The sequence below is a fragment of the Mustela erminea genome, chromosome 10 (genome assembly GCF_009829155.1).
Source record: "Mustela erminea isolate mMusErm1 chromosome 10, mMusErm1.Pri, whole genome shotgun sequence".
NCBI classification, from domain to species: domain Eukaryota; kingdom Metazoa; phylum Chordata; class Mammalia; order Carnivora; family Mustelidae; genus Mustela; species Mustela erminea.
In genome coordinates this window covers 105,652,969-105,762,787 of record NC_045623.1, presented here as the reverse complement: position 1 = coordinate 105,762,787, position 109,819 = coordinate 105,652,969, and the positions used below count along the sequence as shown (strand labels likewise).

The window sequence follows — 109,819 nt, the reverse complement described above, 5'->3', positions numbered from 1 at the left end:
GCCGCCGCGGAGCTGAGCTGGGCATCTGTCTACACCGCCGGCTCCAAACCGCCGCGGGGTTCCTGCAGGAGGACCCTCCTGGGGCGTGGAGCTTTGGCCTGGGGGCGTGCATGCTGCAGTAGGAACCCTAGAGATGCTGCTCTGTGACGTTGCACGCCCTATGCTCCGCCGTGGGGACCAGGTCAAGTCGGGGTCACAAAATACGCCCAAAATCCCCCAAGAAGGGGAAGGGTGATTGCCTTGCCAGAATTACCGAGAGCTGTTTACCCAGTGTTAGATTCGCCTTTCTCCAGATTTGTTACAATGAACATAAATTGCTTTTGTAGTCAGATTTTTAGAAATCAAATGAAACCCACAGAACTCGAGCTCTTCGGTGAAATTTGAAAACCTATTTATTCCAAACTAAATAGCTCTGAAGGACTCGTGCCTCATCCTGGTCGGTCTGGCCTTCCCGGACCATGGAGGGAGCCCAGATCCCATCTGTGATCTAAGATTATTGCACTAGAGAGGGCGGGGCCCGGGGCGGGGGTGGGGGTGGGGGGTGATTATTGCACTAGAAATTTTGTTTTTAACCCTAGTTAACCACCACCTCTTCCCCTGATGGGTCCCAAAGGGGATGGATTTCTTAGGATGGGAACCTAGGAGCAATAGCCAGCTTTAGTCTTAGCCAAAGCAATTTCCTTATCTGTTGATTGAGAGTAATACCTTCCTGACTTTGCGCGTGAGAAATGAGGTAATGAAAGTAAGGGGCCTACCTCCTTAATAATCAGGGCCTTTCTTTCTCTTTTGTTCTCACCTTTCCTACTCAAACGTCCTTCTCCAGACAGCTCTTCCCAGGCCCTCAGTGCAATAGAACAAGGATTTACAAGGGCCCTGCCCTGTGTGTACAGGTGGGAACATTCCCACCAGGTTGGATACATTTTTGTTCTTCAAAAAGCTCTATATCTGATCGGGAGACAAATGGGACACAAAAAGCCTGGTCATGACCACATGCTGAATGGAATTCCTAGACCAGGGAATGGGGCTGAATGGTCCCCCCAGAGGGGGACGGGAAGATCTGGGGCAACATCTGTACCTTTGGGAAAGGGTGTGGCTCTGCTTTGGCCCAAAACAGTGTCTGTCAACCTTCTCCATGTGACAGCTCATCCTGTAGCAGAGGGAGCCAGGGAACATAGTCTGTGTCCCGGTTCTGCAGAGCAGACTGCTCCGGGAATAACCACTTGTCAATGATTGCCAGTTGTTTATGCACTTGGCCCACGTTCAAGGTCAGGGGGTGGGGGGGTGTGATGTTCAAGGTCAGGGGTGGGGGACAGTCCCGCAGCAAAAACTTCACGAACTGGCTTTACTACAGCGCCGATGGATTTCCACTGCGTCCTCACCGATCAGTCCCCACCTTGCCACTCTGAGATTTTTTCCTTTCTCCTGAAGCTGCGGGGTCATTTCTGTCCCTTTCAGCAAAACTTCTCAGAAGAGCTGTTTATATATACATCCTCCGTCCTCTGCTCCCGGTCCCATTCTCTTTTGAACCCATCCTGAGTTTTGTCTCTACAGCTCAATTTATCAAGGTCGCTAATTCCTTCCAAGTTGTTAAATCCAGTAATCCGTTGTCAGAAGTCATTCCTCTTGAAATGCTTATTCCTTGCCTTCCAAGACGCCATTCGCTGTCATATTTCTGGCCACTTTGTTTGGCCTGCTCTGCTGGTTTTGCCCCAGCGGAGGCCCAGACCTCTCCCCTGAATTCTGGACACATGCGTCCTCTTGCCTGGGCCACACGTCGCTGCACGAGTGTGGCAAACATCTCCCATTCCCCCCGAAATTGCTGCTCTAGTCTTCCATGGTAGTTTCTTCCTTCTTACTACCTAAGCTAACAACTGAGGAGTCACCCAGGCCTCGTTTCTCGCCCAGGCCTCATCCAGCCCACCAGCAAACCCTGCCAGCTCTGCATTCAAAGTAAGTCTAGAATATGCCCCATCTCCCCGTGGCATTCGAGAATCCACTGATACCTCCGTCCACGTGGCCTCATCTCTGCCCTCCGCATTGCTCGTTTAATCTCCACCTCTGTGACCCCTCAAAGGGTCCTTGACCACACCCAACCCCTTTTTCTTTACGCACCCCCGAGACCAAGCCCTCACTTCCATGGGTCTTTACTAATATACCACCTATGAACAGGGCTTCCCCGGCCACCTGTCTAAAACTGTGGTTTTTCAGTCTCCCTACCTCTCTTCCTGACTTTTTTTCCCCTTAACTTTTTTTTTTTTTAAGATTGTATTTATTTATTTGACACAGAGTGGTAGAAAGAAAGAGAGCACAAGCAGGGGGAGGGCCAGGGAGAGGGAGAGGGAGGAGCAGGCTCTCCGCTGAGCAGGGAGCCCAATGCAGGTCTTGATCCCAAAACCCCAGGATCCTGCCTAACTCAAAGGCAGAAGTGCTTAATCAACTGAGCCTCCCAGGTGCCCCTACCCTTAGCTCTTAATGCCACTTGACATGGATTTTACTCATCTATTTATTGTGTCTCCCTGAACCAGTAATCCTGCTCCATGAGGGCAGGATTTTTTTTTTTTTTTTTTTTTACTATTTAGTTCATTGCTGTATGCCAAGCCCTTAGAAGAGTGCCTCACCTGTAACAGGTGCTCGGGAAATATTTTACCAATGATCCAATATTGGAACTATTTTACCAATGATTGGTAAAATAAAATACCAATATTTTACCAATGAGTCCTTCCTGAGCAGGACTCAGGAATTGAGTCCTGCACAGGGAGCCTGCTTCTCCCTCTGCCACTCTCCCTGCTTGTCCTTTCTCTCTCTCTGTCAAATAAGTAAGTAAAATCTTCAAAAATAATAATATTAAAATAAAAATTAAAAGCTTGCGTATATTATTTAAATGTCTGCAAATTTTTATGGAAAGATACTTATTTTTTAAGATAATTTATTTATTAGAGTGTGCGCACAAGAGTGAGTGAGCAGGAACAGGGACAGAGGGAGAATGAAAAGCAGACTCCCCACTGAATTAGTGAGCCCGAAACGGGGCTTGATCCCAGGACCCCAGGATCACGTCCTGAGCTGAAAGCAGATGGCTAACCGACTGAACCACCCAAGCACCCCCATGTAAAGACAATTAAGAAATGATTGACACTGGTAACCTTTGGGTAAAAGGGGTGAGACCTTTGCTTTCTATATACACACATATATATATACACTTTTAAAAGATTTATTAATTTATTTGAGGGGCAGGGCAGATGGAGAGAGATAATACTGAGACAGACTCCCTGTTGAAGAGCCTGACTCGGGGTTCAGGCTCAGGGTTCCCCTGAGATCATGACCTGAGCTGAAATCAAGAGTTGGCCGCTTGGGGTGCCTGGATGGCTCAGTGGGTTAAAGCCTCTGCCTTCGGTTCAGGTCATGATCCCAGGGACCTGGGGTCGAGCCCTGCGTTGGGTTCTCTGCTTAGCGGGGAGCCTGCTTCCTCCTCTCTCTCTCTGTCTGCCTCTCTGCCTGCTTGTGATCTCTGTCTGTCAAATAAATAAATAAAATCTTTAAAAAAAAAAAAAAAAAGAGTTGGCCGTTTACCCATCTGAGCCACCCAGGTGCCCCTCACTTATATATTTTTGCTCTGTTACCACCTAACCCCTTGACTATTTTTTTTTAAGATTTTATTTATTTGACAGACAGAGATCTCAAGTAGGCAGAGAGGCAGGCAGAGAGAGAGGCAGGAAGCAGGCTCCCTGCTGAGCAGAGAGCCCGAAGAGGGGCTTGATCCCAGGACCGAGATCATGACCTGAGCCGAAGGCAGAGGCTTAACCCACTGAGCCACCCAGGCGCCCCTAACCTCTTGACTATTTTATTATTTTTTTCAAGTCATCGTGGAGTATCAGACAGGAAGCGATAGGGGCTCCCATACACTCTGATGGTGGAGACAGAAGCTGGGGCAACCTCTTTGGAAAATAGCTGAAGATCATTGTTCAAGTTGGAAAGAGCCATAGCCTGTGACCCAGAAATCCTACTCCCGGGTGCCTTGCCAATATGTTGAACGTGAGGTCACCCAGATGGGCTTCGAAGAGAGTCACAGCAACACTGTGATAACCCCGAACTGGACTCCAGTGTCGCGGGTACGCGACAAGCCCGTGCCATACTGACTAGTACAGGTAATGCCATTAAGCATAGTAACCGTCATTCCTTAAACTGAACATGTGGCTCTTGCGTACGCTTGAATATATAACCTAGAGCAACGCAAAAGAAGAGGCCTAATAGACACGGGGCGTGGGGCCCCCAAAACTGCTGGTGGCACCATTCACGTGCCCCGTGCCTGGAAAGGGGTGAGGCAGAGACCGGGCAACAGGCGGCCCTGGATGGGCAGAGAAGGTCTCCCAGGAAGTCTGCTCCAAGCCCCAAGTGTCCCCACTGTTGCCTCCTTCACGTGGGAGAGCAGAGCCTCTGCGTAAACGCGGAGACCTTTCTGTAAGCCTTTGCCCAGAAGTCAGACTCAGCTCACCCTGGGGAGCCTCAGCAGGCTGGCAGAGTCGAGAGAGCTTCCGAGGCCGGACGGAGACGAGCTGCAGGCAGAGGAGGGAGCGGATCAGAGAGGGCGCCTGTCCCAGGGTCGTCAGCTCTGGGCCTCAGGCCCTTGTTGGCTTCTGCCCTACCTCGGCTCATCACGCACCTGGGCCTTGGCTCTCTTATTAAGAAACACGGGCAGGGCCTCCTGGGTGGCTCAGTGGGTTGGGCCTCTGCCTTCGGCTCAGGTCATGATCTCAGGGTCCTGGGATCAAGTCCCACATCGGGCTCTCTGCTCAGCAGGGAGCCTGCTTCCTCCTCTCTCTCTCTGCCTACCTCTCTGCCTACTTGTGATCTCTGTCTGTCAAATAAATAAATAAAATCTTAAAAAAAAAAAAAAAAGAGAAGAAACACGGGCAAACAGTAGTACCTGCCCCATCTGTTGTTGGAAGGAATAAATAAGTTGACTTATTGAGGCACTTGGAATAGTGCCTAGCATGGAGGAAGGTCACCGTAAGGTTTCGTGAAGCCGCCGGGGAAGCCGTGTCACCCTGAGGTCCTGGGGGGCTACAGGGATGGTCTGACCGGATGGGGTTCAGTCTGCCTTGAGCCGGAGAACTCCAGCTGATGTCCAGAAAGAAGACTCCAGCTAGTTCAAGTAGGGGTCAGCGCAAGAGAAAGATTCCACTTGGTGCCTGGGTGGCTCAGTGGGCTAAAAGCCTCTGCCTTCGGCTCAGGTCATGATCCCGGGGCCCTGGGGTCAAGCCCCGCATCGGCTCCCTGCTTGGTGGGGAGCCTGCTTCCTCCTCTCTCTCTGCCTGCCTCTCTGCCTACTTGTGATCTCTCTCTGTCAAATAAATAAATAAATAAAATCTTTAAAAAAAAAAAAAAAAACTGCCTTGGGGGGCACCTGGGTGGCTCAGTGGGTTAAAGCCTTCAGCTCAGGTCATGGTCCCATGGTCCTGGGATGGAGCCCCGCATCGGGCTCCCTGCTTAGTGGGGAGACTGCTTCCCCCTCTCTCTCTGCCTACTTGTGATCTTTGTCTGTTAAATGAATAAATAAAATCTTAAAAAAAAAATAAAAGAAGATGCAGAGAAAGGGGAACCCTCCTACACTGTTGGTGGGAATGCAAGCTGGTGCAGCCGCTCTGGAAAACAGCATGGAGGTTCCTCAAAAAGTTGAAAATAGAACTACCTTAAGATCCAACAATTCGGGCGCCTGGGTGGCTCAGTGGGTTAAGCCGCTGCCTTCGGCTCAGGTCATGATCTCAGGGTCCTGGGATCGAGGCCCGCATCGGGCTCTCTGCTCAGCAGGGAGCCTGCTTCCCTCTCTCTCTCTCTGCCTGCCTCTCCATCTACTTGTGATTTCTCTCTGTCAAATAAATAAATAAAAATCTTTAAAAAAAAAAAAAAAAAAAAAAAAAGATCCAACAATTGCACTACTGGGTATTTACCCTAAAGGTACAAACGTAGTGATCCGAAAGGGCACGTGCACCTTAATGTTCATAGCAGCAATGTCCACAGTAGCCAAGCTATGGGAAAAACCTGGATGTCCATCAACAGAGGAATGGATAAAGAAGATATGGTCTATATACCCAATGGAATACTATGCAGCCATCAAGAGAAATGAACTCTTGCCTTTTGTACGATGTGGCTAGAACTAGAGGGTAATAATGCTGAGCGAAATAAGTCAATCAGAAAAAGACAATTATCATATGATCTCCCTGATATGAGAAAGTGGAGATGCAACTTGGGGGGTTTGGGGGGTAGGAAAAGAAAAAATGAAAGAAGATGGGATTGGGAGGGAGACAAACCATAAGAGACTCTAAATGTCACAAAACAAACAGAGGGGGACGGGGGGAGAGGGGAGGGAGAGGGGTGGCTGGGTTATGGACATTGGGGAGGGTATGTGCTATGGTGAGTGCTATCACGTGTGTAAGCCTGGTGATTCACAGACCTGTACCCCTGGGGCTAAATATACATTATGTGTTTATTAAAAAATTAAGAATTTAAAAAAAAAAAAAAGGGGCACCAGGGTGGCTCAGTGGGTTAAGCCTTTGCCTTTAGCTCAGGTCATGATCTCAGGGTCCTGGGATCCAGTCCCGCATCGGGCTCTCTGCTCAGTGGGGAGCCTGCTTCCCCCTCTCTCTCCACCTGTCTCTCTGCCTACTGGTGGTCTCTCTCTGTCAAATAAATAAAATCTTTAAAAAAAAAAAAAAAGAAAGAAAAAGAAAAAGAAACTGCCTTTGGCTCAGGTCATGATCCTGGGGTCCTGGGATTGAACCCCACATTGGGCTCCCTGCTCATCAGGAAGTCTGCTTCTCCCTCTGACCCTCCCCCATCTCAGGTTGTCTCTCTCGTTCTCTCTCTTCCAAATAAATAAATTTTTTTAAAAAGAGAGCGAGAGAGAAGGGGACTGGAAGATTCTCTAGGGCCTGCCGTGTCCTCCTAGTGTCGGGCACTGGGGACGCGCAACCTGAAGGGGAGGCTCTGGCTCCTCTGGGCCCTCCGTCTTCTTCAAATGTCAGTACTGTTTAACTGTTTCACTAAAGATTTGTTTTTCCTGCTAGAAGATGCTGGACATTTCATGATTACGCATCTGTCCACGGCAGGACGTGGACAAGCCCTGTCTGTGGCCAGCGGGAAACCTGCAGATATGGAAGTGTAGCCTCCATTCACAAAGGGACGACCGGCATCTCAGGGAGGACGGCAGAGGCTGCTTAGAGACCTCAGTGGCACCCCCCCCACCCCCAACACCTGCAAGATCAAGGCCAGAGTGAACAAGACAGAAGTAATCAACCAGGCGTTTGAAATCAGGCACCATAATGCAGGAGGGCCACCAAGAACAAATGAGTCCTTCTATGGAGAAGACACATGGAGATTCATGTTCCAGATGCAGCATTTAGATACCATCTCTACACCTTCAAGCAGGTCACGCTGTCAACCTACAATCCCAGCCGTGGCCGGGAGCCTGCAGGTTGGTGTGTCAGTGAGAGGCGGTCTTCAAAGTTCCGTTAGCCTCTGGGCGTTCCACTCCCTCCGGAGCCCGCCTGCCCTCGGTCCACCGGTCCGAAGCTCTGTGGCTCCACCTAGGGGCCGAGTCCCCAAGCGCAGCCTCCTTGCCTCCGCCAGACCCCAGCCTGGGCTCCACGGGCCTGCTGATCCTGCTCAAAATCAGAATAAACTCCCCCTTACTGAGACGGAGGCCAGGGAGCCCTGGGATGACAACAAACGCCACTCAGCATGCAGGAAATTCCATTTTAGTTGCACTCATGATAATAAAAAACTAGTGTATAATTACAGTTTCTCAAAGGCCCTGGAGGAAAACGATGCTGGCTTCACACGTCAAGTAACTGCCCTGTGAAGAGTCCAAGGGCCCTGATTAGGTAGAGATGCTCAAGCGGGGAGGGGGGTGAGAAACTCGGCAGGGGGCAGCTCCCTGGCTCCCAGCCCCAACCCTGCAGATGCTGCTCTCTGCCGCGGAGCCTGCTCCCCAGAGAAAGGACTGGTTTCTAACTGAGCTCTCGACTGCTGAGAAATGTGGGGGACCCCTCCAAATGCTCATCTAAACGCCCAGGTCACAGAACCACTCTGATTCCTCGACGGTGCAGGGACACGGTTGGATTTGGTATCCGTGTCAGTGTCTGACGGGTTCATTTCATCACTGGTGAATGATGTAACCAGTTTGGTGAATGAAGGGACCCGGAGCCCCGCAGCACGAATGCACCTGCAGGCACCTACTAGCTCTGTGGCTTTAGAGAGGCTCCGTGACCCCTCTGGGCTTTGGTTCCTCATCTATGCAATGAAGATAACAGGATACACCCCGGAAGCCTCGTATGAGGATTTAATGTAAAAATCGTTTAAAACAGTGCCTGGTGCCTAGGAAGACTTCAATAAATGGTAGTCGACAGTATGACTAATTAATGATGATGATTCTCATGCACCCAACAGCCACTTATTGAGCACCTTATGCATACCAAGCCATGGGCTAGGCAGTACCGTCACACTGATGATACCACACAATACAGAAACCATTTAGATATTGATAAGTAAAGCACACGTGCAGACAAAATGCCCAAATCTTAATTGTACAGCTGATTAGTTATCAACTTATAATTACAAAATATAATTTTATGTAGGGGCGCCCGGGTGGCTCCATTGGTTAAGCGTCTGTCTTCAGCTCAGGTCATGATCCCGGAGTCCTGGGATCGAGCCCCGATCAGGCTCCCCGCTCCCTGGGGAGTCTGCTTCTTCCTCTCCCTCTGCTCCTCCCCCAGCTTGTACTCTCTCTCTCTCAAATAAACAAAATCTTAAATATATATAGTATAATCTTATATGATTTATATAACAAATAATTATTATAATTTACAATAAATAATTATAATATAATTATAATAATAAATGATTGTTATAATTTATGTTAATTATAAAAGAAGTACACCCATTAACACCCCAGACCATGAATGACAACCACTCCAGCACGAAGAAGGCTCCCACCTGTCCTCTCCTCCTGGGTAAAGGTGATCGTTGTGCACAACCATCAGTGTGGGGGGGGTGGCTGTGGTTACTTCCGGGAGAAGTAGTCGGCTTGTGTTTGTCAATCTGTGATAACTATGACCCCAGCCAAAGGCAGATGCTTAACAAGTAAGCCACCCAGACGACCCTGTTATTTTCATTCTTTAACATACACAGGGTGGGACGCCTGGGTGGTGATGGGTCATGGCCAGCTCTGGGTCATGATCCCAGAGTTCTAAGATTGAGCCCCAGGTCCGGCTCCTTCCTCAGCGGGGAGCCTCCTTCCTCTGCCTGCTGCTCCCCCTGCTTGTGCTCTCTCTGACAAATAAGTAAAACCTTTAAAATATATACATACATATAGGCTGTTTTTCCTCTTCTCCTGGTCGTTCCTCCTCCCGTCGCTCGCAAAGATGCAGCTCAAACCGATGGAGATTAACCCCGAGATGCTGAACAAAGTGCTGGCCCGGCTGGGGGTCGCCGGCCAGTGGCGCTTCGCGGACGTGCTGGGGCTGGAGGAGGAGGCTCTGGGCTCGGTGCCAGCGCCAGCCTGCGCGCTGCTGCTGCTGTTTCCCCTCACGGCCCAGCATGAGAACTTCAGGAAAAAACAGATCGAAGAGCTGAAGGGACAAGCGGTCAGTCCTAAGGTGTATTTCATGAAGCAGACCATTGGCAACTCCTGTGGGACCATCGGGATCATCCATGCTGTGGCCAATAACCAAGACAAACTGGAGTTTGAGGATGGGTCCGTCCTGAAACAGTTTCTTTCGGAAACGGAGAAGCTGTCCCCTGAAGACCGAGCAAAATGCTTTGAAAAGAACGAGGCCATTCAGGCAGCCCATGATGCTGTGGCACAGGAAGGCCAATGTCGGGTAGACGACAAAGTGAATTTTCATTTTATTCTGTTTAACAACGTGGATGGCCATCTCTATGAACTTGATGGACGAATGCCTTTCCCGGTAAACCACGGCACCAGTTCAGAGGACTCCTTGCTGCAGGATGCTGCCAAGGTCTGCAGAGAATTCACGGAGCGTGAGCAAGGGGAGGTCCGCTTTTCTGCGGTGGCACTCTGCAAGGCGGCCTAATGCCCTGGGCGGGGGACGTAGCCTTTTCCCCCCTCTTCCCCTTCTGTGTGAAACCAGCCCCCCACCAACGCAGTCCAAAATGCTTCCGTCCTTGTGGAACACAGCTGTTCTCCTTTGGTTCTGCAGATAAGCTCTCCCCCTACCCCACCGCCCCGCCACACCCAAACTCTAGCAGAGCCCAGCTGTCGAGCGAGCAAGGTTTGGTATGAACCTCAGATGGTGAAGCATTCCCCCTCCCCCCATGTATGTATTGTACCTCAATAGCTAATGCTTTAAATGGCCACTTTGGTTTGCGTCTGTAAATTAAGGCCTTGGATGTGGTTTGTTTGTCCTTAAAAGAAATAAAACTTTTCTGCTGAGTAAGAAAAAAAAAAAAAATATATATATATATATATATATATACATACATATGGGGTTTTTCGAGAGGCTACCTGATGTGTGATGAAACTATGTAATGAAATCAGTCAATATTTGGAAGATATGCATGACTTGGAGGACTGATATTTTTCAGAAGGCTAATGCGTGTCCTTACGTAATTACACGTGGGTAAAAGGCCAGTTCAAAATGCCAGATAGGGACGCCTGACTGGCTCAGCCGGGGAGCGTGTGACTCTTGATCTCAAGGGTGTGAGTTCGAGCCACACACTGGATGTAACACTTACTTTAAAAAAAAAAAAAAGATCAGTGGAATTGGGTGTAACAGAGCATGAAAAAGTAGTATGTCAATATGGTTTCAGATCCTACGTTGTCTCAACTTCAAGGAGATAGCACACATTGTTTGGGCATAGTAGCGAAGAAAAACACCCACAATTTTCCTCTTTTTTTTTTTTAAGATTTTATTTATTTATTTGACAGAGAGAGATGTTACAAGTAGGCGGAGAGGCAGGCAGAAAGAGAGAGGAGGAAGCAGGCTCCACGTTGAGCAGAGAGCGTGATGCGGGGCTTGATCCCAGGGCCCTGAGATCACGACCTGAGCCGAAGGCAGAGGCTTTAACCCACTGAGCTATACGGGCGCCTTTTTTTTTTTTTTTTGAGATTTTATTTATTTATTTGAAAGAGACAGAGAGAGTAAACAGTGGGCGGCAGTGCAGGACAGGGAGGGCAGAGGAAGAGGAAGAAGCAGGCTCCTCACTGAGCAGGGAGCCCACTGTGGGGCTCGATCCCAGGACCCTGGGACCATGACCTGAGCCAAAAGAAGACGCTTAACAAACTGAGCCACCCAGGCGCCCCTATCCACAATTTTCTGAAAACACTGTTAAAATATTAAAATACTCCTTCTTTTTCCAACTATGTATTTATGCATGTTTCCACAAGCTTCCACGGAAACAAATGTATCAAAACATATTGAGAGCAGAAGGAGCTAGGAGAATCCAGCTGTCTCCTGTTAATAGCCACAGCACAGAGATTTACAAAGCCACAAAACAGTGTCACTCTTGTCCCCAAAATTTTTTTTCCAAAAATATAGTTTTTACTGAAAATAAGTTGTATATGCTAACATATAGCATGTATTGTTTTTAGTGAGTTGATACATAGTTTTTAAATTTCTTTTTAATTTCTAGTAGAGTAAATATCAATAGATATAATCCACATAAAGCTGATTTTATAGATTTCTTTTTTCCTAAGATTTTATTTATTTATTTGACAGAGATCACAAGGAGGCAGAGAGGCAGGCAGTGGGGGGGAAGCAGGCTCCCCGCTGAGCAGAGAGCCCGATGTGGGGCTCGATCCCAGGACCCTGAGATCATGACTTGAGCCGAAGGCAGAGGCTTAGCCCAATGAGCCACCCAGGTGCCCTGTAAAGCTGATTTTAAAACATTTCTTCCAGGGGCGCCTGGGTAGCTCAGTTGGTTAAGTGTCCAACTCGGTTTCACCTCAGGTCATGATTTCAGGGTCCTCCTGAGATTGAGCCCCTCTTGCTCTCTCTCTGTCAAACAGATAAATAAAATCTTTTTTATAAAAAGATTTTATTTAAAAAGATTTTATTGGGTGTCTGGGTACCGTAACAAAGTACCGTAACAAAGTACCACGCACTGCGTGGCTTAAAACAACAGAAATTCATTTTCTCACAGTTCAGAAGCCAGCAGTCCCCGATCAAGGTGTCAGCAGGGCCACGCTCTCTCTCTGAAGTCTAGGGAAGAACGCTCCTGGGGTGTTCTGGCTTCTGGTGGCTCCACTTTAGTTTCAGGCTGCACCACACCAGCCTCTGCCCCGTCTCCGCATGGCCACCATCTCTCTGTGTCCCTGCGGTCCTCACTCTCATCCGGACACGAATCACTGGATTTAGAGCCCACCTTAATCCAGTGTGACCCACCTTTACTTAATTACACCAGGAAAGATCCTATTTCCAAATAAGGTCACATCCCGAAGTTCCTGAAAGACAGGAGTTTTTAGGGGGACACAATTGAGGCCACTGCAATTGGTCCGTTACTGGAAAGAAGCGCCCTCAACGGTGTGATCTTTCAGGAAGTAAAGTAATGTGCTGGGAGCAGGAGCGAGGGAATGTGGGACTGGCCTCGTCCCTGTAGGACATGAGCTTTGTAGGACCTGCCCTGTCTCCTGTCCTGGCCATGAGGTTCAATAACTGGGATTAAATTACCGCAGAGCCCGGCTGGGCCATGCTGAACCCGGTGATGGAGGACAGGGACCACAAGCCAAGGAGCTGCAGGTTCTGGAGAGAAGAGATGGCGGGAGATTCCAAGGATCCTCAAAGGCGGAAGAAAACAGAGTCGCTAAAGGGAGCTGGTATTGCTCTGACAGCAACACCCCGGGACACGGGCTCTATCACAGCAGCATTTATCTGTTGAGATGGTGCAGTCTTGTGGCTAAGGTGGCTCTTAGAGGCATAATCACGTGATGACTCACTCAGAGAGGCCAGGCGCGCCTAAAGTGCTCAGAGAAGGGGCCAAGCTGCTATGGACATGTCAGCTGTGTAAGGCTAGAAAAAGCCCCAGATGACTTGGGGGATGGACATTTACCAAACCAGGAAGGAAGGCACGGCAAAGGGACGCCAGCATCCCTGAAGCGGATGCCATTGCAGGAACAAGGTCACGTCATCCGGGGATGACAGACCCCAGACCACAGAGGCCTGACGGCAGCACTGACCTGTGAGACGCCAGGAGATCAGAATGATTGTAATGAGGGACAGAGACAAGGTGGCATCCAGGGAGGCCGGATCCACTGAGAGTTACGGGTCAGCTATGAGAACTCAGCCTCCCCGGGGGGGGGGGGGGGCAAAACAGACAGGCAGCCCACGAGGGGACTGCTCAGTCTGTACAAACAGAAGAAATAAAAGATGGTCACCAGGGACTATGGCAGTGGCCCCGATGCAAAATAATGAGCCCTTGCCTGCGTGCCGTGAACCTGATACAATGTTGGGATCTGGAATCCACTGACCAAAGCAAGGCAGGGACCCCGGGACCTCGAGACACAAAGCAAATGTATGGAGTCATGATTCCTCCCAGACTCCCACCAAGGAACCCATGGCACTTACATGAGTAACTGTGCCCTAGGCAAGGTGTAATGCGCAAGCATTTCCTGGACACAGGAACACAGGACACTGGACACAGAGTCCAAGTTCACATGGGTCCTCGAAGATCCAAAATGTCATTTTATGTCCCTCTTTGGGTGGGGATGTCAGTGGAGTCTTGGTCCTGTCTGGCTCACGATGGGTCCATTAAGTGTGTGAACACTGTGGTCATTTCTCTGGTCCTCCAAAGTATAATTGGAATATAGAAACTTTTATTTGGCACAACCCTTAGCTCTGTGGCCTGTGGGGTAAGACCTATCCTAGTGGGGAAGGTCAAGTGTAAACCCATAAATCAGGAATCTCCTGGGGGTTTCAACACTTGCATCTAAACTATGGGGAAGCAGTATTATGACGTGTGGGTTAGGAGACTACAGAATAGTGAGACATGGGACAGTCTGCCACTTTGGTTCTGTTTGCACGACTCTACACACATCCTAGAATCCTTTCATACCTGAGCCAAACGTGACAGAGTCGTATCACTGAGGTCGGGGAAGCGGGCTCAGTACAATATGCTTTTAGGCAGGAATTGAAGAAAAACCAAAGGTAAATTAAAAAGATGCAGAAAGATGAATGAAAACATTCGTGGGGAAAATACTGTCTCTTAATTGAAGCCCTCCCAGGCCATTCTGTGTCTAGAAGTGAAGCACTATCACACACATCTATCTGTGCATACAATTTTTTTTCTTTTTTAAAGATTTTATTTATTTATCTGACAGACAGAGATTACAGGAGATCACAGGTAGGCAGAGAGGCAGGCAGAGACAGAGGGGAAGCAGGCTTCCGCCGAGCAGGGAGCCTGATCCCAGGACCCCAAGACCATGACTGGAGCAGAAGGCAGAAGCTTAACCCATTGAGCCACCCAGGCGCCCCCTTTTTCTTAAATAGAGTGCTAATTTTGGAAGAGGATAGTTAACATCTGTTGAACCATCAGTATGTTGCTAAAACATACTGATGTTGCTAAAACATACTGTTTGCTAAAAGCAAAAAGTTGCTAAAGTTACCATTAAATTACTAACAAATTCTTTCTTTCTTTCTCTCTTCTTTCTTTCTTTCTTTCTTTTAAAAAAAAAAAGTAAACACGGGCACCTGGGTGGCTCAGTGGGTTAAGCCTCTGCCTTCGGCTCAGGTCATGATCCCAGGGTCCTGGGATCGGGCCCCGCATCGGGCTCTCTGCTCAGCAGGGAGCCTGCTTCCCTCTCTCTCTCTACCTACTTGAGATCTCTCCCTGTCAAATAAATTAAAAAAAAAAAAAAAAGTAAACACTATACCCAACATGGGCCTCAAACTCATGGCCCCAAGATTAAGAGTCACAATCTCCAATGACAGAGCCCACCAGGAACCCCTTTTTCCTTTAAAACAAATTATTTTCTTTTTCTTTTCTCTTTTTTTTTTTAAAGATTTTATTTATTTATTTGACAGAAAGAGAGATCACAAGTAGGCAGAGAGGCAGGCAGAGAGAGAGGGGGAAGCAGGCTCTCTGCTGAGGAGAGAGCCTGATGCGGGGCTTGATCCCAGGACCCTGAGAATATGACCTGAGCCAAAGGCGGAGGCTTAACCCACTGAGCCAACCAGGTACCCCAACAAGTTATTTTCTTTAATGTGCAAACCTCTCAGGAAACTGGACAGCTATAGGAATAAGAATGAGACTGGACCCCTTTCTCTCTCTCTCTCTCTCACACACACACACACACACACTCACAATGGATTAGAGACCTAAACCTGAGACCTGAAACCATAAAACTCTTAGAAGAAAACACAAGCAGTAGTCTCTGTGACATCAGTCACAACATTTTTCTAGATCTGTCGCCTCAGACAAGGAAAACAAGAACAAGAGGAAACTATTGCGACAACATCAAGATAAAAAGCTTTTGCTCAGTGACAGTAGCCATCAACAAAACAACAAGGCAACCTACCGGATGGGAGAAGATATTTGCAGATGATACATCCGATGAGGGGTTAATTTCCAAAATATAGGAAGCACTTATACAACTTGGCACCAAAAAACCAAATAGTCTGATTAAAGTGGGCAGAAGACACAAACAGACATTTTTCCAAAGAAGACATACAAATGGCCAACAGACACATGAAAAGATGCTCAACATCACTAATTATCAGGGAAGCGCACATCAAAACCACAATGAGACATCACCTCACACCTGCCAGGATGGCCAGAGTCAAAAAGACAAGAAACAACAGGTGCTGGCAAGGATGCGGTGGGAAAGGAGCCCTCATATGCCATTGGTAGGAAGGCAAATTGGTGCAGCCCTGTGGCAAACAGGTTCTTCAAAAAATTCAAAACAGAACTACCATATGATCCAGTAATTCCATTACTGGTATCTACCCAAAGAAAACAAATATATATAATATATTTGAGAGATATATATTGAGAGATAAATAGAATGTTACTCAGCCATAGAAAAGAATGAGATCTCGCCATCTGTGACAACATGGGTGGGCCTAGAAGGTATAATGCTAAGCAAAAGAAGTCAGGGAAAGAGAAACATTGTATGATTTCACGCAAATGTGGAATCTAGGAAGCACAATGGATGAATAAACAAAAAAGAGACCCAAAAACAGACTCCTAAATACAGAGAACAAACTGGTGGTTGTCAGAGAGGGCGTGGGTGGGGACCGTGGAACAGATAAAGGGGATTAAGACTTCTCAAGATGGGCCCTGAGGGGTATATAGAATTGTTCAATCACACACTGCGCACCTGAAACCCATATAATACCGTATGTAAATTATACTTCAATTTTTTTTAATGGTCGGAAAAAATGCAGAACTCTGCCCCCAACCAGGATAGTAAATCAAAAGTCTAGATCCCCAGAGTGGCAAAAATTTGTGACAGTCTTAAAAGACCGAGAGGATGCACCATAGCTTAATTTATCTCTCTGCCCAACGTGGGGCTCAAACTCAAAACCCCGAGATCAAGAGTCACATGCTCTACCGACTGAGCCACCCAGGCGCCCCGCCTACCATAGCTTAATTCAATCGGCCAGTTTACTTCCCGCGAAATCCGGATGGATCTTCTGAAACAACCTATTGCAGACTGAATTGAGGAGTCGCCCCAACTGCAGATATGGTCTCTTTTCGTTCATTTATTCTCTTCTTCTCTCTCCGTTTTTTCCTGCTCCACCTCCTCCTCCTCCTCCTCCCCGCCTTCCCCTCTCCTCTTCTTCCTCTTCCTACTCTTCCGTCTTCTTTTTTTCTTTTTTAAGATTTTATTTATTTATTTGACAGATAGAGATCACAAGTAGGCAGAGAGGCTGGCGGGGGTGGGGGACAGGGAAGCAGGCTCCCTGCAGAGCAGAGAGCCCGATGCGGGGCTCGATCTCAGGACCCTGGGATCATGACCTGAGCCAAAGGCAGAGGCTTAACCCACTGAGCCACCCAAGCGCCCCTACATTGACCTTGTTAATGGAACCACCAACACCATCCACCCCCAGGACTCTTTATCTTGCAAAAGTGGATCTCTTTTTCTGCTGAGCACTCACTCCCTCTTCCCTTCTCCCAGTCCTTGGCACCCACCATCCTCAGAGGTAGTGTCTTTGCTGGAGCAGACTAACCTGACCTCAAGTGCATGGTGTGAGGCTACTGACTCAGACACCGGCGATCAGAAGTCCTGGAGGCGGGACCTGGAAATCTGCTTTTCACAAGCTTCGCAGAAAGAGGTAAAGAAAAAAAGTGTCACAAATGCTGTAAACGTTCATGTAAATATATATCTTGTAAGTCATTTACCTTATTATTGTCATTTGAGCATTCTGGACTCTTAAACTGGAGTGTTGAGAGTCCATTCTGAATTTGCCAGGGGGCTGACAAAGCTCAAGCTCAGATCTGCTCCCAAGCCAGGGCATGGCGTGGTAGAACGTTCTGGAACCAAGGAAAGGCCAGGGCTGTCACCAGGAAGTGTGTCAGATGAATTGCTTAGAGAAAAACTGGAACCACGGACATCAGTCTGGAGGCACCACTGGCTTGATGTGACTTATTTTTTCACTCTGAGTATTTATTTTCACACCAAGTCTGTATTCATAATTTTATATTAGAATATATCCCTACAAAACCTGGATCTGCCTCTGATTTTTGAGGTCTAGAATGGTTCTTCGTTCTTTAAGATGTTGGCCCCATTCTCCCTCTGGTTTATAATCTACCAAGCACCATGGCGGGGAGCTCTGGACCCAGCCTGTGCAACAGAACCAGCTGTGGGCTCGTATTCGGTGTGGGATCTCCTTCCTTCGCCTGCAGGGTGGGGAACCCCACCTCCCAAAGCAGGCTCCTGTCACCAGCCACCGGACCCGGCTCCTCCCTGCACTGCAATGGATCTCAGTGACAAGACACCATGTGTGCACGTGGGCACACTGGGCGTGCCCATTAAGCACCTTTCTCACGCCCCTGAAACCATTCAAAGTTTCTTTATTGCTGCCTTAAGTGCCTGGGGCTTTGCCAGGCCCTCTTAAAAGCCAGAGTGAAACTAGTTGCTCCCTGGGAACCCTCAGTGGGTGGCAGCCTTCTCCTCCACATCACATGCCCAGGCAGCTCCCTACAGGGCGGTCACTTGGCTGTGCAGGGACAGACACACACACACACAGACACATGTGCACATGCAGGTACACAGTCAGTACCCTCAAGACACCGCCACACTGGTAAGCAGCCAGTCAGGAAGTAAAACCAAGAGGGAAAAACACCTTTGGCCAGGTTTGTTCTTCTCTGGGATATCTACAGCAACCTGGTGTGGTTTTTTTGTTTGTTTTTTGTTTTTTTTTAAGATTTTATTTATTTATTCATTTGACAGAGATCACAAGTAGGCAGAGAGGCAGGCCGGGTGGGGGGTGCAGGGGGAAGCAGGTTCCCTGCTGAGCAGAGAGCCTGATGTGGGGTCCCAGGACCTGGGATCATGACTGGCGGAAGACAGAGGCTTTAACCCACTGAGCCTCCCAGGCGCTCCCCGGGTGTATTTTTAAAAAGTAGATACAGCTACAAGCTGACGGTTCTAGCAGAAGGTAGCTGCCCACAAGCACCTCCCTCCATCCCCCCTCTTCCCAGCGTGGTCATCCCAAAGCATGATGGGGATGGGGTGGTTCTGCAGAGCCGCAGATTTTTTTCCCCCAGACATTGCCCTCAGGCTATGCTCCTTCTGACCCTATTACAGAGAAACCAGTGGGAGACTCGTTGGCAGAGTCTGGGCATCCCAGGCAGGGCACAGCAATTTGCAAATGTTTGTTTAAAGAGTCCTCCTGGGCAACCTGCGCTTCATCCTCACTCATGGAAACGAGATTTGCCCTTTCCAAATTACCTGGCACCGGGGGTGGGGGACACATGTGGGTTTGGCCCCAGCCTGAGCTTCCCAGACAGCTCCGTGCTCTCGTCAAAGGATCATTTCACCCACCGGTTGGTGAGACGCAGGAGCCTTTTCTCCAGCCAAGCGTGATAACCAGACAGAGTTCAACAGTTAGACTCAGTCATGGGCCCACGGCAGAGGGGGCATCATAAGAGCTGGCCAGTGGGCACCACATCGGCCTGAGCGAGGCCGCCCCTCCCCCACAGAAAAGGCCTGCAGGAACACCTGGGTAGCCTGCAGGCATCCCAAGGAGGAAGCCAGTGTTCTCCCAGGTTCAGGAGCTCAGCACAGACCTTCTGGGCAGCTCTTGCTCATCCCTGCTGGGAAACTGGCCCAGAACCTCGCCCACCTGGGCATGCCTCAGCTCCCTGCCAGGGCCTGGGGGGCCGCCCCGTTCAGGTTCTCTGGAATGCCTGATGCCGTGAGTCACTGGCTCGTGCACGCTCCTGTCCTCCCTGACTCCTGGCATTATGGCTTGACTGGAGTCAGGGGCTCAGAAGCAGGAATGACCCCAATATGAGCAAATATGACCCAAAGGAGGAAAGAGGCCTCTGGCGGACCAGTTTTTACACAGTTCAAACCTGTATGGAAAGCTCTTATTTATTAGGAAAAAGGAGCCTGCTCAGTGAGTGCCCAACCCGGAGTCCTTGACCCAGCGAGGACACTTGCCATCATGTGGTGCACGTGGGTTACCTGTCCCTCCTCCACCCGCTCCCAGCAGCTCCGGAGAGCAAGCTTACATTCTCAGGAACCGTGGAAGCAAGCGGACACTGCTCTCTGCTCTCCACACACTCCCCCACATTTGTCCTCGGGACACACAGGCTTTGGTGGAACAGATTTTCAAAGTGACATTTGGGACTGGGGGTAGCAGTTGAGGCCAAAGTGTTCAATACAGCTGTGGTCCGGTGACATCACCTGCTCGTTAGCTCACGATATTTACTGAGCAGCCATCACGTGCTGAGGTCCCTGGGGACACAGAGGTAGGCTCAGTCCTCGCCCTGCCCTGCAGGAGCTTGCAGTGCAGCCAGCTGGGGCTGTGAGGACACAGGACAGCACACCTTGCTGGGGGCTCCCCTGTTGTCTTAACATTGACTCCTTTTATAACGCCCACAGCTTCCCACATCTGGCCCCCCAAATCAGTGCCCAGGTCCCCATGGGTTTTTGTGCCATCGCTGGATCTAGTGAACATCCCCACCCTGGCAGCTCCTCTTGTCCCTAGTGCCCTGGTCCCTCGCTCAGGATGTCGGACTGGGGACGGCGGAGAGTCCCAACCTCCTTCGCGTGTTCAGTGAATCCCCGTAAACCTGCAGAGTGACCACAGGCCGCAGGTGCCCCTGCCTTCTCCTGGGCACCCATGACTGGGGGCCACAGGCTCCTCCCTGAGTCTCCTCAGACTCCCCTTGCTTCCAGCCAGAGGGACAAGAAGTCTGAGAAACAAGTGGCTTCCCGTGACCTGTCCTGACGAGGAGCAGGGAACAGTTTGCAAGAGAAAATGGGGGAAGGTGTTTCCTGTCCCCTTACTGGCTGTTATCTGCAAGTAAACGGAATAGGCCTGCTCGCCAGACACTGGCGCGGACTCAAGCTGCCTTGAGGCCACAGGGCACCCTCCTTCTTAGCCCACCCCTTCCTCACACCCCAAGGCCCCCTAGACAGGGTGTGTGGTACACAGGTGGGAACTGAATAGGGGGGAAATCAGTCCTTCCCAGGGCTGCACCCTGTCCCTATAAACAAGAGAGCCCAGGAGTGGAGGTGATGGCTGCCCAGCGGGGAGAGGCCCTCTTTTGTGTGTCTGGAGGTGCCTAAGCCCAGCCTTAAGGAGGCAGCAAGCTGCGAGTCAGAACACAGCTGGCCTAGTTGTACAGCCACTTCCAGCAGCTGAGGGGGCAGGGGGGCTCTCCCTCCCCACCTGTCCCCTTCTCCAGCCCAGGCACACAGTTTGCGCTGCCCTCCTTATTTCCTCCAGCTGAGCCTGCATGGCCTTCAGACGTCCGCACAGATCACAAACAGCCGGGGTCCAGCCTGGTGGTGGGTGCTGAGCTGGTGGCCCGCGCCGGAAACAGCAGCGGGCACCGCGAGTTTCCTGGGTCTGCTCTGCGCTCCCGGTCTCTTGCAGTCAGCAGGGTCCGTGGACGGGCTGGCGGGCTACCAGGGCCTCCAGAGGCCGAGGCCGGGGCCGCGGGGAGGCGCGGGCGGCGCGGGCGCAGGTGCGGGCGGCGGGGAAGGCGCGGGCGGGCCGCAGGAGACCCCAGCGCGCCCGCCGTCGGGGGTGGTGCCGGCCGCCCTCCGCCGCAGGTGCTCCAGGAGGCGGGCGCTCACGGCGGGCTCCAGCACGCGCCAGGCAGGCAGCAGGCGGGCCAGACGAGCCAGGCAGGCGCGGTAGCCCTCGCCGTAGCTGTCCGGGGTCGCTGCGGACCGAGAGAGGCGTGAGGCGCGCTTTGGGGTGCGGGACGGCAGGCGTGGGGCAGGGCTGGGGCGGGACGAGTCACTCACTGGGCGCCGCGGCCGTGCAGGAGGACGCCGGCAGCTCCTGCAGGAAGCGCACGGTCATTTCCAGGATGTCCGCCTTCTCCAGCTTCGAGTAGCGGGAGCTCTGCGCCCGGCCACGAGGGAGAGCAGAGACACGGACAAACGAGACAGATCTCCAGCGCCAGCCCCGCTCCGGCTCGGCCCCCTGCGCCACTCGGAGCCTGCTCGCCGACTCCTTGGGCGAGGGCCCCTCAAGCCACCCGTCCTCCTCGCGCTGCGCCCCGGAGCTCCCACCCCGGCCCCCGAGCGCCCCGGCACCCACCTCCCTGCCCAGCAGGGGCAGGATGAGCCCCTTGAGCTGCCTGAGGCTTGCGTTGATGCGCGCGCGGCGGCGCTTCTCCAGCAGCGGCTTCAGGCTCTGCGGACCGGCCCGAGGCCGAGGTTACGCGGGTCGTAGGCCCGGTCCCCGCCCGGCCTCTCAGCCCTCACTCCCCAGCTCCTACCTTGCGCAGCTCCGCCGGGTCCCCGGCTCTCCGTGGCAGCCCCATGCTCGGATGGGAACAGGCGCGGCTGCGGGGCCCGCGTGCGGGAGACCCGTACCCGCGCGGATACCGAGCGCAGACCAGGGCCGGAGGGGATGTTCCGTGCTTTGCAGGAGCGGGCGCGGGAGGGGTGCGCACCACGCCAGCCGCCGGGCTTTAAGGAGGCGGTGTCGCCCGCCCCGCCCCGCCCCATCCCTCCTCACCGAGTCTGGCAGCCTGCCGGTCCCACCTCCCGCCTTTGTTCTCTGGCGGGGTAGGGGCGGGAGGGGGACAGCGGAGCCCCGGAGGTGCCGCCCCTGGCCTTCGCATCCCATCTGCAGCGGGGTCGCGGGCCGAGGGCGCACCCCAGCACCTGCACGGGTGTGTGTTGGCGCCATCGAAGCCTTGGCTGCCCAGAGCTCGCTCAGCCTGAGGTGCCGCCCGTCGAGCACACCTCCTCCTCTGAGCCCTGCCCTACGCCCGGGCGGGGGACGAAGCGGCGGCCGAGCCGCCGAGGCCCGGGCCTCCGTGAGCTCCCCACCTAGGTTTCTAGCCAAAGGAAGGGACTCCCCCCGCGAGCTGCTCTGCGGACTGAGGGGCCGAGCTGGAAGAGGACACGAGGCCCGGAGGGAAGAGTCGACTCGCTCGGACCTAGCCACTGGGAACTGGCTGGTCGCCGAACTGCCTGCCCTGGCTCTAGGCACTCGGGGGAACCTTCCAGCGGCTCAGCAAGTTAGGAATCGTGTCCCGTGCTCAGTTTTGGATGGGTAAACTGAGGCCCAGAGAAGAGGCAATCCAGGAGCCCTGGGCTCATTTTCATTAACGCGGGCTCCAGCCGCGGGTTCCTACCGCCGGACGGTCGGAGCGCACGTGACGAGCGGGGCGGGGCGCTCCCGGCGCCCGTTCCTCGCTGCCCGCCTCCACCCCAGCGGTCCGCCGGGCCCGCCTCCGCGCCGCGTGGCCGTTGCTGTACCAAACTGGCTGGGCGTCCCCCGCCCATATGCTCGGGGCTGCCCTCCCCCAACCGGCTGGCGGGGCAACGGACAGCCCGGCGGCGGGCACTGGGGACTGCGGGGCCGACCCAAGGGCGGATGGTGGGCGGGACCCACGGAGACTGGGCGGGAGGAGGTACCCGGCTCGGAGCCGACAGGCGCTGTCCAGGGTGCTGGACGGGTCCCCAACTCGTGCCGCCCAAACCCTGCCTCCGAGCAACACACCCGCCGCTCGCTCCAAGTGCCCCTACCCCATGCCCCCCAGCAGGGCCTGAGACGACCAGTATGGCTATCAGGAAGGGGCCCGGAACAGTCGAGGTGACTGGGAGCTCAGGCCACCCATCCCTGTCTGTGGCACTTAAAGGAGAAACTGGCCACCATTTATGGAGCACGTACTGTATGTCATGCACTTTTTAGCCCTCACCTCCATTGTCCCCACTAACAGCCCTAATTATCAGAGTAAAACATTCAACACATTTGGCCCAGCAAGGCCTGGGAATGCCCGAGCCCCTGTCCCCGTTGGCATCATTGAGCCCAGAGTACCCACAGGCCAGCCTCCTCCAAGGCAATGAATTGCTCTTTAAGGGCTCAGAAAAGGACTCTGTGGATTACTTAGTGGATCACTAATGCCTCACATGTTCCCCCTCAGCACACAGAGTGGCGGACTCAACTCTGTGCCCGCGAGACCACCCTACACCATTGTCTGCATCTTTGTTGAGAGACCGTGATGCGAGCTCCTGGGGAAATGGTCTGGGGAGGAAGACTCCTCCTAGAACATCCCCCTCTGTGCCTGTGGACCACTGGAGAGTGAGATTGGGGCAGCAAACTCCCTTTTCAATGCCAGTTACTCCAAATTTGAAGTTTCTTCTCCATTTTCCCATTGCTGTGAAGGACTTTGACCACATGGTCCCACCTCTCCTTGCCACCAAAGGATTCTGGAGGTTTTGTTGGTTACCTGGAGGAAGCCGTCCTTTATAACCAAGGAAACAGGTAAGGCAGCTGAATGGGCAGAGTGGGGGGGTGCAGGCTTTAGGGAAGGGTACAGTGAGAACACACTCCACCCCTGGTCCCTGCCCTTGAGTGGGGGGGGAGAGGTCTGAATGGGGTGTGAATGGCCTGAGTCCAGGGGAAGGATGAGAGGAGGCCTCTTGGGGGACGGAGCTGACACCCGGGGAACACAGTGGAGGTGCTCTAAGCATTTTTGTCTCCTTAGGCAAGATACATTAAAAAATAGAAACAAACAAATCTCCTGGTGCCTCAGTTTCCCCAGCTGCAAAATGGGGATAATGATTTTACATCTCTCATAGTGTCGCTGTGGAGATTAATATGCAGGTGAAGACAAAATTGTTGTGTCTTGCCCTGGCCATTTGTATCACTCATTCCATCTGTTGCATAAAGGGTGAGTCACAGAAACTGAGGCAGCCTGGGTGGGCAGGCTACAAATAACAACCCACGGAAATACACCTCCATCTCATCATCTGTCCAAAGCAGAGCCTGCGGCTAAGAAGGCAGCCTCAGACCCTGTCCTGGACCCGCAGCCTCAAATCCAAGCATTTGATCGGCTTTGCCATCTCTTCCAGGCTGGTTCTCCCCACAGAAGTCTCCTAGGATCACAACTACAGGCCAGGTCAGCGGCTCGCAGGGTGACCTTGCTTTTAACAGCATCTCCCAGAATGAGACCTTCCAGCGGCAGCGTGTCCCGCCACCTGTGACCAAGGACTGAGTCCTCTCTGGGGTCTGGCACTGGGGACCAGAGACAATCCCGAGACAACTGGGGAGGGAGGGCCTCTCCAAGTGGCTTGGCCCCTCTGCCTCCCCAGCTTCTGAGCAGAGGTTCTGACCTGGACTTCTGTGCCTGAGGCTTTCTCCCTGCCCACCACTCTCCAGGGGGCTCCCTGCTTCTTCCAAGATCCTGTGGTAGTATCAATTCACCAAACCGGTTGATTCTGTTTTGCTTGTTGAGCAAAGGAATGTCACATACCTCCCTTCAGCTTTTGCAGAAAATGCACTTTGACTGTTGGGAATGTTTCCTGTTTCCCTAAAGCTTAGAGAAGTTTAGAGAAGGTAGGGCTCTGGCAGGTGACATCCTAGAGTCTGTCATACACTGTCCCTTCCAGCTGCTGGGTAATAGGGACAGACTTGAATGGTCGCTGCTGGGACGATGGAACAGTGGTCAAGCTGCTAATGGTAGAACTGAGCCCTGCACTGGAGGAGCCAAAGACCTGTGAAGGCCAGGGCATCTCTGATCTCATGCCTTGATGTTAAAATCCTGTCGAGGGGCACCTGGGTGGCTTAGAGGGTTAAGCCTTTACCTTCAGCTCAGGTCATGATCTCAGGGTCCTGGGATCGAGCCCTGGATCGATCAGTAGGGAGCCTCCTCCCCACCACCGGACTGTCTGCCTGCCTCTCTGCCTACTTGTGATCTCTGTCTGTCAAATAAATAAATAAATAAAATCATAAAAACAAACAAACAAACAGTTGAGTGTAAGATTGGCTCTTTGTGGCAATAAATGCCTCTGTGTTTAGGTTCAAATATATATATATATATATATATATATATATATATATATATATATATATATATATGCAGGTGAAGCTTAGCCTAGTGTCTGGGAAGCAGTAGGGCTCCCATAAATGTGTTCTTGTTGGCCTGGGCTCTCTAGAGGCTTCCTGGCAGGACCTGGTAGACCCAGGGGAGCCCAGAAGGCCTGGGTCTCAGCCTGAGTGTAGGCAATGTTCTCAGACGAGTCTGAGAAGACAGTCAGCAAGAACAGCTGCTCACAAGTAACCTATCCATGGTAGAAGAGGCTCGGGCGCCTCCTCTGGGTTTGATGCCACATCGGCAACCAGCTCTGGTTTACAGAGGCACCTAGGAGCCCTGGAGGTAATCGTGCACAGTGCCACCAGGTGGCAGCCCCTTGAGGCCCACGCTAGGACCCCCACTGTTCCTGGAAAGGGGTTCATTCTGTAACATTTCTGTAGCTCAGGGCCTCCCTGAGTGGGGCCTAGCTAGGTGCTGGGTGAAACAGCCCATGGCCGGACCCTCCCAGGGCTCCTGGGAGGTGGGAGAAGGGAGGAACAGGAAAAGAAGGACACGGGCTGCTTCAAGTTCATGAGACGTGCTGACTGTGCTCCCACAGCTACGCAGCCCCCGCCTTCTGGCCGCTCTCGCTCCTGTCCAGGGACTGTGCCTCCCTCCAGCTCCCACGATTGGCTTCCGGCTATGCAGGTAGGCTGGTTTGGCGACTGTGTGTTCTCCTGACCCTCTGCTGTCCTGGAACCTTCCTGAGCCCTCAGAGGAGGGTCCTGGTCCTGCTCCCTGGATGACTGCTCTGGTGCATCTCCCCACTGCCCCCAGCCTTTGCATTCCTACTTACCCTTCTCCCCCATTAGCCAGCCCCAGGCCCTCAAGCTCACCGTTGACTCCCCCACCCCAGACAGAGGCTCTGGGTGCTCTCTGAGCCCCACAGCCTCTGGATCCAGAAACCTGAGCCTCAAGCGTCCCAGGCATTCATTCCTGCCTTTTCCTCCTCTTTCTCCTGCCGCCAGGAGGCTCTGAGGACAATTCCTGGGGCCTGAAGGAACCCCAGAAGGCTGAGGGCCCAGCACCTGTCGCCCCACTTTGGCACAGACCCAGAGCCCCTCAGGGATTTGCATGGCCTGTTCCTGCCCCCCAGGATCTTTGCCTTTGCAGTCTGGCCTGCCTGGAATGCCCCTTCCTACCTTTCAGAACCCAGCCCACCGCACCTCCTCACATGGACCTTTCCCTGACCACCAACGCAGTCCAACCCCATAGTCCCGTTCTGGTGACACTCTTTACTCTCTGAAATGGCGGTAATTGTTTGCTGGCTTGTGCCCCCAGGGCCTGGAACAGCACGTCGTGGACACTGGGCTGATGAATTAATTCCCCCAGCGCCTGGATCTCAGATTCGAACCGTGCGGCCTCCCCGGGCGGTCTCTATTTATAGGTGATCTAAAGCCAGGAGCGGATTCCCGGGCGGGCGCCCTGGCCACTTGCAGCCTGGAGTCCGGCCCCCGGCGCGGCGGGGGCGGGGCTGAGGCGGTGCGGGGGGCGGGGCCCAGACTTAAGCCCGGCGCCCGCGGGGGCCCCGAGGCCCAGAGCGCCGCGGAGGCGGAGCGGATCCGGCGCGGCGGTGCGGGCCGGAGACCGGGCGGGCAGGCGCTCCGCCTCCCCAGGCCGCAGGGCCCCGACGGCTCTCCTGCTGCCCCAGGACGGGTGCATGGCGCCCGGGGGAACGTGCTGAGCGGGTCGCGGCGCCGCGGACGGCACCATGGCCCTGGAGCGGGCGCTGCAGGCGGCGCGGCAGGGCGACCTGGACGTGCTGAAGTCCCTGCACGCCGCCGGCCTGCTCAAGCCCTCGCTGCGGGACCCGCTGGACGCGCTGCCGGTGCACCACGCCGCCCGCGCAGGCAAGCTGCACTGTCTGCGCTTCCTGGTGGAGGAGGCCGCCCTGCCCGCCACGGCCCGCGCGCGCAACGGCGCCACGCCGGCCCACGACGCCGCCGCCACTGGCCACCTCGCCTGCCTGCAGTGGCTGCTCTCGCAGGGCGGCTGTGGAGTGCAGGTGGGTCTGCTCCCCTCGCTGGGCGCCCTGAGGCTTCCTCCCCAGGGGAGAGCTCTAGCCTAGAGCCCCCTGGCTCAAGGGTGGGTGAGAGTGGGCACCTCCCTACTGAGCTTGCTTTTGAGCTCCTTCCGGAGGGCTTGGGATGGAGTGGGCTCCCCAGGTCAACGGTGACGGGGGAAGACATCCTGGCCAAGCTTTGGCCACTGCCTAGAAGAGCACTGGGTAGTGGGGAGCCAGAGGGAATTGGGCTTACCTGCGACAGTATTTAATCCGGGATGGGGGTCGGGGGGAGAAAAGCACAGATCCAAGGGAGTCCTGGAGAATGGGCAGGGCACAGAATCAGAAGCCCAGGTCTTCTGGGATCAGGTCTGGAAGAGGGGTGGGCAAAGTCCTACAGTCCACCCCAGGCCCAGACCCAGGTGTCCCCAGGGCCAGGACATGGGGCAGGGGTGATGGGCGTGGTACATGGGGCCTCCCTGGAACCTTAGCTGACCCTGGGACATCCACACCTTCCTGCCTTCCAGCTGTGAGTTGCTTCTCCAGCCCAGCCTGAGTCTTCCTGCCCTGGGACCCCACCTGCTCTCACTTGGGGTCCCCCAGGCTGATCTAAACCTGGTCCCTCCTGAGCTAGAGGCGGGGGCAGCTCAGGCCCTGATGTGTAGCTCTCCGGCTTGCTCCCTCGGGCAACAGAGCATCCAACAGGCACTAGGCCTGGAATTCAGGAGTGCCCCGATCTCCCAGAGCTGCCAGTCTGTGGGGGCAAGGGACAGCCACCGCGGGTACCATCAGGTCTTGCTGGGCCTTGTGGTGGGGGGTTTCGGGGAGCTAGCTGCTTGGGCGAGGTGGCAAGGAGAGAGTGACCTCTGAGGGGAGTCTTAGATGATGAGAAGGACATGGCCAGGTGTGCTGATCAGAGAGTTCTAAGCACAAGGAACAAGAAGTGCAGAGCCCTGAGGCGCACACTTACTTGTCCTGTGGCAGGATCAGCAAAGAAGAAGGCAGCTGTGGCGTGGGGGGAGGGCAGAGAAGCCACCGTAGGCCGGGGTTAGGAATTTGGATGATATCCTAGTTGCGGGGAAAAGCCACTGGAGGAAGGAACCAGAACTGGTTTTCCACTTGGGAAAAAACACTGGGCTAACTGAATGAAGGAGAAGAAACCGGGGTGACTCTGAGGCGGCTGGTTGTACGTTAAGGATGACCAGACCCTATTCCCCCACGTCGCCCTCAGGATGGCAAGGTCCCCCTTCCGACGCTTCCTGGGACATGGCCGGACCCCTTATCTCCTGGCCCGCTCTGTTATCAAGACTTCCTGGCACATGGCCCCTGCCCACTCATTCGGGAGGTGGCGTGCCTCCCTGTCCCAATGTCCAGGCTTGGCCGGAAGCCTCCCTAGCCCCTGCAGAGGAGAGGGGGGAACAAGTGGCCTTGTGCCCAGCTTATCAAGTCTCCCTCCCAGCAAGCTTGGGTGCTGGGGACGGAAGTGTGTGTGTGGGGAGGATGACCTCGATCCCCAGCCCCGCTCAGCCCAGAGATAAGCAGCTTTATGGTGTGGACCACAGCATGTGAGGGCCTGCAGAGCTGTTGGAGCCTTGGGGACAGGCCAGAGCCCATAGGCCCAAGTCCTCTCCTTGTTGCCCCCTCCCCCTCCCTGGACATCTGGGCTCAGGGGGACAGACTGGGCATCCCAGCACACGAAAGGGTCCCAGTGTGGTCCTCAAGTGCCTGTGTGCCGCTCACTCTGCCTCACCTTCTGGCTACCCGCTTCCTAGCCCCGCAGCCACCCCCGAGGTCTGACGGATGACTTACTAGTCATGGCCCCCGGCCCCTGGCCCCGCTGTCCTCTCCCCTGTTTTTCAGGAACCTCTGAGATTCACTACCTGCAGCCACCTTGGCCACACCTGTCCCCGCAGTGCCTCTCTCTGTGGGGAGAGGGGCTTCCTTCCCTGATCCTAGGAAACCACGCCCCCCCACGGCTGCCCCATCTGTGCCCTGCCCCCCCGCCCCCCTCTCCATTATCCCGCCTGCTCGGCGCTGGGAGTTCGTGCTGTTCCTGCACTGGTGCCCGCTCACCTACACCCGCCAACCTTTGAGTCCCGATTTGTGGGTTCTCTGGGATGCCCCTCCTTGCCCAGGTAACATGAGCGGCACCTGCCAGCCCCTCCTGCAACAGACACACACACACACACCTGGAAGGTCATGGATGACACATGTGGTACTTCTGGGCCCACACCATCGGCCAGCCCTCTCTGGGGTGCCCGGGAGGTGGGTCTAGCCCAAACCCCTCCCAGGGCTGCCTCTACCCCACACCTGACTGTCCAGACCCTGTGACCAGTACCCGGAAGCTTCCTCCTCCACAGAGCTAGAACACAGCCCGTTTCCTGGGCCAGGAGCAGGGAGTCTGCTGCGTGCCTGGGCAGGGGCCGTTCCCCGCACCGATGTTGGGTTATTGGAGGTCCACCAACCTGGAGGCCTCTATTCATGTGACACCTGGGGAGGGGGAGAGGGAGAGGAAGGGACCAAGGGTTAGATGCTGGGGGTGCCCCCCAAAGTCCTGAAGCCAGCCTGGGACAGCCAGAACAGCCCAGCCCCAGCCGCACTTGCTCTCTCCTTCGGGCGTTCCCTGAGCATCTGGGCAACCGTTGCTCCTGTGGGGAGCCCAGGAGTGCTGTGTCCTAAAAGCCTCCTATATGCGAGCTGTTCACAGTCATGGCCAGCAGGCCTCAGGGAGCCCAGCACAGGTGGCACAGGTGTGGTTCAAAGAGGGCCAGTTAGGGGCCCAAGGACAGAAGGGCCTCCGTGGCTGGGGGAAGGCAAGGACTAACGGGTGCTTCTCCCACAGGACAAAGACAATTCTGGTGCCACAGTCCTGCACTTGGCTGCCCGCTTTGGCCACCCCGAGTTGGTGGACTGGCTGCTGCATCATGGCGGTGGGGATCCCACCGTGGCCACGGAAACAGGCGCCCTGCCTGTCCACTACGCTGCCGCCAAAGGAGACTTCCCCTCCCTGAGGCTTCTCGTCAGGCACCATCCCGGGTAAGGCCGCCCCTCCTCACCTGTCTTCTGGGTAGTACAGGCCGCGGCCCTACCCTCCTCTGGCATCCTGGGGGACTCGCTGCTTCTGGGCCATCCCAGTGGCTAGAGGGCCAGGGCAGAGATGTTTCCTACCCAAGCTGAAGTTGTCCCCTTCCTGGAAGGCTGCCCACAGCCGCTTGCCCCAGAGCTTTGCCAGCAGACGCTCCCATGCAGAGCTCGCGGCCGCACCTGGGACGCTGGCACGCGGGCCCAGATCACCTGCGCCTCTCCAGGAAGCTTACCAGCCTACAGCAGGTGGCTGTCTTGAGCTCTGGCCTGTGCCCATTCGCAGGACTGTTGGAAGGGGGGTGGGTGACTAAATGGCTGGTGGCTCAGTCGCTTGAGCATCTGCCTTCAGCTCAGGTCATGATCCTGGAGTCCCGGGTTCGAGCCCCACATTGGGCTCCCTGCTCAGTGGGGAGCCTGCTTCTCCCTCTGCCCCTCACCCTCCCCGGGCTCGTGTTCTTGCTCACTCTCGCTCTCCCGCTCTCTCAAATAAACAGATAAATAAAAATCTTTAAAATGGGGTAGGAATGAAGATATGGGAGAATGTCCAGGAGCCCCTAGTCAGGAAGGAGGAGGAGGAGTGAAGGGAGAGGGCTGCCCGTGCGGACCCCCAGCCCGCCTCCTAGCCCCACAGCCCCCTGACAGCAGCTGCTCATTTCCCGGGGCCCATCCGCCCACTCCCACTAGCAAGGGAGGTGCGGCCCCCAAAGCTCCCAGGGTCCCCAGCCTGAATGGCAGTTCTGAGAAAGCAGCTGAGCAGTGGGCTGGGAGCTACCCAGGGTAGGGGAGGGTTGCGGAGAATGGGGCTTGATGCAGAGCAGGGAAGTCCTGGGGGTTCTGGGGGGAGGGAGGGAGCCAGGTCTTCGGTGCACCCGAGAAAAAGCAGGGGTCCTGGGGAGTGTCTGAAGGAGGAGGACAGTAGTGGCCCCAGGGACCTGACAAATGGGGGCCCTGAGCAGTGACTTTTCCATCAATCCAAGCGGGTGCCCGGGACATTAAGTGGTGACGGAACACCGAGCCTCGGGAGGACAGCAGCCACAACACGAGGGGTCAGCCCTCACCACTGGCTCCGCGCTGCGGGAGCCTGCAGGGCGCGGACTCCCAGGGAGCAGGCAAGAGACCCACCTGGCACCGCGGCCCTTGGGGCAGGATGGCAGCCAGTGGGGCCCAGGTCAGCGGGGTGGTATAGGGCAGCCCTGAGAGACCCCGGGCCAGCCTACAGTCCATTTGCTGAAGGGAGTTCCCCGGTGTGGTTGGTGGGAGCCCGCAGACCTGCGTCCTGGACCACAGGTTCTCCCGGCCACCCTGCCAGAGGCCACTTGGTGGTTCCTTGCTCTCGACGAGCTCGAGCGTGGGTCACGTCAAAGCGGGGATTTAGAGTCGGAGGTCCCCCATGAGGCAGACTCCCGAGCTGGCACCAGCAACAGCACCCTGGCGGGCTCGGTCCCAGGCTCCCAGCTCCGACTCTCCAGGCTGAGGCCAGGTAGTGGCCCCTGAGACAGGCCTGCAGACCCCCTGTGGCAACGCCAGTGCCCCTGCCCCACCCCCTCACTTCACACGGAGGACACTGAGATCCTGTGAGGAGAGGAATGGGCTGTGGCCCCCTTTCTGCACCCATAAGCCCCCACACACATAGCGGGCCTCCAACAAGCCAGGCTAATGGCGATGCCAACTTAGCCCAAATTTTGTAAACTGAGAGAGGACCCCCAGCCCACCTCTGGAAGTGCTGATGAGGACCTGGGCCTGGAGGGGGAGGGGCGCAGCCCCAGGTTGCCCCTGAGCCCCTCCTCATGGAAAAGCCTGGGGCCTAGGATGAGCTAGAACCCTCCACAGGCTGGGTTCCCACCGTTAGTGCCCCTTCTCGGCCTCAGGGCCTTGGGAACCCTGACCCCGCCCAGGCCATGCCAGGTGCTGGCCGTGATTGGGCCCTGGTGCCAACCCTGAGGCCAGATGGCCTGGGCTGATGAGCCGTCAGCCCCTCCGAGGCCTCTATGAATCTCACAGACGTGGTCAGAAGACTTGGGCCCGTTCCCGCTGCAGCGAGTGACCTGGCTGATAAGAAGGTGCTTTTCTGAGGTTGCCAGGCTGGGCTGAGGCAGGAAAGGGCAGATGGGAACTGGGGTGGGGCCTGCTGGGAGCTGGAGGCCAGTGTCCCCAGAGCCCCCTATCTCGGGGATGGAGACTCCTGCTCCCCCAGGCTGCACAAGGAGAGGGCAGTGGCTCAGGCGGCCCCAGGCCACAGGGCTCAGTGCGGGGACCCAGGCAGCCTGGCTGTGGAATGCTGCGGCTCCAAGCTTTCGCTCTCGTGAGCCTCCCAGAGCTGCTGTGAACCACAGTGAATTATTCACAAGGGCTCAGCTCCACCGACTGCGGTGGAGGGAGGAAGGGCTCCCGGACCTACGGTGAGAAACTCGATCCCTCCCCGGGAGGCTGTGGGCCGAGGCAATGACAAGCTGCAGAGGGGCAGGAGGGCAGGACCACCTGCAGGGGTGGGCTTCCTCGGGCCAGTGCACCTGGGGCTGTGAGAAAAGGCCTGGCTGCAGGAACGCGCTGCGCCCACCTGCCCCTCGTCCAGTTTATCCCAGTCCCCCAGGCAAGTCCTTCCAGAGGTGGGAGTGTCGCCACGGGGACCTCCGGCGCTCTTGCCCCGTGACGAGCCTCCCTGTAGAAGGGGGTCCCGAAGGCGGCGTGGAGGCTGGTGGGAACCGGGCTGAGGCTGTCTCAGGCCCTGGGTCTTGGGAGATGGAGTTGGGGGGCCGGCCCCCCTGGCCAGTCGCATTCGTGGTTGGCAGAGGGGAGCCGGGTATCCAGGCCTCCAGTCAGGGCCGACAGAGAAGGGGCCAGGAGCAGGGAGCCTCGGAGTCCGGCTTGCTTGGCCACTACCATGTGCTCCCCTGGGCTCTGTGTTGCGGGAGGGGAGACCCAGGCTCAGCACAGACCCCCAGACTCAGAGAATGGCTGAGGAGCTCCGGGCTCTTCCTTTCTCTGGGGCCCCTGTGCTCTGCCGTTCAAAGCAAGCGGGAGAATCAGTCTGCCTGAAGGTTTGTGCCAACTGCACCTCCCTGCGAGGTCTCCTCTGCCTGAGGCCAGGCCCGCCGGGGACAGAGATTGGAACACGCCCTAACCAGGGGTCAGGATGAACTCAGATGAGCCCCAACCTGCTGAGGGCTTACTGAGTACCTAGCACCACCTGGCAATCCGCACCTTATAACCACCCCAGGTGGCAGCTCTGTACGCGGCCCAGGTCACAGACTGATTCATTCAGCTAGCGCTTATGGAGCGTCCGCTCTGCGCCAGGCAATATTCTAAGGGCCAAGTATACATCGGTGAGCCAGACAGATATCCCTACGGCGCGGTGCTGACCAAGGGAGAAACAGCATCTCAGAGAGGCTCACTGAGCAGCTGAGGTCCCCCCGTCCCCTGGGTGGCCTTGATCAAACCGTACCTCCTCTCCAGGCCCGTCTCCCACTCCTGCTCTAATTCCTATTCTCTCAGACCTCCCCGGCCCTGGCCTTCATCCCATCCAGCTGTGCCCACCTTTGAGAATGCAGGTCAGACTGCTGGACTGCCCACAGGCTGCCTGCTCACCCACAGGAGAGGCCGTTTCCTTCTAAGGACCCAGGGGCCCTCCCGCCTCTGCCCTGCCCCCACGCCTCACCTTCACGGCTCTCCCACCTGTGAGGCTCCCCCATTCCCCTACCCCACCCCCTTCCACCTCCAGAGCCTTCTTGCAGCTCCTCCCAAGGGCTGGAGCCTTCCAACCTCCCACAGGCTCTTCCTGCTGCCTAGAACCCCCCCACCGAGTCTCGGGGGCTCTCTCCTCCCCCCCAGGCTTTGGCGCCCTTCCCCCTCTCAGCAAGTTCTGCGCAGAGCCTCCTTCAGATCCCACCTGGTTCCTTGCCTTATCTTCCCTCCCGTGCTTATCACCACCTGTCCTTACGCTCCGTGCACCCTGGGGTATCCTCATACGGTGTCTCCCCAACTAGTGAGGGCAGACGTCATCAGCCGCCCAGTGCCTGACACGCCGTGAGTGTTGGTTGAGTGAATCAGGAGTCTGGGAGCCCTGGGACTTGCCTAGCCCTGCGGGCAGCTCACTGCGGGTGACCTCAGATGGAGCTCCCCACTGGGTCTCCCCGGCCCATCCGGCAAATGGACTAGCCGAGGTCAAGAGCAAGCAGACGGCACAGAGTTCCTAGCCTCACTGCCCATGTCACTCGTCCCCATAGCTTCTCGCTCAACAACTAGCAACTGGGCAGGCCTCCGGTGCTTGGGAGGTAGTGAGCCCTCCCAGCTTCTTGGAGCCCGCTCTCAGGGAGGCTCCCAGGGCAAACAAGGGGACAGATGGAGAGCTTGAGCGGTGTTCAGAGATGTTCTTGCTAATGTGCCTGTATGTTGGTTTGCCGGCTGGTGCTCCAGTGGAACCGAGCTCTGGGACAGCAGGGGTCTGCTCCTTTCACAGCTCTGCCCTGTCCGGGCTTGTGGCAGCCTAGTGACATGTGTCCCTGGAATGAACCAGACAACTCCAGTCACAAGTGCCATAATGCAAAACGAGCTACCTTGGTAGAAACCAGTGAGGTTTTCTTTAAATTGAGAGAGTCAAGAAGGCCTCCTAGGGCAGGTGCGAGCTCATCTGAGACCTGGATAAAAAGCGGGGCCAGTCCTGCAAAAATCTGGCTTGGCAGCGTGGCAGGTAGAAGGACCCCCCAGAGGCGGAGGCTGAGGTGGAATCAAGCTTGGGTTCACTGAGGACCAGAAGGAAGGCCCGGAAGCCTGGGAGAGTTGCAGGGAAGGGTAAGCTTCTGGAAATATTCCAGGCTTGGAGGTGGGTTGCGTATGAAGGTGACTATTCTAGAACCTTCCTCAAGTAAGGACTGCATTTCTTCCCTGGGCCAGGCCTAATTTGGGATCTTTTCAAATAAGCCAGGAGGCGCGGTGAGAGGACAAGAGAGGTAGAGCCACCGCAGGACCCATGACTTTTCCAGGGTCGCCTTACCCTACAACGGCGAGACCTGATACTTGTGACCTTCCTTGGGGCCAAAATTATTGCGGAAGGGGAGGGCCGCTGGAAATGCTGCTCTTTGATCCGAGTCTGGTTCCGCGGGCTGGTAACTCCTAGCTCCTGGAGGCAAAGGACGGAGACCTCCAGCAAGCATCCGGGTTTGTTTCACGTCAGCACGCGGCGACCTGCTTACTCTTTGAAGTTCATTCGTGTCACCTATTTCCCAGAGGGGACGAAAAATATGATTTATGTGATTGTTGCTAGAGAACCGCAGACCAATAAAGATGTCAAGGTTGAGGGTCTCCAGAGATTCCTAGGGTTTGGGCTCGGGCTACCCTTAGGGGAAGGGAGCATGGTGTCCTTTACCAGAATGGAGTTCGCAGCTGGGGAGGGTTTGAGGGAGAAAAGCGAGGTATCCACTCTAGGCACATAAAGTTGCAGAGGCCTGGGCAGTGCACCCATGGACAGTGGGTAGACACGGGGACAAGATGTGGACTCCAGGTCTAAGCCAGAGAGAGGGAGAGTGTCAGGTGCAGGTGACCTTTGACCCCGGAAAGTAGATGACCTCACCAGCAGGGAGAGAGAGTGTGTTCAGAAAGAAGATTCGGGGCATCTCCACCTTTGGAGGGCAGGTGGAGGCCAGGGCTCAGCAAAGAAGGCTTAGGAGACTTGGCCAAGAAGAGTGGGAAGAGACACCTGTTAGGGAGCGCGCGCGACCTTCCAGAACTTCCTCTTCTGTTCTCTTATAAGAGCCAAGGAGATGCTGGACAATTATGATGCCCGATTGCCATATATGGAAACTGAGGCTCAGGAGGTTAGACACCCACTAGGGGCCTGCCCAGTGAGCGAAGAGCCAGGGTGTGGGTGGTGGCCAGGGCCACAGACAGGGACTGGGACTGGAATGGTCACCCTTAGCGTCACTTGGGCTACAGCTCGATGGGCTAGTGGGATGCTGAGGCCAGAAGGACCCCAGGAACCCCGCCTCTCTCCTCTGGGGGACGCTCCACAGCAGAAGCAATGCCTCACCTGACCTGTGGTTGGTTGGGTCTGGCCACGCCAGGCCCGCAGTGCCCCCACCGAGGTACAGGGAGGAGGATCCCAGAATATAACAGTGGCTCCCGGCTTGTGCCAGGTGCTGAGGGCTCTCTAAGCACGTCTCAGGGATGCTTCCTGCTCCTGCTCCGTGGGTGACTTTGAGACAGAGACAAAAGGCAGGACTGTGACGCAGCGGGGTGGGGCTCACGCCCCTGGTCCTTCTCTGCCTCTCTCTCCTCCAGCGAGCTGAGCCTTCTGTGCACAGCACCTACCCCGTCAGGTCCCTGAACAGACTAGATGAGACAGCATGTCCGTCTGCTCATCACAGGGCCTGGAACAGATCGATCGTCCCATGAACGGCACCTGCTGACCCTGTCATCGATCATTGTGACTACTGCTATAAATTTATCTCTCTCCCCATCTAAATTAATTGATTTTGTTCCATGTGCTCATCCATAGTTTTATAATCCCCCCCCAGTGAGCACTGGGGGGCCCCTGCCCTTCTTGCCTCCAGGCCAGAGTACAACAGGGTAACAAGGCCAGGACCCGCTTGCTCACTCTTGCCCGTCTGCGTATCTGACTGCCCCATGGTGCTGGGGCCTCCCGGGCTGGGGGCTGTGGCTCCAAGGATGCAGAGACGGAAATACTAGTAGGAAGGGTGGTAAGCTGGAGCATTTGGGGCTTCCTCTGTCCCAGAGACTCCAGCTGAGGGTGGCAGCCACTGGCCCCGCAGGAGGGAGGTTGTGGCCATGACTGCCCCTTCCTGCTCAGGTCCTGCTCTGCGCCAGCTTCTCAGACCTTCTCAGACCTTCCCAGACAGACCAGACCCCTCTGGATTATGGACACCTACCAAGCGGGGGGTGCTAGGAGAGGCTGAGGTCCTGGCAGATCTGGTACCCCAAGTTTTATACATTGCCTTAGGCTTCCCCAGAGAGATAGCAGGGGTCCTGGCTGGTGGACCCCTCAGCCTCTGATCCCCAGATCCCAGCACTCCCTGTGTCTTGGTTACAGGGTGAATAATTCAGGCCGCTGAGTGTTGGTCATGAAACATTAAGCAGGCTGTTACTGTCACATCAGTATGTGAATGTGTGTGTGTGTGGGGGGGACAATGGCACTGGGGCGTGGAGGCTGGTGGCTGCAAGCCAGAGTGTTCCTGGGAAGAGGCGTGTGGGCGAGTCTCTGTCGCCAGGTGCTGTGTCAGCTCGTGAGCGCCACTGCCCCGACTCAGGCAGGGAAACGGAGGGCAGCCAGGCATGGTCCCTGTTCCACCCCAAATGCGTGAATTGTCACACTGGGCATCAGGCCCAGAAAAACGGCAGCTCTGTGTCTGGGGTGATGGTGCCCGTGTAGGAGTAAGGAGAGAGCAGGGAGGTGCCCAGTGAGGGCTGCAGCTGGCCAGAGGGGCGGGGTCAGGGAAGAGGGCAGGGAGGAGGGACTGAGGAGTGTGTGAGGGGACAGGACCAAGCCATGTCGGGAGTGACAAGACGGTGGGCGCGTGGGCAGCTAGCGGAGGACTGGGTGGCCCGGGGCCCATATTAAGGGACAGCTGGGCTGGCACTTGGATGCGGGAGGGAGGACATGCATGGCCGTTAGTGGAGAGTGTGAGACTGATGCCACCAGTGGGTAGATCGTGGGGCAGACGGACGGGACGACATTTAGTCAGGTGAAGAGGTGCGTTTCCGGGGCACGGAGGGCTGGTCCTGCTTCCTGGGACTCAGCCCCAGCCCAGAGCTTCCCCGTGAGCCAGGCGGCTGCTCCCGCGTCTGGGACTAGATTGTGGCTCCACCTAGTGTCTAACTATAGTAACTGCGCCCTGGGCTGTCCACCCTATTACGAAGTCAGAAAACCGGGGGCTCCTTCAGTGGCGGGTGCAACTTCCCTGCTTCCCAGCAGCACTCCACCTCATGGGTCTGATTCCCAGCTCCCCAGATAGGACTCCTCCTCAGCAGCCGAGGAACAGGGATGAGGGACAGAGCCAGCTGCAAGCTGGACCTTAGGAAAGCCCCAAGAGTGAAGACAGGGATGGTCTTTCCTGTGTGCCTATTGCATGCACCGGGCCCTGCATCACAAACATACACTCAAGTGCCATTTACCAGTTGTGTTACCTTTAGGAGGTCACAGCCCTGAGCCTCGACTGCCCATCTGCAAAAATGGGAAAGACAGTAAGACCTAAGTTAGGACATCCAATGAGAACCTGTCCATCAATATCACGGCACACCAGGATGCTCCGTGAATGGTGGCCGCCTGTAGAGCTGTCGAATTGACAACAAGATATCCAATTGAATTTTAATTTGGATAAACCGCAAATCATATTTTAGTATAAGTATATTTCATGCCTTGTTTGGGATATACTTATACTAGAAAATGATTTCTTGTTTCTCTGAGTTTCAGAATTAACTGGGCATCTTGTATTCTATCTGGCAACCCTACTACTCTGCCCCCTGGGAATTCAGTCTCCTGGGGGAGGCAGAAGCCAAAATCGCTTAAGTTCAATCAAGTGTGACAGGCAGTCTTTGGAGTGAGCCCAGGGCCATATGCAGCATGGAGGTAGGAAAGGCCTGCTCTGCCTGGGGAAATCAGGGCACGCCTCATGGAGGAGGGGATCTGGACTGAGTCTTAGGGAGGAGGAAGGAAGGGCATTCCAGATAGAGGGGGACCCGATCAAAGGCATACAAGTAAGACAGAAAGTTTGGAGATTCACAGTGATAATGGGTTAATGTGGCTGAAAAGGTAAAGAGGCCAGATCTCCATATCCTTGTAGACCTGGGTGAAAAGGGGGGTTATTTACTGGGGACAGGGACTAGAAGGAGGGGGTGACCGCGTCAAAGGGGACACCCTGGAGAAGACTGGCATAGGACCAAGTGTCCAGAGGTAGTCAGGGACAGCGGGACCCGGTGACTGGACTTCTCCAACCCACTCTCCCAGCCCTCCAGAGCTCCCCTAAAGAGCGCCAGGAGCATAAGAAGGGTTTCGAGGGAGGTGGGCGCTGAGAGCCCACTGTGGGTGCTGTCTCCGCAGGGGAGTGACTGCCCAAACCAAGACCGGTGCCACGCCCCTGTACCTGGCGTGCCAGGAGGGCCACCTGGAGGTGACGCAGTACCTGGTGCAAGAGTGCGGCGCGGACCCGCACGCGAGGGCCCAGGACGGCATGACCCCGCTGCATGCCGCGGCGCAGATGGGCCACAGCCCGGTCATCGTGTGGCTGGTGAGCTCGCGGTCAGGGCGGGGCGGGGCCCGGGAGGGGGCGGGGTTTGCTCGCGAAGCGGCCCGCGCGGACGGGGGGCGGGGCCTGGCGGGGCCTGGCGCCCAGCCCCCGCCCCTCTTTCCCGCGCCCCCTCGCGCCCAGGTGAGCTGCACCGACGTGAGCCTGTCGGAGAGGGACAAGGACGGCGCCACGGCCATGCACTTCGCGGCGAGCCGCGGCCACGCCAAAGTGCTCAGCTGGCTCCTGCTGCACGGCGGCGAGATCTCCACCGACCTGTGGGGCGGGACCCCGCTGCACGACGCCGCGGAAAACGGGGAGCTGGAGGTGGGGGCGGGGAGCTGAAGGTGGGGGCGGGGTGGGGGCTGGGCGAGCGCCCTCTGCTGGCGCCGAGCCCGCCGCACAGCCCTGCCGCGGCGCGAGAGGTGGCGGGTCTCGGCGAGGGCGCGGGGGTCCTCAGTACGTGGCGCCTCGCAGTGCTGCCAGATCCTGGTAGTGAACGGCGCGGCGCTGGACGTCCGCGACCGCGACGGATATACGGCCGCCGAGCTCTCGGACTACAATGGCCATAGCCGTTGCACCCGCTACCTGCGCACCGTGGAGAACCTGGTATGACCCCGAGCCCCTGGTTAGCTCGTCCCCCTCCCCATCCCCGCCTCCCCCCAGGGGCAGGTGTTCTTACCCCTTTAACACGGAGGAAGCTGAGTTTCAGAGACGTGAAGCCCTGTCCGAGGTCACACAATGAAGAAGTGCCCCAGACCATCACCCTCTCTCCGCCCACAACCACTGACCATGGAGGGGCGAGGGGGTGAAGGAGAAAGGGTCAGGGGGAGGAGGACCAGCATCATCCTGGTAGGGAGGATGGCGCCGAGAAATCACAAGACACACCTGCCGATGGGAATAGTCGAGTTCATTCACCTGCCCACAACCCACACTAGTAGCTCATTTAACTGTCCACTGCCTCTGAGGTAGGTGGTGGTAATGCCCCCGGTTCATCCAAGGTCACACAGCTACGCTGTATGTTCCCTCACTTCATGGCTACCTCATAACTGGAAACTTGTGTGACTTTTAAAAAATTATTTTATCATGGCTGCACAGCGTGAAGTCGCCTCCTGGGACTTGAGCTCAGGTGTGGTTGGCTCCGAGTCCAGGGCCCTGCCTTTTCTGATGTAATGCCCGCTTTGGGGCAGGAGGGAAGACAGAGGGCAGGTCTCACAGGGGCCTTCCGAAGGACCAGCCCCAGGGGGCAGCGTGGCCAGAAGAGGCCTGGGAAATGGGAAGGGTCGGGGAGAAGGTGGGATGGCCTCTTGCCCGCAGCACTGTGTCTGCCCTTTCTGCAGGCGCGGGGAGGGGGGCACCCTGGTTCTGGGTGCCTCAGAGCACAGCAAGGCCCAGGGGTCAGAGACAGCAGCTGGACCCAAGGAAGAATTTTCCCCCCAAAAGGCCACCCAGAGAGACTAACAGTCCAGCAGATAATGAGTGCCCTGTCAGTAGGGTATATACCAACACGGGTGGATGCTGTGAAGGGCATTTCTGCACCACAGGTCGTTCCTTCCCACTGAGGGAGCAGTCTGAGAGTGGGATGGGGGGGTGGCACAAAGCCCCAGCCCCTGCAGCCCCCCCTTTTTAAAAGATTTTATTTATTTATTTGACAGAGATCACAAGTAGGCAGAGAGGCAGGCAGAGAGAGGGGGGAAGCAGGCTCCCCGCTGAGCAGAGAGCCCGATGCGGGACTCGATCCCAGGACCCTGGGATCATGACCTGAGCCGAAGGCAGAGGCTTTAACCTACTGAGCCACCCAGGCACCCCCTCTTCCAGCCCCTCTTAACAGCAGCTCCAGCCGAGAGAAACATGACTGCCTGAATTCTGACTCTGGTGGGCACCCTGCCCAGTGCTCTATGGTCTGATCTCAGTCTCTGCTGGAAATTAATACTACTAGTTCACATTTACTGGCTACCATATCCTGGCACTTCACTAACTTTGACAATCTTTGTTTATACCCTCACAAGGCAAAAAGTACTGATATCAGGGCACCTGGGTGGCTCAGTGGGTTAAAGCCTCTGCCTTCAGCTCAGGTCATGATCCCGGGATCCTGGGATCGAGCCCCACGTCAGGCTCTCTGCTCCGTGGGGAGCCTGCTTCCTCCTCTCTCTGCGTGCCTCTCTGCCTACTTGTGATTTCTGTCTGCCAAATAAATAAATAAAATCTTAAAAAAAAAAAAAGTACTGTTATCCCCATTTACAGATAAAGAAACTCAGGGAAACTCAGGGGCGCCTGAGCAGCTCAGTTAGTGAAGCATCTGACTCTTGATTTCGGCTCAGGTCATGATCTCAGGGTCATGAGATCGAGCCCCTCGTGGGGCTCTGCACTGGGTGTGGAGCTTCTTGAAATTCTCCCTCTCCTTCTGCCCCACCCCCATCCCACACCCCCACAGGCTCTCTCTCTTTAGGTACAGCAAGGATAAGTGACTTGCCCAAGGTCATGTAGCTAGTAAGTGGGAGAAGTGAAATTTGAAGCCGACATTCCAGGCTGCAGAGCCTGTGCCCCTAACCTCTGCTATCCATGGGGTCAGGGCTGGGTACCCCCAGTGCCCACTGCTGTCAGTCACAAAGAGGCTTTTCAGCTGCCCACCCCCACCCCGTCCAGCCCAGCCCCTGTGCTTTCCCTTGGCTCCTGGAATGGACAGCAGGGCCTGCCTCGCCCCTCTGACCTGGGTGGGGGATGGGAGCCCTTGGTCCCCTCACGCAGACAGGCCCAGCTACAGCAGTGGAGGATCCAAACTGTGCAGGATGTTGGCCCAGAAAAGGCAAACACTCCCACAGAGCCCCTAATTACAGGGCCAATGAGCATGGCTGCCGAGCTGTTACCTGGTGCTAGGCTTGCCTCCCATTCCCGGGGGGCCTGTGACACTTCTCGGGCAGGGAGGGGGCCCCAGGCAGGGAGGAGCAGACTTGGGCAGGAGGCAGCCAACGGAGCCAGCGAGCAGGCTTGCCGGCAGCAAGGCCAGCATGGGCAACGTAAGCAGGACCCCTACCCCATCCCGCTCCCATGCAGGGAGGGTCAAGCCTGTGGGCAGGGACACAGACAGTGGTGGGGACAGCAGGCTTCCAGTCTGAGCTTGGGCTGCCCACCAGACTCAGCTGGGCTGCCCCAGACACCCCCCAGCTTTCTCCAACGGCTCCATCGGGGGATCCAGGCTGGGCTGGTGTTGGGATTTGCCCCAGTAGAACAAGGAGAGACAAGGGCTGCTGGCCAGGTAATGGGAAATTAGTCTTTCCTGCAAATTGTGGGGGCCCTGCATGCCTCCCCTGCCCCCTGGCAGCTGTGACACCTGAGCCCTTCCCACAGATACACTGGAGCCCAGCTCCTCTAATGAGGAAGGAGAAGCCTGGTGCCATGGCAGTCTTCCCCTTGGGGTCCAGGCCAAGGCCCCCTCTTCTGACAGTCTCTCAACCCCCCTGAGCAAGGAATGGCTGGGGTGGGCGTTTCCCAGAAACCTGTGGTCCTGCTGCCAGGGGGCCGGGCTTGGGCCTGAATCTTCCCCTGGGAAGAACCCAAGAGACATTCTCAGAAAGGGGAGGAAGCCCAGAAAGGGAAGCGGCCGGGCCCAGGTCGCACCGCAAGGACCAGCCCCAGCAGGACCCTGGCCTGGAGCGCCCTGGTCTCCAGGTCAGGCTGTCCTCCCTGGCTCCCTTCCCATTCAGAGTGTGGAGCACCGTGTCCTGTCCCGGGATCCGTCTGCTGAGCTGGAGGCCAAGCAGCCCGACTCTGGCATGTCTTCGCCCAATACCACCATGTCCGTCCAGCCGCTGAACCCTGACCTCAGCTCGCCCACCAGCACCCTCTCCAACTACGACTCCTGCTCCTCCAGCCACTCCAGCATCAAGGACCAGCGCCCCCCACGCCGTGAGTGGGCCGGCTTGGGACGAGGGAGGAGGGAGCAGGGACTGGGACTGGCCTCTGGGCACTGAGGGCCGGCCTCGGCCCACTCTGCCTCCAGCGCTGGAGGCTGCCCAGGTCTCGGGTGGGGGGGGGCTCCTGCTTGTGGTGAGGGGACAGCTGTGCTTGTGTGTGCCCATCACAAACACACCTGTATCTCCACAAGGACTCTCCCCCAGACAGAACCCCCATGCACCCCACAAAAGCTTCATTATCACTCACACGCACAGTGTTCCCCAGACTTTACGCACACCCGGTCACACTCAAGTGTGCACACTTGTACGTGTGTATGCACAATATACAGATGGGAACACATGCGCACATGTAACAGCCCCATGCAGATGCACGTGCACACCTGTGCTATGGCCCAGACACACGGCCTCCATCTCCATACTCCAGACGTGCGCACCCATGCAAACACATGCAGACACACCCCACGTCCACAGCCCGGTGCAAACCCCTTTGTGCGACGAGGAAGCTGCGTGGACTCACAAACAGGGACCACACCCTGAGCCTGGGTGGCCACCTGCCGGTGAGAGCTGCCCCAAGCCACCGGGTGGCAGCCTACAGAGCTGGTGGGGTGCCTGGTAATCTGGGCCGTGGCCATCCATGCTGCCGCCACCCCACCCTGCCGGGTCTGACCCCAGGAGCTGCCCCTTCACCCTCCAGGTGGCTGTGCCCCCCTGGCATGCTCTGGCATCGAAAGCCCTCTGGGGCCTCCCCTCCAAACTTGAGTGCATGGTCTTGCCCCAACACATGCATCGCCAGAGCAGGGGAGGGGAGGGGAGGGCAAGGTGGGCCGTGCCCTGCCTGGGCCCACAGTGGAGCCATACCGGGCTGCGTCCCTAAGCCCACCTCGTCTTTTGGTGAGTCGCTTCTGGGTGGAAGAGGGTCTCAGTCCTGGGGGACAGCCTCCCTGCAATCTCCCACACGCAGCCTTCCCTCCCTCCCCAGGGCTTCCCAGCTCAAGAGCTGCAGACATACAAAAGTACATAGACAAGCTGAGCCCGCAGCTGGGCCGGCCCCGGGGCAAGACGGAGAGAACCACAGCACTGCCACCACCGCCCACCTTCCCTCCGCCGCCCCCGCCCCCGAACACCCAACTGCCCCCACCCCCACCAGGCTACCCAGCTCCCCAGCCCCCCGCGGGACCACAGGCTGCTGACATCTACCTGCAGACCAAGAGCAAACTCCGCCACGTGGAGACAGAGGCCCTCAAGAAGGAGGTAGTGAACCTTCCCCCACCTGCCTGCCTCCTAGCCCAGGGACTGGGCGGATAGGCCACCCCCGAGGCCAGGGGACCAGCTCTTGGGCACAGGGTCAGGGGGCCTTGGGCCAGTGTGGCAGATTCAAGAGTCAAAGCTCCCGGCCAGCCCCATGGGGCACTAGGGCTGGGTCCTGGGGACAGGCAGATGAGTAAGACAGAGCCACTACCCTCTCAGGAGCTGGGGCTGGGTGAAGGAACGTATCATCAGACAGTCGGGCCTCTCAGGGAACTGGAGTGCAGAGCGCAGAGAATTGGCAGAGACTATGGACAGACTGCCTCCTCACAGCCCTACCCATGCCCATAGCCCCAGGCTCAGGTGGAGAATGGCTCCCAAGGGGGTGTCTGGCGGGAGGTGGGGAGAGACACAGGTGGCATGGCTGTGAAGGGCCCCAGAGGCAGGGACAGAGAGCACTAGCAGGACTCCGCCCTCACAGGGGGCTGAGGGAGGGTGAAACTGCAGTTGGCTCCCCAGTTTGGGGCTTGGAGTGCCCAGGTTGGTGGGAAGGCCAGTCCTGGGATGGGGGCCATGGCGGCATGTCCAGTGCGGGCACACTGAATGTGAGCTGTCCTGGATGTTAGGGCCTCTGGGGCCCTGGCTGAGGCTCTGGAGCCAGAGGGCTGGTCTGGGTAACTGAGAGTCCCGGCCTGGGAGCCCCATAGGGAGTCCTGGGGTCCTGGCTAGTCTGGGAGGTGGGGGACAACTGAGACTCCAGGTGGCTGAATATGGGGTAGAGGACCCTGTGGGTCCCGTGGGAGCCCTGACCTGCAGTTCTCGCTCAAGCCCAAGGCAAGCCATTCCAGAGGCAAGATGAGGAACCAATTTGCCCACAGGTGACCCAGGTCACAAGGCCCCTGGGTTGGGGAGGGGAAGGACAGCCTCCACAGAGACTCCACCCTGCCCTCACTGCCCTCCTGGACTAAGCTCCCAGTCGGGTCCCCTTTCATCTCTGTGAGGTGGAGAGAGCCCAGGAGAGGACTGCAGAGGCCTCAGGGCCAGCCGACTGTCCCTGCTGGCGGCTTTGTGAGCCCTGCCCAAAGCCACAGGACAGGTGGCCCAGCCTGCGCCCCCTCCACTCCCTGGAGCAACAGGATTTCGAGGTCCCGTGTTCCTACCCGGTGTGTGCGTGCGGGGCTGCAGGCGACCGGCAGCTCCACAAAGAGCCCTTTGTGTGTCCGTTGCGCCTCGCCCCCCCCCCCGCCTCCGCCCCCTGGGCCTGGCCGTTGCCTGACCGCGTCCAGAGCGGGGTCGTGGCATCCGGGCCTTGGGCTGCAGGGGGCGCCGAGGGGGGCGGACTGGCCCAGAAAACAAATCCTGTGGTGTCGGGTTTCCTGCAACAAGAGCCGGTTTGGGTGGGGTGTGGAGGTCCGGGCCACCGCGGGGACGCACGGGCGGGGGCGTGGAACAGGGGACACCCCCCCCCCCCACGGTGACTCGGCCTTTGGCCCTGCCGGCTCATGTCCTTTTCCCTGGGCTGGGCTTAGTGGGGGGGCCAGCTGCGACGGGGCGGGCCACCGCGGTCATCTGAGCCCGCCTTGCCGCCCCTGAAACCCGAGGCTTAGGCGCGGGTGTCGGTGTCGCTTACGCGGATGTCGATGGTTTCCAGATGCGGGAGGGGAAGGGCGGGGGCGTGACCCGGGACCCAGGGGTACCAAACGTGGGGGGCTCCGCTGCTCGTGGTCAGGCCTGCGTTCTGCCCACGGGGTTTGGAAGGGATCGGTTGGGAGAGGAGGTGGAGGCCGGGGTGCCCAGCACCTCGCGGAGGGAGAAAGGCACAGGGGGCGGGGCCACATCTGGCTCGCGGGACCGGTAAGAAGCGGGGGCGGGTTGCTGCGATGCAGCTGGAGCCCCCGTGGCGTCCCCTATTTCTGGGAGTGGGTAGGCCCGGGATTGGCGGGCCCTGGGTGATGTCAGGCCGGCGGCGCTCATAGGCGCTCTTAGGCGCGGGCGGGCAAGGGCTGGGCTGTAACCCGAGAGGAAGGATCAGGTAGCGCAGGTGTCGGGTCCATGCCGCCCCCGCCGCCAGGTGCACAGCGGGGGCCACCGGCACAGGCGCAGGTAGGAGCAGCCCCGGGGCCGGGCGGCTGAGAGCCCTGGGCAAGCAGGAGCCTAACAGGACAAGGGATCTGAGGCGGGCTCCCTCGCCGGGGTCCCCGAAAGAGCGTTCGGCAGAGCCGTGGGGACGTGCGGGACGGTCGGGTGGCCGGGAGTCGGGTGAGGCTGAGGCCTTAGCGCTGGCTAAACCGCGAGCTGCCCCTTCTCCGGCTCCCCCTGGCGACTGGGCTGGGTCAACCCGCCCCTGGTCCCGCCCCTTCTAGCCTCCGTGGGGGCCCTGGTGGCCCTTGGCCCGCGCCCAGAACCCCTCCCTCTAGGGCCGACCGAGCCTGCCCTTCCCCGGGACCCTAGCCCCATCTCCGCTCTGAGAACAGGCGGGTCTGGGGAGCCGGCTGGCTGCACCCTTGGACGGCCGCTGGCCGGGAGCCTCGGGAATGGGAAGAGCTGGGGGGGCGGGGCGTGGGAGGCCGCGGGGACCCGAGCCTGAAGCCCCCGCACCGCTGTCTTCCCGCAGCTGGGCTCCCGCGACGGCCACAACGGGCTGAGGAGGCAGGACTCCGGCCGCAAGCCCCGCGCCTTCAGCAAGCAGCCCAGCACGGGGGACTACTACCGGCAGCTGGGCCGCTGCCCCGGGGAGCCGCCGGCCGCGGGCCCGGGCATGGCGCACAGCGAGGAGGTGCGTGCCTGCCAGCCCGCGCCCGCCGGCCGCCCGGGCCCCGGCCCGGCCTCCCGCTCCTCACTCGCGAGCCCCTCCGCTCCCCCGCAGGCGGCGCTGCTCCCCGGGAACCACGTGCACAACGGCTGCGCCGCGGACCCCAAGGCGTCCAGGGAGCTGCCCCCGCCGCCGCCGCCGCCGCCGCCCCCGCCGCCGCCGCCGCCGCCCCTGCCGGACGCCCTGAGCTCGCTGCCGCCGGCTCCGCCTCTGCCCTTCGAGGGCGCCGGCCCTGGTTGCGGGCAGCGTCGCTCCTCCTCGTCCACTGGCAGTGAGTAGGGGCGGGCTGAGGGGTGGGGGGCGGCGCTAACCCTGAAGGGGAGGGAAGCCTAGACGTCGCTCCCGTCAGGTCCGGCTGCCACCGTCCGGTCCCGGCTGCCACTGCCCTAGCGCTTACTCCCTTCCTGCTGGTTCTGCCTGCCGCAGCCCCTGGCCCAAGGAGGACCCCGAGGGAAGGCTCTGAGCGGCATTAGTGTGAGCCCAGCCAAGTCCCCTTCCCTCTCTGGGACCACGTCCCACCCAGCAGCGAAGGCCTCCAGCTCTGGTGGCTGGTGTTTCCAAGGAGCAGGTGTTAATGGGAAACTCGGAGAAGAGCTAGTTTCACGGAGGCCGCGCTGAGGGCCAAGCTTCTTCCTGCCCCACATCTATCCTCATCCCTCTTCTGCTTGCCTTTGTCTTGCTCTTCCGAGCTAGCTACAGTGGAGCTCTCCCCAGATGCTTCAGGGACACTTCCCGGTCAGACACCCCCAGAGGCCCCAAGCCAGCTAGGACCTGCTCTGGGGACAAGGCCAGTGACCCATCACGCCCTGCCCTTTCCCTCCTGATGACCACTCCCCCACTTGGCAGCCCCACATCCTTTGTAAGGTGTAGGCTGGTGACCAGGATTCCTGAGCTTCTCTTCTGTAACATGGGCCAGACTCCTGCCTGCCAAGGCTCGTGTAAGGCCCAGGAGGTGGTGCCCGGGGGACCCACGCTCCCACCCGAGCCTGAGGGGAGGGGTTTGCCCAGCCACTCACTGCAGGGACCATGTTTAGTGACACCAACCAAAGCTTCATCTCCTTAACTAAAAGTGCAAGGGTATGACGGAGTCCAGAGTAAGAGGAGCTTGGGCTCCCTAGGGCACCTGTGGAGCCTCAGCCCCTGCAGCCCAGAGCCCATGGTAGCATGGTCACCCCCACCAGGGCCTCCAGAATGGCCCCCCAGCTCTGGGGTGAGCTTGTTCCGTCTGGAGCAAGGCTGAAGCTAGGAACAGAAGCAAAACAGACTCTGGGCTTCTCGAGACACCGTTTCTCAGCAGAACCTGGGCTGGGTGCCCTATCCCAACCCAATGCCAGATTGAGGCCCTTGCTAGGGGGGGTCAGGGCCAGTGGCAGCTCTACCCAATCCCCAGGGACCAGTAAGAGCCAGAACTGGGTGGACCACCCTCGTGGAGCCCCAGAGCAGCCTGAGCCAAGTCAGATGAGCTGGAAAATTCCTTCTGTCCTCTCCCCCCTCCTCTGTGCATCTCCCTCCCATGTTTCTGCCCTCCCCTCTCTTGCTGTCTTGCCCCCCCACTGCACTCCCCCCCCCCCCGCTGTCCTAGCCTCACCCGGCCCCTTCCCCCTCCCTCTCCTAACTTCACTGTCACTTCTCTCTTCTCCTCTCGGTCCCTAGAAGTGAGAATCCTGAGGCTCAGGAAGAGTGAGTAGCTGTGTTGCATGTGTGGCTCCTGGCTGAGGTGTGGGGTGGGGAACAAGGCATGCTCAGGGAAATCAAGGCCGAAGGACAGGGCAGGGCCAGGGGCCAGCAGGCCGGGGGTCTTCTGCACTACAACCACTCTCCTACCTGCACCTCACCCGCGTGCACACCCACGAGTTCTGTCCGGGGCTTTCAGTTTTGCCTAAATAAATGGGCCTGTTGCCAGTGCCCACCTGGCACCTTTTCCTTTTACCCCTCCTGCTACTCAGTCAGGGATCCCCAGCCCTGGGGGAACCGAAGAGTCCCCTGTTGGCTTGTTTTGTTGCCCTCACCCAGCCCTCACCCCTCCTCGGTCTCTAAAGACAGCCCTTCCCAAACCCCAGTCACCTCCGCTGGCCTTGTCAGAAAATGCAAACTCCGTGCACTGGATATTTGCATGTTTTTCACCTGGCTCTTCTTCCTGGGTGTTTTCACCCCATATCCTTAGTAAGAGCTCCTCTCTACTAGGTCCCCCCGAGCTGAGCAGCGCTTTGCCATAAGTGCGCTACGGGCTTGCAACCAGCGTGTCCGTGTGTGTCTGTCTATGGGTGGGGGGGGGGGGGACCGGTTGGGTTCCGACATTCAGAGTTCCGAGTCTATATGGCCATGGAGGCCCTGGGTGATTCAGTCCAAGGGTCACTGAGCTTCGCTGATTCAGAGAGGGCTGAAGGGAGACTCCACCCCAGCAGGGCCGAGCCAGGGAACCCAGGACAAAGGTCGGGTGGCTTTGCCCCCAGGTAGTGTCTTGAAGCTGGTCAGTCAGTGTCCTGGGCGGAGACATTCGCTGGAGTCCCCGGGGCAGTCCAAGAGCCAGCATGTACTCCCGGGGGCCTCCAGGCGGGGCCCCCATGCCCTGTGAGTAGGGCCGGGAGGATGGTGGGGCCTCCTGAGCTGGGAGCAGGAACCTCCCTCTGGGGGTCTGCGGTAGCCTCCTAGGGGCCCCGCCCTTCCTGATTAGGGAAGGGGGCAGCAGAGGGGCAGATGGGGGGCCTTAGCAATGCAAGCCCCAGCCCCAGCCCCAGCCAGCACCTCCTCTCCTGCCTTCATGTAGGCACCAAGTCTTTCAACATGATGTCCCCGACGGGTGACAACTCCGAGCTACTGGCTGAGATCAAGGCGGGCAAGAGTCTGAAGCCAACGCCGCAGAGCAAGGGACTGACCACGGTGTTCTCGGGCAGCGGGCAGCCGATCTCCCAGGTAGACGGCGCGCCTGGCCCTCCCGCCCCGGCTCCCCTCGTCCCTGCCCGCCAGGCCCTCAGTGTCGCCGCTTCTCCCTGCAGTCCGACTCGCCGCTGCCTCCCGCGTCGCCGGCGCCTTCACGGGCCCGCAGCCCCACCCCGCCCGTCGCGGGGCCCCAGCCTCTGCTCAACGGCAGCGTGGCGCCGGCACCGCCCGCCACCCCGGCGCCCGGCGTGCAGCTCGACGTGGAGGCGCTCATCCCCACGCACGACGAGCAGGGCCGGCCCATCCCGGAGTGGAAGCGGCAGGTGATGGTGCGGAAACTGCAGCTGAAGATGCAGGAGGAGGAGGAGCAGAGACGGAAGGTGGGCGGGGCGGGGCTGCCTGACGTCCCGAGGGTCTGCCTCTGGGCCTCCGCCCATCCCCCCACATCAGTCCGCGGCAGGCCGATCCCTTCCACCCCGGGCGGCTCCCACTACCTTTGGGGGGAAAAGCAGGGTTGGACGACCTCCCTGACCTGGGACTGATCCCAGTTTCCACCCCTCCCCCCACCTCCAGCAGCCCTTCTAGTGAGATGGCAAAGTTCATCAAACTCTAATGTGCTTCAGGCTGCCTGGAATCTCGTAAAAACTCTGATTCTGGCTCAGGAACTCTGGGCGGGGCTGAGCTTCTGTTTTTCTGGGAAGCTCCTGGGAGAAGCTGTGCACCCTGGTCCAGGGACCACACAGGAGCCCTCAGGAGCCCGCAGGGACTTTGGGTTGCCGTCAGCCTGGCCTGGGCCCTTTCCCTGCACTGCCACTTTCTAGGCACCGGTTCTGAGCCTCATCTAGCCCAGGATATTTTCTTCTCTGTCAGATGATTGATCATGACTGGTTGGTAGGATGGTTTGCCATCGACCTGCTCAACACACGTTTCCTGAGTGCTGTGTATATGACACACACTGTGGGAGCCTCTAGGGGTTCACGACGAACATATCAGGGCCTTTTCGAGGTGGCCGCGAGGGCAGCAGGGGTGCCAGGGGGTCAACCAGCAAGCAAACACAGCACCTTAATAGAGCCGTAAGTGCCCCCAAGAATAAAAAACAAGGTCACGTGAGAGCCTGAGTGGGCAGGGAAGCCAGTCGCTGGGCTGTTGCAGCGGCACTGTGACGGGGCTTGCAGAGGACTGAGATGGCCCTAAACCCACCATCCTATTTGGGCTGGAGGCAGCGTTAGGGAAGAAGGAAGTGATGTCCATGGTGGACTTGGGAGATGAGCACGAGGTTGACTGGGAACAGAGCGGGCCAAAGAGCAAGCAGGCTCTGAGCCTGTCTAGGAGAGGGCTGGAACTGGAGAGGCCAGTGCGGATCGGATCACCAAGGCCTGGCCTTGAAGAAAATGGACTTTCTCCTGTAGCAGTCGGCAACCTGGGAGAGGGGTTACGTGGGGGAAGTGGCCTCATCCTATTTGTCTGTGGGGAAGGGATTGTAGTGAGTCAGGATGAACCACCAGGAGGACAGCACCCCCCCTCCCCGCCCCCAGGGCTGGAGAAGCCCTCACTCAAGTGAGGAATGAACAAAACTGTTGGAAGCTCCTGGCGCGCCTGACCCCATCAATTTATTATTATTCCTGGTGCGGGGACTAGGGGTTGAAGCCACAGCCTGGCCGCGGGCTCAGCAAACACGCCGGCAGAGCGCACAGGGAGGGCTTGGGCTACAGGGGGCGCTGAGAAGGGGTCCTCCGTTTGGGTGAGGCCTCGCCGGGTCGCAGACCTGAGACGGGGTCGGGGAGGGCCACCGGGCGTCGCGGCTTCAACGCCTTTTGCATGTTCCTTCGGTGGTGTAATGAGCAACCCAGCCGAGTGTGGAGACGCCGTCCGCGCCCTGTCTCTGCAGCAGCGCCCGACGACCCCGCCAGCGACCAAAGAGGACACTGCCCGGCGCCCGGAGTAGCGGCCTGGGCCGAAGCCTCGTCCCAGTGTAGTGACCTGCCGGCCGGCCGGGCTCGGCCCATCCCCGCCAGCACAGCCCCGCGGAGCCATTACACCACCCGGGACATGCAAATGGCGCCCCCGGCGGCCGCTGCGGGAACCGGGCCAGAGGGAGACGCGCCTCCCTCCCCTCTCTTGTCTTCCCCGCCTTAGCTGACCGCCGCCAGCTCGTGCTGCTACCCCCGCGAGGGCTGGAGGTACTCCAGCGCGCACAACGCCATCCTCGGGCCCTTCGGCGAGCTCATGACCGAAGCCGACATCCTCCGCATCGAGCAGCAAATCGAGAACCTGCAGGTGCTGCACAAGGCGCAGAAGCTGGAGGCGCGCCTGGAGCAGCTGGAGCTGGAGCTGGAGCAGCTGCTGCCCATCTCGGCCGCCCTTTCGGCGCCGCGCTTCACCGTCGACCCGCGCCGCATGCACGGCCGCGCCGCCAGCCTGCCCGCCTGGTGCAGCAAGATCTCCACGCTGCTCAAGAGCATGGCCACGCTGCTGGCCGCGCTGGGCGGCCGGCCCGCGCACCTGGCCGAGCTGCTGGCCGCCGACACGGGCCAGCCGCTGGCCCCGCTGCCCGACGCGCCCTGGCGGCCGGGCCCGCTCTGCCTGGGCCGCTCGCACTCGCTGAGCTGGTGCCGCGAGGCCGTGGCGCGCGAGATCTTGGAGTGCGGCGTCTCGGTGCAGCACCTCCGCGCCGTCTACGAGCTGCGCGCCCAGGGCTCGGCGCCCGCGCGCGACTCGCGCCGCAAGCCCTCGCTCCCCGCCGGCGCCTCCGGGCGAGAGCCCATCCTCGAGGAGGACTACGTGGCGGCCAGCGCCGGGGAGCCGGACCACCCCGCCGCCAACGGCTTGCTGGCCGCCGGGGACTCCCTGGGCGCCCTGGGCCCGCCGGACGCTCCCGGCCACCAGGCAGCGATGCCCGAGCCCGAGCCCGAGCCCGAGCCCGAGCCGCCCGCGCGCCGGCCGCCGCTGCCCCCAGAGCTGCGCGGCGTCCAGGACTACATAGATATGCGCAAGGAGCGCATCGTCTACCTCTTCCTGGAGCACTGGCGCAAGTGGACCTTCCGCGGCCCCGGGCGTCACGCCCAGGCGCGCCTACGCAGACTGCTGCCCCGCGTGGTGGCCGCCGGCGCGCGCCCGGCCCCGGACGCCGCCGACGCCCCCCAGCCACCGGCCGCCGACGGCCCCGACGGACGGCTGCTGCGCCTGCTCAAGCAGCGGCAGGTGGTGGGCAAGCTGCTGGGCCACTGGCGGAGCCTGCTGCGGCAGGTGCCCGCCCGCCCGCCGGGCTCGGGCCTGGCGCACGGCCTGTACTGGCCTGAGCACTTCCTGCCGCCCCTCGACGGCGGCGCGCCCCGGCGCTACGACAGCCTCACGCTCGACCTCTTCATGCTCGGCTACTTCCAGCTGCTCGAGATGGGCCTGAGCCGTGAGGAGCGCAAGTTCCGCCACCTGCTGTGCTACGAGATGTTTGACCGGCTGGGCAGCCACCCGTGGGAGCTCATCCGCCTCTTCCACCGCGTGGTGCTCGAGGAGGTGGAGGCCGGCCGGCGCAGCTGGAGCGACGGCTTTGAGGACCTCAGGCGCCAGTTCTTTGGAGACAGCCCGGAGGCCGAGCCAGCTCAGGAAGATGAGGAGGCCCAGAAGGAGCAAGAGGAGGAGAAAAGAGAAGAGGAGGAGGAGAGGGAGCCGGTGGAAACGATCGCTTCGGCTCAGACGGTGGACTGGCCAGAGGGGCAGCCCGAAGCCCCAGCTCCTGCGCCGCAGCCCCCCACCCCACCCCCGCCGGCTGCACCGCCCCCCACATGGGACCCTCCTGGTTCCGAAGCCCCCGTGGAAGATCCCCTGGAGCTGGTGTCAGAGATGGGCGAGTTCAGCAACGAGGACATCTGCCGCTACATCGATCGCAGCTTCTCCTTCTGGAAAGAAAAGGAGGCAGAGCTCTTTGATATCTGAGCAGAATTTGGAATTTCCCCTCAAGCACCTTAACCAGGGCCTGGATGCCTGTCTGATGCCCTCTGGAGGCCAAAAGCCGGCAGGAAGAACCCAGAAGCCAGCATGGTGGCTTTGGAGAACCCAGAGTGCCCAGGAGGACCAGGCTGCCGCAGCCTTGAAACCCCAGCATGGCCAGAACGGGCAGGGCGGGGCACAGGGCAAACCCGGTGTTCCCCTCTGGCCCTACAGTCTTGCCTGGCTCTGTGTTGGAGCCAGGTGGAAGAAGCCGCCCCCTGAGGGACCGTGGGTCCCCCTTGGGGCAGTGGGGCTCTCCTCTCTCTGGTTTTCCACTGAATTCACAGCTACTTCTTTGAGGTCATGGAGCGACGTGTGTAGTGTTACGTGTGACATGTTCTCCTGTGTAAACACCCACGTAATAAAACTCTTTGCTGTGAGCCGCCTGTGTTGGATGCCCGCCCCCACTCCTGCCAGGTCACTGCAACCACACAGTTATGGAGTAGTGTCTGCTCACTTGGGAATAGGACACATGTGGGGCAGAAGGTTCTTCACGCTGGAGGCCAGCCTGAGCCTCTCTGAGCTGGCTGGATCTGTGGGGGCCTAACTTGGGGTCTGCCCAGAGAGTCAGGTCAGGGGCCTGGGGTCATCTGTCAGCCTGCCCCAGTGGGGAGGAAGCTCATTCTCTGCTCCTCTCCCACACCTTAGCTCTGACCTCTCTGGTGCCACCTTTAGGATACGCAACCTGAGTTACAAGGAGGCAGAGCCTGGGAGATTCCCTTTAAGGGGACTGTGGCCAGGCACCTTCATCAATGTGCCCTGTAGGAGGACACCTCTAGCCCACTGTCCCTGACTGGTGCACATGCCCCCGGGTTGGGCGTGCACCCCCCTCTGATCCCCTACCTCCTCACCCATGCTGGTCCTAAAGCTCTGTGCTTGTGTTTCAGGAGGAAGAGGAGGAGGCCCGGCTGGCCGGCATGCCTGCCTGGAGGCGAGACCTCCTGCGGAAGAAGCTAGAAGAGGAGAGGTGAGCTGGGAAACCGGAAGCATCAGGGCTTGGTAGGATGTCTTGATTGCGTCCCTGACATGGTGGCACCAAATGATGATGTCTCTTTTTCCTTCTAGGGAGCAGAAGCGGTGAGTGTGGGACTGGGCCCAGCCTGCCACCCCTCCCCAGTCTGGGCACCGTGCTTTTGCCCCCTCGTCCAGCCTCATCTTGAGCACACCGCCTTTTCACTCTGGTCTGTAGCGCCACCTTTCTGCTCCTAGTGATGCTACCAGACTCCTCTCCCCCAGTAACTGAGTCCCTGCCCCAAAGTCTACATCTTATGCCCTACCGGCCTAGTTCCCAATTACCCAGGCCCTGTCTCCCATTAACCCGGCCTTCAGTTAACCCAGTCTCACTGTCAATAACCTTGATCTCTGTCCCTCAGAACATAGTTTCCGCCCCGCTAATCTAGCCCAGTGCTGATGGAAGTATAATGCGAGCCACTCGGTAGTGTTAAAATCTGTAGTAGCCACCTTGAAAAAATAAAAAGATAGAGGTGAACTTAACATATATATTTTATTTAACCCCATATAAAAAATACTATTTCAATACATACTCAGTGTAAAAGTTATTGAGATCTTTTACACTTTTTAAAAAAACGATTTTATTTATTTATTTGACAGACAGAAATCACAAGTAGGCAGAGAGGCAGGTGGAGAGGAAGGGAAGCAGGCTCCCCACCGAGCAGAGAGCCCAACTTGGGGCTCGATCCCAGGACCCTGGGATCATGACCTGAGCCGAAGACAGAGGCTTTAACCCCCTGAGCCACCCAGGCACCCCTCACAAAGTCTTTGAGATGCCATGTGCATTTTACCCCTACAGTGTGTCTCATTCTGACATTTCATATGCTCAATGGCCGCATCTATTTAGTGGCTATCTTGTGAACAGTGTGTACATAGCCCTTATTTTATTTTTAAAAAGATTTTATTTATTTATTTGACAAAGAGATACAGTGAGAGAGGAAATACAAGCAGGGGGAGTGGGAGAGGGAGAAGCAGGCTTCCTGTTGAGCAGGGAGCCGGATGTGAGGCTCTATCCCAGGACCCTGGGATCATGACCTGGGCCAAAGGCAGATGCTTAATGACTGAGCCACTCAGGTGCCCCTAGCCCGTTTTATAATAACTGTCCCTAATTACCCACCACTGCCTCTCAGTAATGTGGTCCTTCTGCTGTCCAGCGGCCCAACCCCAGTACCCCAGAACTCATTCCCCCTTACCCTCCGCCACACCCCTGACCCAGCACCACTGTTGCCAGTAATACCCCAGCCAGCAATAATTCAGCCATAGCCTCTCACTCACCCCCCAGCTCGTGGGTGTGCCCGGGTGACTCCAGTCTGCCCTCAACCAAGCCCCCCTGTGCCCACCAACCCTGCCCTGTGCCTCCCCACGCAATCCCCATCCCCTAGCCCTTCTGCTCCTGGAACTCATTGCCCTGGCCACCAACAACTAGCCCCTCCGTCCTTAGCAACTCAGCCCCCACCCTCCGGGAGCCACTACTTGACAGCCGTGAGCCCCTCACGGTGCCTGGCCCACCCTCACCCCTGCCCGCCCTTCTGCCCCCACACCACGCCTAGGAAAGAAGAGGAGCGACAGAAGCAGGAGAGGATGCAGCGAGAGAAAGAGCAGTCGGAGAAGCTGCGGACGCTGGGCTACGACGAGACCAAGCTGGCGCCCTGGCAGCGACAGATCATCCTGAAGAAGGGGGACATCAATAAGTACTAGATGCCGCCCTCCTGCTCGCAGCCGCGTGAGCTCGAGGGGCCCCAGCCTCCGCCCCTGCCTGCCCGGCCCCGGGCGGAAGGGCTGGGAGCCGCGCTGCTTTCCCCCTCCCGCGCTGGAACCCCTCCCTGCCCCGTCTCCGGCCTCCGCACCCCCAGCCCGGGGCGACGCTGGAGCGCGCCCGCCGCCGCAGCCGCCCAGAAAAAGTGCCCAAGCAAGCTGCTGACGCAAAAAGATGCTGCTTATTTGCATGCCTATTTACATACATTTGCATGCGCGTGGAAGGTCGCGCAGAGATCTCCCCGGCCCCGTGGGTGGCGACTTTGTTTCCCCGCGGGGCGCGCGCGACCGGCCGCAGCCCCCTCCCCCGTAGCCCGGAACCCGCGTGGCTGGCGCATCCTGGGCGGAGGCAGGCCCCGCGCTCGGGGAAGGGGTTTTCCTCCAGTCCTGACCCAGATCCGCGCCCTGCCCGCCCGGGCCGCATTTCCCATCCGCGCGAGGCCTTCCTCTCAGTCACTTGTTTACCAGAAGCGGTAACAGCAACCTGCCGTCGGGACGGAGCTGCCGCTCGGGGCCCGTCCCCTGCCCGCCCGCCCCCGCCGTGAAGTCTGCGCACCCACGCCCCGCGCTCCCGGGCCCTCCCGCGGCGCGGGTGGGGAGTAGGGGGGCGGGGGCCCCGCACTCGCGTCCCCCCCCCAAGCTGCCTGCCGCCCCGCTCCCCTATTAAAGCTCTCTCAGCCGCCGGGGCTGACGTTCACTCTCTCGCGCCGTCGCCGCGACTTCCTCTGCCTTTCGGGGTAACTGGGGCACGGCCGAGGGGGCGGGGTGCGGCCTGGGAGCCGAGGGCCGCACCGGCCTCCTACGTGGGTCCCCGACCCCGGGGTGACGAGACTTCCGGCTCCCTTTCGACGCCCCCAGGAAGCCAGGCCAGGGCCACGTAGCGCCCCAGCCCCGCGGAAACGCCACGCAGTAGATGTGTTCACAGATTTAATAGCGGGGCCTCCCGCACTCGGGCGCGGACAGTGCGAGCCGCCGCCGGCCGCGCCCGTCCGCGCCCGTCCGCGCGTCTCGGCCGCGGGCAGGAGCCGGGCGCGGGCGGGGAGGGCCGCCGGCGCAGGGCGGGGTCGGGCTCCGTAAGTGACATAAGATGTCTACACGCATAAGTAACCGTACTTAGGGCTCTGTTAGGGCCGCCGAGCTCCGGGGCGGCGGGGTTGGGGGGGCACGCCCTGGGTCATGGGCCGCGCTGCAGGCGGCTGCGCAGCTCCTCGGCGCAGCCGTCCAGCCCCATGCGCTCCAGCGCCGCGTAGACGGCGCCCAAGCCCGCGGGCTGCTGCTGGCGCCAGCGCTTGAGCATCTCGTACTGCTGGTCGCGGAAGCGGCCGACCTCCACCTCCACGGCCTCGATCTCCGCCTCGCGCAGCCCCAGGGTGCGCACGAACTCCTTCCAGCGCCGCACGGGCACCGCGTCCATCACGTCGTAGAGCTGCGGGCCGGGCTGGAGCGTGGCGGCCGCCGAGCCTGCAGGGGGCGCTGGCGAGAGCGGCGGGGGCGGGGGCGGCGGCGGGGGCAGCGGCGGCTGCGGCGGGTCTGAGGGCGGGGCGGAGAGGGCCAGTGGGGAGGGCGAACCCGCGCCGGAGGTGGGGCAGGGATGGCGGCAGGGGAGGGCGCGGGCGGGAACCGCGGTTAGGGCGGGCCAGGGACGACCCCCTGATCGGCTCGGGATGGGAAGGGGCCAGGTGGTGCCCCAGGAACCGAGTCCGCATCTCGGGAGGGTGGGGTCTAGGCCTCAGGCCAGCGAGGTCCCTTACCAGGAGCTCCGCTGGTCAGCGTGTTCCAGGACCATGCCACCTGCGGGCAGGGCGCCTCCTGGGTCTGGGGGGAGCCAGGGCTCCAGCCGTTGCCAACCAGCTGGACGGTGTGGACCTTCTCACTACTGCCGAGTGGCATTAGGAGGGCGTGGGTGCTGTCCCTGGGTGAGAGGTGGGTGGCCTGAAAGCCAAGAGAAGCCCCAGGTCAACCCAACTTGCCTAAATAAGGCCCCTTGTCTGCGGTCCCTGGCCTGGAGCGGCCATTCCCTGGCTGGGTCAGCAAACATTCCCCAAGGCTGCCTCCTGCAGTTGGCCATAACCTTGCGCTGTGGCCCAGAACGACTATTTCCTCGGCCTGGAATACCCTGCCCTTGCTGGCCTGCTCTTGTTCCCCGCAGCCCAGTCTGAGGCGGGGCCTGGGGCACTCATCCCACAGAACCTGTCTGGAGCCCAGCCCTTTGAGAGCCACTTAGGGACAGGTGCTATGCTGCTCTCAGTCGCTCAGAACTCAGAGAACTCACAGGCGTTCGTTAGGTCTACTCTGTGCCAGGCCCCATGCCAGACCCTGGGGATCATGGGCTATCATAAGGCCCAACCTCTCAGCTCCAGAACGTTGCAGCCTGGGTGCCGGCTCGCCCTCTTCCCAGAATACTACTTCTGTGCTTACCTGTAGGGGAGTCAGGGCCTCTGTCCCAGCTTCATCTGCCGAGGGACAAAGAGAATCTCATCAGCAACCAGGCAAGACTCCTAGACCTGGGTGCTGGTCCAAGTCCTCTTGTGTTCCCCTGTACACCCCCGCCCCAGCTCTCTGCATCGGGGCTGAGTGGGCTCGGGGCTACCCATGCTGACCACATGCCCCTAGAAACGTGTGCACGCATGCGCCCCTGTACTTACTAGCAACACTGGGCTTGCAAGGCTGGCAGCGGTGGTAGGTGTAGGTCAGCATAGCACCAAGCAGGAGCGGGACCACCAGGCCAGCCAGGAGCACCTGGACCCAGAACACTGCGAGAAGAGCTGGTGAGCGGTGGGGTTGCGGCCTCCCCCAGTCTCCCCCAGTCTCCCCGGGCCCATCCCAGCAGTCCTGCTCCAATTCCCAGCACCCACGTACTCTGCCTCCAGCCACAAACAGTCACGCAGGGCTCAGGACAGCTCCCGAGGGTGCTCCTGCAAGGGGGGGGGTGGGAGTGAGGGAGAACACACCCAAGAGGGGCTTCACGTCTTCTCCATCCCAGAGGCCCTTTCCTCCCTAGGCCTCATCCCCGGGAGCCACACTACCAGGAATGTTCCCAAAGTAGTGTCCCCAGGAACAACAGTGACAGCCACTGCTTAAGAAGCTTCTTGTAGTCTAGATTGAGGGTCACAAGAATGTCAGCCCCGTGAGCACCGGATTTGCCTCCTTTGTTCCCTGTCGTGTCCCCAGCACCTAGAGCATCTCTGGAAGATGGCAGGTGCTTAATACACCCGGGGCTCAGGAGACGCTCGGACAAAGTGCTTTACCCCTTACTCTCAGCCCTGGGGAGAACCTGCACACGGGGAAGCCATGGATCAGAGAGGCGAAGTAACTTGCCCAAGATCTCCCAGAGGACAAGCGGCAGATCTTGAATCTCAGCCCAAGTTTTGAAAGTGTATCAACGTGGCTCTCTCTATAATCTGACAAAGCCTATACTTCTTTAATGCGCAGCTGGAAAGACCACAGGAAATTCTGACAAAGGGTGAAGATACGCCCCCTGTTTATCCGTCCTAAGGGGAACGCAGATTTCCCTCTAGCATCCAAGGACCAAGCTCCCTCCCCTTCCCTGAGATCCGCACTTGGCTCCCAGTCTCCCTTTCCCTGCCCCGGGGCAGCCAGGAAGTTACGTGGGGCAGGGCGCGCAGCTGTTGCCCTCTTCATAGAAGCCAGGCAGGCAGGTCCCGCAGTCCGAATCGCTGGCAGAACCTGCAGTCCAGGAGACGGCTTGTGGGTCAGGAAGGGAGAGAGGGAGTTGGGGGGTGGGGGAGGTAGCCCGGAATGGGGGTACTCACAGGGCACCCGTGTGTGGCGGTGCAGGGCCCTGCAGTCTGAGCATGGGTGGCAGCGGAAGGGCGAGCCGACCTTGCAGGGCTTGACCAAGCACTCCGGGAACCGGCCTGGCTCACAGCCACAGTGGGTGTCCGCCACCGTTGAGCAGTTCGTCACGGCCACCTGGGAGACTGGCCGGAGTGTTCAGGAGATGGGGGAAATGGAGGCCATCAGGGCCAGAGCCCCCTCCCCCGGGGACTGGGGGCAGATCCCCTGGAAAATGGAGACGGGGACAGACCAGAGACAGCGCCACCCCCAAAGGGAGAGAAGCATGGAGATCGCCACAGATCCCAGGCTGAGGCACATGCAGCGAGAGGAGGGGCAACAGGGAGAAAGGGGCAAAGGCATTTCAGGGCAGGATCAGGGCGGAGGCCTGGCATGGGCGGACACAGGCCTGTCACACCCAGAGGTTAAGCCCAAGCCAGCCCCTCCTTCAGAAATACCTGGCCATGGACTGCTCCAGCCCCCCACTGAGCACTAGGCCCCTCACCCTCCTCATCACAGGCCTGGCAGCGGGTACAGCGGGTCTCATGGTGGTTCTCCCTGGCCAGGAAGGTGCCCCGGGGGCACGGAAGGCAGGTGGCGGTTCCGCAAGGCTTTGGGCAGGGGGCCTTCAGGTAGTGCCCTGTGGAAATCAAACCTGGGTCAGACAGTCACAGGGGTTCCCACGTTCCCGTCTCTTCCTTCCTCTCTCTGGCTCCCTACCTCCCCCACCTCCCCTGTCTCCTTGACCCTGTCTGACCCCCAACTCCCTTTGTTTGCCCTCACTTTCCCCCAAGCCCTCCCACCCCTTCAACGGCTCACCTGCTGGACAGCCCTTGCAACAGAACAGGCCGCTCCTCTTCTGGACATTGTAGGCACAGGCACACGGAGGACCGGGAGTGCTGTGCTGGCCCCGGGCGCCCGGCAGCACAAGGAGTAGGACCTGGAGGACGGCGCTGCTGGCTCCAGCGGGGCTCGCCACACCGGGCCCCTCCCTGCTCCAACTGGTCTACTTCGGGGGGGCACCCCCGCTTGCCCTCAGAGCAGCCCACTTCTCGGGTTCTTGAGTAGAAGAGGTGCCCCTGGCTGTGGGGTCACGAGCTCCCCTTCCCACCCTGCGAGGACCAGACTTGGGGGAAGCAGAGCAGACGTCCCCAGCCAGCTCCTCTGGCGCGTACTGCCTCCGCCAGGGCGCCGGCATCGGCGGGCCGCCCCATCCCCTGATGCTCTCTTTAAGGTGGGGGACCCAGATCTTTCCCCACCTAGGGCCCCTAGACCCCTCTGGCCCCTGGGCGCGGGTTTCCTCTCAGCGGAAGGGCCCCGCCCGGCTGAACCTCTAACTAGCTGAGTCTCTAAGTAAGTTGAAAGGTGGGGGGTGGGGCTGCCACACTTCCCAAGGAAGTTGGGCCCCTTCATTCACAGCGCAGGGACCGAGCCTGAGGTCAGGCTCCAGGCTGTCCACCCCCCCCCGCCATGCTCCCCCACTCACCGCAGCCGCCGCTGCCATGTAGCCCCCCAGCCGCAACTCCATGGCTCTTGGCACCTTGCTGGGCCCTCCGGCAGCAGGCGACAGGCATGCGCCAGCCCGGGGGCTTCCCCGCTCTGCCCGCTCTGCCTGCCTGCTCTGCCCCAAGCCGCCCAGAGAAGCCCGCCTCGGGGGTGGGGGTCAGGGCGGGGCCCCCAGCCCACGCGGCCTGCCCCTGGGCACCTGCGCTCACCTGAGGCGGCCTGGGGGCAGCAAGGTGTACACAGGTCAGGGCTGCATCGTGGTCCCCAAGCCTGGGTTCTAGCCTCAACCCCGACACTACCACTTCCAGGTGCAGTGACTTCCCTCCTTCGGCCTCACCCCTCCCTCAGCCACGAGGGGCTGGGCCAGAACTACGCAGGACGCAGGACGCAGGACGGAGATCCAGCCTCCCCAGATCCTGCCGGGCTGTGGGTTCAGGGACCCGCCCCTGGAGGGGGGATCCTAGGGGGCATTCTTCATGAAGCCTTAGACACATCGCCCACCCTGCCATAAACTTACGGGGACCCCCAGGGTGGGGCCCTCCAGGGCACCTCCTGGGAGGGAGCACTTCATGGGGGCTCTAGGGTGGACCTTGTGGTTGAGGCAGGGGTGGGGCTGATTTTGGGGTGCTGCTGTGTTAATTCACTAATGCTCGTCCACGGTCTCCTCCAGTGGTGCCCTACCACACGTGGAGGGGGACAGGAGTGACAGGTACCTGCGCCAGGGCTCCAGCGCACCTGAGTCAGGAAAGGGGTGGGTTCCAAAAGCAAAGGACTCCTTCCAGTAGTACATACAAGTCTTTATAAAAGAATCAAAAGCTCAATAAATATGGAAACTTACACAGAGCCGAACCCAAGCCTGGGGTGGCCTGTGGGACTGGGAGGGAGGAAGGCCAGACCAGGGGAACAAACATCCCAGCTGGGGCCAGATGAGGCTGGAGGGGAAGGGCCACCCCGGAGCCCAGCCCGGAAGACTGGAGTGGGCGATCCAGGAGCAGCGAGCAAGGGACTCTGTGGGGCTGGGGAGGACTTGGTGGGGGCGGTGGACAGGTTAGTGAAGGTGGCCTTGTTGGGGGTCCTGAGGAAGTACTGCAGCCTGGGCCTGGCACTCAGCTCAACGCTCCTCCACTTCCATCCAGTCCGGCAAAGTGCAAATCGGGGGTCCTGCCCGGCAGTCTGGCTGCTGCGGGCAGAGGCAGCAGCCAGAGCTGGGGGCGGGATGCCCCAGGAGGCACGCTGTCTGCCGTCGCTCGGTCAGGGGCTCCCTTGGGGGCCTTCCTCTGCTCAGACCTCCCTGCAAGAGAGGGGAAAGGAGAGATAGTCCTTCTCTGGTTGATGCCCCTCGGAGGGGCTCTGGCCGTCCTCCTGCCCCACTGGAACTCTTAGGCCCCTTCCCCACTGCCCTCTGCAGATACCATCGTGTAGGCTCTGGAGCAGGCTCCCGTCCCCATCCCCTAATGCCACCTGCTCCCCGCTTTAAGAGTGCCCCTACCCATTCCTGAGGCTCAGTGCCCCCCACTGCCAGCACACCGGGCCACCAGCCTTCGACCCCAGGCCACTCACGAGGCAGTAAGCGTCGAGTTAAGCAGCAGGGTGGTCCTGATTCGGTAGAGCTGGGCGAGCGTCAGCTTCCGGTGCTGGGCAGAGATCCCTGGGTGGGGCTCGGGCTGGACCCTGGGCAGTTCTTTGCTTCTCCTGGTGGGTCTTTCGGGCTCCCCCACCAGGCAGCTGGTTCTGCCCTCCAGCTCTGATGGCTCAGAGCCACGGCCAGGGTTTTGTGTCCCCCGGTGAGCCCAGCTGGACCCAGCTTCCCGAGGGAAACCCTGAGTCCTCGTGCCGGGGACTGTGACGGCCAAGCAGAGTTCTGACAGACTGCGGCTAGGCGAGGGGGGTGCTCTGCACGTGGTGGCCCCTGACAGCAGCTGGAGGAGGCTGGCCTCAGATTTGGACTTGAGCAGGTGGGGCAGACGGGGCAGCAGCTGAACGGGTGTGCGGCGGCGGAGGCGGGGTGAGGGTGGAGGTGAGGGGGCTTGTGGCAATTCTGGGGGCCGGGGCACTGGCTCCCCCGCAGGGGTGGGGGCCGCAAAGTCTTGCAGGGAGGTTGGGGAGAGGGTGCCATAGGCGGAGTCCATGGAGCAGGAGCGGCCATCCACGGGGCCCAGAGGCAGCAGCTCGCTGGTGGGCGTGACAGAGGAGGCTGTGGTGCTCAGGGAGGTCTCGTCCGACTGGGAGCTGAAGGGGCCGCCCTCGAACTCCGGAGAGGATGGCGTCTCCCCAGGCTCCACCACAACCATGGCCAGGGTCTCGGTGGAGCCATCGGAAGCACTGTGGAGCCAGGAGGAGATGCTCAGGCCAGCTGCCCGGGTGGCCTGGTACAGCCCCTGCTTGGGCACCCACAGGTCTACAGCCTCTGGCCTCTCCAGAGCAAGCGTGTGGCCACCAGCCCGATCTCCCAACTCCTACACCCGTAACGCGGACCCCGGGAATGGCACCTGGCACCACCACAAGACTCCTTCTGGACGGACACAGTTCGAGAGCCCTTGGCTTGGCTCTCCGCCCGGCTAACACCAGACCATCAGAGTTGGCACTCCAACTAAAAACCCTTTGCCAAGCCCACCTGGACTCAGGTGGGTGGCACAGCCCTCTCCCCCACACGGAACCATTCGGAGGAAGGGGCCGTGCCTGGGCCCTGTGCAGGGTCAGGTGCCTTGGGGCCGGGTCTGCTCTGCTGGCAGGGGCTGGGGGGCGCATACCAGTGCTGGGAGTTGAGACTGTTGCTGCTTTTGCGCAGGATGGTGGGGGAGCTGGCAGCAGAGGTGCTACTCTCCCCGCCTTCCTCCTCCTCCTCTTCCTCGTCGTCTTCCTCCTCCTGCTCATCCTCCTCCTCCTCCAGGCTCTGCAGGTGCTGCTGGCTGCCTGGGTGCTCCTGGGCACGCAGCTGCTGCAGCTGGTTCTGCAGGTGGGGGCGGGGGTTGTGAACAGCCGTCCCCCCGCCCCCCGACACCCTGCCCGCGCCCCCCTGCACCCGTACACCCACCACTCGGTCCCCACCTGGGCGTTGTAAATGGCGTCCACCCAGCCGCGGCACAGAGCCTGACCGCTGGCCTGGAACGTGTAGGCGCCCACGGCACTGTGGAACTCGTTCAGATAGATGAGCAGAAAAGAGCCTGGTGAGGAGGCGCTCAAATCAGCATCGGCTAGGACCCGGAGCCCCTGCCCGCCAGCTCCTGGCCTGTGATAGGCCGGGCTCCTCACCAGGGTCTCGTAGCTCTCGGCACACAATCTTGTCCACCAGCAGTGGGGGGCGGATGACCTTGGTCCTCTCAGCCTTCTTCACTGCCTTGGTCACCAAGAGAAGGTCCGTAAAGAGGAAGCAGTACACGTCCATCTGCAGGGGTGGGGGGCAGCAAGGGGAGCGGGCGAGGCCGGGGATCAGGGCCAGGGTCCTGGGACCGCAGCCTGTCTGCTGGGACACCCTCTCTTGGGCTGGGTCCTGCACCAGCCCTTCCTTACTGCACTTTGGTGATGTCGCTGGGGGCACTCAGATTTTGTCAAACACCTTCCCTGCTCCCTGCCTCCCATGACCCTGAGAATAAAATTAAAATGAAAAGAGGGGCGCCTGGGTAGCTTAGTCAGTTCAGCGTCTGCCTTCGGCTCAGGTCACGATGTCGGGGTCCCGGGATCCAGCCCCACATCAGGCTCCCTACTCAGTGCGGAGTCTGCTTTTCCCTCTGCCCCTCCACCACTCATGCTCTCTCTTTCTCTCAAATAAATAAAGTCTTCTAAAAAACTAAAATGAAGAGCAAGATTTTATTCTTTCATGGAGCTATACAAGTATAATTTATTTCAGTAAAAAGTTCAGATTAAAGAGAAAAAGGGAATTTATGGTCTGTGATTTTGAAAACCACAATTTGGGGGTTCCTGGGTGGCTCAGCTGGTTAAGCATCCTACTCTTGGTTGCAGCTGAGGTCATGACCTCGGGGTCCTGAGATCAGTCCCCCACCGGGCTCCGCTCTCAGTGGGGAGTCTGTTTCTCGCCCTCTCCCCCTCTCCCTGCTTGCATGCACTCTTTTACTCTCTCTCAAATAAATAAATAAATCTTTAAAACCACAATTTGCAGGCTCTGGGTTATGCACCTGGGATTAGTAGCTCAGAAGCCAGGCTCTGGGCTGTTCGTGACCTGCTCTTGGAACGCACCCCCCCCCAACCAAGAACCCTTATGGCGCCAGCAGGGGGGCAAGCCCAGGGCCCCACCGGCTGTGCCCATGCCGCCACACCTGTACAGAATACACTACAGGAGGTCATTGAGCCCTCAAGTGACCACAAAGCCATTCCTTCTTGAACTGCTGCCCCAACTGACACAGCAGCGAAGAACCATTAACTAGGGCCCAGAAGGTTCCCAGGAAAGGGTGGTCCAAACGCACAGAGCAGGAGGTGGGGAAGGGGCCCCGGGGCGCAGGGACCCGGAGTCACCTTGCCGTCCTTCCCCTCCTTCATCCTCAGGCTCCCCTCCAGCAGCAGCTGTCGCGTCTCCTCAGGGGAGGCGCCAGGGATGGGTGCTGTCAGGTCTAGGTGCAGGAACTCCTTCAGGAGCTGGTGATGGGTGGGGGGGGGGGGGTGTAGACAGGTCAGGGTCCGACGCCCGCTCTCGCCCCGGCCTCCTCAAGCGAGATTCCCAGCACAGCCCCGGGCTGCCAGTCTGGCCTCGCTCCGTTCCAGCAGGGCCAGGGGTCCCCCACCTTGTCCACCTCGTCGTTGCTGCCCTCCACCACCTCGTAGGCGTCGATGCGGCTCACCACGGCCGCCAGCCGCTGTCGCTCCTGCCGCTGCCGCATGCACGCGTTCACGTGGTGGATGAAGCGCTCGGCGGAGTCGATCTGCGCAGCGGGGCGGGCGACGGCGGGGTCAGGCCCGGGGTCCGGGGAGGGCCCCGAGCGGCAGAGGGGGGACCCCGCCCGCCGCCCCGGTTACCATGGTGACGACGGCCTCCTTGGCGCGCGGCTCGTCCGTCCTCCTCAGCACCGACTTGAGCAGCAGCGGGTACTTGGTGAGCCGCTGGTGGGGCTTGGCCAGCATGTCGCTCAGCTTCAGCCGCTGGCACTGCGGGTGCTTCTCGGCCCACTGCGGCGCGGGCGGGGCTCAGGTAAGCTCCGCCCCCGTGCTCCTGGCCCCGCCCCGGCCCCGCCCACCGTCCTGCGCCCCCTCCCCCCCACCGCGCTCACCGTGACGTAGGCCCGGAAGAGGTCGTTGTCGCGCAGCAGGCAGCGCATGTACTCCATGCAGCCCTCCTCCTCCAGGCAGTACCGGACGTAGGGCTTGAACAGGGAGCCGAACTGGCCCGGGGCGGAACAGGCCCGGTCACCGCGCGCTCTCCGCGGCCGGGCCCTGCGCCAGCCCCTCTTCAGGCACTTTCGTGACCACCCCAAGGTGTGGCAAGTGTTATCACCCCAGTGTCCAAACCCAACTTCCGCGGAAGTGACCGCCCTCCCTAGGGAGGAAAGGCGGGTGGCCTGGTGGGGTTCAAACCCGGCGACCGACTCGGAATTCTTTGTCCCGCAACACTAGGGGTCCTCTGGGGCCACTGGTGGGTGGGAGGGAGGGGCTGGGGTGATGGGCAGACCGGATTGGCGCTCCGGACCTGACGCAGTGCCCCCGCCGGGGTCCGGCCCGGCCCGTACCATCTTGAAGCCTCTGAGGAAGTCCCCGGGCTGCAGCAGCGTCCGCGTGCGCCGCGCCTTCTCCAGCACCGGCGCCATCACGCTGGCCCACAGTCCGCGGTGCAGCCGCGCGATCTCGGGGATGTTGCTGAACAGGCGCTCGGCCTCCACCTGAGCGGGGCGGGAGGTGCGCTCGGCCCCGCCCCCACGACAAGCCCCGCCCCCAGCCCCGCCTCTTCCATCGGCACCGGGGCCCAGGCCTCGCCTCACCTCGCACAGCAGCCCCGACTCTTGCAGGTTCAGGAGGCAGCAGAGGAACAGCTGTGGGGGCAGGGAGCGAGGCAGCTGGGGGGCGTCCCGGTCCCGACGCCCCACCCAGACTCAGACTCCCCTGTACCCCTTCCCCCTCCCAGGAAACCCTGAAGCAGCCCGGGACAGAGCCGGTTCACCCCATCAGAAAAGGCCCAGCCTCCACAGCCCAGCTGGGGGTGAGCCTGCCCCGCCCCCACCTGCAGGGACATCTCTGGGAGACTGGCCTTGCAGTCACACCTGGAGCTCTTTCCTCCTTCTCTGCCCTGGCTCAGCCTCCGAGTTTTAACGAGGACGTTCTCCATGAACCCCAAGCTCAGGATAGGTGCGCTCCCCTGGCCGAAGTACATACACACACACCCACACCCACACACACACTCTCTCTCTTTCTCCATCTCCACGTCCAGGGGTCCAGGGCGTGGCTGCTGGACAGCTCGTACACAGCGAGTGCTCGGGAATAATCACTGAGTCAATGTGCCCAGTGTCCACCCAGCCGATGCCACACACTTGCCCAAAGCACCCGGCAGGTGCCTGGCCTGTGGGACTCATCTCCTCCTCCCTGGGGAGCAGCCCTTCTCCCTCTCCTTCCCATGTTCCTTCTGCAAAGCCCCTAACTCTGCTCAAGGGCCCCCCGTGGGAGGCTACGGGGCTGGGGCAGGGGGGAAGGCTGGCTCTGGGCCAGGTGTGGCCCCACACTCACGTTGGTGATCACCCGCAGTTTCTTAATGTAGGAGGCCTCCGTGTGCAGGAGCTCCCACACCGCCTCCTGCTGGTGGCACTGCCTCCGCGTCAGCTTCTGCAGGAAGGGCAGCGGGTCGGGGGTCGGCCAAGAGGTCCAGGGGAGGAGACACGCAACCTTGCAGGCCACGTCCTTTTCCCCGGCGGGAACATGGAGGTCCCCCGAGTTCTGGGCCCTCCTCTGCCATTGAGTCAGCCAAGTGGCGCTGCACTCTGTTTCCCCACGGTGAGTTAATGATGTCAGCAGCCTGGCAGGGCTGCCCCACAGAAAGGCCTATCACTGCGGTGGTACCGACCTCATGCCCGTCAGTGAGCTCCCGCCAGCTGTCCTCCAGCTGTAGGCAGGCGTCGTCGTCCTCCTCCTCCTCATCTCCCTCCTCCTCCCACGAGTCGTGGTCGAAGCGCAGCCGCCGGGCCAGCCGGGGCAGCCCGAAGAGGCCGTACGCGTGCAGTTTGCTCTCCAGCTGCTCCATCTTGTCCACCTCCTGGAAGGACACCCATGGTTGGGGGCAGGCGACAGGGCCAGCCAGCTGCCCCGCCCCGGGCCCCTGGGACCACCTACCCGGCCAAAGGTGCTGGTGCTGGGGCCTGAGCTGAAGAAGCCACTGAAGCGACTGGCAGCCCTGTTCTTCCAGCTGTCACCACCACCACTGCTGCCACTGGGCAGAGAGCAGCTGGAAGATGCGGGGGCCTCCTGGCCAGGGATGCTCGTCTCCCCCAGGAACTCCGACATGTTCTTTCGGCGGCGCCCAGGGGCCTGGCCAGGGAGGGGGATCAAGGCCAGGCCCACCCCGGCTCCCACAGTCCCGCCCCACAGCGGGTTCCCTAGACCTCCGGCAAGCTTGAGATGTGGGAGGGTTTCTGCACACCGCCCACCCCGGGAGGCCACCTCTTCTGAGATCCGTACCTGCTCTGGGGCTGGAAAAGCCAGGCACAAACGCACCTGGGCCATCCCCCCCCAGCCCCAAGCACACAGTCACATGCATATTTCATGCACGTATAAGCACAGCCCCAAGTGGATCCACAACACACACACACACTCTGGGGCACCAGCAGACACTCAAAGACAAGACCCATTATCTTGGGGTCCCCTGTCCTCAGAGCCAGCCTCGTCTTCCAGAGGGGGAAATTAAAGCCCAAGAGAGGGGTGAGGGGCCCAGGTGACCTCCCGCTAAGCCGCTCCCCACCCCCAGTCCCGACACAGTGCCTCACCAGGATGTCCAGGCTCTCCCGGCGGCTCTGGGGGTCCGCACGCTCCAAGGAGGGGGTCCCGGCCCTGGCCGGCCGCGGGACCGGCAGACTCAGGGACCTGGAGTCCTTCACTCCCTGCTCCACCTTCCCCTCGTCCCCTGGCTTGGCTGGGGCAGCATCGGGGGAAGGAGAGATCCTCAGCCCCAGCGGTGAAGGGGACCACGGACCTCTCTCTCCTGAGGATCCAAACCAAGACCTGGCTGCCCTCGCCTGGGGCCCCGCCCCCCCACCACCTAGAGCCAGGGCCCGGCAGAGACACCTGTATGGTAATGAGCCTGCTCAGGGCCGTGGCCAGTGGGAATCTGAGCCTGGGAAGAAGCAGCCGTCTCCAGGGGGCCCCAGCCTGGGCCCAGCCACCCTGCCTGCCAGGGTCACCACTCACCTTTGACCCGCAGGTAGTGTCCCCCGAAGCGGTAGGCCTCAAAGGTGAGGGACAGGGGTGTGTTGGACTGGTCCAGGTAGATATCCACTTTACCCAGGGCTACGCCCTTCCTTTCAAACACCGGCAGCAGCACCTCCCTGCCCCAGGATGGGAGGGGTACGGGTTAGGGGGCAGGCAGAAGGACCCCCTACCCTGGGCACAGCTCCAGCTCCACCCCACCTTACCGATGATGAAGGGAGACACCCACAGAGGATCATACAGAGGCACCAAGACATACAGGTGTGCATGCACGCACACACACACACACGCACACAACTGCCAACAGAGGGTCACACACTCCTCCAAGTGTCTCCACACAAGCCAGCATGCCCACGCCCTCACACTTGCGGGTCTGCACACCAGGGCAGATGCTGTCACGTGCCGGGCCATATCCAGGAACTAGGCCACGCGCACATGTGTTGGGATACACGGGGGGGGGGGCTCTGCCCAGAGGTGGGAGCCCTGCTCACTCACAGGCCACCACACACACATACACCATTAGGCCTTTGAGAAGCCATACCTACCCTCCCCCGCCCCACTCCCTCTGCCTTGGCCCCACCAAGCCCTACCCCAACGACTTTTTCTTCATGGCTGGAACGATCTCTGTCTCAATGTCCACATTCAGGTCAAATTTCAGGGTGAAGCACTCCTTGCTTGGGTCCTGAAAGGGCACGGGTCTCTTCATTTCGGTGCCCCTTGTCTCTGAACCTCCTCCCAGGGTCCAGGATGGAAACCCCAGCATGGGAGTGAATGCAAGGATCTCCCCAGCCTGCCTTGGTCCCTGTATCCCTCTCACCCAAGGGAGGAGTTCCTGTAGCATCTGGCTCCTGGCTAAGGTGGGCAGTACTGCGCTGCAGGGCACAGTGGTGGGGGAGGGGGACCCACTCACTCCAGACCCCATCCCCGGTCCTGGAGGTCAGAGCAGACAAGCCCAGCCTTGGGGATGGAAAGGGACGGGCCCAGGAAGGGCAGGGGCTGGCAGAAGCCCCCTTGACAGCCTGGGGACTCCTTACATCTGTGTGTCTCCTTCTTGCCTTCTTGGAGAGTTTCAGGCCTGTGCTCTTCCGGTCACTGCAGAACAGGGGGCAGAGGTCAGAGGGCATGGCCAGGCCCTCACCAGGGTGGGATGTGAATGGGCCCTAGCTGGCCGCGCACTCCTTGCTCACCCCAGGGGTGACAGATAACTCAGGTGTGCTCAGGCAGCCCAAGGCCCACAGGGTCTTTGCGCCCTCTTGTGGCCAAACGCAGGAGCCACACCCAGTGGTACCCAGTCCCGCTGAGTCCTAGCCCTGGAGCTGGAGGCGGGCCCAGGCTGGACAGCCTCCTCCAGGAATCAGGACGTCCATGGTGGCAGGGAGGGGGCTCCAGTCAGACCTTCGGAAGCCTCTGGTCTTGGATCTCAGATCAGAGTGTCTGCTCTGCCCACCTACCCTTTGCCGTCCACAGAGCTTTCCTCTTCCTCCTCCAAGTCTACCGCAGGGCTGGTGCGCGGGGGGCACGACCGGGTAGACACGTTCCGGGCCAGGACAGAGCCTTTGGAGTAAAGTGAGAGGAAAGGTCATGCCTCCTCCCTCTCTGGCCCCGTTTTCATCCCACTACCAGCCCTGGGCTCCCCCTTCCCCGGAGGAGCGAGCGCCCTGCAGGTCTGTGAGGACGGGAAGGGGCTCTGTCATTGCTTCTTATCTCCATTGCTAGACTCAAAAAGACACAGGGACCCTGGGATGACACCCCAGGCGATGCCCCGCCTTCAGTACAAACCCACCTGTGGCCTCAGTTTACCCTTCTATAAAATAAAATAGGGATGAGGAAATCCTGCCTCTGGGATTGTTGCAGGAAGGGACTGACATCTACAGCTGTTCCCCGGGGCCTCCTCTCCCCACCACCGTGACAACACCCAAGGTCCCGGGGGCTCGGCAGAGGCGGGGAGTCTTTTCATCCCTCTGACCTGCTATAAGGGGAGACAGGTCTGGCATTTCTGGCCAGGCAGCCGATGGCCAGCAGGGCCCGGGCCAGGTCCCTACGCAGCAGGAGGGGTTTCTTGTTCCCGTGACCTGCCAGCCCCACCCTCCACCACTCTGCTCGCCGTGGCCTGGCCGAGGGATCTGCCCAGCAGTCCCCAGCCCTAAGGACAAGAAGAAAGGGGACTCTTCCAGGACGGCCCGGGGGCAAGCTGGAGGAGGAGCTCCTGGAGACGCAGACCCACAACCTGATAGAGACAGGCCTGCTCTTGAGATGGGGCACTGTCCCCGGACTTCTCTTATTAAAACACTGGGAGCAGAAAAGGGGACGTAACATTCTTGGGTTTCACTGTTTTCGGTCACAGCTCCGGTCCTCGTGACGGCCCTGTTGCCACGCTGACAGTTACCAAGACGCCGTGCCCCTAGACAGGGAATTTGCTGCTTCTCTGGGAACTCGAAGGGACAGGCTGGGGCCCCTCCCCACGCTCACCTTGCGGGGGCAGGTCAAAGCGGACGTGCCCATCATAATGCATGATGCTGTGGAACTTGCTGTCACAGGCCTCACAGAGGTTGAGGGGTCCCCGGCGGTGCAGCTGCTGGCACTCAGCGTGGTGGCATACCTTTTGGGGAAGGGGGATGGTGGCAGGGAGGGCTCCCGGCGGGCACAGCGGCAGCGGGCACCGCGGCGGCCCGGACCACTGCAGGCCACAGGCCCAGGCTCCTGGTAGCTCCCAAGGCTGCTCGTTTCTCAGCCATCCATTCCGCACGGGGGGCCTCGTGCTCCTTAATTCACTCCGTGGACAGTCCCCCAGCCCCACTATGTGTCCACTGTGAGGAATCCGCCGAGAAAAGCAGATCCCTGCCCTCGAAGAACAAAGTGTGGAGGGGAAACTTCCAAGGAGGAACCATGAGGCCGTTGCTACCAGGGCCTCTTCCTGGGGTTCAGGAAGGAAGGGCACCCCAAAATGCTCATGGGTGACATCTGGTTTGGCCAGCTCTGTGTCAGAACCGGCAAAGCCCTTCCCGTCCGCCCCTCACCACCAGCCCCTCTGCCCTAAGTTCTGTGACGTGCCTGGCCCCTGCATGCAACCTCGCATGGGGTGAAGGGGGTGATGCCGGAGTCCAGAAAGGCACTGGCATCCGGTGCTAAGGCAGTGCTTCCCCCCCACCCCCCTCCGGGTATTTACCGTATTTACTCTGTCACCCTATGTTCTCCCCCATCCCTGGGGAGGGCTGCCATGCCTCGTCCTCTGCCCTCTGGCTCCCACAGCTCACCTCCAGCCCACTCTGCTTCCCACTTTCCTTATTCCCCACCAGGTCCACCCACCTGCCCCACACTGTGGGGGGGCTTCACCCTGCTCCAATCCAGCCGGCCCGCCAGGGAGAGCCGCCCAGCTGCCGGGTGTGGAGCTGCGCGCCGCCCTCCCTCCCCTACACCATCAGGCTCCCTATCCTGTGGCTCACAGGCCCTGTTCTCCGCCTTTCAGTGAAGACCCTTTCAGTGAGACCCCATGAAACAGGTCTCCATCCTGACCACTTCCCCGTTTTCCCTCCCAGTACTCATTAACGTGTCTTCCCTGACTTTCCATTTTTAAGTATTTCAGACTTACAGAGAATTGTAAGAACGGTACAGTGACCTCCACACGCCCCTCTAGCTTCCCCAGTCGTGAGCATTTGTCGCACTGTGCTCCCCTCCCATTCCCCCCTCCCCAGGTGTGGAAGAGCACGGCCATTCTCCTACAAAACCGCAGTACAACTGTCACGGTCGGGAAACTGATCACGGATATATGACCCGGTCCGTGGTCTAAGTTTGCATCTGCCCATCTGTCTGAACCACGGCCTTTACGGATGTGTTTTCCCACACAGGAGCCTGTTCAAGATTCACACACACTCTCAGCCGCGTCTGTTTATTCCCTCAGGGACGAGTTTTCCACATGTGTCTGTTGTTTTCTTGTTTTCTTTCAGGACATCGATACTTTTGAAGCATTCAAGCCAGTGGTCTGGCAGAAAGCCCCTCCGCGGGGATCCTTCCGGAGGACCTCAGGTGGTTTCAGGCCGAGCATCTGGGCAGGGACATGAGAGAGTGGACAGCAACCCCCTCCATGCGGCCGGCTGCCGGGTCACCTGGGGACCCCCTGTACTGTGTAAAGATCCTTTTTCTCTTTGGGATGAGTAAGTAGCCCGTGGGGGGTACTCTGAGATACCGGAGCCCCAGCCACTCCAGGGTCCTCACACCCACTGGTGATGTCCACCTAAACCGAACAGGACTACAATGGTTGCAAAGATTTTTCTACCTTAGAAAATCTTCTCTTCTCTCTCAGACCCTCTCCCCTCGTTTCCCCGTCCATCCCCCAACTCCCTCCTCTTGGGCCCCCAGCCACCTCGTGTTTCTAAGTCCACCCACGGGACGTAGCCCTTGGCACAGGGGGGTCTCGCTCACACCATCTCGTCCTCCGTGGTTCCCCAAGCCCCACGCTCTGCTGTCCCCCCGTAGCTCTCAGCACCCCCTTGTCCACTTCCTGCTTTGGGGGGGCATGGGGCTGAGCAGCAGTCCCCCAGAAAGACGGGTCAAGTCCTCACGCCCAGGACTTCAGAGGATGGCTTTATTTGGAAATAGGGTCCCTGCAGATGTGAGCAGTGAAGACGAGGTCATGCTGGGCTCTAACAATCCTCCGAGCAGGGTCCCTACCAGATGAGGAGGGACAGAGACAAGGACACACGGGCAGATGATGACGACACCGCTACATTGTGTGGGTCTCTGTATGAGGCTCAGCTTCCGCCCACCCGGGGGGTGCTCCGTGTTATGGCGGCCCCCGGAGAAACAGATCCATTAGGCCAAAATCCTTGGGGTCACTCTGATCTCTGTCACACCTCAGCCTGGGCCAGAATGCTGGTGGCCCTCCCTTCAAGCCGCCCACGCCCCCTGGCCCACTGCTGCCCCCTGGCCTCCATCAGGGTCACCGCTCACCCCACCCACAACAATGACCTCATCACTGGTCTCCCTGTTTCCACCCTTGCCCTCAATCATTTGCTCGCCACGAGCCGCCCAAGCAGCCCCTCCGCCCCCTCAGTGGCTTCCCGTCTCCCTGCAGGAAAAGCCAGAGTCCTGTGCGGTGACCGTGGGGGCCTCGTGCCCTGTCCTGCCATCCAGGCTCCCTCCGCGCCACCCACCACCCCCGTCGTGCCCCTGTGCTTCAGAAGCCCCACATCTGCTGCTCCCTCGGCCTGGAATGCTCTTCCCCTGACACGGAAGTGACAGACCTTTACTCTAAAATCACTGTCCCTTCACACTCCCCGTCCCCTCGGAGGCCGGTCTGCCAGGGAGCAGCCTGCCTGTCCTCTCTGCTCCCTCCACACCTCGCCGGCCCCGAGGACGGCGATGTTAGTCTGCCCCACTCACTGCCCTATCTCCAGTCCTGGCTGCTCAGAGAATACTTGCTTAATTCAGTAAGTAGGGCGATGGAGGGTCGCGGGAGGGCTCTGGGCTGGGGAGAACCCGATCAGAGATTTCCAAGGTGACAGGATGAGGACAGATGGCCTCGAGACAGCAGAGGAAGGAGTCAAAGAGAAAGAAGAAGGTGGCTGAAAAGTGTGATCTAGACTTATAACCTGATCACTATGTGCCTGGGGGCTGTGCTAAAGGCCCCTCGCCCCAGAAGGTAGAAGCTGTGACAGCCCCTATCTTACAGAAGAGGAAAGTGAGACTCGGGAGGTTTTCAAGTAACTTGTTGAAGGTCCCCAGCCAGTGGAGCCGGGACCCGAAGCCAGTGCCGTGAAGCTCCAGCTCCTAGATACCCAGCACGGTAATGCGTAGCTGAGAAGGGAGACAGGAGCAGGGGAGGCTGGCCCCGGGGCAGCCTGGGGAGAGGGGGCAGCGGCTATAGAGATCAGAGGGAAGCAAGCATAGTTTGAGGCTCACTGTTTGGCTCCTGTGGCCCCTCAATCATCCATTAGACCGAAAAATAAAAATCCAAACCCCCAAAACCATGGGCACGAAAATGACAACAAGCAGGGGGCTGACTGGGCCCTGGGCAGGTGGCTGTGGACACGATGGCCCAGACTCCTGATGGCAGCCTGAGCGCCAGGTGCCCCCCACTGCCACACCCTCCTCAAATGGTCTTCCAGTGTGTTCCTGGGGCTTTGGGCAGCCTGTGAGTTGTGCCCTTCAGCCAGAGCCATTGTTTCTATTCTCATTTTATCTACTCCAAAAGAGCATGAAAACTGCTATCCTCAGCCACAGCTCTGCCTGCCTGCACCATGCGTCCCTGGGGCGCTGCAGACAGAGCGAGCACTGGCTGTGCGGCTTCTGGAACCCCCCCTCCAAAAGCTGCAAGCTTCTCCTCTTGACAATGAATCTAGGGAAAGTGCCGACCCCACTTCAGCCCCTTCTCTGCAGGAGCCCCAGTCTGCCAGCTAGACAGCCGTCCCCCAGCCTTGCAGGCAGCCTGGCACAGGTACCCCCCACTTCCAGGCCTCTTGTGATTTCCCTGACAGCTTCATTTTGCTGGTACCAGACTTGGAACAGAGGGGTGGGGCTGCTGACCTTCGGGTCACCCAGGCCCTAGTCGCACAGTGGGGGGTGACATGCCAGGACCCATGCTAGGTTGGAAGGGTCCCGCAGTGGGCCTCTGGGACCTTCCAGCCCAAGTCCCTGGTTCCCTGCCACAAGCCTATCTTTAAACCAATCTAATATATAGACCATCGATTTTCACACGAGAATTCACTCCTGACAGCAGATTCAGCATTCAACAACTATTTATTGAGCACCTACTGTGTGCCCACCCTGTGAAGGTACTTGTCTCCCTTGACACACTGGGGAATGCTCATTTCCTGCCACTCCGGAGGGCGCTGGGGAGTCTCACCACAGCTCCTATTACTACTAACATAATATTGTTACCACGGCTACTACTGCTGGTGGTGATGATGGGAGCCTGTGCCCGGCCTGTGGCTGACGGCCTCTGCTCCCAGCCTCCCAGCAGCGCCCGCACTCAGGGACAGCAGGACATGTGAGGGGAGGCCCCGGATCTGAACCAGGTAGGTGTTTCTTCACTTAACTCAACAGATCTGTTGACAATAAACTTCCAGGAACCCCCACCCCCACCCCAAGAATCACGAGCCTACCTGGGAGCTCAGGCTGGGCTGGGCGCAGCCCTGGTGCTCCTGAGTCTCATCCCCACCCCTTCTCATACCTCCATCCCCAGACGGCGGAGTCTCCACAGCTCCCTTCAGGAACCAGGGTCTAAAGCAGGGCAGTCCCTTCCCAAAGCCAGACTCTTGGACCTTCTCTCAGACCAAGGTGCCTACTCTCCACCTTGGCTTCCCTCTGAGGGCAGGAGCACCTCTGCCCATGGGGGAGGGGCATGGGGGGGAGTTCCCAGGGCTCAACCCAAAGAGAAGAGCCCCCTGGACCAACAGGCCAGATCACTCAGGACCTCCAAAGGCAGCGGATGGACCCCAACTTTACAAATAACAGAAGGGGCCCTTCCGGGAGCATGGTCAAGGCTGCCCCCCAATGGGGATGGGGTCAGAATTCTGACCAGAAGTCAGAATTCCCCACACACACTAGGGCTGGGGCCAGAGGCGGGAGCAGGGGGCTGTGGGCAGGGCCCGGACAGAGGAAGGGAAGCGGGGGGCGCTCCGGCGCAGGGCCTGGGACCCGCAGGTGTGTCCGGAGGCAGCCCCAGACACAAAAGGCTCAGCGCTGGCCGGCCCCGCCGCCGCCCGGGCCCCTCGGCGCGGGGTGGGGAAGCATCCCGTGGGGCGGGCAGCCGCGCGCCCCCCCGCCCCGCCCCCCGGCGCCCCGTACCTGGCCTTCACCGTCGCGGGCGTGACCCCCCGCCCGGCAGGGCAGCTCGGGGCCCGGCCTGGAGGCCGCGCGGCGCCCGGAGACGCCGGGGCCCGTCCCCATGGCGGCCGGAGGAAGCGGCGGTCTGCGCCGCCCGCCGGACAAAGCGCGGGCCTCCGTTTCCTGCCATTGTGCGGCCGCGCCCGCCCCCGGGGCCGAGCGCGCCGGGACCCCGGGGCCCCCGCCTGCCTGGTCCCCGCCCGCCTGCGCCACGCCGGGGCGGCTCCGCGGCGCCCCCAGCCCCGCCCCCGGGGCGCTCCCCGCAACCCCTCGCTGTCCCCCGCCTCCACTGCGAAGCCCAGACCCCAGCCCAGCCCCGCGGGCGCCCGGCCCTGCTCTGCCCTCCTCCCCACCCCCAACGCCAACGTCTGGGGCGCAAAGACCCCTCCCTGCAGTCCCGGAGACCCCTCCTCTGAGTCTCAGGTCCCGGCCCCCCGCCCCACTCCCTCACCCAAGGGAGCTCCCGAACGCTGCGGCATAAGGGGGGGGCAGGCCTGGGGCACAGTCCCACCCGTGTCCTCGACCCCGCTCTGTGTCCTGTCCCAGGGACGCCTGTCTCTGCTCTGACCTCCAGCTGTGCGGACCGCCCCTCCGGCGCTCAGAGGCCCTCCTGAGGGCCACCCTAGCGCCCGCCCGCAGTCCTGAGTCCTGAGCCTGCGACACCCTGCTCCCACTGCCCTGCGGTGGTGCCCAGGAACGGGGGCGCCCGGCCACCGGGGACGACAGGATGAGGCAGCGGGCGATAGGCAGGCATGTTGGTGGAAAGGGCGGAGAGGGGAGTCCTTTGGGAACCCCGGAGTTGAGTGAGAAGGAGCGTCAGGAAAACCCCGAAACCCACTGGGCTTTCTCCCAGATTGCGAATCTTCGCAGCTCCAGGCTGGGTCCCTACCGCCTGCCCCACCCCCGGGGGGGGGGGGGGGGCCGCACTCATGGAAACCTGAGAGGGGAGGATTAGGGAATGGGTGTCCCCGCTGTAGGGTGGGGTAAGGTGAGGGTGGGGTCCCCACTGTAGCTTGTCAAAGAGTTTTTCCACTCATTCCCAAGAGGTGGGGGCAGGCGCTACTATCCCCACTCACTGCTGGGGGCAAAGGGACATAAAAGGCCACAGGCAGGACTGAAACCCAGACTTCTGACCCCATCTCAGTACCTATGAGGCTGGGGCGGGGGTGGGGGTGGGGATGATATCATCAGACCCCCATCCCCACCCCCGCCCAACCCCTAGACAGCTCCTTCTCCTTCTGGAGCGGTGGGGAACCCAGGCGGGGTCTCTGTAGGCAGCAAGGGTTTCACTCCAGCCCGCAGGTTTCAAGGGCCGCCTCCACTCTCAAAGCCCAAGCCGTCCCTGTCCACACCACAGGCAAATCTTCTGAACACTAAAACCTGATCATGTCACTCCCCACTGAAAACTCTCCAATGGCTTAGAATAAAATCCTGCCATGCCTGGCTCCCACCTCCCCCCTGCAAGGTCCCTTGCAGTGGTCTCCAAGCTGGCCTTGTCTCCACGGCTGCGACTCACCAAGCTCAGCGCCTGTACCTTGGACTTCTCAGACCCCCACTTCAATGCCACCTCGTCAGTGAGGCCTGTACCTCCTCTCAGAATGAGTAGCCCCTGCATCCCTCATTCTCAATCCTCTAAAGAATTATTTCCTCCTAAGCATCCAAAACTACCTGAACTTGTTTTACTTCTTTGGTCACTTCTCGATTATCACTCCTCCGTGCTAGAATGTCCTCTCCAGAGGTCAGGGGCCTTAGCTGTCTGGGCCACACTCATCGTTCACACTGAGAACAGGTCTGGCCCATGGCAGGTGCTCAGTGAGACTAGATGAGAAAAGACAGAGGAAGGCAGAGGAAGGGTCTTCGTGCCAGAGTGGGCCATGGGGGCAGGGAAGGTCTCGGCCTGGATGTCCCTTCCTGCTGCTGATGGTCAACAGTTAGCCGTCCTAACCGTCTAACCACAGGTTCTCTTCTGCCTCCTAGCATCCGCGACCTTGGGCCTGACGGCCTGGCCAGCACAGTTGCTACCACAGATCTCTGTCCTCATGGCCCCACAGCACTGACAGCTGAGTGCCAGGCCTGTGTCAGGGGTTTGGGGCACCAGAGGTCACCCAAGTGACCAGGCCCAGGCCTTCCCCAAGTCATGCCGCTGCTGAAGCACGCTCCAGGCAAGGCAGAGGGCTGCTCCTTTGAGGACCAGGGCCCTAATGCCCCAGGGCCAAGGACTGCAGAGCAAAGGGAAGAAAGGAGCCCCCAGCCCTTGCACCGGGGTAGGGGGAAGGCCCCAGTAATCTCCTGGGTCCCCACCTCCTCTGTGGCAGGGAGCTGAAATAGCCCATGCGCAGGACAAAGAGGTCCCAGCCCCTGTCTCCCTGGGGAGGGGGCCCCTCTTCAGCCCAGCCCCAGCTCCAGGCTCATGAGTCAGGGCTGGCTTGTTGAAACTGATACCCAGAAACCAGATGCTGGGCTGATGAATAATGGAGTCTCCAAGGCAGGAGCCCCCTTTCATTCCCCCCAGCACCATCTCCCCAACCCCAGCAAAGCAGAGGATGGTGGGAGTCGAGCCCCACAACAGGTTGGGGATCGGCCTGGTCTTTGGTGGGACAGAGGAATTCCTAGTCCAGGAGCGACCATAGGTCTGGGTCCAGCTCATGCTCTGCTCATAGCTGACCAGCTTGGATGGAGCGTCTTGGCTAGAGGGACAGGACTGCCCAGAAGCTCCTGATCCCGGGCTAAGCTCCCCTGGGAGCTGACTGGCCCCCAAGGCCCCATGTGGCACCTTGGAAATCCAGGGGCGGAGGCTGCAGGTTTCAGCAGGCTGGCCAGGGTGGGGCTAGCTCTGCCAGGAGGCTCTCCTAGTTCCAAACAGCCCACCAAGCCCCTCCCTTCCCCCCAGGCCTGGGCCTCACTCCCTTGGATTCTGGGGCCCACCTGGAGGCAGAGCCTGCTTTAAGGCCCTGCCCTGTGCTGAGCAGATGGCAGGGGTGTAGAGAACCTCTCTGCGGGCCAGGCTAACTATACAGGCCCCAGAAGTCAGTAAGGCCCTTTCCCGCCCCATTATCCCAGGGAGCGGTCCAGCTGGGACCCAGCGCTAAGGAGGGAGGTAGAGGCTGTGGTCAGTGGACTTCACCTCACGCCCTGTCCCAGCACAAATGTGCCAGATCCTGGAGTCCAAGATCCTAGGCCTGAAGCCAGTGCCTTCTCCTGACCTCTCTCTCTAGTGAACGAGAAGGCTCCTTGGGAGGGCCTGAGGGAGGAGGCGCAGGCCTGGGCTGCAGAAGACCTGCTTCTGGGCTCCACCTACCCCCGCCCTCATCCACCTGTGCAAAGAGGGCATTGGGCAGTTCTTTAGAATATTCTACCTAGGGATGGCCCCTGGGCCCTAATGTGTGCCTGGACCCTGGCCAAGGGACAGAAAATAGTAAAATCCTCCTAGAGCCCCGCAAACCTGAGGAAGGTTCCTTCGGAATTTGTAGGACCCAGGGCCCCCTCTGCCTCCATTTCCGCGTCTTTGATCAAGGCCAGCCAGGGCCTCTCCAGGTTCTTGGGTCCTCTCCCTCTCCCCTCCCCCAAGCGGGTCCTGACCAGGCCAGGCCTCCCGACGCTCAGGCTCGCGCGCCCCCTGCCGGCCTCGAGATGACTTTCCGCCTGGGACAAACTCCCCGACGCCCAGCTCCCGCAGGGTCGCGGAAGCCTCCCAGCACCCCGCGCCGAGGCCCCTCCGGAATCTTCTCGCCCTGCCAATAATCCTCGCACCGGGGCTGGGGCCCTATAAGCTTCTCACGGCCACAGCGCCGAGCCAACCCCACCCTAGAGTCCCAGGGGCGGGGGCGGGAGCTTGAGCCCATTCCACCCTCAAGTAAATGGAGGCAGAGCCACTGGAGCCCATCGATACCGCCCCCCGCAGCCCTAGGACTGCGTGGGACCCTCTACTCCCATTTCTGTCCACTAATTCGGGGGCAGTTTTGGAGCCCAGACCCACAGCCGTCCCGATCCCAGCCCCGTCTCGTCCCCAGCTACCCCGTGAGACTCACCTTAGGGACATGGGTCTCCTCCCCTGTGGCTGGGGCTCTGGCCAAGGCTGCCAAAGCCTGGGTGCGGGGAGGGAATGGGGGAGCCCGCGCGGAGCCGGGGGCACCCGAGCCGCGGGGCGGGCTCAGTCGGCGCAGCGCCGGCGTGGGGCGCGGGACGTAGGGGAATTACGGTAGGCCGGCGCGGGCGCTACCACCTGGGCGGGCCGGGACGTACCAACGGAGCGCCCGGCGGGCGAGGGGGGGGCGCTGGGAGCCGGGGGAGGGCGGGCGCTGGAGCCCGCGGCCCTGGGGACGGCCGGAAGGGCGGCTGGCGCTTGGGGGTCATCTAGGGACCGGGGGGTAGGGACTGTCACTGGCCCCGAGGGCGCTGGCCCTTTCCAGGCGTGCGGAAAGTTCGAAGTCCCCAGGCCTTAATGACCCTGGCGCCGGAGCCACGGGCCCGCCTATCTCGGCGCCCCTCTTTCCCCCTGGCCCAGGCCGGGCATGGCTGAAAACGGGGCCGCTCCGCCGTTCGGCGCTCCCCGGTTCTCGCTCTGCCGGCCGCCCAAGTCCAGAGTAACTCTGCCCTCTGCACAGGGGGTGCGGGGAGTGCACGGGACACAAGCGGCTCGCTGGAGGAGTGAGGCAGCCGGCCCCAAGCACACCTCCCGCCTTCGCCTTCCCTAATTATGACCACGGGGTGAGGTGGGTGGGGCGGGCATGGCCCCTAGGGCCTGGGGCTGATCTGGGGCTCAGGCCCACCTGCATTTTCCCAAATCTAGATGCCCCTCGCCAGGCCCGGGCCTGGGGGCTGCCGGTTCTCCCTCCTGGCAGGCGCTGCCCTCTTTGGCAGTGCTGACCTCCCTGGGGCTGGGTCACTCCAGGACAGCTCATCTTGTCTATAGCCCATGTGGGGGTCCCTCTGTCCTTGCCTCCGGGGCCAGGCACCCCATGCCCTCAGCTGCTCCCCCAGGGAATGAATTCGCCAAAGCCCAGGAGTTTCTCCTTGCTTCTCTGGTCCGGCCACTCCCCCAAGCTGCAGACTGGACTGCCACCTGTGTACAGCTGACCAGCGTCTGAAAGTCACCCCCAGAAATCCCCAGACTCTGGCCACTCTCAAGGACACCCTGGCCTCCCACCTTTCACCCCCAAAGCCTTGCCCAGGAGAATAGGTGACTCCCTCTCCCATTATTCACCACATCCTGCCCATTCTTTCCCCACAAGGATCCCAGATCCACCCCTTCCTCTGCCCTGTGTCCACTGGTCTTCATTTGGCCGCCCCTCCCTAGCACCCCTCCTCCTGACTCATCCCTGCCACCGCACAGCCTACTGTGAAGCTGGAAGGGAACGCCACTGTCTCTGCTTGAATACCTCTAGAATGGAGTGCTCACAAACACCAAATCTGAGTGAGAATTTTAAATTTACCTTAAAAAAAAGGAATGGGGTGATCACAGCCTGTACACTGGGGTGAGCCTCCCCCTCTGCCAGGACCCTTGGAGCCCGGCGGAAAAATTCACCTCCCTTTCCTCCTGACGGATCCTTAGAAACAGGGAGGCTCTGGGGACAGACAGATCTGGTGTGAGTCCAGACCTGACCGTGGCAAGTCATTTAACTCCCTTCTTCGTGGTGTCCTGTCAGGAAGGTGAAGACGGGGAGATGGGGTGGTCCCTACTGCAGAGGGTGGGTGTGAGGACAAGAAAATTTCCTGCGGGGACGCAGGAATGAAGGGCGGCTGCTAGGATCGTTACCTTTTAGGATGATACCCTGAGGCTCCCATCTCCAGGATAAACCAGTTCCCTCCAGTGTCACGTGCCAGTGTCCCTTGGGCCTGTGTCAGCCCTCCTCCAGGTCCCCTGGCGCCCTGCGGTGCCCTGCACAGACTGCGACCAGAGCACCTGCCTCAAGGGGGCCCCTCCAGTAGCTGGGAAGCCAAGACCCCATCTGTCCTGTGATCTCTCTGCAGGAGGGCTGGGTACCCACTGTCATCGCCTGGCCCTCCACAAGAGAGGAAGATAATACTTCCTTCATCTCCCTCCTTTCCGAGACTCCAAGCTCCACCTGCCCTGGGAACAGAACCAGACACGCCATAAACCTTTGCCATGCGGGGTGGGGCTCGGTGGGGTCTGGGATGGAACCCGGGGAGCCCTCAGGTCTCAGGAAGGGGAGGAGGGCACAGTCTCAGCTGAGGGGTTTCTCTTCCCCTCCAGGGTACGTGCACGGCCAGCGTTCTCCTGAACACCTCCATCATTCCACACTCCACGCGAAGCACGGCACGTCTGAGCCCCGTGTTCATCCTTCCCGCAACCCGAGAAGCCTCAGCTTTCGATGAAGAAACTGAAGTCAGAGACGTGTCGTGATTTGCCCGGTGCTGCACAGCTGGGAAGGAGTGGGCTTTGGCCCCCGAGTTCACAGGGGTGGGCTACTCTCTACACCTTCACCCTGAGGAGGGGCAGGGATACAACTTCTCTCCTGTGGTCTCCGAAGCTCTGACCTTAGGGTGCTCCCTGTCCAGTTCTGCCTCCCCCTGCCATTCCCTGGCCCGGCTCCCTCCTTAGAACCCCAGCATGCCTCCCTGCTCACTCACCTTCCTACCCCTCAACACCTCCTCATTCCTCGGGACGCCAGCAGCCTCCTCCAGGAGCCTGTCTCCCAGAACGAACTCCAGGGGTGGGGGGGAACCCCAGCACCCATGAGAGGCTAACACAAAGCCTGGGGACCAGTTGGGCAAACCCACGTCCTGACTTCTCCCCTCCTCCCAGCGGAGCTAGGATGTCGGCTCCCGGAGGCCCTGGGCCTAGAACGGGGCCTGGCATAGCAGATGCGTTCGGTGAACGCACAAATGACATCATCTCCTTTGCAAAGCTAGTCATATCCTGCTAGCCTTCGGAGCCTCGGCTGGGGAGGAGCGAGACCGAGGCTCTGGATTCCCCTCCAGACCCAGCTCTGCTCATCAGGCTGCGCAAGGTGGGCGAGGTCTCTCCTCTCCGGGCCCGTTTTCATCGAGTCGAGGGAGAATAAGGCTTTCCTCCTGAGGTCTCTGTGGGCTCAGGGAGACAAGCAGGAGGGCCTAACGCCCCACCTGGTGCACAAGCCTGATTGGTCAGTGGTGGTGATTCTCACCATCAAGGACAGTCTTTGCTCCTCTTCCTCACCGAAGCAGGATGTCAATCGCCCTCTCTCTTCTCACTGTCTGCTCCAGCCAACTTGACCCCTTACAAGACAAGCCTCCTGCCCCGTATTTCCCGCCCTCTCCTGTGTCTGCGGCAGCCCCCCCTTCCTGGGCCAGTCCTGTCTGCTGCTCGGCCTCTCCCTATTTTCTCCTCCACTGGAGGCCACCTTCTCCAAGACGTCTGCCCTCACTGGCCCCCCACGCCTCTGATCACTCAGCATCCCTGTCCCCAAAGTGAGTCTGCGCCACTGGTCCTAACAGGGGTCCCCCTGGGGACAGGAGTCGGGACTTTCCCCCTGCAGGCTGCATGACCCTCTGGCCAATGTCAGCCACACTGAGTTCCAGGCAGGCCAGGGCTGGGCTGGAGCTAGGACCTAGAGGCCATGGAAGGCCCACACTCGCTGAGACCTGGTCGCCACTCGGAGGCCTCCCCTCTGCACAGTCAGGAACCTCCCACCCTTGCCCCTGTCTGTGGCGGCTCGGGCGCCTGGCCCAGGAGCAGCTGCCTGCAGGAAGGGCCCCTGGTAGGATGTACTTTGGGGGCTGCTGAGGCCGGTGTGTTGCCAGGAGCCCCCATCTGGGAGAGAGGCAACCAGCCAACACCAGAGCCCCAGTGCCAGGCACCAGCCGAGCCAGCACGTTGTGTCTGACATCACAGCCACCCCCTTGCCTGGTGACCACGGCAACTGAAAGCCTCCCCCTCCTGTCCCCACCCCCAGAACAGTCCTCCATGTTCCTTCTAACCTGGTCTTCCTGTACAGAATGTATGAGCATGTGTCTGGGCAGAGGGGGGAGGTAGGGGAGCTGGGCGGTGGGAGGGTGGCATTTTTAATTTCCTGCAGCTGGCAGAGCTGAGCTGCAGGGCGGTTCGGAACACAGGCTCTGCCATGACACAGATCTGGGCTCTGGGTTCCAATCCCAGCTCCACCACATCCCAGCCATGTGTCCTTGGGTGAGCCACTAGCTCCCTGAGCCTCAGTTTCTTCATCTGTAAAGGAGAATAATGACAGGACGCACCTCCGAAGGCCAGAAGGAGGAGACAGGGGGCCCTCCGCTCCCAGGCCGGACCCAGTAAGTGCTGAAGGTTTTCATCGTGGTCACTCAAATGCATGCTGGAAGAGGCCAAACTTGGGTTCAAGCCCTGGCTTGGTCTCTCATGAGCTGTGGGGCCTCAGCCAAGTCACAGGACCTCTCTGAACCTTGGTCTCTTCTTCTGGAAACCGGGGCACCCAGGCCTTCCCAGCAGAGCTGCCACCAGCAGCACATAGGGACAGAGAGCACGGGGCACCGAGCCTGGCGCGTTATGGGTAGAATCGCCCAGCAATATTTATCATCCTCACTCTCCTTCTGCCCTGCTCCCGGCTCCCAAGTCCTGGCTCTTCAGGACCGGTTGTCCCTTCTTCCCTTTGTCATTCCACAGCACAGTCACTCTCACCCACTACCCTAAGTGTCCCCAGTCCATGCCCAGGCCTGACTAGTGGCCCAGTGCTGTAGGGAGGGTGCCAACTGAGCACTGGAGCGAAACCTCCGGCTGGGGGCGGCCCTTCCCTTCCTGGGTCTCAGCTTCCTTTCCCTGACACGGGGCCACAGCTCCCATGGCCTCAGCATGGCTGCAAGGGCTGCAGGGCAGGAAAGGGCTCTGGGGCACCCCTGCTCCCCCGGCTAGCAGAAGGCCCCTCCATTTTGCTGTTTCTGAGCCAAGGGCAGGCCCTCTGCCTCCTAAACCAGGGCCCTACCCACCCGTGAACCCAGAGGACACCGTGGCTGGGCCAGCTGCACCTTTGCCAGCGCCCTGTGGGTATCCATGCCTGGAGAGAGAGAGGGTCAGAGCGCTGTCCCCTCTGCTCCCGGCAACCCAGGCCCTCCAGCCTCCCTACCTTGGCCGCACGCCCCTTGTCCATGCAGTCTGGGTTCTGACAGCGCAGTCCTCTCTCCTCCGCCAGGCTCTGGTCGTCTGCAGAGGAGAGAAGCAGTGGTTATCTGTCGGGTGGGGCCCAGGGAAGCTGCGCCCCAGGCCGGGGGCACCCAGGCGGCCCTGGGGCCCCCCGGTGGCCTCCAGACTACAGGATGGGTGGAGCGGTCTCCTCAATCCTCCCTTCAAAGGAGGTCAGTGTCCCTTTCTCTTTTAAATGCCAACTTATCTGCACGGGAATCTGTTTGCAGAGTCCTTTTCTTGTTGCAGTTCCCCAGGGAAATTATCCAGATTCCACGGGGAGAAAACGTCTTTGGAAATAAGCGGCTCCCTCCCTCTGTCCCACTAGTGGGGGGCGGGGGTAGCTCAGTGACCTTGCGGGGCTCCAGACTTCCTGGGGGATCCCCGTAGGGCTGCCGGTCCGAGATCCCTTCTCACCCCTGCCCTCCACATCTCAGCCTCTGTGGACGCACTCCTCCTCAAAGGGCCGGGGTGTCCCCTTTCCCCACGGTCCATCTTTGACCCGGAATTTGGCCCCCTCCTAGCTGCCCCTCTTCCCAGGGGCTGGGGCGCAGCAGCGGAGGGGGCAGGGAAGGGGCAGAGAGGCTGCCCGCCCCAGCCAGCCTGCAGGGCTAGGGAAAGGGGTGCTGCTGAAGCGGGCCCCAACATGGGGGCAGAGTTTGGACCCCCACCGCCCCGATTTCGACACCGGCGTCCACCTCCCACCTTGAGCGGGCCTTCCCCAGAGCGGGGTAAGGAGCGCGCTCTGGCTCCCCACGGCTCCCCGCGCCCGCCCCGCCGGCCCGCCGGCAGCGGCGCCCCCCGCCCGCGCCCCTCCTCGAGCCGGCGCGGAGGCAGCCCGACCGGCAGGCCTGCTCCGCGGGGCCGGCCGGGGGCCCCCGCACTCACCCATGGAGGAAGCGCCGAGCGGCCGGGGACGCGGGTGGGGCGGGGGGCGCCACGGGCCGGCCGGCGGGGCGGGCGACGGCGGCGGGGGACGGGCGCCAGTCGGGTGCCGGGGGACAGGCCGGAGCGCCGCAGCCGCGGGACCCTCTGCGGCCGGAGGCGGGGCGGGGCAGGTGGGCGGCGGGAGGAGCCCGGCGGGAGGCCCCGCCTATTGGGGGCTGGACTCCGCGGCCCGGCCCGCCCCCCGCCGCCCGCGCCCCGCCCCTCCGCCCGCGCCCCGTGCCCCGCCCCCCGCGCCCGGGACCCGCAGACTCGCCCTCCGCGCCCTGCCGCGCGGAGCCCGCACCCTGCCTCGCGGGGCGACCCCCGGCGCCCTCAGCCTCCCACACACCTCGAATGGAAACACCCCGGGTGGTCGGGAGACGGTCTCCATCCCTGGGCACGCGGGGATAAAGGCGTTTTCGGCAACTTTGCTCTCGCCCCGGGTCCGAGAGGTACCTTGTAAGTGGGAACGGTGCCTCCCTGTAGGTCGGAGCGCAGGTCAGGACCGCTCTGTGGCCCCTCGTCTTCCTCCCCCAGCAGAGGACCCCCGTTTGGAAATGCTGTCGTGGTTGGGGGTGGGGCTGCATAGGTGGGAGTGGGCTTGGTAGCCGCGGCTGTTTGGTTGGTTCGCATTTGGAAAACTTTAGGGAAGTATAAGTATGTACAGAAAAGTGCAGCTGTCAGGAGTGCGTAACTCAGTAAATTTTCACAAAACCTATTTTCACAAGATAACCAGCTCCCAGATCAAGAAGCAGAGCATCGCCAGGCCCCCTGCAGAAGCCCCCTCCTGGGGGCTGCCAGCCACTCCCACGAGGGGCAGAGACTTGCTGACCTCTAACCGCATCGATTAGTTATGCCTGGTCTTGTAGTTTATGTAAATGGCGTCACGCGGCAATCGGACAGCATTTTAATGGTTACAAAACACTTTGCACTGCAGAAATGGAGCCTGGGGAGGCGGCCAGGGCTCCCCCGAGGGACTGAGAGTGCTCCCAAGCCTGCTTAGACCCCATCCCATAGGCAGGTTACTGCCAGGAGACCCTGGGTAGACCCCTCTCCAAAGGTTCCCTGCCCTTCCCCAGGGCTGCTCCCTCCACCCCCCACACCCCCCTCCCGCCCCTTGCAGGTGGCAGTTCTGCATGCAGTGGGGAGGGGGCTCTCCTTGAAGAGCATCTGCCCTGGGAGCTTAAATGGTGTCAAGCCTGTGGGGCTCAGGGAAGCAGTGGTCCAGCGGGCGTCTGTCTCCTGGTGCCTGTGGACCTGGGGCTTCTGAGGAGGGCCGCCTGCCTGCCTCAGGGCGCTCAGGCCAGTCCTGCCCAGCTCCGTTCACAGAAGCACAGGTTCCTGTTTCCCTGTCGGAAGCCCTTGGGGCCTCAGCGGTCCAAGGGCAGTAAGGTCTGTCCCTGGGGCCAGTATGGGCCTGTCCCTCGGGTCGGGGGTCCCCAGAGCCCTGCCCAGTCTGCCTGAACGCCCATAGTACCTCCTTTGTCGTCTGGGTTTCCATGTGGACCTGGACCCCTCACCTGTATTGGGAGTGCATTTCCAGACAAGGTCTGCTGCCAGCTCCAGGTCCTTGGGCTCTCCCAACTCTGGGCATGGGGTCAGGTTCTCACACCCTTTGCCTCAAGACTTCTGGGTTCTCGCTCTAAATTCTGAGGGCTCCGGGCTATTTCCTCCACCACAGCGTTCTGGAGCTGCCTTCCCAGCTGTCTGTATCCTGCTATGAGAGCTCCAGGCCACAGCCTCTGCAGGGCCTGCTCCCTCTGCAGCAGCCAGAGCATTGTTGGCTTGTGGTTCCGGAGTCCTTTGTCCTGCTTTTTCCGGCAGCTGGGGTTCTACCTGGCTGGGCTCTCTGGCCTCGGACCCCCCAGTTTCAGCTTCCTGAAGATGTTCGATCTGCTTTCGAGACCCCCTCTCTGGTCTGCTTGACCCTCACTCACCCCGGGTCTAGCTTTCTCTGTGCTAAAGCTGTAACTTTCTGGGGCCTGTGGGTGTGGTTCTTTCTCCTAGAGACTCCAGACACAGGAAGATCAGTGAGGGTCCCCTGAGAGGGAATTCTGGGGGCTGGGGTGGCTTTGAGTATAGGTCCTTCCCTGCCACGGGCCATCATGATCTCTTCTCCAGGCAAGCGCCCCTCAGTTACAGCCTGTGGGAAGGGTGGGCCTGGTCCGGGGGAATGGTACCCTGGGCATAGATTATTGGGCCAGAGGTGGCCACCTGGCCCAGCCCATTCAATGAGATTTGCTTTCTTGAGAATTTGAATTGAGACAGGCAACACCTGTGGGGCCCTGCGATCATGGAAAGTCAGTCTGAGCCCACAGAGCCCCGTGATTGTTGAAGACCAAGAATGAGGGGATGCCAGAGCAGAGAGGGAGGGGGAAAGTGGTTCTGTGACTATGGGACAACTCGTGGGGGGGGTCTCCACTGCCTGCCCTTGGCTTCCCCCGGGGTCCCCGCTCTCTGGTACCCGTCCGACTTGAGTCATCCCGAGTGGGTGTGTACCTGCAAATCCCAAGGCCAACTTCAGGCAGACCAGGAGCCCTGAACTTGTCCCCCATGTCCATGATGCCAGGGGCTGCCTCCCTGTGGTCTGAGACAGGCCCACTGCCCTCCTAGCTCCTCCAGCTCCCCCCATTGTAGAAAGCCAGGGCCCCTGGGGCTGGTAGACAAGCCGACCGCCGGCGCCCGCCACCCCCACCCCGCTCCTGTCTTAGTCATGGGATGCTGCTCTTGCTTCTCTCCCAACACGATCTCTACCACAACTGGCCGACAGGGCGCCTGGGCAGAAGCCGGCCGGCACACATGTTTTGTTTGGCCAAGCACAGCGCTTCAAAAGAATTTGAATCGGTTGCCAACTTTGAAAAGTCAGATTTCACATAAAAATCCAGATTTCTGGCTTCCACGGACAAACCAGAGAAGGCAGGCAGCTCCGGACCCATATTCCGGATGGCTCCAGTTCCCAAGCTGTGTGTGCCCTTGGCGGCCCCCCACCCCACAGTCCCCACCACGGCCTGTCACCTCACCAGGAGGGAGCTGAGCTTCTACCCCAACGCAGCCCTCCCTGGGCCTGTTCCTCTACCCCCTGCCACATCCTCACCTCACAGCCTCCTAACATCCGGATCCCACCATCCTGTGCTCCCCATGCCACAGCTTAGGGAAGAGCATCTGGTACGCAGCTCTGGCCTGGTCAGGACTCTCTGCTTCCCAGACCTGGTCCAGCCCCCTGCAGTGTGATCTAACCCCAGGTGGCAGCCATGTCCCCTGGGGCTCCCGGGCCCCTACAATGAGGCTAGTCCAAACCCAGGTGTGCGGTGCGTGTGAGATACACCGATCCCAAACGCTCTGTGGGGGAAAAGAACTTAAAACCTCCTTGACGGTTTTCCCTGTTGATGACGCGTGGGGGTGGGGATGTTTGGAATGCATTGCGTTGAAGGCAAAGGTTATTCAAATGCATTTCATTGGCTGGTTTTTAATCTTTGTTTTGTTTTTTAGGTGGCTACTAGGAAACATTACGGACCGAGGTTTTAGTGGATAGCTCTGTTCTAATCGACGGAGAGGGAGGGGTCTTCATTTGCCAGGTGTACAAACGAGGCTCAGAAGACTGGGGGACTTGCCTGAGGTGACTGACGCAGGTGTGTGAGGGACAGCTCCAAGTCTGTGCTCCTAACCTTTGGGCAACACTGCCCCGGGGTGCCCCCACGGCACCTGACACACAGAATTCAACCCCCCCCCCCCCGTTGTCAAGGAAGTGCCCCCCTTCTCTGCCGCCCACCCCTGCCCTGCCCTCCGCTGACACAGGGTACAAGAAACCACCTCTGTTTTCACTCCTCAGGAACCCCTCACTGCGAGCTCCCTTCAGTGAACGCTTCTGCCCTGAGGAGGCAGAGCCTCTCCTGCCCACCACCTCCCAAACCCAGGCCCGGCCACGCAAAGGCTGCCCCTCCCAGGAAGCAGCTGTGGCCTTAAATGCCCGCTTGCACGCAGACCCAGCCCTCCCAGGAGCCTGTCCTTGTTTGGGCAACCGCCACCAGCTGCGTACGGCCCCCCAACCAGGGTAGCCCATGGAAGGGGTCTGGCCCAAACCTGGCCTAGAGCCAGAGGGCATGGCCAGGACAAATGACTGCGGGCCCCAGGAGCCGCTTGCCCCTCCCTACCCTGGACACTGGTCAGAGCACCACAGGTGGCCTGGGAAAGAAACGTGGTCCCCTTCCCAAAGCCCCATGAAACATCTTGGGGTGCGGTGGCCAAGCGGGGACCCAGCTGGAGCAGGGAGCGTGGACTGTGGCCTCGGATACTGGCCCTGCCCGAGGCCCAGAACCGTCCCTGGCATCCTATTCCAGGGCCTGGAAACCCCAACCACTACCCTGCCCGGCCCACACTCCTCAGGCTCTGTCCGAAGGGGTGGGAGGCACATTCAGAATTCCTTTCTGGGGCCAGAGAAACTATCTGGACAGAACATGCAGGCCTGGAGCCAGCCGGCCACTTCCTCTGGCTGGGGCTGCTATGGGCACCTGCCCGTTTGCCCACCACGTGCTTCCTCCCAAGGCTCCTTGGAGGACCCGAGAGTGACTGCGGACAAACAGGAGCCGGGCTGCCCAGGCGGGTTCAAGATGCCCACCCAGGACGGTCCCTCTCCATGTGCGAGGCCTGCCCCCGTCACAGGACTGACAGGCTCTCTACCCACCCTGCTGGGCCCAGGCCAGGGGACAGAGCCCACACAGACAGCTGCATGCCCGCTCCCCCACCCAGCGTGTCTCAGCTCACTCCGATGCCTGCACACGCGCTGCCAAGAACCCACTGTGTGCCGGGGCCTCGCTCCCAGCCAGGGTGCAGAGCCCCTGGGGATGCTGCGGGCAGGCCTTGTGTGGGGGTGGGAGGGGTGTATGTGGGTGCCCCCACTCCGAAACCTGCTTCTAGTGTCAAGGGGACACCAAGAATCATCCCTGCCTCAAAGGGGAGGCCTGAAGATGCCTTTCTAAAGCCTGGGCGCCTGGCAAGTCCCCTCTACACGTTCGCTGTGGGGCCTCCAAGCTGGAAAAGGACGGTCAGAGCAGCGGGCGGCTGCGTCCTGGAGGCAGGGGCGACAGGGGAAGGCAGGGGGTGGGGGGGCTCCACAGACCGTGCCCCAGAGCCACGCAGGCCGGTGAGGGCATCCCAGGCACAGGTCCCAGCAGCGGCCAAGCTGGGGCTCCTCGGATGACCCAGACCGAGAGCAAAGAGGAGGGGGGGACGCGGTCCCTACGGGGCCTCCCTGGCTTGCGGCTGGGACAGTCGAAATGACCTCAGGCAAATCTCTGGCCCTGTGGGGACCTCTGCCACCTTCCCTGCCTCAGGGGTACAGGTGAAGCCGCATCAGCAGCCGGGACACCCACAGCCTCTCCCCTCGGACACCCTCCCCCCAGCCCACCTTCTGGTTCCAGAACAGGGCCTGGCTGAAGGAAGAGGGGAACTTCCCCAGCAGCGGGCCGGCCAGCACACCGGCCAGCCCTGGCCATTGTGTTCCCTCCGCCGCTGCTCCACACCCTTGCCCAGCAGCCCAGGCCCCTCCTTACGCCATCCTGTGGACTCGGCCGGCTGCACACACCTGAAGGTGCCCAGTGCTCCTAAGGTCCAGGTGGGCACTGTGCCTGCCCCTCCCCTCTAAGCAGCCACATCTCCCCGTCCACTTTGTCTGGTGGGATTGGAAGCAGGAGGGACGCTGATGACACCTGGGACATCTGTCGCTGATGCCTGCCCAGCGCTCCCCTTGCCCACTGGTGCAGGAACAGGTCCGAGAAGACCCACGCCGGGCTGGGAAGCTGCGCTCGGGAGAGGGGCCACGCCTCTGGGCCCATGGCCTGGGGAGGCCAGCGCCTGGGGCCCAAGATGAGGCAAAGAGCAGAGCAGAGGCCCAACTTTTGCAGGCCACACCGGACAGTCTGGGGTCGCCAGCCGGAGGCTGCGTGTTCTGCTGGACCTCCGATTAGCTGAGCTCTGATAACATCACGACGACGACGACAGCAGGCAACGGTGCCCCGATCTGGGCCACACAGCGCTGGGAGTACTTACTCCACATGGGTCACCCCTCCGGCACCCCACGGCCCTCCTGATGTCATCACCCCATTTATAGGGTTCTCTTCAGCTCTGACGTCTGAGAAGGGAAAGGGCTGCTTGGGCACCTGGACTCAGCGCCCCCCACCACCTGTCCTGCCTCTTGAGACCCTCTGTCTTCTCTGTGCTGCTGTTCCTCATCCGTGTGGGGTAACAGGAGACATGACCCATGCCCTGGGGCCCTGGACGCAAACATTCCAGAAAGTTGCATCCCGCTGCCTTGCCTTGATCTTGGAGGCAGGGGACAGACGGAGAGCCCAGCTCGACGGCCAGCCCCGTCCGTGCTGTCCTCTGCTCCCGCTGCCCTGCTCCAAGCCCAGGCCGGGGGACCCACACTGCCGGGCCAGCCCTTGCCTCTCCTCTGGTCCCCAGGGTCCCCGGGCCCCTGTCCTCTACCAACAGCAGTGCTCGGAGGGGCCCTGGCCTCCGCAGCACCACTGAGTACAGGACCAGCGGAAACACACGCAGGGTGAGGGGGTGGCCAGTGGCCCAGGCGTCGGAGCCTGACAAAAGCCCTCCTGGGGAAGTGGGCCCGCACCTACCCCCGAGGTCCTCGATGATGTCCAGGCTGGAGCTCCAGGAGAAGCGCTCCACGGCCCCCAGCTCCAGCTCGGCCAGGGCGCCGGGCAGGGCCTCCAGCTGGTAGGCGCCACGCTTCCTCCAGTAGAGAAACATGTTGAGGCCCGAGGGGGCCTCCCCGCCAGGCCCCTGCGTTCAGAGCCTGGGCGGCCCCGGGGACCTGGGTCCCCGAGGCCCGGACACAGCGGGTACAAGGGCTGTGGAGGTGCTGCAGGGACCCCAGGGCTGGCCTCAGGCCGGCAGGCACGGCCCTCCCCTGGGAGGGGAGCATTCTGGGAGCATCTGGGGGCCTTGGAGCTGACCAATGGCCGGGGCCCCGGCCCCACACAAAGCGCCTTTCTTCCCCTCCTACAGACATTTTACAAATTTCAACTTCCCGGCCCCCTCGGAGCCCCCACCAAGGGGATGGGCAGGCCGTCTGGGGACGGCTGAGGCCCGGAAAAGAGTGCAATTGTTCCGTGGTCTCTTTGCTAAGATAAATTTCCAGAGGAGAAAAATGTGCTGCCCCAGGAGCAATTCCAGCCCCCCACCCCTGAACTCGGACCCCAGCCCCCAGCCCTAGCCGGGCCCCGGAGGATTTCTCAATGAGGAGTGGAAGCACCCATGGGGGTGCCATCAGAGGGCTCCCGGAGCTGTTCCAGCTGCCTGACTGGGTCCCCTCCCCAGGAAGCCCAAGGCACGTCCCAGCTCCACGAAGCAAAGGCCTGGAGGTGGTGTCCGGGGTTGAGGGGGAGGGAGCTGCGGGCCAAGCCAAGCCAGGAGCGAGGCCCAAAATCTGCCCTCGGGGCTCTCTCCAAAGGCCTCTCCCCTCCCTGGGCTGGCCACAGTTCACCAGGCTACCCGCCCACCCCTGTCGCCCTCCTGGGACTGGGTGTCTGTCCCCCATACTAAGGGCAGCACAATGCACGGAGCTGGGGTCAGGCCAAACCCAGGAAGGAGGCTTCCGTGTCAGCGCGAAGCTGTACCGCCCCTGCACAGCTGGGCTCAAGGGTGGGTGGGCCAAGGAGGTGGGGGGAGGCGGGGGGGCGTTAGGGGACACGGAGCCGCACACAAGGAAAACAGCGAGCAGGGTAAAAACCCAGCTACACAGCAGACCAATGTCCCCGGCCCGTTCATTCGGAGCCTGTAAAACCTGCACATTGTCACCTGGGTCGAAAAGGGACATGGAAGCCCATGGTCGCCCTCCTGGGGAGAGACCTCTGCCCTCACTCCAGGAAAGCGGGGCCTGCCTGGTCGTTTCGGTTCTCCCCACAGAGGTGGGATTAAAAGTCCACGGCCCAGAGGAGGAGACTGGGAATCAGCGAACAGAACTTGGATTTGAACCCACATGGGAGAGAAGTCAGGTAGTCAGAGCGCAGCGTCTTGGAAATCCCGACAGGAGGCGGACGGCCAGCGTGCCGGGCCTCCTAGGCAGGAGCAGCCGAGCCAGGCCTCCCCGGTCTGAGCCTGCCATGGCTCCCCCGGCTGTCAGGGCTGCCAAGGAGGTGGCCTGCGCGGGGCAGGGGAGGGGGTGCCGAGCTGGGGCACAGCTGGCGGGCTCCCCACCCCAACCAGACGGCTGGCAACAGAGAGGCACAAGTCTCAGGCAGGGGGAGCTGGCAGCAGAGGCTCTGCTTTTGGGGGGGTCCCTCCAGGGCTGTGTCTGGTGAGAGGGTGGCAGGGGTGGCCATCCAGGCGGTCTGCACACCCCCAGCTGAGGGTTGAGGTGCCAAGAGGCGGCTCCAGTAATTCAAGCCATATGCTTGCCTGCCTGCCCACCCTTCTCCCCCACCGGCAAGGGGCCAGCAACAGACAAACAGGGCCCCTTGGTCATCGATCACCGGCACCCACGGGGCCCCGGTGCACAGGAGGTGGGGGGCACCCCAGCTCGGGCTGACGAGCAAGTGGCCTGCATCAGGAGTCAGATCAGGCTCAGGGGTGTGAAATGGTCTGTCCCCGGCTGCCACCACAGCAGAGGTCCGGGCTGCAGAGTGGGGGGGCTGGTCCCAGAGCCCTCAGAGCCCCCAGACCCTTCTGCGTCCACGCCTGGCAGGGGCCACACTTGGTTATGGGTTCACAAGCAGCCCTGCCTGTCAGGGGGTTGGATTTCTTCTGACCCTCAGCTCTCGGTGAGCTCAAGGAGTCCCCACTCCCCGCACGCCTCCCCTACAGAGGCCCCACCGGGGACGGGGGCTGCTTGCCTTGGCCCCTGATGCTGCAGAGAAGTTGGGCCTCACTCTCCCGCTGTTCAGGACACATTCAGCCTCATCCTCCAGGTTTTCTCTGTCCCCAGATGTGTCCCCTGCTTCCCACCTCCCTGCCGTGGCTTCTGCCGCTGAGCCCTGCTGCTGGGTGTCCTCTCTGGTGCCTTTGGGGGAGTCGCGCACACTCCTCCTGTCCAGGCCAGAGGACCCCACCCCCAGCTTGCCTCCATCCTCCTGGAGCAGGGATGCGTGAGGGAGCCCCAGGCTGCGAGAGGCCCCCAGAGTGCTCCCGGCGCTGCACCAGCCCCCACCTCTGAGAGGCAGCCAGTGTCCACGGCAGAGGTGGACACACCTGGGCCTTTGACTCAGTCTGGGGGGAACTTGGACAAGAGCCCGCTGCTTCTAAACGTGGGGGGGTTCACTGTCGCTTCTGAGGCAGCTGGGACACATGCCGCCATGTCCCTCCCCGGGCAGACAGGGAGTGATGGCAGCCGCCTTCTCTGTGGGCTGATGGCCTGCTGAGCACTGTTCCTACACCACCGCCTTGAGCCCTCACAGCAGCCCCATGAGGCCGGTGCCACTGTCCCCACCACAGGGGTGGAGACTGAGACCCAGGGCCTGTAACTTGCCCAGGGCCCCATGGAGCTGGAAGGGGGCAGGTGGGAGACGTGGAAGCTGACGGCTGTCCTTTCACCTGTGGGCTGCCCGCCTGGTGACCTGCCCGCAACATGGTGACCGCACGTTTCAGAGAGGCAGCCAAGGCCTGGGGGGCGGGGCAGGGCAGTCTCGCGCTGGAAGCCTGTCCTCCCGCAGTTTGGGCCCTTGTCTCCTGCCTCAGCCTGCTGGAACCTCAGGACCTCTGGATGGGACAACCTGAGGACAGCCCAGAGACCAACGGCCCCCACTCCTCTCACGATGCCTCTTTGGGGCTGAGAGCCTTAGCCCCAGGCAGGGAGAACCCAGAGGTTTGCCCCTTGTCCCCACCACTGTGACCTCCTACTGGCCAGGGGCGGGCGCCAGGACAGGCAGAGGGATGGGGCACTGGTCCCAGGGCTGCTCCATCCAGTGCCTGGCCATGGCCTTGAGTGTGGGGAAGGGCTGAGCCCTCTGCAAACCACAGCTGTTTCCTCGAGAGCGGAAGTGCCCTGTGAGGATCCAAGTGGGACCCCGAGAGGCTGAGTAAGGGGATCAAAGAGGAAGGGGAGCAGGTGGCTTGAGCCAGGCGTTGGCCCTCCCTGGCCACCTCCCCGAAAGCCATGGCCAAGAGAGACCTTGGCCCTGGGGTCACCTTCTCTGCCTGAGCTAATGGAATTGGGGGGTCCCTGGGCCCTCTAGATGCCCCCTCCCCCTCAGCCACCCTCGCCGACCCCTTTCCGCTCCCTGAGGGCAGCTCCCTAAGCAGGGAGGACTGCCTCTGTCTTGCTTGCTGCGCCGCCCCAGGGACAGCACTTCCTGAGATTCCACATCTGTGCAATGGGTTAAGGAACGAGACCTCCGCTGTGTTGTCTCCATGAGATGTTGCCCACGTAGGGCTGAGCAAGGATTCTGGCACAGAGCCCCACAGGAATGAAAGCTTGGGGGGCTTCCTACCTTCTGCCAATGGGCCCTGCCTCTCCCCCTCCCCAGGCAAGGTCCGTTAATGATGCTCTGTGGTCCCAGAAGCCCCTCGGGAGCAGGGAACCACATCCCTTCTTCCTCCTCTGGCATCTGGGGAGGCCTGTCTGGACCCCGAGGGCAGGCCAGGAGTGCCAGCTGTGTGGGTTGGGGGAGGGGGCCAGGAACAGAGCCGGAGCTGCGGGGCCGGACGCGGAGCCAGCCCCCCAGCCGTCGTGAGAAGCGGCCTTGTGGGCTGTGTCATACGTAAGTGCTCTCAGGTTGGGCTACAGAGGCTGTTAGGAATGAGCCCGGCCAGGCAGCCAGAGGCCCATTATATAACCCGGGGGGTGGGCACTAGCCACCTCCCAGCCCCCCAGCTTTCTGTCTCTGCCCCACCAGCCAGGCCTGAGATGAGTTGCATCCCACCAACCACACACTCCCCAACACCAGGCCTCTAGCTCCTAGTAAAGAGAAGAGTCTCCCTCCTTGCTGGGGGCCCAGGCTGTGGACCCTCCGGGTCTGTTGCCTGGTGGTGGGGGTGGAGGGGTGGCGGCCGCAGGGTGGAATGGAAACCAGCCAGCTCCGGGCAGGGAGGCAGTACCCTCAGTCGGGCAGGCCGGCACCTGCAGGAGGGGTGAAAGAGAGGGGCCTGGCCTGGGTGGCACAGACCCTCCCCTGCAGAGTGAACCCTTCTGAGCTGGACCACGTGCGCCTGAAGCCCCAGGCCTAGGCGGGCCCGAGTACGGGAGAGCCGCTGGCGGACAGCTGGACCACAGCCACCTGGCCAGCGGCCAGCCTGGCCTGTGAGCCTCAACCGGGCCCCGGGCCTGGGCCCTCTCCCCGAACGCCTGGTCACAGCCCGCAGCTCAGCGGGACGCTGAATGCCAGCACATGCCGCCCTCGCCGGCGCCTGGACCACAGCACGAGAGAGGCCGTGCGGGCCCAGGAGAGCCCAGGAGAGGTTGGCAGAGCCGGGCACAGAGGCGGGCAGGACCTGCCTCGGGTTCCGGCTCATCCTCAGCCCCACTGTTCCCCTGCCAAGCCGCCACCCCAGCGCAAGGATGTGAGGGCGCGTGAGCCATGACCGGGCGGGCGGGGAGGCTGCGGCCGCAGAGGGAGGCTGCGCCCCTGTCGCCAGGGCCAGGGCGGCCTGTGCGGCTCTCGCTCAGGTGTTCGCCCACAGACCCTCCGAGGCAGAGGCTCCTGGTTGGCTGCAGACCCTCCCCCTCCTCTTTCTCGGGCCCCAGGCTGGGCTTGCGGGAGGGACACGAGGGACGGGCCAGGGCAGGTGCCCGCTCGGCTCTGGACAAGGGCCTGTGAGTAGAGAGGGCCTGTGAGTAGAGCTCCCGGACTCGGCCCAGTGATCTTGTCGTGCTATTACCGTCGCCCCCATTCTACAGAGCGAGAAGCTGAGGCTCGGCAGGGGGCCTGACCGGCCCAGGTCAGCCGGGAGGTAGATGGGGCATGTCCCCTGTTTCCCCACCACGCTCTGAGCCACTCATGGCTCCCTCCGTGGCCAAGACGTTCAAGTTCCACATGTGGCCAGCGTCCAGTGAACGGCCCCTCCCGCACCTTGCGGCTCCGTGTCCACACCACGGGGACCCGTCTGAGGTGACTTGAGTCCTGAGGCCCTTCCTTCCCCAGATGCATCCCTGCCTGGGGACTCTGGGAGGACTTAAGGGCCTGGACAGGCCTCCCTGTCCTTTGAGCCCACTGGCCCAGGCCTCAAAGGAGGCGGGTCCCTCCCTTGGCTCCCAAGTGTCGGGGAGACAGATGACAGGCTCCTCAGACCCAGGCGGCTCCCCAGAGGCGATGGGGTGGGAGGTCTGGTCACTGTCCAGCATCGGGCCCAACCGCTATCACCCACTTGTCTGCCCACTGCAGCCTGGGGACAAGCACAGCCTGGGGTGGGCTGGCCAGGGACCGGCTGCCCACGCCGTTTTAAGCTCGGTGCCTAGAGTGCTCTGGTCTGGCTCAGGCTACCGCCGCTCCCTGGGGGCCTCCCTGCTCACCATCGCTCCCCCCCCACACCCCCCGTCGGAGGTCCCAGACCCTGCAGCTACGTCCCCGAGGGCAAGTTGCGTCACCTCGATGGGCCACAAACCCCTCAGCCATGAGGAGGGGAATTCTCGGCACTATCTCAGGGGGTCACTGTGGGCATCGGGGGAGTTAATGCGGGAGAGTGGCCTTCACGCTCAGGCTCTGTTAGGGTAGGGTCTCCGTGGACGGTGGCTTCCAGTCACAGCGAGAACACTGCTCCCACCCCCTGCGGGGCAAGGCTCCCCCCCCCCCCCCCCGCTCCCAGACTTGGCCGCTCAGACCCCCCATGCTGGTTCCCCACTGGGTCGACAGTGCTGTTCCCCAGCTGCTGGGCTGCCTTCTGGTCCTGCCTCGGGGGCACGTGATCGCACTGGTACAGGGGAGTCTGGGCTACATCTAGACTGGGAGCCCCTGGAAGAAACCACTGGCTTCATTCTCCCCCAGACGGAGGGCCCAGGCCCGGCCTGACCCAGAGCAGGTGCAGGCACTTAGATCAGTTCACAGTCCACCATCCCTTGCCGGGGCTAACGCAGGAATGCCTCAAAGCTTGGCCCATCAGGGCTTTAGCTCATCCTCAAAGGTCAAGGTGGCAGGGCTCCCTGGCCTCCAGTGAGGACCCCCGCTCAGAGGATGGCCTGCAGGCTTGGGACACCCAGCCTGGGGTCAGATCTGGCCACCCCCTGGGAGAAGCGGAGACCCTGCTGGACCCAGGAGCTCTGGCAGCCGGGGTGCCAGGGATCTCCCAGCCTGGGGAGGGGGCAGAGGAGGAATTGGACGCCTGAATTAGCCAGGCCGTCTGTGGCCCTGGCAGTATGGCCACATTCCAGTCTCACTGCGCTGCTGGCCACCGCAGACTTCTAAACCTGGCCAGACAGACTGAGAGGCTGGGCTTTCTCAAGGGCCAAGTCTGTCCAAGGAACAAAGGCTTCTGGGCCAGGTTCCCAACCACAGAAAAGACCCGGCCAGACTTCCAGGATAGCTGGGATTTCAGAAATATCCATTGTTGAAACACCGATCCCAATGGTTAGAAACTATCATTACTGCCCCCTTGGACATCCCCAGCAGAGATCCGGGCTGCCTTGGACAGGCCTTGTCTCCTATTTGGCCCATCGAGGCCAAGGATGTCTCCTCTCCCCAAGCCCAGGATGCTGGACCAGCCTATAAGCCTGGCCTATAGAGGCGATTTCTGGGCCGGGTAACTGCTGGGCCTTAGGCTGTCTTGGCTTCGTAGCAGATGCTGGAGCTCGAGAGCCTTCCATATAGGCCTGGAGATGTTCTGCCTGGGTCCTGTTCATGTGTATCTCAAGAAATGTAAAGAGGGGCGCCTGGGTGGCTCAGTGGGTTGAAGCCTCTGCCTTCGGCTCAGGTCATGATCCCAGGGTCCTGGGATCGAGCCCCATGTCGGGCTCTCTGCTTGGCGGGGAGCCTGCTTCCCTTCCTCTCTCTCTGCCTGCCTCTCTGCCTGCTTGTGATCTCTGTCTATCAAATGAATAAATAAAATCTTAAAAAAAAAAAAAAAGAAAAGAAATGTAAAGAAATGTAAAGCAGGTAACGGAGAGAGGGGGAGAGAGTGCGCGTGTGTGCACACGAGCCTTATTTCATATTCTCCCCCTCTGAGGAAGGTGACTTTGAGCCGAGATTGGCTCGACCGGAGCAAGCTAGACGTGCAGACATTGGAGAAGAGCGCAAGAGCGTCTCAGGCTGAGAAGGCAGCAAGCCAAGGGCCCTAAGGGCAGGAAGTAACTTGGGTTCGAGCAAAAATGGTTCAAGCAGGCTCCAGTCTGCTCCAGACTGAGAGGATTCCCAGCACTTTCCATGTTAAGCCAGGATGAGTATGTCTCGCCAGCAAGGGAGCCTCGAAAGCCTAGCAAGACCCGTGGCCAGAGCCAGGTAAGCGAGAGGGAGGAGACTGTCCGAGAGGTGATGGGGATTAGGTCCCGTGAAGACCTACGAGGACTTCGCCTTTTATTCTGAGTGAGACAGAAGCCACGGGAGCGGTTGCTGTTGTTAGGATTATTTATTTATTTATCTTAGAGGGAGATAGAGAGTGTGAGCAGGGGGAGGTGTGGAGTGGGGGAGAGAGAGAGAGAGAATCCCAAGCAGACTCCATGCCAAGTCCCACTCGGGACTCAATCTCACAACCCTGAGATCATGACTTGAGCCCAAATCAAGAGTCAGACGCTCAACCAAATGAGCCACGCAGGCTCCCTGTGGGAACTGTTTTTTTTTTTAACAGAGGATGGACTTGATCTGACTTAGTGGTTGTGGGTGACGTGGAAGGCGCTCAGGACGTGTGGGGATCCTAGGGCGTTCAGGGGACTTGCTGACACCGCTGTGCCTGAGCTGGTCACAGAAAGCTTCTGTGTGACTTCCTTATGAGTCAAACTTGAGTTTCTTGTCCTTTGAAAACACACCAAAGCTATGGATATAACGACAGCTACAAAGAGACAACGTGCTAAATGATTCGAACATTTATTTACATCATTCACTGGGGCTTCTGTTTCCTACAAGAGTGGATTAGATCAATCAGATCTTCTCATTTGAAACAATCAAAAAAGCTGGATTGAAAAAAAAAAGTTTAGGGGCACCTGGGTGGCTCAGATGGTTAGGTGTCTGCCTCTATCTTAGCTCATGACCTCAGGGCCCCGGGATCAAGCCCTGTGTCAGCCTCCCCGCTCAGTCAGGAGTCTGCTTCTCCCTTCCTCTGCCTCTCTCCCCACTCCTGCTCGTTCTCTGTCACATATATAAATAAAATAAAAAAAAAATAAATAATAAAGTTTTATTAAAATTAAGTATCTTTTAAGAAATTTAATATTAAAAACATCAAACCAGCTAAACCCCAGAAGAAGAGGTCTAAGGAAGTAAACTCAGATGGTCGTGCCCTCAGGTTCCTTATGGACTCTGAGAAGAGAGCTGGGGACCTGACCTTCACTTGCAAATGGCCTTATGAGGCTAGGGGAGCAAAGTTCCGGATATGGGGAACCTTCAACTTGAATTTCGATTAAGGTCAATCCAGACCGGCAGGGTCTGCAGGCATACAGCCAAAGCACATGAGAAGCCTCGATCAGCCTGGGCCTCAAATTTTTCCTACAAATAATTTTAATTTTTTTAAATTTTCATTTACTTATTTGACAGAGAGAGATCACAAGTAGGCAGAGAGGCAGGCAGAGAGAGAGGAGGAAGCAGGCTCCCTGCTGAGCAGAGAGCCCGATGCGGGGCTTGATCCCAGGACCCTGGAATCCTGATCTGAGCCGAAAGCAGAGGCTTTAACTCACTGAGCCACCCAGGCGCCCCCCGCCCCTACAAATAATTTTAAAAGTACAGTGTCTAAGACACAGTCAAAGGTAGCTAGGTACATAAGGTAAGAAGGCCCTATGATTGAAAACCAACAGAAACCCACAAAAACTTGAAATACTGGGGTTCTCAGTAGGCCGAAACACCCCACCATCCAATCTCCACAAGAACTCTGGGTGGTGAACACTACTGGTACCTCCGCTTCCGAGACCATGAAATGGACGTGCACAGGCTGGGGACTTGCCTAAGTTCACCCAGCTAGGGAGTGGGAGGCCTGGAACTCAGCACAGGCCAGTTGCCTCCCATCTGCGCTACTGAAAGAAAACTCACAGAGGCCCCTGGGCGGCTCAGTCAGTGGAGTGTGTAAGTCATGGTTTCAGGGTCATGAGTTCGAGCCCCACTTTGGGTGTAGAGATTACTTAAATATTAAATCTTAAAAAGGAAATAAGGAAGGGGGGAGCACTTGGGTGGCTCAGTCGGTTAAGTGTCTCCCTTTGGCTCAGGTCATGATCCCAGAGTCCTGGGATCAAGTTCCTCATCAGGCTCCCTGCTCAGCGGGGAGCCTGCTTCTCCCTCTGGCCCTCCCTCCCACCCTGTGCTCTCCCAAATAAATAAAATATTTTTAAAAAATTTACTTTGTTCTTTTTAATGGCTTCATGATATATATGGCTATAACTTATATATATAAATATATATATATTTATTTATTTAAAGATTTTATTTATTTGATAGACAGAGATCACAAGTAGGCAGAGAGGCAGGCAGAGAGAGAGGGGGAAGCAGGCTCCGTGCAGAGCAGAGAGCCCGATGCGGGGCTCGATCCCAGGACCCTGGGATCATGACCTGAGCCAAAGGCAGAGGCTTTAACCCACTGAGCCACCCAGGCGCCCCTTAACATTTATTTATTTATTTGCAAGAGCAAATGAGTGAGAGAGAGAGAACAAGCAGGGGGATGGGCAGAGGGAGAACCAGACCCCCTGCTGAGCATGGAGCCAGACACGGACCCTGAGATCACGACCTGAGCCAACATCCAGAGTCAGACGCTCAGCTGACTGAGCCACCCAGGCGCCCTGAAGGAGGTAGATGTTTACATTTCAGTATCTTTTTTAAGTTAATTTATGTATTTATTTATTTTTAGTAATCTTGGCAGCCACGGTGGAGCTCGAACTCACAACCCTGGATCAACAGGCACGTGCTCGACCGACTGAGCCAGCCAGCGGCCCTGTATTGACATTTAAAAAAATGTCCAAAATAGAGTATTAATTGGAAAAAAACAATTGCAAAACTGCATATTTTCTACCTTTTCAAGACTTTTTCCATATAGACATGTGCAGGGATGTGTGTGCGTCTCTGTGCGTGTGTGTGCTCCTAGGAAAATCTGAAACGCAGCTGGAACCAACTGAAAACTGGAGGACTTGTCTCTCATTGCCTACGTGCTGTCTGAACATTTTAGAGTGGAGATGTTATTATCGTACAGGCAGAACCGAGCGCACACATGCCCGCGTGGGTAGGTGTCTTTGCATTTTATCTCTAGGCCGGTTTTAAGGCCGATATTGCAGGAGGCTTCCTGATTCATCGACTTATTTGCCATGCTCTCTCCTCCTCAAACTGTCTGAATCCACTCACCAAATTGCTATCAGAGAGGATTTTCCTAAAATGCAAGTCAGGGGCGCCTTGGTGACTCAGTTCGTTAAGTGTCTGCCTTCAGTTTGGGTCATGATCTCGGGGTCCTGGGATCGAGCCCCATGTCCGGCTCTCTGCTTAGCAGGGAACCTGCTTCCCCCTCTCTCTCTGCCTGCCTCTCTGCCTGCTTGTGATGTCTGTCTGTCAAATAAAAAAATAAAATATTTTTTAAAAAATTTTAAAAATAAAATGCAAGTCCGATGGTTCTGCCTACCTTGCTAAGGACGCTTAAACTCTCAAGGCCCTGGGGATGAAAGGCGAGTTCTGTGAGATGTTCTGGTAGCCTCTCCTTGGACTGACCTTGTACCAGCTCCTCGCCCCTCCCCCCCCACTGCACCTGCCACCCCAGCCATCCTAGGTCAGTCCGCGTGTACCCACTGGGTGCACCCCCGCCACGCCACCCCAGTCCCAACTCTGCTGTCCTGTCTTCCAGAACCGACCTTTCCACCCCTACTCCCCATTCCTCCCCCGCCCCCACTTTTGACCCCACTGACTTCAGTTTATCCTTTAGCTGAGGTCACTTCTTCGGGAAATCCCTGAGCTCGGTGTGAGGAGAGGGAGATCTCCTACGGATGATCTCTCTGCTCCGCCATGTCTGCATTTTCACACACGATCTACTTGTCGATTTCCTGTCTACATGTTCTTATCACTCAATAATCAGCAAGATTCTAGACAGATGGGCCTTTATCTTGCTCAGCATCATCTCCCCAGCCCCTGGCACACGGTCTGACGACTCACAGCATTTAATAAAATTAATTTAGCTAACCACGACATGCAATCTATCAAACTCTAAAACTTGGAAGTAATCAAAAGGATAACTAGTTGTCTTTTTTTTTTTAAGATTTTATTTATTTATTTGACAGTGAGAGATCACAAGTGGGCAGAGAGAGAGGGTGGGGGGGAAGCAGGCTCCCCGCCGAGCAGAGAGCCCAATGCGGGACTCGATCCCAGGACCCTGAGATCATGACGCCAGCCGAAGGCAGAGGCTTTACCCACTGAGTCACCCAGGCGCCCCACTAGTTGTCTTCTTAATATCAAAGGAGAAAAGAGAAAAAAATTAAAGGGCTTCAAGTCACCATCAAGTGTGCACTGAAGACGACAGGGGTCATTCTCTGCCATCCGCCTGGAAATCATCTCCCCTTCATGAGGAAGCAGTGATGGACCTTGAGTTAACTGGACATCAGTCCCCCGGGTGTGGACATTCGTATGACAGACTCGCTCACGTGGATGGCACACATTCATTTCTTCTCCGGCTGTTCCCAGCAGAGACCAGCCATGATAGGTAAGTTCTGCTGGGAGGAGCCACAGGAAGGAAACGTTGGCTGTGCAGACGGCTTCCCAGGAAGGGCTCACCCCGAAGTCAAGGGCCTATGTGGGTATTAGGAGGAATTCTCCACGACTGTCTGCTTCCTACAGGTCTTGGGCCGGCCCAGGGTGTGGCAGGCATGGAGGCCAGAATGGGTGTTCTTGAGCACACAGAGGTCAGTGGCCAATGAGTGTCCAGGCCCGCTCTCGGACTCCGGAGGGCTGGAATGCCATCGGATTCCATGCGCACATTCCTGACCCCCCACGGCCAAAACGTGTCGTGACATGTATTAAAAGAGAACTTGAAACTATTGATGGTATATGAGGAATTTTCTCCAAAGACAAGGCCGGGAACCTCTTCCAGGCCATCCTAGCAACGGGGGGACACAACTGTAATGCACCAAATGTGACCGTTTGAATGGTCTTGGGGCACCTTTCCCATCCACCTTCCCACTCCCGGAGAGGAAGCTGGGCAGCTGCTGCCCGTCACCGCGGACCCTCCCGGCGCCCTCCTGCCGCAGCTGGTCAGCTCCCCCACTAGAGCGATTCGTAATGTGGGATCACGCTCTTCCTTCTTTTCAGAATTTGGATGGCGGAGACGGAAAGCCTCCCACTTCTGCCTTCTCAGAAGACAGGATGTTATCCGCACCCATAAATCAGAGCGGACGGCTGAGCCTGGCTGGGCTGGGCAACCTTGCCTTCCATGTCCTCAGTTCATTAACTTACCAATTAACAAGGACAAGTGCCGCCTGGGAGAGCTTCTTCCAGGGCTCAGACTAATTCTGCAAGTGTGGGACTTGGTGGCCATTTTTTTTTTTTTATTCATTTTTTTGACAGAGAGAGAATATAAGCAGGCAGAGCAGCAGAGGGAGAGGGAGAAGCAGGCCCCCCACAGAGCAGGAAGTCCAATGTAGGGCTCGATCCCGGGACCCCGGGACCATGACCCAAGCCAAAGGCAGACGCCCAACCGACTGAGTCACCCAGACGCCCCCTTGGTGGCCCTTGTGAGACCTACAAAGCCTATCTATTCCTGCTCTGGGCTGTCAACCCTCCTTTTTGGACAAAGAGGCACAAAACACTCACTGGCTCCTAGACAGAGGCTGAGCCAGCCGGGAGGCGGAGGCCCATGTTGTGTCCGGACTGAATTCATGTGTGCCCTCGGGCATGGTGGCGCCTCGCCTGGCTCTCAAGCCGCATGCTAGACCCACAGCTCTGCCCCTCTGCTCAGCTACAGACCCAGCAGCGGAGGGCTTCTCCCACACCCAGCTCCAGGCTGAATTTCTCCTGCTGAGCTGTTGGCACAGAAAACCAGGGAGCTCTCGGCCTGGCCAACCTGCTTCGCCTCCAACACAGGCCCCCTGGGCGCTATTTTAACCTGTAGACTTTGTGGCCACGGTTCACAGTTTCCTTGCTGGTGGTTTCCGCCCTGTGGAGTTTCCATTCCCAAGTACCCATTTGCTCCCTGGAACAGACTTCGCATGGTGCTGGCTGCCGTAGTGGGGGCCCTCCTCCTTCCCTGGAGGGCAAGTCCCTGAAGAGCCTGGTCTCTGCATTCCCCGCGGCCAGCAGCAGCTCCCCGTGGCTGGCCTCCTGGCAAGGGGAAAGGTCAGAGAGTTTGGTGGCTTCTCCCTGCCCAATAGACATTCACTGCCCAGATCTTCCAAGCCACAGTCCGCGGAGCACCAGCGGGGCAGCATCAGTGCCCATCACCATGGCAACCCCAAGCTTCCCAGCCAGGCCCGACTCCTAGTCGGTCCCACGGCTCAGCTGTTTGCCAACTCCCAAGACTTTGCTTACTCAGCTCCCAGGATTCCCGGATGGACCTGCCGCCCCCCCCGCCTCCAAGCGGGTTTTTTTGGACTGCCTGCCCGGCACCCCGCTCTGCCCCACTCTTCCCCTGGCAAAGCCTTGGAAATCATTCCACTTGGCGAAGCCTTTCTGAAGAGGCCCCTAGCGGCACAGGCGGCCCCAGATTTATTTCAGCCTCCGTTCGGGCTCGGCTGGTCCGGCCAGCGCCTGCTGCCTCCGCCAGCCCCGCGCGGGGAGAGCGAGGCCAGAGCGAGGCCGGGGCTGCTGAGCCCGCACTTGCTGAGGCAGCGACGGGCAC

General features: G+C 59.9%; 6 protein-coding genes across 22 annotated transcripts; 3 read left to right on the top strand and 3 right to left on the bottom strand.

Moving 5' to 3' along the window:
* Positions 1-9,367: 9,367 nt before the first annotated feature.
* On the top strand, positions 9,368-10,437 carry LOC116566871 (ubiquitin carboxyl-terminal hydrolase isozyme L1). The gene has a single exon (XM_032301497.1). The coding sequence runs from the start codon at positions 9,417-9,419 to the stop codon at positions 10,086-10,088; it is 672 nt and encodes a 223-aa protein (XP_032157388.1). The 5' UTR covers positions 9,368-9,416; the 3' UTR covers positions 10,089-10,437.
* A 10,361-nt stretch (positions 10,438-20,798) lies between these two features.
* Positions 20,799-22,546, bottom strand: HES2 (hes family bHLH transcription factor 2). Of its 3 annotated transcripts, none has more exons than XM_032303677.1 (4): positions 21,919-22,546; positions 21,738-21,833; positions 21,440-21,539; positions 20,799-21,354 (listed from the first exon to the last, which is right to left on the bottom strand). In XM_032303677.1, the coding sequence occupies exons 1-4, from the start codon at positions 21,961-21,963 to the stop codon at positions 21,092-21,094; spliced, it is 504 nt and encodes a 167-aa protein (XP_032159568.1). In that variant the 5' UTR covers positions 21,964-22,546; the 3' UTR covers positions 20,799-21,091. The 3 variants fall into 3 exon arrangements, with proteins under 3 accessions (XP_032159568.1, XP_032159569.1, XP_032159567.1); XM_032303678.1 differs by having other exon boundaries at positions 21,440-21,476; XM_032303676.1 differs by having other exon boundaries at positions 21,440-21,833.
* A 4,510-nt stretch (positions 22,547-27,056) lies between these two features.
* On the top strand, positions 27,057-58,113 carry ESPN (espin). Of its 7 annotated transcripts, XM_032301437.1 has the most exons (14): positions 27,057-27,514; positions 30,354-30,547; positions 39,645-39,831; positions 39,973-40,155; positions 40,306-40,437; positions 43,533-43,734; positions 44,722-44,993; positions 47,602-47,763; positions 47,854-48,070; positions 50,567-50,712; positions 50,796-51,059; positions 55,554-55,633; positions 55,732-55,743; positions 57,228-58,113. In XM_032301437.1, the coding sequence occupies exons 1-14, from the start codon at positions 27,221-27,223 to the stop codon at positions 57,373-57,375; spliced, it is 2,493 nt and encodes an 830-aa protein (XP_032157328.1). In that variant the 5' UTR covers positions 27,057-27,220; the 3' UTR covers positions 57,376-58,113. The 7 variants fall into 7 exon arrangements, with proteins under 7 accessions (XP_032157328.1, XP_032157327.1, XP_032157324.1 ...); XM_032301436.1 differs by having other exon boundaries at positions 47,602-48,070; XM_032301433.1 differs by lacking the exons at positions 55,554-55,633; positions 55,732-55,743; positions 57,228-58,113 and adding an exon at positions 52,816-55,537 and having other exon boundaries at positions 40,315-40,437.
* A 233-nt stretch (positions 58,114-58,346) lies between these two features.
* On the bottom strand, positions 58,347-63,256 carry TNFRSF25 (TNF receptor superfamily member 25). Of its 2 annotated transcripts, none has more exons than XM_032301446.1 (10): positions 62,714-63,256; positions 62,047-62,167; positions 61,733-61,867; positions 61,206-61,373; positions 61,041-61,119; positions 60,292-60,347; positions 60,078-60,185; positions 59,851-59,885; positions 59,184-59,364; positions 58,347-58,962 (listed from the first exon to the last, which is right to left on the bottom strand). In XM_032301446.1, the coding sequence occupies exons 1-10, from the start codon at positions 62,753-62,755 to the stop codon at positions 58,607-58,609; spliced, it is 1,281 nt and encodes a 426-aa protein (XP_032157337.1). In that variant the 5' UTR covers positions 62,756-63,256; the 3' UTR covers positions 58,347-58,606. The 2 variants fall into 2 exon arrangements, with proteins under 2 accessions (XP_032157337.1, XP_032157338.1); XM_032301447.1 differs by having other exon boundaries at positions 58,347-58,893.
* A 102-nt stretch (positions 63,257-63,358) lies between these two features.
* On the bottom strand, positions 63,359-89,065 carry PLEKHG5 (pleckstrin homology and RhoGEF domain containing G5). 7 transcript variants are annotated; one of them, XM_032301443.1, is made up of 22 exons: positions 88,907-89,065; positions 87,963-88,039; positions 73,555-73,684; positions 72,537-72,639; positions 72,120-72,177; positions 71,676-71,767; positions 71,068-71,204; positions 70,647-70,792; positions 69,997-70,191; positions 69,731-69,919; positions 69,397-69,492; positions 68,658-68,708; positions 68,409-68,558; positions 67,953-68,063; positions 67,702-67,851; positions 67,470-67,607; positions 67,204-67,323; positions 65,986-66,118; positions 65,782-65,897; positions 65,484-65,683; positions 64,294-65,055; positions 63,359-64,024 (listed from the first exon to the last, which is right to left on the bottom strand). In XM_032301443.1, exons 1-22 carry the CDS (start codon positions 88,908-88,910, stop codon positions 64,015-64,017), a joined length of 3,168 nt encoding a protein of 1,055 aa, XP_032157334.1. In that variant the 5' UTR covers positions 88,911-89,065; the 3' UTR covers positions 63,359-64,014. The 7 variants fall into 7 exon arrangements, with proteins under 7 accessions (XP_032157334.1, XP_032157330.1, XP_032157335.1 ...); XM_032301439.1 differs by lacking the exons at positions 87,963-88,039; positions 88,907-89,065 and adding an exon at positions 84,348-84,473 and having other exon boundaries at positions 73,555-73,687; XM_032301444.1 differs by lacking the exons at positions 87,963-88,039; positions 88,907-89,065 and adding an exon at positions 82,938-83,108.
* Positions 87,146-98,114, top strand: LOC116566852. 2 transcript variants are annotated; one of them, XM_032301448.1, is made up of 2 exons: positions 87,146-87,156; positions 92,435-98,114. In XM_032301448.1, exon 2 carries the CDS (start codon positions 96,196-96,198, stop codon positions 97,258-97,260), a length of 1,065 nt encoding a protein of 354 aa, XP_032157339.1. In that variant the 5' UTR covers positions 87,146-87,156; positions 92,435-96,195; the 3' UTR covers positions 97,261-98,114. Both variants share the same exon structure in this region, with proteins under 2 accessions (XP_032157339.1, XP_032157340.1).
* Positions 98,115-109,819: the final 11,705 nt, after the last annotated feature.

Excerpts from the sequence above, each read along its gene's own strand:
- ESPN (XM_032301432.1), top strand. The coding sequence starts at position 27,221 with ATGGCCCTGGAGCGGGCGCTGCAGGCGGCGCGGCAGGGCGACCTGGAC. Across the intron at positions 47,764-47,853 it reads GCATGGCGCACAGCGAGGAG|GCGGCGCTGCTCCCCGGGAA; the intron begins GTGCGTGCCTGC and ends GCTCCCCCGCAG. Across the intron at positions 50,713-50,795 it reads GCGGGCAGCCGATCTCCCAG|TCCGACTCGCCGCTGCCTCC; the intron begins GTAGACGGCGCG and ends TTCTCCCTGCAG.
- LOC116566871 (XM_032301497.1), top strand. The coding sequence starts at position 9,417 with ATGCAGCTCAAACCGATGGAGATTAACCCCGAGATGCTGAACAAAGTG.
- TNFRSF25 (XM_032301446.1), bottom strand. The coding sequence starts at position 62,755 with ATGGAGTTGCGGCTGGGGGGCTACATGGCAGCGGCGGCTGCG. Across the intron at positions 60,348-61,040 it reads AGCTGCGCGCCCTGCCCCAC|GAGCACCCTCGGGAGCTGTC; the intron begins GTAACTTCCTGG and ends CCCCCCTTGCAG. Across the intron at positions 59,886-60,077 it reads TTGCAAGCCCAGTGTTGCTA|ATGAAGCTGGGACAGAGGCC; the intron begins GTAAGTACAGGG and ends GTCCCTCGGCAG.
- HES2 (XM_032303676.1), bottom strand. The coding sequence starts at position 21,963 with ATGGGGCTGCCACGGAGAGCCGGGGACCCGGCGGAGCTGCGCAAG. Across the intron at positions 21,834-21,918 it reads ACCCGGCGGAGCTGCGCAAG|AGCCTGAAGCCGCTGCTGGA; the intron begins GTAGGAGCTGGG and ends GCCGGTCCGCAG. Across the intron at positions 21,355-21,439 it reads CTGCACGGCCGCGGCGCCCA|CGACCCCGGACAGCTACGGC; the intron begins GTGAGTGACTCG and ends CTCGGTCCGCAG.
- PLEKHG5 (XM_032301441.1), bottom strand. The coding sequence starts at position 78,972 with ATGGGGACGGGCCCCGGCGTCTCCGGGCGCCGCGCGGCCTCCAGGCCG. Across the intron at positions 69,920-69,996 it reads GCACCAGCACCTTTGGCCGG|GAGGTGGACAAGATGGAGCA; the intron begins GTAGGTGGTCCC and ends GTGTCCTTCCAG. Across the intron at positions 65,684-65,781 it reads ACGCCATTTACAACGCCCAG|AACCAGCTGCAGCAGCTGCG; the intron begins GTGGGGACCGAG and ends CCCCACCTGCAG.
- LOC116566852 (XM_032301448.1), top strand. The coding sequence starts at position 96,196 with ATGAGGAGTGGAAGCACCCATGGGGGTGCCATCAGAGGGCTCCCGGAG.